This window comes from Dipodomys spectabilis, unplaced genomic scaffold, assembly GCF_019054845.1.
Source record: "Dipodomys spectabilis isolate Male_0828 unplaced genomic scaffold, ASM1905484v1 ptg000242l, whole genome shotgun sequence".
Lineage (NCBI taxonomy): Eukaryota > Metazoa > Chordata > Mammalia > Rodentia > Heteromyidae > Dipodomys > Dipodomys spectabilis.
In genome coordinates, this window is record NW_024870919.1 from 147,632 (window position 1) to 291,810 (window position 144,179).

The following is a 144,179-nucleotide window of genomic DNA, read 5'->3' on the forward strand; positions in this document are numbered from 1 at the left end:
CATGAGGGGAGTCAAAGCAAGCAAGGCAGATGTGGCACAGGGATTTTTTTGGTCGGTTGTGGGGCCTGAACTCTGGGACTGGGCATTGTCCCTCAGCTCTTCAGCTCAAGTGTAAAATCACTGATCTAAACAACTGCATATATCAAGTAGATTTAACAGACATCTATTTAATAATTCACCCAGCAGCAACAGAATAAAAGTTTTCTCTGCAGCACATAGAACATTTTCCAAAATAGACCACATTCTAGATCACAAAGCAATCTTGTTCAAATTCAGAAACATTGAAGTTATACCTCGTATTCGCTCACACCACAAGGGAATAAAATTAGAACTCAACACCAAAAACCATCAAAGAAAGTCCTGTAACACATGGAGGCTTAACAACATACTGTTGAATCACCAGTGGGTCAGGGAAGAGATTAGAAAGGAAATTCAAATGTTCATGATATTCAACAAAAATGAGCACACAAATCACCTGCCCTTCTGTGAGAGAGCAAAGGCAGTACTCAGAGGAGAGTTTATAGCTTTGAGTTCCTACATTAACTAATTGGAGAGATCTAAAACCAACAATTTAATGAGACATATGAACCTCCTTGAAAAAGAGCAGCAAGATAAACCCTAATCTAGGAGATGGAAAGAAATAATTAAAATTAAATCAGAATTAAATGAATTAGGATCCAATAAAACCATAGAAATAATCAACAAAACAGTTAGTTCTTCGAAAAAATTAACAAAATTGACAGACCCTTAGCAAATCTTATCAGAAAAAGAAGAAAACTCACCCAAATAAATAAACTCAGAGATGAGAACGGAAAAATCACCAGAGAAACAACCAAGATTCAGAACTTTAAAAGGGAATACTTCTCAAAACTATGCTAATAAGTTTGAGAATTTGTCAGAAATGGACCTTTTCATAGGAAATATTGACATGCTGAAACTAAATCAAGATGAGTTAAAACATTTAACCAGCCCATAGCAAACATTGAGATAGAAACAGCAATAAGAGAAATCCCATCTAAGAAAAGCCCAGGACCAGAAAGATGTGCAGCAGAATTCTATAAGGCCTTCAAAGCAGAGCTCACACCATGGCCCTTCAATGAAATTGAAAGACAAAGTGCACTACCGAACTCATTCTATGAAGACATCCTAACCCTCATCCCAAAACCAGGCAGGGACTCATCAAAAAACAGAACTATAGACCAATTTGTTTGATGAACATTGATGCAAAACTTCTCAACAAAATCTTGGCCAATCAATTTCAACAATTGATCCAAAAAATTATACAGCACGATCAAACAGGATTCATTTCAGGGATGCAAAGCTGGGTTAATATATGCAAATCAATTAATATTATTCATCACATCAACAAGAACAAGGATAAAAACCACATGTTTATCTCAATAGATGCAGGAAAGGCATTTGACAAGATTCAACACCCATTGATAATGAAGACTATGGAAAAACTAGGAATCCAGGGAACATTCCTCAATACCATAAAGGCTGTATATGACAAACCTACAGCCAGCATTATACTTAATGGTGAAAAATTAAAGCCATTTCCTCTTAAATCAGAAACAAGACAAGTATGTTCATTCTTGCCACTCCTTTTCAATCTAGTATTAGAATGCCAAGATATAGCAATAAGACAAGATGAAAACATAAAATGGATCCAAATAGGGAAAGATGATGTAAAAGTCTCCCTCTTTGTAGATGGCATGATTATGTATTTAAAGAATCCCACTGACTCCACTCCCAAATTATTCAACCTTATTCAGAACTTGGGCAAAGTGGCAGGGTATAAATTTAACCCTCAAAAATCAATGACTTTTCTGTATGCCAAGAATGAGAAAAGTGTGGCTGAAATCAGGAAAGCAACTCCATTCATAATAGCTCCACAAAAAATAAAATACCTAGGAATTAACTTAACCAAAGAAGTGAAGGACCTCTATGATGAACACTTGAAAAACCAGAAAAAGGAAATCAAAACAGAACTTAGACACTGGCAAAAACTCCCATGCTCCTGGATTGGAAGGATCAACATCATGAAAATGGCAATACTTCTCAAGGCTATCTACAAATTCAATGCACTACCTATCAATATCCCAAATTCATTCTTCAAGGAATAGAAGAGACAATCCAAAAATTCATATGGAACAATAAAAGACCCTGGATAGCATAAAAGATCATTAACAGAAAGAAAAGTGCTGGAGGAATATCAATACCAAATTTCAAACTCTAATACAACACCATATTAATCAAAACAACGTGGTAATGGCACAAGAACAGACCTCAGGACCAATGGAATAGAATTGAACCTACAGATATATAGCCATCTAATCTTCGATAAGGAAGCTAAATAATTAGAATGGAAGAAAGACAGCCTCTTCAGTAAAAGGTGCTGGCAAAATTGGTTAATCACTTGTAGAAAACTAAAGCTAGATCCTTATATATCACCTGCACAAGAATCAACTCCAAATGGATCAAAGACCTCAGAGTCAAAGCAGCCACTCTGAATACATTACAGGATGCAATAGGAGAAACCCTAGATCTCCTTGGCACAGGCTGAAATTTTCTTAATAGAGACCCAGAAACACAACAAATCAAAGAAAGTTTGGACAAATGGGATTGCATGAAATTGCATACTTTCTGCAAGGCAAAGGACATAGCTAGCAAGATTGATAGAAATCCCACGGATTGGGAGAAGTTCTTCACTAGCCATACAATGGACAGGGGTCTCAAATACCTGCAACTCAAAAAATTAAATACCCCAACAACAAATTCTCAGAGAAACAACTGCCCAATAAATAAGTGGGCTAAAGACTTAAAGGGAAACTTCTCTGAAGAGGAAAGAAGGATGGGCGATGGACATATGAAGAAATGCTCAACCTCTCTAGCTATAAAAGAAATGCAAATCAACCCAACATTGAGATACCACCCCAGCCCAGTTAGAATAGCTGTAATCAAGAACTCTAATAACAACAGATTCTGGAGGAGATGGGGACAGAAGGGAATCTTACTGCATTGTTGGTGGGAGAGTAAACTTGTTCAACCACTTTGGAAAGTAGTATGGAGGTTCCTCAAAAGACTCCATATAGAGCTCTCCTATTTCCCTGCAATCTCACTTTTGGGCATTTACCCAAATGATCACAAACAAGACCATACTAAAGCTACCAGCACAACTATGTTTATTGCAACATTATTTACCATAGCTAAGATATGGAACCAATCCAGATGCCCCTCATTAGATGAATGGATCTAGATAATGTGGTAGATATACACAATGCAATTCTATGCCTCTATGAGAAAGAATGACATTGCGCAATTTGTTAGAAAATCGAAAGACTTGGAAAAAATTAAGTGAAGTAAGCCAGGTACAAAAATATAGGTCCCATGGTTTCCCTTATTTGCAATAACTAGTATATTTTTGAAACAAGCAGAAAAGTTAAGATAAGTTCATGTTAGGTGAAATGAATCCCAAGATAAGTACTGAAATGTATTTTTTCTTTCTTGCAATTGTTTCTAACATATTTATAAGATTATTTATTTGTTGCTTTGTATGTCCCTCCCCCATGGTATAACCCCTGCTTCCATTTTATTTGATATTGGTAAAATTTGTGGAGGAAATGGTCAAAAACCAACCTTTAAATGGGGATACATTGGACCCATTGCAACAATGAGATATACAACTCATCATGTCCAATTACTAACTTTACAACTTTTGCCAGGGGCGGGGTGTTGGGAGGGGTGGAGAAGGGAGATGGGAAGGGATGAGAAGTAGAAACAGGAGGAGGCAACAACGCTTGATAAGAAATGTACTCATTACCTTACCCATGTAATTGTAACCCCTCTGTACGCTATTTTTTTTTTAAATTTTATTTTATTTTATTTGAGAACATACTGTACAGAGGGGTTACAATTACATGGGCAGGATAATGCATACATTTCTTACCAAGCATTGCAGCCTCCTCCTTTGTTTACCCTTCACTTCCCTTCCCAGCTTCCCCCCTCCCGCCCACCCAATCATACCCACCCTCCCCCCCCCTCCGACATTGTAAAGCTGGTTTTGACATGACATTTTGTACTTCTCATTGTTGCAACAGGTCCACCTGAATCCTTAAACGACTTGTTTGTCCCCATCTCCTCCACATGTTATATTGACATCAAATATAGTGAAAGCAGGGATTACACTGTGGGGGAGGGACATACAAAGCAACCAAGAAATAATCTTATAAATGCGTTAGAAACACATGCATGAAAGAAACAAAAACATTAAAACACATATTTGAGGGTTCGTTTTCCTAACATCACATTCTCTGACTTTTTCCGGTTGACTCATACCTATACTAGATATTGCAAATAAGGGAAACCATGGGACCTATGTTTCTTTGGGCCTGGCTTACTTCACTTAATATAATTTTTTCCAAGCCTTTCCATTTCCTAACAAATGGGGCAATGTCATTCTTTCTGATGGAGGCATAGAATTCCATTGTGTATATATACCACATTTTCTTGATCCATTCAACTACTGAGGGGCATCTGGGTTGGTTCCATATCTTAGCTATGGTAAATAATGCTGCAATAAACATAGTTGTGCTGGTAGCTTTAGTGTGGTCTTTTTTGTAAACATTAAGGTAAATGCCCAAAAGTGGGATTGCGGGGTCATAGGGGAGTTCTATGTGAAGTCTTTTGAGGAACCTCCATACTGCTTTCCAAAGTGGTTGAACAAGTTTACATTCCCACCAACAATGAAGTAAGGTTCCTTTCTGTCCACATCCCCTCCAGCATCTGTTGTTGTTAGAGTTCTTGATTTTTGCCGTTCTAACTGGAGTGAGGTGATATCTCAATGTTGTTTTGATTTGCATTTCTTTTATGGCTAGGGATGTTGAACATTTCTTCATGTGTCTATTGGCCATCCTACTTTCTTCTTCAGAGAAGCTTCTCTTTAAGTCTTTCGCCCACTTACTTATTGGGCAGTTGCTTCTTTGAGGATTTGTTGTTGGGTGGTTTAATTTTTTGAGTTCCAAGTATATTTTAGATATGAGACCCTTGTCCGTTGTATGGCTAGTAAAGATCTTCTCCCAGTCCGTGGGCTTTCTATTGATCTTGCTAGCTATGTCATTTGCCCTGCAGAAGCTCTGCAACCTTATACTATCCCATTTGTCCAACCTTTCTTTGATTTGTTGTGTTTCCGGGTCTCTATTCAGAAAATTTCGGCCTGAGCCAAGGAGACCCAGGGTTTCTCCTATTCCATCCTGTAATGTTTTCAGAGTGTCTGCTTTGAGTTCAAGGTCTTTGATCCATTTGGAGTTGATTCTGGTGCAGGGTGATATATAAGGATCTAGCTTTAGTTTTCTACATGTAGTTAACCAGTTTTGCCAGCACCATTTACTGAAGAGGCTGTCTGTCTTCCATTCTATTGTTTTAGCTCCCTTATCGAAGATTAGATGGCTATAGGTCTGTAGGTTCATTTCTGGGTTTTCAATTCTATTCCATTGGTCCTGAGGTCTGTTCTTATGCCAATACCAAGCTGTTTTGATTACTATGGCTTTATAGTAGAGTTTGAAATTTGGTATTGATATTCCTCCAGCAGTGTTCTTTCCGTTGAGGAGCGTTTTTGCTATTCGGAGTCTTTTATTGTTCCATATGAATTTGTGGATTGCCTCTTCTATTTCCTTGAAGAATGAGGGTGGAATTTTTATAGGTATTGCGTTGAATTTGTAGATAGCCTTGGGAAGTATTGCCATTTTCACGATGTTAATCTTTCCAATCCAGGAGCATGGGAGGTTTTGCCATTTTTTAAGTTCTGTGTTGATTTCCTTTTTCAAGATTTTAAAGTTTTCATCATAGAGGTCCTTCACTTCTTTAGTTAAGTTAATTCCTAGATATTTTATTTTTTGTGGGGCTATTACAAATGGAGTTGCTTTCCTAATTTCAGCCACACTTTTCTCATTGTTGGCATACAGAAAAGAAATTGATTTTGGGGGGTTAATTTTATAACCTGCTACTTTGCCAAAGTTTTGAATCAGCTTGAGTAATTTGGGAGTGGAGTCTATGGGATTCTTTAAATACAAGATCATGTCATCTGCAAAGAGGGAGAGTTTTATTTCTTCTTTCCCTATTTGGATCCCCTTTATGTCTGCATCTTGTCTTATTGCTGTAGCTAGACATTCTAATACTAGATTGAAGAGAAGTGAAGAGGGTGGGCAACCTTTTCTTGTTCCTGAGTTAAGAGGAAATGGCTTTAGTTTTTCACCATTGAGTATAATGCTGGCTGTAGGTTTGTCATATATAGCCTTTATTGTATTGAGGAATGTTCCATGGATTCCTAACTTTTCCAAAACCTTCATCATAAAGGGGTGTTGGATCTTGTCGAATGCTTTTTCTGCGTCTATTGAGATAACCATGTGGTTCTTATCCTTGCTCCTGTTGATGTGATGAATAATATTAATTGATTTGCGTATATTGAACCAGCTTTGCATCCCTGAAATGAATCCTGTTTGATCGTGGTGTATGATTTTTTGGATGAATTGTTGAAGTCGATTGGTCAAAATTTTGTTGAGAAGTTTTGCATCAATGTTCATCAAAGAAATGCGTCTATAGTTCTCTTTCTTTGATGAGTCCCTGCCTGGTTTTGGGATGAGGGTTATGATGGCTTCATAGAATGTGTTCGGTAGTGAGCTTTCTCTTCCAATTTCATTGAAGAGTTGGAGGAGAATTGGTGTGAGCTCTGCTTTGAAGGCCTTGTAAAATTCCGCTGTAAAACCATCTGGTCCTGGACTTTTCTTACCTGGGAAGTCTCTTATTGCTTTTTCTATTTCATTGCTTCATTTGGGCGTTTTAAGATAGTTTAACTCATCTTGGTTTAGTTTTGGCATGTCAATATTTCCTAGTAAGAGGTCCATTTCTGTCAAGTTCTCAAACTTATTAGCATAAATTTTTGAGAAGTATTCCCTTATAATGTTCTGAATCTTGGTTGTTTCCGTGGTGATGTTTCCATTCTCATCTCTGAGTTTATTAATTTGGGTGTGTTCTCTTCTTTTTCTGATAAGATTTGCTAAGGGTCTGTCAATTTTGTTAAGTTTTTCGAAGAACCAACTCTTTGTTTTGTTGACTCTTTCTATAGTTTTTTTGGATTCTAATTCATTTAATTCTGATTTAATTTTGATTATTTCTTTCCGTCTACTGGATTGGGGTTTATCTTGCTGCTCTTTTTCAAAGAGGTTTAGATGTGTCATTAAATTGTTAGTTTCAGATCTCTCCAATTTGTTGATGTAGGAGCTCAGAGCTATAAACTTGCCTCTGAGTACTGCCTTTGCTGTGTCCCAGAGGAGCTGGTATTTTGTGTGTTCATTTTTGTTGAATAGCATGAACATTTGAATTTCCTTTCTAATCTCTTCCATGACCCACTCATGATTCAGCAGTGTGTTGTTCATCCTCCATGTGATACCGGACTTTCTTTGGTGGCTTTTGGTGTTGAGTTCTAATTTTATTCCCTTGTGGTCAGAGAGAATGCAAGGTATAACTTCAATGTTTCTGAATTTAGACAAGTTTGCTTTGTGGCTTAAAATGTGGTCTATTTTAGAAAACGTTCCATGTGCTGCTGAGAAAAACGTGTATTCTGATGCTGCTGGGTGAAATGTTCGGTAAATGTCTGTTAAGTCTAGTTGATCTATGCAGCTGTTTAGATCTGCGGTTTCTCTGTTGAGTTTTTGCCGAGTTGATCTATCTAGTGGGGAGAGTGGTGTGTTAAAATCCCCAACAATTAATGTCTTTGGATCTATATGGGATTTGAGGGAAAGTAGTGTTTCTTTGATAAATTTGGGTGCTCCATTGTTTGGCGAATAGATATTTAGAATTGTAATATCCTCCTGAAGGAGAGATCCTTTAATTAGTATGTAGCGACCTTCTTTATCTCTTTTCATGAATTTTAATTTGAAGTCTATTTTATCTGATATTAGGATTGCAACTCCCGCCTGTTTATGCGGTCCGTTTGCTTGGTAGATTTTGTTCCAGTCTTTAACATTGAAAATGTGTTTGTTTTTACGGGCAAGATGTGACTCCTGCAGGCAGCAGATAGAAGGGTCTTGTTTTTTAATCCAACTAGACAGTCTATGTCGCTTAATTGGAGAGTTCAGTCCATTAACGTTAAGAGATAGGACTGAGAGGTATTTGGGAGTTCCTGCCATGTTATCTACCTTCTTGGGGGCTGCGAAAAGTGGGTTCTTCCTATGGTTCTTGGATTCTCAGTTTGGGTGCAGTTTCTTGGCCTTTATTGCGGTCTTGTTGGTTTTCTATGTGTAGGACATGTTTAAGAATCTTTTGTAGGGCTGGTTTGGTGGAGATGTATTGTTTCAATTTTTCTTTGCTATGGAAGGTTTTTATTTGGCCTTCAGTTATGAAGGAGAGTTTAGCTGGGTACAGTATTCTTGGTTGATAGTTGTTTGTTTTTAGGGCATGGCATACATCATTCCAGGCTCTTTTTGCTTTGATTGTCTCTGCTGAGAAATCTGAGGTGATTCTAATTGGTTTCCTTTTATAGGTGATTACCCTTTTCTCCTTGACAGCTTTAAGGATCTTTTCCTTGGTCTGAGTTGATCCTGTGTGGATTACAATGTGGCGGTGGGATGTCCTATTCTGGTCTGGTCTATTTGGGGTTCTAAAGGCTTCTTGTATCTGGACAGGCCTATCTTTTTGCATGTTTGGGAAGTTCTCTGCTAGGGTCCTGTTAAACAAATTTCCTAGACCATTAACTTCTGTTTCTAGATGCTCCTCTACACCCATTATCCTTAGATTATGCCTTCTGATGGTGTCTTCCAGGTGTTGGATAGATCTATCATATTTCTTGGACTTGTCTTGGATGGTTGTATGTTCTTTCTCTATAATATCTAGGCTGTCTTCAATCCCTGAGATTCGATCTTCTGCATGGTCTAACCTGCTGTCAAGACTCTCTACTTTGTTTTTTATCTCTTTTCCTTCTAGTTGGTCAGCTTTGATGGCTTCAAGTTCTTTGTTGAAGCTCTGTTTTAGGTCTTGTATGAATTTCTTTACTTCCTTAATTTGGTGTTCAGTGTTTGTCCTCAAATCGCTTAGTTGATTGGTTTTGGTTTCTTTGGGCTCCCATTCCTTCTGTTGGGTTCCATTCAGCATTCCCTTTGTGGTCTCCCTGACTTCCTTCAGCTCTTTGTTAATGGATTCCATGAATGCCTTTAGTGATCTTTGTGTGTTCTCTACCTGGTCTCTCAATTCCTGTATTACTCTTTGATTAGCTTCCTCCCGTTCATGGGATTCCTGCAGATCTCTTTGAGTGTTTTCAGCCTGCTCACGCCATTCCTCCCTTTCTCTTTGAGTATTCTCAAGTTGTTCACGCAAATCCTGTATCAGTTTTTGAGTAGCTTCCTCACGCTTATGATATTCCTGTATAAACTTCTGGGATGCCTCCTCTCTCTCCCTATCACGCTCATACAGAGTCCTTTGTACGTTGTCAAACTTTTCATTTATCATGTTTGCCACCAGTGTTTGTAGAGCTGTTTGGCAACTCTCCTCTGGATTATTCATTATCTCTTCTAACCCCTGATTATCAAGATTGGGAATTGAGATATCCGAATTTGCCATTTTTCTTGTGTTTTTTCCGACTTACTCTGCCCGTTTGAGATGAAGATAGCACCAGTTTTGTGCTAGAACACTGTCTTAAGGCAACCATCAACCAAAGTTTGCATTTGGACAGTCAATATTCTACAGATACAATCTAGTTCAACAGATACATCTATTCGACATCAAACAACTATATGTTAAAGGGCTTCGAATCGCAGAGAAGAATTTGGAAAACCAGAAATTATTAGGGTTAGGGAGAGATGTGGGTAAAAAATAGGAATAGATTGGTGTGGGGAGGCACAGGGAGAGTTAACTATGTCCTAATCACAATGCAGGAAATAGGTTGGGTAGGATGCAAGTAGAGAGAGAGAGAAAAAGAAGAAAGGGAAAGGGGAATGAAAAGAGACCAGAAAAAAAAAGAAACGTAAAAATTAATGTTATTTTAGAAATTAAAAGACCATCTATTTATAGAGGAATATGAATATGTTGAGAGAAAGGGAGGGACATAGAGGAGATGTGAAAAACTGTAAAAAAATGCTTAAAATATTATATAGGTATAAAGAGCTAGTACTGCTATTAATGAATTTAAGTCTCAGAGATTTTGAATTGAGTAATAAGTTTGTGGATTAAGTGTGTACACAATGGGGGGTAGGGTCTACTGGTTAACTACGGGTTTATCTGAGGATGTGCAGGACAAGAGTTAAGTCATATAAAGAAGAACAAAGAGGAAAAGATGGAAAGGATAGGAAAGTGAGAAGAAAAGATCAGAAATTCAGTAGAGCTAGACAAAAAACAAAAGATAATTAAGAATGAAAGAAAAAGAGAAAGAAGACAAGAAAAGAAAGGAAAACACACATTCACGTATTCCTAAAATAAAAATTATAAGAGGAGAAAGAAAAAAAAAAAAAGTTAATGGAAAACAATTATTTTTTCAGAAGAGGCAAAAATTAAAGATTAATAAAAGTTTTAGAAAAGCAAAAAAACAATTTTTTATATATATAAGGTAACAAAAGACGAAAAAAAAAAACCAAAACAAAAAAAAGAAAAAAGAAAAGAAGAAGAAGAAAAAAAAAAAAGTTCTTTGATTTTTTTTGGGGGGGGGGAGGGGTGGGAAGAGTCCTGTATCTCCCTTTTGTCTGTAACCAGAGTCTGGTTGGAGTCTCTGGTCAGCTTGAGGTCCTGTGGCTTGATTGGTTTCTTAAGTCAGTTTGTTGGAACAGGCAGAAAAATGCTCTGCTTTACCCAAGATTTTGAGATCCCCCTCCCAGGTTAGTTTACTGGGAGAGTGATCTGCTTTGAGAATCACAAAAGAGGGGGATGCAGTGATGAGACTAGGTTCTGGGTAGAGTTGAGCCCTTTCAACAAACAGTAGCTTTTCCCTGGGGCTATTTTGTGAAAAAAACTCACATCGCCCAGCCTGGAGCCATTCTCAGGGTTTCTGTTTTTCAATTGATTGTGGTGGCTGCTAGAGGGAGGGGCAGCCTCTGGCTCTGGTTACCCGGTGAGGAGAGCCACTCCAATGGCTGGCGCCTGAGCTGGGTGACTTTTCCCTGGATGGAACTGAGTCTGTGAGGTCACTTCGCTGTTAAGTTCTTGTGACCTGCTAAATGACTCGTTTTATTCCAAGGCCTGAGCTGGAGCTAGCCGATCCTCCGAGCTTTGTCGGTATCCACGATGGAGATCACCTGTGCTGGGGGGGGAGGGGTGGCCTTCCCTCCTCTGCTCCCAGAGAAGGAGTGAGGAAGCCGGGCTTCTACTCACACCGAGTCTTGGATCCTGGGTCGTCTCTGGTCTGCAAAGTGCAGGATGAAGTTGTCCGCTCCTTGTCAGTTCTTGCTGGTGTTGAGTAGAATCCGCTCGTCTGCTGCGTCTGGCTCCTTCGTCCCGGACTGTGTCTCAGGTGAGCCCCCGCGGCGTCGGTGGTCGCTGCCGCGACCCTGCCGCCGCAGCAGCAGCTGCTGGCAGGCGCTCAGATGTGTCTGCTTGGCTTCCCCTCTCTTGACTAACTCTCTGTCCTGTGATGGCACACTTGGTGTGATTCTCTGGCTTGGGACTGTTCACTGGAACTCTGAAACTGTTTTCTATGCAAGAGCTTGTTCAGATTCCAGCTTCTCCTCCGCCATCATCCTGGAACCGCCTCTGTACGCTATTTTGCAAAAAAAATTAAAAAGTTTGTCAGAATAATGTTAAAAATTTTTTTTACCGAATAATCGTTAGTGTACCACCTAGAATCTGGATATGGTTAGTAAGTCTAGAGCATTTTCTCATACTTTCAGAATTTTCGTAAACACATAGAAGAGAAGTAAAATGAGGTGGTTCATACCTATAATCCTAGCTACTCTGAAAATGGAAATGTTGATAGTTACAGTTCAAGATCAAGCTGGAAAACATACAAGAAACATCCAGCTCAATCAATAAAGGCTGGGTGTGCCAATGTGTGGCTGTCATCCTACCTATGTTGAACATAAAACTAGGAAGTTCACCATCCAGGTAGCCTAGGAATAAACAAATACAAGATTCAATCTCAAAAACAATCAAAGCAAAAATTGCTGAATGAGGCACGGTTCAAGTGGTCAGATGCCTGCTTGGCAAATGCAAGGCTCTGAATTTGAATCCAAGAACTTACCTCAAAAAATTAAAAGTAAACAATATGAATTTATTCTCTAAATCACTTCTCAGTGCAATTATCTTATGTATTCTTCAAATAATCTGGTAGTGAAGGCAGAGAATTGATTAAAACAGATCAATATAATAGGTGAAATGAACCACAAGACAGGTATTGAAATGTTTTTTTTCTTTTGTTCTTGCAATTATTTCTAACATATTTATAAGATTATTTCTTTGTACTGGGAACACCTAGTTTCTTCATGGCTCACAGGCTGGTGTGCTCATGTGGACCCATTCACCAATTAGGCCTGCTAGGCCCCGAGTTCAGATCCCAGCCCTGCCAAAAGATTCATCTTGATGTCAGAAGCAAATCATTGCCCCTGTTTTCCTTTCCTGTGCAACTCCTGGGTGTCAGCTAGGATGGAGAATGCATGGGCCACCCTGTGGTCATGGGAATAAGTTGTTATACATGTCAGCCGAGTTATACTTGTCATCATATATTCAAGAAAATACACAATACATCCATGAATGGCATACAAAATAAAGACAATAACTACACTTAATATACAATGCAGTGCACAGACGGATGTGAATATACATCCCATGTTTCAATGATGCATTGAGGACTATTTTGGCCTCCCTGGGGCTCAATCTCAGTTCTTGGGAACAGCCCAGCTCCTTCCTGGCTCACAGTCTGGTGTGATCACGTGGACCCATTGGGCAGTTGGGCTTCCTAGGCCTCAAGTTCGAATCTCAGCACTGCCAAAAATTCACCCTGATGTGAGAAGCCAGTCGTTGCACCTGTTTTCATGTGTTGTGCAAATTCTGGGTCTCAGCTAGGATAGAGAAGGTATAGGCAACTCTATTCTCATGGGAATAGGTTGTCATCCAGTTCACCACGGTTATATCTGTCAACCTATACTCAAGAAAATACACAATACATCAATGAATAAGACACAAAATAAAGATAATGACTACACCAAACGATAGATGTTGCCTACCCATGTTTGGAAATATAGATCCTTTGTTTAATTATGAATTTATGACTATATTGGCCCCCACCAGGACTCCATCTCAGGTCCCAGGAATGGCCTAGTTCCTTAGTGGCTCACAGCCTGGTGTGCTCACCATGACCCATTCACCAATTGGGCATGCTAGGCTTTGAGTTTAAATTCCTGCACTACCAGAAGATTCATTCTGATGTGAGAAGCCTATGGTGGCACATGTTTTCCTGTCCTGTGAATGTCCTGGGTCTCATTGAGGATGGAGAATGCTATATAGGCAACTCTTAGCCATGGGAATAGGTTGTCATCCATGTCAGCACAGTTATTTCTGTCACCATATGCAATAAAATACACAATACATCCATGGATAAGACAAAAATAGAACGAATAACTACACTGAATGCAAGATGCATACCACATCTGTAGGTAAAGAGAAATCCTATGTTTAAAAAAGGTTGGCTTGTTATTTTGTCCAGTTCTGGGGCTTCAAATCAGGCCCTACACCAGGCCTGACATTCTAGTCTTCAAAGATGGTGAGCTTCCCCTTCCCCCACAGTGCAACAGAGTTACTCAGACCTGAGCTCAAATCCCAGCACTGACCAAATATTCATCCTGATGTCAGAAGCCAGTTGTTGTGCCTTTTATCCTCTCCTGTGAAAGTCCTGGGTCTCAAAAATGATGGAGAATGCATAGACAACCCTGTCATCCATGTCAGCACAGTTATACCTGTCACTATACTTATTAAAATACACACTACCTCCATGAATTAGAGGCAAAATAAGGAGAATAATTGCACTGAACACAAGATGCTGTCCACACATGTATGTCAATATAGATCCTATGTTTAAATTATGAATTTATGACTATAGTGGACCACCCTGGGCATCAATGTCGGATTCTGGGAATGGCCACACTCCTTAGTTGCTCACAGGCTCATATGATCACCTTGACTGATTGGCTAATTGGTTTTGCTCTGCCCTGAGGTCAGATCCCACCACTACCAAGTGGATCATGGAGTAAGAAGGAGAGTTTGAAACTTTTTTTCCTTTTCTCTGAGAATCCTGTGGGTCAGGCATGATGGAGAACATTTCTACAAATCTAGATATTCTGTGATAGGTTGTCATCAATGTAATAAACAGAATGGGTTTCATCATAGTAAAATCAATGGTAAATAAATGAATAAAACAAAAGATACAAGGAACAACCACACCAAACATGTATGGACTGAACATCTATAGGTAAGTATAAATCCTATGTTTAAAATATATATAAATAATATGTTTTCCAGGGCTAGGTCTTGAATTCAGGACTAGTGAACAGGCCTGATTTTTTATCTTCATCTAAGGTGATCTTCCCCTTTATCCACATTGCTGCAGATTTACCCAGATACTGAGTTGAAATCCAAAGCCTGTATGAATAAACTGTGAATTGCAAGCCAGGGAGCTAATTTTTTTCTCAGTGTGGGGCTTGAACTCAGGTCTTGGCAAGTCTGCCTCAGCTTCGATCACACTAGGATGGGGTGCAGCCACTCTAGACCCCAAGTGTTGCAGGGAAAACAATGTACAGAAAAAAATGTGGCCTTTTATGTTCTATTCCTTTGCACAGTGACCCTTCTGGGTCTGAATGACACTGTTGCAAAGGGTACTTCACCTTGCATTGCTGAAGGCTGGCAGACTATCAGGGAAGCCATAGGCCCACATGGCAACATAGGCCCTCATTTCGAATCCCCGTCCTGACACCAACCAATGGCAAGAGGTACTAATAAACTGGTTCCCATCCAAAGGAATAACACTGGAATTTTGTCAATGTCACAGTTGAATGAGTTGTTTGTGAATGATGATCCTATAAAATTAAACAGCAGCATTTCAGAAGGCTGGTTGATTTTATTTAATATTTATGAATCATTAAAAGAATATTATTACTTACAGGAACACAATAATTTCAGGACACTGAGTGCATTCATTAATATTTTCAGGATGAAAACAATAACATTAATTACATGGACGCATATGAAATACCCAGGAACTGGTAGGAATGTAGTCTATATAACTGAATAATGTATAGACATCTGTGGCACTCTATAAAGATATATATTTATTGGCATATTGTCATCTGCATGTCAATCTGTTCTTATTTCGTTCGCTCCTGGGGCTCATTCTCAGGTCCTGGGAACAACCTGTCAGCTCAGTTTGCCCGAGGATGGCATGTTTACACTCAACCATTCATGAATTTGGCCTTGTAGGCCATGAGTTCAGCTGCCAGTGCTGCCAAACAATGAATTGTGGAGTAAGAAGCTGATGGTGACACATGTTTTCCTTTACTGTGAATCTTATGGGTGTCAGGTATGAAGTAGAATACATATGTAGACCTATAGCCTATGTAATCAATGTTCTATGTGCTATAATAGTCAATAAAATAAATGGCCCATACATGAATACAACAAAAATAAAATAACTACACTGAACACACTATGGAGTCAACATATGTATATAAATATAAAACATATATGTAAATTGTACATGAATAGGGTGTTTTCTAGTGCTGGGGATCGATTTCAGGCCTAAGGAACATACATGAATTTCTTGATTTCAAGGAGGCAAGCTTCCCCTTCCCACACAGTGCAACAGAGTTACCCAGACTATTAGTTCCAATCCCAGTCCTGGTAGAAAAAATGTCATCTTTATAGTATGTGAGGCCCAATTCTTAGGTACTTCATTATGCCTCCATTTAATGAATGTGATTGTTTAAATGTTTAATAAAATATTAACTAAAATTGATCAGTGTCGTGTAATGTAATTGTGTATAATTTTATCCTGGAATCTTTCAAGAACTGTTCACTCAATCATGACTTACATCACATTCCATTGTTAGTCATATGGATAGGAACAAGTTTCTTAGGATCTCCTACCATTTGGACATGGCAGGACCAGGATTCAAATTGTGGGCTCCAGCTCCCACCACTTCAACCCGAGGATAGGCAACTGACAAGTCTGTCCAAGAACATCAAGAAGAGCAGTGATTAGGCAGGCACCAGTGGCTCTCAGCAGTCCTCCTTGTTACTTACAAGGCTGTGACAGGAGTATCATGGTCAAAGTCACCCTAAGCAGGAAAATCCTTGAGACCCCTGTCCAACTTCATTGCCAACAAAGCCAGAAGCCTTGTAGCTCTAGTGTAGAGGACCAGCCTTGAACAAAAGCAGCTTATGGATTGTGCCCAGATCCTGAGTCCAAGGTCTGGGACTGGCAACAAACAGAAACACACAACAATCTGTGTAGACATCCAGCTAAAGCAGGTCTCCCTCTTGTCTCCAACTGAATAGGACAGAATACCCTGGGAAAAGAGCTTTGAGAACAGCTGTCATCTTGACTCCCCCCATTCTGCTTGCTTCACAGGATTCTGGCCACACCCCCACTCTTTCATGCTTCTTTTTGACCAATGGGATACAAGAATGGTGGTCACGCCCACATTCCATGCTGCCTGGTAGCACTGGGATTCCCTGTTAGTTTACGCCACTACCAGCAGTTGAGGAAGGTAGAGGTGGCTGAGTGGTGAGGAAGAGACTCGAGGTGACTTTGAAGTATAGTAAAAAAATGATGGTCCCACCCCAACCCGGCCCTTTACACGGTGCCAGGTTTCAAACCTCAGGCAATGGTGTGCTGCCAGCCTGCATAAATCCCCGACCTGGTCCCTGCCCCGAGTCTTCTGCTCTGGGCCCATGTGTCCGCAATGCTGTCGCCATCGCTGCTGCCCCATTTGGAGCAGCTGCCAACAGCTTCTCCCAGCATCACAGGTGAGTGGGCGTCCCAACACCAACCTACCCTGGGTCAAACACCCCTCTGGGAGCACTATGACCCCCCTACTTGTTTCCTCTCCCTGGCTCTGATGAGCCATCTTTCTGTCTTGATCATTTCTGAGATAGAAACTAAATATATGCTCAGGCTGGACTGGATGGCGGTTCTCCTCTGAAAGGTATGCTCCACCAAGCCTGGTCCTCTGTAGTTGGGATGGTAGACATGTGGTGTCATGCTCAGTCATCGGTTTAGATGGATTATTCCAAACTCAGTCCACAGCAGTGGATTCTTGACCACACGTGCAGCTCTTGGTAGGGCCTCAACCATTGGACCTCAGTCTCCTCACAGGAGAGTTGTGAGGTAACAAGGGATTTATACAGAGAGATCTCTGGAGAATGGCTAGGCAGAGAGGGAGAGGCCTTCAGATAAGGTTTTGGCAATTCTGTGAGCATATGACAGGAAGATACCAGAAAGGGCTCAGGTGGGGCCTGTTATAAATCATTGAACAGGTGTGGGATTATGAACCAAAACATGGCTCTCTTTCATTATTACACTATCCCCATGAGGAAGGAGATCCTTCACTTTGTTCAGTTTTGCAGCTGGGGAAACAGAGGCACAGAGAAGCCAGGTGACCCACTTATGACCTCAAGTTCACAGGAAGCTCGGCCTGACTTCTCTACCATGCTCCCTAGGACAATGCGTGCTATTCAGTCCACTTCTTGTGGTGGGAAGTTCACTTCTTTTCAGTCATGGGTCTTGAACTCTAAGATTGGACACTGTTCCCGAGCTCCTCATCTCAAAGTTAGCGCTCTATCACTTGAGCCCACAGTGCCACTTCCAATTTCCTGGTGGTTCTTTAGAGATAAGATTCTCACAGTTGTTCCTGCCTGGGCTGTCTATGAACCATGATCCTCATATCTCAGCCTCCTGTGTAGTTAGGATTAGAGTTTTATGCCACTGGCACCCGATTTAAGTGTAATTTTTATTTTCTTTCTCTGTCTCTCTCTGTCTCTCTGTCTCTCTCTCTCACTCTCGCTCTCAGGAACTGGTAGAATGGGTGCTAAAGGAGGTGGTCCAACGTCCCCAGGTGGCTGGAACCCAAGATGGCCCACTCATTCTTGAGGTGAGCTGTGGGTCAGGAGCTGTCTCATTCAGCGTATTGATACATCTCCATGAGGTAAGCCCTCTATGCCCTTGAAAGACTGTGAGCGTTATTCATTGTCCATCTAGCTTTACTGGATTTACTATATTGTTTTCTTTTCTACATCATTTTCTAGCACCTGGCCAATATTATGGTACATAGTTACTGGATGAAAATGTAATGTCAACTTAAGAAAGTCATTTAGGGATCTGGGAATGTGGCTTCATGATATGGTGATTGCCTAGCAGGCATGAAACCCTGAGTTCAATTCCTCAGTACCACATAAACAGAAAAACACTGGAAGAGGTGCTGTGCCTGAAGTGGTACAGTGATAGCCTTGAGCTAAAAAGCAAAAAAAAAAAAAAACAAACCCAAACCAAAACAAAACCAAAAAACATTTAGTTAGTAAATGCAAAATAAAGAACCCATACTTGGAATATATAATTGCTCCTGCCATACTGACACCTGACAATAGTCCCTAATTCATGTACTTTACTTATATTAGGATATTATGTTGAAAAAATTTTGTTCATTAGGTGACAGCAATTAATGGCTTGAATGTGCTCAGATGTCAAGTGAAGATTAATTCTGGAAATTCAAAGCTTCCAGGTTTTTGAATGGTCACTGCTAATCACAATGAGAAGGGTAGTCTGAGATTTGGAAGTCTTTTTGGTTAGTCATGGCACCAAAACGGCAGAGGCAAAGTAACAGTTGTGACAGAAGAAAAGGAATAACTCCAGAGTTAAGCAATAAATGATAGTAACTAAGGAATACCAGAAACTGTTTTAGAGAACTCTTTTTGGTTATTGAACAAATAGTTATCAACGAGTCTTATTCCTCATTACCTTTAGCATTCTAAATCTCTTAGGCTACTTGTTAATCTCTGTGTAATAAATGTATCTCCTTCTGTGCTGTTTATTCTTACCTTATCTTCTTTGCTTTCTGAAAATCTCAGCCTTTCTATATTTCTCTATGAACATTTCCTGATACTAAATACACCTACACAGATGACAGAGAATGCTAATTTAAGGGTCCCATAGCTCATGAATCATTAATGAAACAACATGGAAAAGGAGGACATATTTATTGTTACCACAAATTTTCTGAAAACCTGCAATGCCATCATTTGATTCAAATTTCCATCATTTGTCTACATAGTGTCATTCAGTGCACGTAAGCACAAATATGAGCTGGGTGCTGGTGGTTCACGCCTGTAATCCTAGCTATTCTGGACACCAGATGATTGTGGTTCAAAGCCAGCCTGGTCAGGAATGTCCATGAGACCTTTATCTTCAATTAACCACCAGAAAGCCTGAAGTGGTGCTGTAGCTTAAGCCGTAGAGTGCTCAACTTGAGCTGAAGAGCTGAGGGAGTGTGCCCAGGATCAGAGTTCAAGCCCCACAACCAACAAAAAGTGCAATTATAGCCTTAAGTTTCCCCCAAAATTAGGACAAGATCAATAATCTTGCCAAGCAGAAAAAATAATATCAAATGATTCAGTGCACCTATTTTGCTGAGTTATTTAAGTTATGGCTTCTTTGCTAGACATAGTCTCTTCCTTTAAAAATTGTCAAATATTAGCTTTACAATAAACTTCATCTAATATTTCTTGTTTCAAAAGAGAAGTCTATACAGTTGATGTCACTTAGCTTTCTTACTATCTTAATACAAAGCCAAACCAGGCAGGAGAGTCTGTCAAACTCTTATCGCAAATTGAACACCAAAAAACCAGAAGTGGAGTTTTGGCTCAAGCAGTAGAGCACTAGCTTTGGGGGCAGGTGGACACGAAAGACAGCTGTTCAAGAACAGAATCCAGCCTCTGGGTTCAAGCCCCAGAACCAACACAAACTAAACAAACAAGCAAATAAAAATCCCAGATATTTTTTGGGACCTTCTTTAAAGAAGTACTGGTAAGAGAAGAAGCTCCTTTTGTTGATTATATTCAATGGATCCTGCTTTTTTGGAATCCGTTTTGCTCTGGAGAACTCAGGACCAGACCAAAGGAATTGATAACTGTCTCCTGTATCAAGAGAATCATCTCAGGGGTGAAATATCCATCCATAAGACACTTTGAAACCTCCATGTCTTTGTTCCTTTGCAGGAGAACACTTTTAAAACAACGTTATTTCCTTTTGTTCTATGCTGGCCTTCAAATGGTACATTATTTTTTTTTGTAACGCTCTGAACTAGAAGTTTACAGAAAAATTTTATATGAGTAAAGAACACACTCGAAAAAGCCAGGGACAGAGTTTCCTTCAAGCGTTGGGATACTTTTCTTGTACTCTAAAAAGGAAAGCACAAGGAAACTTGAACTTTGTTATTCCTCTATGTTCCATTCCTCTCCTGGGTCAGTTTCCACATCCAGTAACAGTTACTTCCAGTAACAATCGATGGTGCTGCTTGAGGTATAATGAATATTTTCTGGCTTCACTGAAATAACACTAGAACACCTATGGACCTGAGGTAACACGTGTTTCAGAGACAACTTAGTAAAGAGAAAATATGAAATTTATATTGCTTATTGATACATTATACATGAGTACATTGAGTTCAAACTTTGTAAGTTCTCTGTAAATTAAGGCGAATTTTAAATGGGAAGAAGATTCTCAGAACATTCTTTTTGTGAGTGTACGTGCTGTTCATTATTTCCCAAGTGTACATGAGCTATCAGTAAGGGAAACAATAGCAATAATAGGAGAAAGAGAAGTTCTGTGTTTAAGTATAAAGGTTCAATACAATATAGAAGACTACAAATAAGGCAACATTGAAACAATAAAGCCAAGTCCATTATGTAGATTTATGGGAGTGATAAACAGAAAGGACCACTCCTACGTGGAACATGAAGTATGAGGCCTATCTCATTCTAAATCATGCTTGCTAATCATGCAACTTTGTAGAAAGAAGAATGGAAGAATAATTCTTTTTCCAATGAAAGTCAGATATAAGAGCAAGGATTTAACTGGAAAAAAATGTCCATCTTGTGAGAAGAGCGATTATGCTAGCAATGAACTGGTGGCTAAGATCACATTTCTTATTTTTTCTTTACACACACACACACACACATATATTTGTTGACTTAGGATATGTAATATGTGTGTTCATCTATCTTTATAAAAATTCTTGAGTTAGGGGGTGGGAAGGTGGCTCAGTGGTAGATCGCTTGCCTCGAATGCATGAGGCCCTGGGTTCGATTCCTCAGCACCATTTAAGCAAAAAAGAAAAAAGCTGAAATTGGCGCTGTGACTCACGTGGTAGAGTGCTAGCCTTGAGCTGAAGATCTGTGGGAAAGAGCCCAGGCCAAGAGTTCAGGCCCCATGACTGGACACCCCACCAAAACAAAAAAAAGTATTCTTGAGTTAAAAATCTGGGCTACAGCTTAGACATTACCCTCACAAAAATGTTTGTAGTTCAAAAGTTGATATTCCTGGAGAAATAAAACCTAAGAATGTAAAGGAGTCTGGGAAGTTAAGTTTGCATCCAGCCTGGGCAGAACACTCTTTGCAACAGTATATAAAATTAAGCAGTCAAAAGCTGGATTGGAAGAATGGCTCAGGTCATGGAATACCAGTCATGAGCAAGATTGCTGAATAAGAGCTTGAAGCTTTTGCATACATACATACAAACATACACATGCACACAAAGGCACTTATATGTGCACACACAAATACACAAATGAAACAACTCTCAGAATGTGTAGAAAAGTTAGAAAAAAACAGAATATATATTCTGAAGAAGACTAGAATCAAGTGATAATTTTTAATATTAAAAAGTCCTCAAATGAACTTCCTTCAAATAAGTTTGAGTATATTACCTAGGTAGGGACCAGAGATAGTAAGTGAGTCAATTAATCGTTATTAAAGGGATCGCATCCATGGAGGAATGAATCAGAGACCCCGCAGGTGCATCTGAAAATATTCATATCCTGTGTCAAATGTTAGAACATCTTTGAAAATAGTAGATAAACTGTCTGAACAGTCACTCTGGTGTATAATATCCCTGGAGAAGTTCAGAATTCGTAGTCTGTATCTAGATTAAATAAACCAAGAAACTATGGCAGGACAATGTGATACAAACCTAGAATTCTAGCACTGAGATTAAGACAGGAGATTAGAGAGTGGAATCACATAGTGATACCTTCCCTGGACCAGGTAGTATACTTTTGTCTTAATAAAACAAAACAAACAAGAAAGGAATACATAGTTGGAAGTTTGGGCTAATTTTGTCATTATGTTTTGAGAAGTCAAATTTCCTGTTGAAATGCAACTCATACTTAATCCTCACTTGTGTTTTAAATTCTCTCTTAATTACAGAACATTCCTAGATGCAAAATCACACATGATTCCCATCCAAAATTTGAAAAAGTATGTTATCATTATAATGTTATATCCCAAAGAAATGATGAAGGATTACAAAACTTAAGCCTGGAAAAATTGCAAAGTACCTCTAATGTAGGATTTTTTTGGGGGGAGGAGGACCCGGTCTTGGGGCCTGAACTCTGGGCCTGGGCGCTGTCCCTCAGCTCTTCAGCACAAGGCTAGCACTCTACCACTTGAGTCACAGCGCCACTTCCGGCTTTTTTCTTTCGCTTATGTGGTGTTGGGGAATTAAACCCAGGCCTCAGGAATGCAAGGCAAGCACTCTACCACTGAGGACCATCCCACACCTAATGTACGATTTTGAAGATCTTGATAAATTAGAATTTAGATTTAAAATAAATATTTTGAATTTTTTGTAATTTTATATTTTATAGGAATCTACAAAATTCTTTTTAAGTAGAGTGTTTAATTGACAAATTCACAAATGATTTTGCATTCTATTTGCCTAGAATATTCTTTCAAGAGAGTTATAATTAGAACTTAGTTAATAGATAATGCCAACAGTTCTTGTATAAAATTATAATTTGAATGTTGAAGACAGAGTTGCCAACAAATTGATGATATTGATTTATAAATTTAGAATAAGAGCAATTTTTAGATTCTTTGGTATAACATGGTATGAAGAGAATAATCGTGTGACATCTTTCTTCTACCTGTATGTAACACAGGAAGCAATTTCCTTAATTATCTGCTACTGTATACACTGAGACATATGTTAGGTTTGGGGTTTGTTTTTATTTTTGTTTTTGTTTTATTGGATTGTCCTACGGCTTGAACTCTGGGCCTGGACACTGTCTCTGAGCCTGTCTATGCTCAAGGCTCGTGCCCTACCACTTCAACTTCAGTGCCACTTGCGTCTGGCTTTTGCTGAGAAGTTTATTGGAGATAAGAATCTAGGGAAACTTTCTGCTTGGGTGGACTTTGAACTGTAATCTTCCGAACTTAGCATCCAGAATTTATATGATGGTTAAAAAAGTATAAATATAAATAGTATTTGCAAGTGTTCCGATCCCAAGAATACTAGTGGGGGGAAAATGATGTAACCCAGTTTGTTGGGGTGTTTTTTCCAGAACATGTATGGCATCCCATTAGCAGAGTTGTATTTTTTCACAATAGAGATTCATGATTTGAATTAAGGGAAGATTGAGGTGTACCCTAAAATTTTGAAATTGTTGGGCTAGGATGACTCTATATCATAAATATTGGTATTGATGTTCATAAAACTAATAGCTTATTGTGATAAACAATTGCTTACTTTTGAAGAATTAATTATTACCAGTGCTCATTAGTTTTATCCTCTACCAGAAAGTGGTTATTTTTCTGTTGACTCTCAATCTGTAACACCCCGTTGGAAAATGCATCAATTGCAGAATTTCATAACATGCAAGCTGGTACTGTTTTGAATCTCTCAGGTATGGAATTTTCTGAATTTGAAAATGAGTAGTTACTAGTCATTGGAATGTTGAAGAACACATATACTCTGTCTTCTTAACAACTTATTTACTTTTAAAAGTTATAGGTTTCCATAGAATTAAACTGTTTTCGCTTTTAGTGTGAGAAAGTACTATATTTATTCTTTTTTCAAAATATTGGTAAATATATTGTAAAAATATTGTCTATTCGGATAGTAATCAAGTTGATGGTACTCTGATAAAAAGGGGGTAATTAATTCAAATTAGACGACAAACAGTATTGATTTTTAAAAAGTTACTCCAAAAAGAATATTTACTATACCAATACAGTTTAATTTTATTTCATGCAGCTTATTTATTAAATTTCATTTTATTGTCAAAGTGATGTACCGTGGGGTTACAGTAATTTTAAGGTAGTGAATACATAACTTTTCAAACTTGTTACCACATCCCTCATTTCTTCACAGTCTTCCTTTACCCCAATACCCTTCACAACTTGTAACATACATTTCCAACATATTGTCTTGTGAGTATTGCTATTGCATTGTTTTGCCTTTTAACTTTGTCACACCATTTTGTTGTTCCTCTTCCCTTCCCTAATTAAGGTAAATATATACACAATACACAGGCTACCAAAATCAAATACAGTAGGGAATAAAGCATAGGGAATAAATCAAAAAGAAAATAGAAATCACGTAGTACATTAAAAACAACAACCGCAAACAATAATCTCTACTTCCATGTCTTGAAGGTCATTTTGCTCAGAATCAGCTTATAGGGTTATATATATGCATAACAAAGCCTCAAGAAAATAATAGTTTCATGGACACTATATTATGAAAACAACATGTTAACTGTTATTGATGGTAACGGTGGAGTTAGGATTGGTGAATTTGCGGTTCTAATAAAGGAATTTCAAAAGAGTTTTAAAATTATGAGAGGTAAATTTTAATTTGTTCAAATTTTTTTAACAACTTGGCCTATTATGAAAATTTAAAATTGCTTGGTTGAATAGGCTTTCATGCAAAGTAATCCATGGAGACTTAGCTGAGAGGGAGCAATGTGGATGAAGATGGCTCATTTTCACACTAAAAAAACAAACCTCAGAAACCTTGCTATAAATCCTGTAGGTTCCCTTGAGAATTGTCCTTACCCAGGAAATCTACTCTTACTGTGTGAAACAAGGTTGTAGTGGAATTTAAATTCAAAGTTCTTTAAAAAAAGACATCAAAATTTGTGAATTGACTTTAATTACCAAACAGTAATTCTCTGAAAAAGATAATTTGGGTCAAAATATTTAAGGAGAAAGTGCCCTCAACAATGAAAGAAGGTATTGGGTTTACACTTTTCTGTTTCTAATATCTTCTACAATGACTTTGCACGTGAAGCACTGAACCACAGAAAAAATCTGATTGGTTACTTGAAACCGATGATTTCACATTTCTTAGTAGCTCCTTATTAACATGAGAAAGTGAAGACTTCTCTTATTACATAAGCCAAAATGTTTTGGAATCAGAAAAGAATTGAGCAAATTGAAAAGGCAAGAAAACGGATTCTTAGAAGCCCAAGGTAAGCATATTGGTTTCAGCAGTGGAGGGAGGCCAAACTTTTGATATAGATTGGTGTAATATTTTTGCTAACTAAAGTGATTTTACAGAGCCTATTTAACTCACTACAATTTAGAAGGGATTGAATGAAGATATGAAAATAAATTCCACATCCAAATAAAAGAGTTTTAAAAGAGAAACCATGAAGATTTAGAAGTGGGGAAAGCCTTATAGTCCTTCACCTTCACTAGACATGAAGCCAAGAATCTGTGATTTGTTGGAAATCAGGCAAGATCTAAGAGGAGGACAGAGAAATAGCACATAGGAGCATTGTCCTTTTGTAACAGACACTGTCATCCAAGGTATGGGTGATTATACTCTATTCTTTTCCATACATCCTGCTGAGCAAATGCAAGTCCAAGAGAAAAATAATCTATTGAAATAATTTTGGAAAGAATAGCTTCACTGATCCTGATATTGTATCTAAGGAGAGTCAGTGCACCTACTTGTACTGAGTTATTTAATTTAAAAATTGTCAAACATTAGCTTTACAATAAACTTCATTTAATATTTCTTGTTTCAAAAGAGAAGTCTATACAGTTGATGTCACTTAGCTTTCTTATTACTTAATTCAAAGCCAAACCAGGAAGGAGAGTCTGTCAAACTCTTATAGCAAATTGAACACCAAAAATCCAGAAGTGGAGTTATGGCTCAAGCAGTAGAGCATTAGCTTTGGGAGCAGGTGGGCAGGAAAGACAACTGTTCAAGTACATGATCCAGCCTCTGGGTACAAGCCCCAGAACCAACACAAACTAAACAAAAAAGCAAATAAAAATCACAGATCTTTCTTTGGGACCCTCCCTAAAGGAGTACTGGTCTGAGAAGAGGCTCCTTTTGCTGATCATACTCACTGGAATCTGCTTTTTTTGGAATCCTTATTGCTCTGGAGAACGCAGGACCAGACCAAAGGAATTGATAACTGACTCCTGCATCAAGAGAATCATCTCAGGGGTGAAATATCCATCCATATGACACTTTAAAACTTCCATGTCTTTGTTCCTTTGCAGGAGAACACATTTAAATCAACGTTATTTCCTTTTGTTCTATGCTGGCATTCAAATGGTACATTATTTCCTTTTGAAATACTTTCAACTAGAAGTTTACAGAAAAATTTTATATGAGTAAAGAACACACTCGAAAAAGCCAGGGACAGAGTTTCCTTCAAGCGTTGGGATACTTTTCTTGTACTCTAAAAAGGAAAGCACAAGGAAACTTGAACTTTGTTATTCCTCTATGTTCCATTCCTCTCCTGGGGTCAGTTTCCACATCCAGTAACAGTTACTTCCAGTAACAATCGATGGTGCTGCTTGAGGTATAATGAATGTTTTCTGGCTTCACTGAAATCACACTATGACACCTTTGGCCTGAGGTAACACGTGTTTCAGAGACAACTTAGTAAAGAAAAAATATGAAATTTATATTGCTTATAAATACATTATACATGACAACATTGAGTTCAAACTTTGTAAGTTCTCTGTAAATTGAAGCGAATTTTAAATGGGAAGAAGGTTCTCAGAACATTCTTTTTGTGAGTGTACGTGCTGTTCATTATTTCCCAAGTGGACATGAGCTAACAGTAAGGGAAACAATAGCAATAATAGGAGAAAAAGAAGTTCTGTGTTTAAGTATAAGGGTTCAATACAATATAGAAGACGACGAATAAGACAACATTGAAACAATAAAGCCAATTCCAGTATGTAGATTTATGGGAGTGATATACAGAAAGCAAGACTCATACGTGGAACATGAAGTATGAGGCCAATCTCATTCTAAATCATGCTTGGTAATCATGCAACTTCGTAGAAAGTAGAATGGAAGAATAATCCTGTTTCCAAAGCAAGTCAGATATAAGAGCATGGCTTTAACTGGAAAAAAATGTTCATCTTGTGAGAGCAGGGATTATACTAGCAATGAACTGGTGGCTAAGATCACATTTCTTTTATTTTTTCTTTACTTATATATGTATATTTTTTGTTGGCCGTGGTCTTGGCACTTGAACTCTGGGCCTGTGAGCTGTCTCTCTACTATTCAGCTCAAGGCTAATGCTCTACCACTTCATCCACAGTGCCATTTCCAGTTTTCTTTTAGTTAATTGGAGAAAAGAGTCTCTGGGCCTTTCCTACCTGGCCTGGCTTTGAACCCCAATCCTCATATCTCACCACAACCCAGCTTACAATCACATTTCTAACAGTGTACACTCAGGATATGTAATGTGTGTGTTCATTTATATTTATAAGAATTCTTGAGTTAGGGCTGGGAAGGTGGCTCACCGGACCATCCACCAAAACAACAACAACAAAAAAGAATTCTTCAGTTAAAAATCTAGGCTACAGCTTAGACATTACCCTCACAAAAATATTTGTAGTTTTTTTTTTCTTTTTGGGGTCCGGTCTTGGGGCCTGTACTCTGGGCCTGGGCGCTGTCCCTCAGCTCTTCAGCTGAAGGCTAGTGCTCTACCACTGGAGCCACAGTGCCACTTCCGGCTCTTTTCTTTTTGCTTATGTGGTGCTGAGGAATCGAACCCAGGGCCTCAGGCATGCAAGGCAAGCGCTCTACCACTGAGCCACCTTCCCAGCCCCAAAATATTTGTAGTTTAAAAGTTGATACTCCTGGAGAAATAAAACCTAAGAATGTAAAGGAGTCTGGGAAGTTAAGTTTGCATCCAGCCTGGGCAGAATACTCTTTGCAACAGTACATATAATAAAGCAGCCAAACCTGGATTGGAAGATGGCTCAGGTGATGGAATATCAGTTATGAGCAAGATTGCTGAATAAGAGCTTGAGGATTTTGCATACATACATACAAACATACACATACACACAGAGGCACTTATATGTGCACTCACAAATACACAAATGAAACAACTCTCAGAATGTGTAGAAAAGTTAGAAAACAACAGAATATATAGCCTGAAGAAGACTAGAAACAAGTGATATTATTTAATATTAGAAAGTCCTGAAGTGAACTTCCTTCAATAAAGTTTGAGAATATTACATAGGTAGTGACCAGAGATAGTAAGAGAGTCAATTAATCATTATTAAAAGGATTGCATCCATGGAGGAATGAATCAGAGACCCCGCAGGTGCATCTGAAAATATTCATATCCTGTGTCAAATGTTAGAACATCTTTGAAAATAGTAGATAAACTGTCTGAACAGTCATTCTGGTGTATAATATCCCTGGAGAAGTTCAGAATTGGTAGTCTGTATCTAGATTAAATAAACCAAGAAACTATGGCAGGACAATGTGATACAAACCTAGAATTCTAGCACTGAGATTAAGACAGGAGATTAGAGAGTGGAATCACATAGTGATACCTTCCCTGGACCAGGTAGTATACTTTTGTCTTAATAAAACAAAACAAACAAGAAAGGAATACATAGTTGGAAGTTTGGGTTAATTTTGTCATTATGTTTTGAGAAATCAAATTTCCTGTTGAAATGCAATTCATACTTAATCTTCACTTGTGTTTTAAATTCTCTCTTCGTTACAGAACACTCCTAGATGGAAAATGACTCATGATTGCCATCCAAAATTTGAAAAAGTAAGTAATCATCATTCTGTTGTATCCCAAAGAAATGATGAAGGATTACAAAAACTTAAGCTTGGAAAAATAGCAATTCATCTAATAATAATTCTTCTAAAAATAACATTCATCTAATGTAGGATTATGAGGATCTTGCTGAATTAGAATTTAGATTTAAAATAAATATTTTGATTTTGTTTGTAATTTCATATTCTATAGGATACTACAAAATCCGTTTTAAGTAGAGGGTTTAATTGACAAATTCACAAATGATTTTGCATTCTACTTGCCTAGAATATTCTTTCAAGAGAGTTATAATTAGAATTTAGTTAATAGATAATTAAAATAGTTCATGTATAAAATGATAATGTGAATGTTGGAGACAGAGTTGCCAAAAATTGATGATATTAATTTATAAATTATAATAAGAGCAATTTTTTGAGGATTTGGTATAACAAGGTATGAAGAGAATAATCGTGTGACATCTTCTTTCTTCTACCTGTATGTAACACAGGAAGCAATTTCCTTAATTATTTGCCACTGTATACAATGAGAAAAATGTTAGGTTTGGGGTTTGTTTTTATTTTTATTTTTGTTTTATTGGTTTGTCCTAGGGCTTGAACTCTGCGCCTGGACACTGTCTCTGAGCCTGTTTATGCTCAAGGCTCGTGCTCTACCACTTCAACCTCAATGCCACTTGTGTCTGATTTTTGCTGATAAGTTTATTGGAGATAAGAATCTAGGGAATCTTCCTGCCTCGGTGAGCTTTGAACTGTAATCTTCTGATCTTAGCATCCACAATTTGTATGATAGTTAAAAAAGTATAAATATAAATAATATTTGCAAGTGTTCCAATCTCAAGTATACCAGTGGTGGGAAAATGATGCAAACAAGTTTATTGTGGTGTTCTTTCCAGAACATGCATGGCATCACATTAGCAGAGTTGCATTTTTTTCACAATAGAGATAAGCTATTCATGATGTGAATTAAGAGAAGTTTGAGGTGCACCCTAAAAGTTCTAAACTGTTGGGCTAGGATGTCTCTATATCATAAATATTGGGATTGGTGGTCATAAAAATAATAGCTTACTGTGATAAAAAATTGCTGACTCTTGAAGAATTATTACCGTTGCTAATTAGTTTTATCTTCTACCAGAATGTACTTATTTTTGTGTTGAATCTCAATCTGTAACACCCCATTTGAAAATGCATCTATTGCAGAATTACATACCATGCGAGCCGGTACTGTTTTGAATCTCTCAGGTATGGAATCTTCCGGAATTGAAATGAGTAGTTATTAGTCATTGGAAAGTTGAAGAACACATGTATCCTGTCTTTTTAACTGCTTATTTACTTTTAAAAGTTATAGGTTTCCATAGAATTAAACTGTTTTCGCTTTTAATATGAGAAAGTACTATGTTCTTTTTTCAAAATATTGGTAAGTATATTGTGAAAATATTGTCTAGTCAGATAGCATTCAAGTTGATGGTACTTTGATTAAAAAGGGATAATTACTTCAAATTAGATGCCAAACAATATTGATTTTTTAAAAGTTACTGCATAAAGAATAATATTTACTATACCAATACAGTTTAATTTTATTTCATGCAGCTTATTTTTAAAATTTAATTTTATTGTCAAAGTGATGTACAGTGGGGTTACAGCAATTTTAAGGTAGTGAATACATAACTTTCCAAACTTGTTACTCCATCCCTCATTTTCTTCAGTTATCCTTTACCCCAATACCCCTCACAAGTTGTAATGCACATTTCCAACATATTGTCTTGTGAGTATTGCTGTTGCTTTGGTTTGCCTTTGTCCTTTGTATCACCATTTTGCTGTTCCTCTTCCCTTCCCTCATTAAGGTAAATATATACACAATACACAGGCTACCAAAATCAAATACAGCAGGGAATAAAGCATAGGGGAAAAACCCAAAAGAAAATAGAAATCACATAGTACATTAAAAACAACAACCGCAAATAATACTCTCTGTTTCCATATCTTGGAGTTCATTTTGCTCAGAATCAGATTATAAGGTTATATATATGCATAACATAGCCACTGGAAAATAATAGTTTCATGGACACTATATCATAAAAACAATATGTTAACTGTTTTTGATGGTAAAGGAGGAGTTAGGATTGGTGAATTCGTGGTTCTAATAAAGGAATTTCAAAAGAGTTTTAAAATTATAACAGGTAAATTTTAATTTGTTCAAACTTTTTAACAACTTAGCTATTATGAAAATTTAAAATTGCCTGGGAAAATAGGCTTTCATGCAAAGTAATCCATGGAGACTTAGCTGACAGGGAGCAATGTGGGTGAAGATGGCTCATTTTCACACTAAAAAAACAAACCTCAGAAACCTTGCTATAAATCCTGTAGGTTCCCTTGAGAATTGTCCTTACCCAGGAAATCTACTCTTACTGTGTGAAACAAGGTTGTAGTGGAATTTAAATTCAAAGTTCTTTAAAAAAAGACATCAAAATTTGTGAATTGACTTTAATTACCAAACAGTAATTCTCGGAGACGGGGACAAACAAGTCGTTTAAGGATTCAGGTGGACCTGTTGCAACAATGAGAAGTACAAAATGTCATGTCAAAACCAGCTTTACAATGTCGGTGGGGGGGGGTATGATTGGGTGGGGGGAGGGGGGAGGCTGGGAAGGGAGGTGAAGGGTAAACAAAGGAGGAGGCTGCAATGCTTGGTAAGAAATGTATGCATTTTCCTGCCCATGTAATTGTAACCCCTCTGTACAGTATGTTCTCAATTAAAATAAAATAAAATTTAAAAAAAAAAAAAGACAAAAAAAAAAAATTTAGGGAGAAAGTGCCCTCAACAATGAAAGAAGGTATTGGGTTTAGACTTTTCTATTTGTAATACATTCCACAATGCCTTTGCACATGAAGCCCTGAACCACAGAAGAAAATCTGATTGGATACTTGAAACCAATGATTTCACATTTCTTAGTAGCTCACAAAATATAATATCCTTATTAACATGAGATAGAGAAGACTTTTCTTATTACATAAGCCAAAAAGTTTTGGGATCAGAAAAGAATTGAGCAAATTGAAAAGGCAAGAAAACGCGTACTTAGAAGCCCTAGCTAAGCATATTGGCTTCAGCAGTGGAGGGAGGCCAAACTTTTTTTGTCTTAATATTTTTGCTACCTAAAGTGATTTTACAGAGCCTATTTAGATCACTACAATGCAGAACAGATTGAATGAAGACATGAAAATAAATTCCACATCCAATAAAAAGAGTTGTAAAAGGAAAACCATGAAGATGTAGTGTGGGTAGAGCCAGTCAGATCTGGTTGAGTCAGCTAGAGTAGCAGTTGAAGCACATTTCTTGCTCATAGAGACATGATCCACATGATCCACAGGCATGTCTGCCTAGCTTGCCATCCATGATCTGTCCATACTCCGTACATTCCCCCGGGGGACAAAAATGTGCCTGTCACCAAGCAGTGCTCATCACAAGTGCCTTACAGCAACTCTCTGCTAAGTAATTGGCTGGGAAGGACTCAGGAGGTTGGGAAAGCTGGGGCTTTAAAATCACCCCCTTGTGCAGAAATAAACGAGACCTGCTTAAGCCTGTTCTCCCAACGTGTGTTCCTTGTGTGCTTCGTTCAAGCTTACCTCCTGCCAGAGACTAGCCCTACAAGTGGTGCCTAACGACAGGCTCGATTGCTTTTGGCAGATAGATGGTCTAGGGTCTAGTGCAAGGTTAGTGCCTCTATGGGTAACCTTCCCCCCACAGCAGGAGAGCCTCAATCATGAGCACTTGTTGCCCTGTTCTGGAGTAGGCAGACAAAAGTATCACAAAAGGAAGCTAGTTTAATATGGGAAATAGTGAGTGAATTGTGTCCCTGGATTGACACCGGGGACATTTGGGATCCAGACAGGTGGACCCACGTCCTTCAGGAAGCTCATAAAAAGGAAATCCGTGAAGGCGCTGAGCTGCCTCTAACCTTTTACCCCATCATAGTAGGTATTCAAGCCTGTCTATCAGGGAAAGAAGAAGGGGAAACTCTGTAGGCATTTAACACCTCGCTGCAAGAAGAAACAACAAAAGGAAAATTGCGAAGCTGCTCAAGCACTCCCATCTTCTTGTGATACAGCAAACAATTCCAGCAAGAACACAGATAACCAACAACTTCCACTATCAAGTGACACAGGGGGCTGGCCAGCTATGCTTGTAAAACCGCCTCTCCCACACTATCAGTCCCAGGAAGCCTGCCCAATCACTTCTTTTTGCTGTTTAGGCCAGCCTGGGAACTCCCCTCAGAAAACTTTGTATCCTTGGGCAGAGATATCCAACTTTGCCCAAGAACAAAAACCCATTGTTCCCCATGTAATACAACAGTTGTTCATGGGCCCCACAACTATCATGGCAACGACAGCCAAGCCTATAAATGAACCCCAGTTCATATTCCCGGTAAACGTCCACCGAACCTCTGTATGACCTAACCAATGGTATCCCCATGACCCAAAAGTACTTGACAAATACTGGGCCGCTGTCAGGGAAGATGGGTTACAGTCCCTGAATGCTCAACAGATGCTTGAAACCCTTAGCATTGATCTTAACTGCCCCATGATTGGAAGAGTTTAATGAACACAGCATTATCTTCAGGGTCTTCCTTTTATGGAAGGCTGCTTTTTCTGATGAATGTTAACAACAAAGCACACAAAATATCACTACCAGAGGGCAGGATGCCACCATGGGGGACCCTGATTGTTTAAAAGGTGAGGCAGCATATGCGTCTCCTGCCGCACAAGCAGTAGCACCTCCACAGTACTTTGACCAAGTACGCCTCTGTGCGTTGAGGGTTGTCTCCTCAGTCCCTTCTAAAGAAGGGGACAAACAACTAAAACCCCTCATACAACGTCCCAATGATCTTTTCACTGACTTCGTTGCCTTTGTTCAAGAAGCAGTGGCCTGGAAAGTATCCCATGCTGGAGCCTGAGATGTGCTAATCAAGAGCCTAATATGGGAAGGGGCTACACAGGAATGCAGAAAAGCCATTGCCCCTGAACGAAATATGGAGATCACTGATTGCATCCTATCCACCAAAGATTTGGGGTCATCAACTCATGCTGAGTATCCTTGCACCTCCTTTCGCCTCTATGACTGCCAGTGCTCGCGCGCCCCCTAATGGCAGAATGGGAAATCGACCTTGTTGGGGATGTGGCAGAACTGGTCATTTTATAAAGGATTGCCCATCACTCTGGGGCTCACCCAAAAGAAAACAACCTCCTTCTGTATATCGTAAATGCAAAAAGGGTTTTCATTGGACCTCTGAATGCTGCTCTACGACTCAGCCTTTCACCTAAATAAGCGGCAGTCCTCAGCCCCGACCACAATAGGACAAAGGCAACAGCCACCACCTCAAGTATTATGGACTACTCCTACCCAAAATGGAAAAGCTAGAATGAAACTTAAAATCAATGGAACAGAATTTAAGGGCATCATTGATACAGGAGCTGACTGTACAGTCCTTAGAAAAGATGAAGTAGAAGAATTGGGATGGAACCTAATTCCTGGCGCCTGCATACAAGGTGTCGGTGGAAAAACAGATTCCCTCCATGTCCAATGGCCTGTAAGACGGGAAAACTGTGGTGGGGCCACCGGGGCTTTTAAACCTCTTGTTGCCCCTGGCCTTCCATACAATCTTTGAGGAAGAGATGTCCTCACTAATATGGGTACTCTGATAACAACAGATGGTAAGGCTTTTTATGAAGACATCATAACCGATCGAGCCGTTAATAACCCACACTACCCCCAATTCCAATGGCCACTGTTGCATTACCAGAGCCAGTTCCACTCCAATGGGACACCACCAAACCCATTTGGGTCGAATAGTGGCCTATTTCCTCTGAAAAGCTCCCTCATCTCCAGGTTCTAGTGGAGGAGCAAGTAAAAAAGGGACACATAGAACCTAGCATCAGTCCCCACAATTCCCCATTTTTATTATCCAAAAAAGGGCTCAAGGAAAGTGGAGATTTCTCCATGATCTACGTTCCATAGTCATATACAAAAGATAGGAACGCTTCAACCCGGACTTCCACACACTTCTGCAATACTCAAAGATTGGCACATTGCCATTATTAACATCAAGGACTGCTTTTTTCCACCCCCCTACACCCCAAAGATAAAGAATATTTTGCCTTCTCAGTATGGGAACCTAATTGTCAACTACGTACTCACTGATATCTATGGAAAGTTCTCCCTAAAGGTATGAAAAATAGCCTTACTATATGTCAGATGTATGTTGCCCATGCTATTAGGACTTTGCTTTCCAAATGCTTTTGTGTCCATTACATGGATGACTTTTTAATAGCACATAAAGATGCTACAACCATGGAAATCTGTTTAACACAACTCAAGGAGAACTTTACAGTGCTGTGCCTTAATATTGCCCCCGAAAATGTTCAACTCAAAGCCCCTTACGCCTATCTTGGATACCATTTAAATCAAACAATTACCCCAAATGGGCCTCATATTGTCATTAAATCCCAATATACTTTAACTGAATTACAACAATTATGTGGACATATCAACTGGTTATGCAATTTTATGTGTCTCCCCACCCAACAACTCCAACTCTTATTTCAATTGCTTCAAGGACCCTCTGACCCAACTTCCCTTCATATACTTTCACCTGATGCTCAACAAGTTTCACAAGTCGCTGATTGACTATGTTCAACACCCTTGGTGTTTTTAGATACCACCCAAGAAATCAACCTAATTATATTAAATAATAATGGCCTAATGGTGGCGCTGACGCAAACCCATGGTTTTGTTACAATGGGTATACCTTGCCACTTCCCAATTACCAAAAATTAGCACATCCATTACCATGCTATGCAATCTGGCCATCAAAGGTGCAGAATGATGCCGTCAAACTTATGGCCGATTCCCTGACCATCTTACATGGCCCATTACAAAAACAATCTTTGATTTCCTAACAACCGAAGAGGCATTAGCCTTACAAGTCATCCATTACTATTTTAACATTGATAATCATATGCCCAAAAACCTCGTTTTAAAAGTTACCCAAGAACTCCCACTTTCATGGAAATGTTGTACTCGTCCCAATGGGCAACCTATATATCAAGCCATTGTACTTTTTACAGATGTTAACAAAACTGTTTATGGATTTTACAATGCCAATACTAAAAAATACATGCTTCAAAAACATTCCCTGTCTGTTCAAGCTGCTGAATTACTGGCCATTTTGCTTGCCCTCACATCTTTTCCCAAAGAACCTCTTAATATTTTTTCTGATAGTTTATATACTGTACAAACTGTTGCCATTCTTCCTGGAGCTTTATTACAAGATGATGGTCATGATGTAGCAAAAATAATGTGTAAACTACAAAATGTATTAGACAATCGTGTCCAACCCTGGTACATTCAACACATTAGATCTCATACTAACCTCCCCAGACCCCTAGCTGCTGGTAATGAAGCCATTGATCGTGCTGTCACACCAACTGTACTACTCACAAATATGTGTATGGACCAGGCCCGAACGTTAGATGATCGTTTTCATTTATCGGCAGCTTATATCAAACAGTTATTTCCTGATTTAACACACCAACAATGCAAGCACATGATTCGGTCCTGCTCTTTCTTGTGCACCTCTTTTACCCTTAGGATGACTTCAACCCATGGGAACAAATCCACGAGGCCTTAGACCCAATAACACATGGCAAATGGACATAACCCATATCCCCCAATTCAGTAAACAAAAATACATCCCTGAATGCATAGATACATTCTCAGGCTTTATAACTGCTTTAGCCTTAACAGTGAAAAAAAAAGGCACGCTGTTAAGTCACTTCTACATGCCATTACAATTATGGGAGTTCCTTGGACCCTTAAAGCAGACAATGGCTCTGCTTACACCTCCAAACATTTTTGTGAATTTTGTACCTTTTGGAACATTACACCCCAGACAGGTATTCCATATAACCCACAAGAGCAAGCCATTGTTGAACACAGTCATAAAGAAATCAAGACCATTCTTTTAAAAGAAAAGGGGGAACTGGAGGGGCTAGGGCTTAAAAATCCCCAAACACAATTAAATTATTGCCTTATAGTAAAATCTTTTTAACATTCACACCCACCACATGTGGGACCCCCACCTCCCTGTACTGGGGACTCATGAAACACCTACTCTGGTCCCTTTGGATAGATGGAGGGACCCCATCACAAGAAAATGGGAGAGCCCTGCTCCCTTAATGGCACAAGGGACAGGATTTGCTTGTATCTTTCCAGACACCAGTGATAAACCTGTTTGGATCCCAGCTGGAGTTGTCTGACCAACCATCACCACCTAAGCACAAGATGCGTCAGCTATGCTTGAACAGTGCGAGGAGGAGGAGACACAAACCTCGAGCTAGAGCCAATGCCAACACTTGGGGAGACCTAAAGATATTTGTTGAACAAGCCCAGGTTATGGCCCCAGACCCTGACCCGGGGCATGGTACTCTATTCCTCCTATTGTGTGCCATTATTACAGCCAATTCTCAGTCTGCTTCAGGGCAGGGTAAGATAACTTTAGTGCCCAGCCCCCAAATCTTAATGATCTCAAATGCTTTCTTCCAATGGGAGGGTTGGCCTTCCTTTCTCAGCAGATGCCTTATGGCATCAAAAAACAAACCTTACTTTTAGATGGAAGGGAGCCATCTCTTTTTGTTTTTCAAACGAGATGATAAAGCAATTTGATGGCTGTACCACACCGTCGCAACAGTAACGCATGGGATGGGATGGTGGAACTACACAGGACCCTACCCCATTTGTCCCACTGGAAAAAAATTGTAATCAGGCTACTGACATACATTTTCATATGCAGTTGTGCCCACCAGGGAGTTTGATAGCTTTGGCACTATTTGCACTCCTCTTGAGGAATTAGTGATTAGCCTTTGTGCCAATTCCTGGCAAGGCAAAGTGTTTGGGGAGCTCGCGTTGTCCCTCTACCCGGCTATATACAACCAATCTGAAAAAGATCCCAAACCTCAAAATCTAAATGAGTTTTTTGACTCTTCAGGAGGACGATTGGGAGACCTAGGAACCACCATGCCAATCGTTTGCTCATCACATTACTGCCTCGATTTGTCCCCTTTCCTATTGGCCAATACTCGTCGCTGTAACCAATATGGATACGACCAGGTGTCAGGAATGGTAGTGGGTAGAGCCCCATTCTTTTTTTGTCTAGTAGACAACTCCTCCACTACTTGCACTCTCAGCAATCACTGGCAACCCAATGACTCATAGCCTTTTGCAGGTTTGGTACGTGTTCCCCCATTTATTGTTCTGGCTACTAATGACTCTCAGTTTTCCCAGGTTCAATTGATTCACCCACGCAGTAAAAGAGCAGTAGGATTGATCATTGCAATCGGGTCCGAAATCATCGCTACAGGGGCTTCATCTACCAGTGCTGCCATATTGCTGTCCCAAAGCGTGTCCACTGTGCAACAGATAAACCAGCTCATCCCTCAACTGTCATCCATAGAATTACAACATTTACTAGTTGCCAATCATCTTAAGGGAGGCCTCCTTGTGCTCCCACAACAAATAGACTTGCTCCAAGAACAGATTACATTTCTTCGATTATAACAAGGAGGACTATATAATGCAATGACTACTTCTGTCTGTCAGCTTTCCATTCCTGCACCAAATGTCACTGAACTTAGTAACTACATCAAAGGCCCTTGGTCCCTTAAGTACTTAAACTTCACCCCAAACCTGCTGCATGATGTTACCCACCTAAACCAAACCACCATACAGCTTATTCCCACTGCCTCCTTTTTAGAAGATGTGCTTAAAAAGTTACAACAATGGTTTTCGCCATCCTCTCTGGTCATCTGGAGAGGCCTTGCACTTGTAGGGCTTTCTCTCCTAGGAATTATTAAATGCTTGCACTCCCGGCAAAAACGCCTCCAACCACGGGTCACCATAATGACGGTCCTTTTAAAAGAAAAGGGGAAATTTGTGGGTAGAGCCGGTCAGATCTGGTTGAGTCAGCTAGAGTAGCTGTTGAAGCACACCTCCTGCTCATAGAGACGTGACCCACAGTCATGTCCGCCTAGCTTGCCAGCCATGAGCTATCCAAGATCCCTACATGCCCCAAGGGGACCAAACAGTGCCTGTCACCAAGCAGTGCCCATCATCAACTCCCTGCTAAGTAATTGGCTGGGAAGGACTCCATAGGTTGGGAAAGCTGGGGCTATAAAATCCCAACCCTTGTGCAGAAATAAACCAGACATGCTTAAGTCTGTTCTCCCAACATGTGTTCCTTGTGTGCATCGTTCATGATTACCTCATGCTGGAGATCTAGCCCTACAATGTAGCAATGGGGGAGGCCCTTATAGTCCTTCACCTTCACTAGGCTTGAAGCCAAGAATCTGTGATAAGTGGGAAATCAGGTAAGAGCTAAGAGGAGGACAGAGAAATAAGACATAGGAGCATTGTCCTTTTGTAACAGATACTGTCATCCAAGGTATGGGTGATTATACTCTATTCTTCTCCATACAACTTTTTGAGTAAATGCAAGACAGATAGAAAAAAATCTATTGAAATAATTTTGCAAAGAATAACTTCAATATTCCTGATATGGTATCTAAGGAGAGTCTTAAGAGAGAAGATAAAAGTGGAATATTCTTCGGTTTCCTCTAAGCATCTTGTTAGCAAAATATATCTTTGAGGTTAGAAGTGATTGAACCAAAAATTGGTGGAGTACTGATTTTTGAGGGCACTTTAGACACAAGAAGACTTTCAAGGTAAAAGAAAAAAGTATAGCTAAATATTTGTGATCACAGATTCTTGGACTGGTATTTTGGAGACAAAGTTTTACATTAGAGATTGTTCTCATTAACATTGATGCTGGGTTTCCGTGGCACCGAAATGCAAGTGGAAAGTTTAATGGACTCGCTTGGATAAGTAAACAGCATGATAGAAAAAAAAAGAAATATAATATTTACTGAATTATTTTGAACAATTATTTTGCCAGAACAAAGAAGGAAATATATAATGCAAATCACTTGACATAAACTTATGAATGAAAGTAGTCAATAGAAATGAGAGAAAACAGAGAGGTCTGTTTCCTCTCCAGTGGAGTAATGGGTTCTTGATCTTGTTTCTTCCATTCTATCTTTACAAGCTATCAAGTGTGGCTCAGGATTGGAGTATACAGTTCAGGCCAAGAGAACATGCAGAAGAAAATATTTGCAGCAGATATAGGTGATTTATAACCTAAGACAATCTACTTAAATCTGTTAAAAATTCTCCTCTACCCCAAACTGCCCACTTTAAACAACTTTGTATGGTTTTCACAAGATTGTCCTTCATTAACTATTTAAAATTTTGAGAAGTCATCATCATACTCTATAGGGATTGCTGTTTGGTTGTGCTTTTTGTGTCTTTTTGTTTTTTGTTGTATTTTTTCACTGAATTACAAAAGGTTGTGCTAGTGTGTTTCAATTAAGTATGTCCATCTAATTGTCCAATGTTCCTGCATCAGAGTCACTCCTTCTATCCTTCTCAACCAACCCCTTATACAAGATTTATTTCCGATTTACCACTTCCTTTCTCACATGTGTACATTGAGTATTCTAGCTGTACTTGACCCTTGTGCCATTTTTCATTCATTCTATGTCTTTACAATTATTCCTCTCTGGTTTCAACTTCCTGAGAGTCATTCTGTTAAACTGTCTGCTCCTACTTTGAAAGGTTCATATACATTCCATGGAGTTTAAATTCTGCATATCCTTAAACTGATGTCAGCTTATATTTCTATAATTCATTCATCTGAAGTAACAATTTGCAAGCCTGGAGACATGAAGCACCTAGACCTGATTTTATTCACCTCCATTTGGAAGATTAATCTGTAGTCAACAAGAAAGTTTAAAAATGGCTGAGAATGTATTCCTATGGCTTTGTAAAGTGGTTTGTGATTATTTTATTTTACATGGGATAATATTTTCTACTACCTATGAGTTTTGGAAAAAGAGGAAAACTAAAATTTACTACTGTAGAGGAATATGATAGAGAAAGAAGACAGATTTTATGTTTGTCAAATCTCTGATGAGTACCCATATTCAAGACTTAGAGTACCTATATTCAAGACTTAAAGTCATATTTCTTACTATGTTAGACAGATAGGGAAAACATAAAACACCATATGATAGGACAACTATTCATGACTTTTTAAAAAGTATTTTTTATGTGATGAAATTTACTTTATTAGCTAATGTTTTGGTTTGAAATATGGGAGGCTGATCTATTTAACAAATTTTCAAAAGCACCTACTGAAAAACACAAATGGTGAGAGGTCCTATTTCTACACTTTAATGAATGGTTGAACCTGTTTGGCATTAGTGCTGGGTAAATAAATCAACTCTATTGTAACTTGATCCCTACACTTGAAAAACTAGTAACGTCACTAAATATCATCTACTTGTAAAGTGTTATTTTGGTAAATGTGATTTTAAAAAGTTTATTTGAAAAGGAATATACTTTCAGGAGATTAAATGTAGGTTATCATTGGTTTGAGAATGACAACCTTTTTACACTACAGAACCAAGTTTGACTGAAGTACTAGTGTTTTGAAGCAATAAGGTTCTTCTCAATCAATGTTTTTTCTGAATTATATTTGAACTGTATGACAAATATTCCTAGCATTGATAGATCAATTATGGATCTACCTTTCCAGGAACTATTTTTTGGCCTCATGATGCTGGACTGAAATCATTCATTAATCATTAGAAGAGGGGTATTACAAATAATTTTGTGACATTTGTGGTCTTGTTCACTCCTATGGGATGGTCATCTGAAAATAGAAAGTTGAATTACTGTACTTTCACATTTTGTGATTTCATATTGCATTTTAAGTTGCCTTGCATTTCCCAAGTACTTACTGCTAATTCCTGCATTTCAAGGAATTGGGCCCCTGAAATATAGGAAATGAGAAATTGAGATGGGTCTTCAATTACTTTCTGTTGGTATGTTGCATGGGCCTCGGTGAGATCTCTTGCCCTAGTTATTTGATGATGCAGGTAACTGGGACCTGGGATCCTAGGACCCGTGGATCCTGTGGAAGAATAATACCTTTTAGAGATCATATCAGCAAAATTTGAGTATAATCAGTAGGAATGCTTCAGAAATATGGAGAAAAACAGTTTGGGACCAGCGAGTTAAAACAATAAACAGAGCAGCAGAGTAAAATCCCTTATAGATTAAAGAAAACAACATTGTTTTTTTTACCATGTGAATTCCGAAACCAAGAACAATTAGAAGGTATCACAAGTTTATACTGAAAACATTGCATTGATACTTTTTATATTCTAATATATATTCTAATCCTGATTATTTATATTCCAATCTATTTATTGTAATAAATATCAATTAATTTGTCAAATTATAAATTAATTCCAGTAAGATTCACTGTGTGAAATATAAAATCAGCACATAAATATAAAATATATAAATATATATAATATAAGAAAATGCTTTGCATTGTTCTGTTGTGGTTAAGGTAACAAAGGCAACTGTTTTAAAATATTATTCCATTACCTCTACCTCAGTGTTTGGTAGAATTAAACTTAAAGCTTTACCATTCGGAGATGTACAGCCTAGAGGCAAGAGGAAACACTGTGATTAAAACATTACCAATTTAAGGCCTAATAACAAGGAGAAACATATGGACTTCTCCTGGAGCTATGGAATATTTTTAGTTATAGAAAATCAGTGGTGTTAGTTCCTGCCTGATTGGATGGTAGACAGGCCAGGACATGAGGTAATCATGCATATGAACAATTTTTTCACCTTCTAAGCTTTAGCTACTTTTGAAATGATAGGGATAATAAATAATTATATTTTGAAAAAATACCTTTTAGCCTGAACAGTTCTGTCTGAACTGTTCATCTCTCTATAATCCCTTGTTACTAAGATTATTTCTGCTCCAGTAAGACAAGCTATGCTGTCAGGGTAAGATATTCTGGTTGGTCTGTTCCTAAATGGAGCAAAGGTAATGGGTCAGGCAAACATTTGTGCCAGTAAGACCTCATTTGGGAAGTTTTAAGCTGGAGAAATTTAGAAGTAGCTCTTAAGCAAGGCTTACTTTGAATCCATTAGCTCCACAAAGCTAACTCAGTTGATAAATAAGTACTTGAAAAGCCATTACCTTTGGACCTACCTATAAAGGCTTCAAAGTATTATCAAATTTCAAATGAAAAAGACTTAAAATGGTATTGACAAAAAATTGCAAATGTAAGCAATTGAACAAACAATGTAAGTTTTTTCCACCATAAACAAATTTTACAAAAATAAGATGAATAGCAATTTAGGGAACAATAAGGTTTCCTTGTTACAAATAGGCAACCAAGGATATATGCCTGTCTTAAGATTGCATCATTAACTACTTAAATTTACAGGATACTACATGCTTTAGCAGCACATCTACCCGAATTACAATACAGAGGTTAACATGGCTCTTTCACGAGAGCCATGTTAATGATATGAAAATTTGTGAAGTATTCCATATTTTCCATTCTTCAGATGCAAGAAATGGAAAACAGTTATGAAAAAATTGATTACAAATATACAAGCGTAATAATACATGTAATTCATAGAAATAAAAGTTAGTTTGACATCAGTGTATTCAATCTTCACCTTTTCAGAAAGGCCTTTACATCGCATAACATTTATAAAACTATGAAATTAGATAACATTGTCATTTTATCCCAAATAAATAAAATTCTATAAGGACCTAGGAATTAAAGGAATCTTAAACTGTTTCTATATGGAATGAAATTCGAAAGGACACATTTAGTAATGAATCCATATATTATAAAAACAATATCGAATTCAAAGTATTATATCTAGGAGAGAAAGAAATAGATTATGGACATTATATAAACAGAATACTAAATATTTTAAAATATACTTTTTTCAGACAAGCACCAGAAATATCCTTAGTTTCTATACTACTCATTTCAACAGATAGGTTAAAATTTTTTCTGATTTAAAAAAATCACAAACTATAGAAATCATTATAGATGTATACAAAAACCTCGAATATATTTTGACATCAAACTCAGGCAATTCACTTGGAAAAGTACCATGGAATCCATGAATTTCTAAAGTAAAATATTGCTGTTGCTTTGTATTGTGAAAATATTTTGTATGGACACATGGGATGGACTGGCAATTTTGAAATTTAAGAAACTTAATGGAAACATTAGGACTTAAGAGAACAATTTGTACAGCTTTCCACAACTTCAAAGAGGTGGTGATACATACTTATCCTTTTGGCAATATCAAATGCAGTTTCTTCCAAGTTGTGTTCAGATCTGGTTTGATATAATGGGTCAACAGAAGGAGATCCAGCGTATCTTTGCTATGTCTATACCCAGCAGCAAGATACAAGGAGGTCAAGAGGCCTTTGGTTTGGCCATTGGTGTCTGCATCATGATGAAATAAAGAAGCCACTCTGATATTATCCCATGTATAAGTACTGTGCAGGGGTGTCCAGTCATTCACAGTTATTCCATGAATATCTGCTTTGAGCCACCAACTCATGGATAATGTCTAAGTGTCCACAGTAGGCTTCTAGATGAAGAGGTGTATAATCATCGTTATCCCTAGTGTTCACATGAGTGGCCTTTATGGAAAGTAGTCTCTGCACTGTAGTAGGGTGATTACTTTCAGCAGAACAAAGAAGAAATTTGCTTGATCCTATTCCATTTTTTCTTGCAATTGATACCATTTCTCATTTTTTCATCTTGTTCCTCAACTTCATCAGAATTGCCTAACCAGACACTTTGAGTGCCAGTGAGAATGAGCTGTCCATGTATTTCCCCAATAGTTCACATTGGATAAACTAGTCAGAAAAATCCGGTGAATTTTCTACATCTGTTTTTTCACTATTATTTATTTTCTCTTTTTTCATTTATACTATTCTAAATTATTCTAACTGGAGAGTAGGGATTTGGTAGAGAGCAGAGGAAAGATTTTCCTCCGTATTCAAAGGGACAAACTGAAAATGAGGATCAGTGGTGTCTTCATGTGCAGCTTATTCTAGGAATGAGAAAATAGGAAATAATGCCTTATATGTAAATGAATTGGGAAATGACAGAGCAGAAAGTGAAATGATGCAACCAAAAAACATAAAAGCAAAATAAATTAAGATAATTATGGAGTAATCATATTACCTGTGAGAACCATGAGAGGGAGAGAGGAAGAGAGAGACAGATGTGCAATGATCTAGCTAGCCACAAAATCCATCCCTCTGATCAAATTATAGAGCAAATAATTTTATTTTTTAAAAGAGATGGAAATAGAATTTAAGATCAGATGTCTCCATTGTTTTTAATTATATTTTTCTTATCTTAAATACTTGTACAAGGGAATTTCCATTCAACAAATCAGTTTTTTTTTAAATATAATGGATCTTTATATAACTTTTCCACACCCTTCCAAAGCTCATCGCACTTTAATTTTTCTAGTTTCTTACATCTACTTTGAATATTATACCTACACTCTCTTCCTCCATAACTCTATTTCTTCCTTTTGACTTCCACTAACATCTTCCAAGTGATAGTGTCCTGGTATTCATTTTGTTGGAGTAAAGTTCAATTTTATAAGAAATTACACCTTTGAGATACTCCTCTGCAAATCACATGCTTTGGTTAAGATTTCTGTGTAAACTTGTATAAATTTCTAGCTTCCAAATATGAGACAGAACATGGGTCCTTTGTGTGTCTGGCTCTGACTTAGTTCACTTAATAAATTTTTAGATCTATCTATTTCTTTGCAAATAATGTAGCAGTCTTAAAAATGGATGGGTGCAATCCAATTGTGTATATGTGCCACACATTCTCCAACCATCACTCCGCCAAAGGGCATCTGGGCTGTTTCCGTAACTTGGCTTCGGTGAATTGTGCAGCAGTGAACATGCTTGTGAAAGTGATTTTACTGTAACCTTTTAGAAGAATTCATAACTACCTTTATGGGAGCAATCCTCTAGCCTGTTTTCCAGAATAAGCACATCCCTCCCTTCATCTTCATCACAATATATTGCTAGTCCTCAAAAACACACTTCACCCTACATGTCTCAACAAGCTAAAACCACATTGTGCCCATATTCTTTCAATACATTTTTTCATAATTGTACATATAATTCAATGAGAACCTTCTATATACTTTCCTAATGTGGGAATGAGGTACATGACAGAGTAAAAGTAAGAAAAATGGAATTTAATTAGGTATTATCATATTTTAAATAATTTTCAGCTCTATTTCATAGCCTCACATAACATTATTTTAATCTTTATTTGATTACATCATCTAACCCGTAAATTATAACAGGTGAGTTAAAAGCAAAGGCAAAAAGTGTTGTTTGATTTTGACACTCATGTGTGAGGTTGCACAATATGGGCAAATAGATGGATTGGAATTAATACCTCTTATCCATTTTGTTAACGTAGAGATGGTTTTCCCAAATTGATTCTCGCAATTCATATTCCATTCAACAACAAGAAACGTGATAATTTCCTTTTTTTTGATCCTTATTAACTTTTGTTTCCATTTTATTTTATAAGGATGATTTCGTAAATCTACTGTAGATACAAAAATATGTTAAAGTATTTCTATCCGTATGCATTGATATATACATGCACACATATATTATATAAGTTATAATGATAATGAATAACTTCAGTTACTGTACAATTTACTAAATTATTAAAAATATCGGTGGCTATTGTCTGGCATCCTGTTTACTCGGGAGGCTGAGATCTGACGATCATGGTTTGAAGTCATCCTGGGCAAGAAAGTCCAGGAGCCTCTTATCACCAAACAACCAACAGAAAATCAGAATTGGAACTGTGGCTCAAAGTAGTAGAATGGTAGCCTTGAGAGAAAAATCTCAGGGACATCATCCAGGCTCTTAGTTCAAGAAGTACAATCTACCCAAATAATATCTATTTAATTTACACCTGCGTAAGTAAAGTATTTCCATCACCCAAATGCACAACCATGCTCATTTGCAAGTAAACTCTGTTTTGTCTGAAGTACCACAAAACATTTTTACTTAAGTTGAAAGCATTGCACCATGGGTTCATTCTATCTCTTTCATGCATTTTTCTGCTCTCTCATGCATTTTTCCACTCAAATATTCAAATCTTACAATTACTCCAATTATTTAAAATCATAGCTTTTTACTTTAATACCCATAATATTAGAGTTTGAATTGAGTGTCTTGTGCCTCCTAAATGGGTGTTCTTATCACTTTGTCATGTCTCCAGCCCTAAATTATCCTGATTATTTTTCAGATACTTGTGTATGATCTTGTTCTCAGTCTATGCTATGTTATTCTTCCTGGAATTTAGAATAACAGGTACATGGCATTGTGTACAGATGTTTCTGTCCAGTCTGGGCTTTAACCTGTATCCTCACAAGAGTAGATTCCCATGTAGTCAGGATTTTCATAAGCTTGTAATAGCTGATGATTTTTAAGTCTTTGCATTTCCTGCAGGTTCATGAGTACTGAATTAATTTGTTTTCTTGGGTTGTTTTGTTTCATTTGAATGTATGTGTTGAGTTGTTCCTACTTTTACTTTTGTTTCTTTCAATAAAGTTTTTACCTAAAGTGCTGAGAAACCAATTCTTATTTTTTACGATAGTCAATGTGAACATAATTTATTCCAAAGCAATTTCAATAATATTTAAACACCTTCATATCTATGAATTGTATATAAATGATAAGTGCTGCGAAGGGTCTTTTTATTTTCACAGCAGTCTTTGCCATACACAGACAGATCATGAAATATATGAAGATAATAAAACTACAGATGCTAGCAAGGAGAAAAAAACCCTATTATTAATTGTTTGACAGAAGATTCCCTTCTAGTGAAAGAAATACGTTGCTTGATGCAGGATTTCACAAAATTATATTGCTTGGAGGAAGCTAAACAATCATCTAATTCTACAGAATTGAGGGAGATGAATCGACCTGAATAATTTACATTTGGGTCAAATAAAAGTCTGCTTCCAAAAGGAGAGTTGACTTTAGAGAAACATAATGAGTTGTATGTAAATAAGTGCTTAGCTGAATTTGTATATTTGTAAACTAATACAAGAAATAGATTACAGCACGGTTAAAAAAAGAACTTCGCATTGAAATACTCATTTGTGTGTGTGTGTGTGTGTGAGAGAGAGAGAGAGTGTGTTTGTACACATGCACGCGTACACACGCACGCGCATGTGCTAGTGCTCATTCATTCATTCATCATTCCTGAGGCTTGATAGTGCCTGGGAACTCTCCCTAATCTTTTGTGACCAAGGATAGTGGTTTACCACTTGAGCCATTGTTCCACTTCTGTTTTTTTGGAGATAATCGCATTTATTTTCATGATTGGACTGGCTTTGGATAGTGGTCTCCATATTTCAGCCTCCAGAGTAGCTAGCTAAGCTTCTTCAGCCTCTAAGAAGCTAGTTAAAATTGGGCCTGTCCTCTATGCTTCACTGCTCTTTTATTCTTGTCCTGAGGTGTTCACATGCTTAAGTTATATATATGTCTAGTTGCTTTAAAAAATACTCTTACTGCTTGGCACCAGGGGCTCCCATCTGAACTCTAAACTATTGAGGAAGCTTGAGAACAGAAGCCAGGCCAAAATTTTAATGGACTTCCTTCTCAATCTATAGCTTGGTGCATTGGGTTATTTCTACCATCCTGCACTATCTACAGGTTAAGATGGGAAGGACTGCAGAATCCAGGCCAGCCAAGGTAGGAATCTAGACAAGTTGGTGTGCAACTCTTATGCCATTGATAATGGGAAGGCTAAAAAGACAGATCAGGTGCATGTTTTGTGAAAAGGGAACCCCTATCCTAAAATTTACTACTGATATGACACCAGTCTAACAAAAACAGTACCTCAAGTTGAAAACAATTTCCCACAACCAAAATATTTATGGACATTAACATCCAAAACTTAGTATAATCTGCTCTTTGTTCTAATATCAGCTTCATCTGGTTATCATATGATGTGACAATAGTTTCTTCATTAAAGTTTTTATATATTTTAAAAGACCTAGAAAATTCTTTCTCACTAATTCAGTGCAAACGAATGGCAAATTGCCTCATTTCTTACATATTTGACTACCACTATAAATTCATCTTATGATTATTATTAATAGTAACATATTCTGATTTATTACTTTACTTTGTAACACTTTTTAAACTTTTGGCTTCTTGGCTGAGGTTGAAGTATTTAAATAGTATCATCAAATTATATTACTTGGGTACTTTGGGTCAATTTCTAAAAAGGTTTTAACCAATGGCTTCTAGTAATTCTATTGTTTTTTTTTGGGGGGGGGGTTCTGTCCTGGAACCTGAACTCTGGGCCTGAGTGCTGTCCCTTAAGGCTAGCTCAAAGCTAGCACTCTACCACTTGAGCCAGAGCACCACTTCCGGCTTTTTTTTCTGTTTATGTGATGCTGAGGAATCTAACCCAGGGCCTCAAGCATGCAAGGCAAGCTCTCTAACACTGAGCCACATTCCTAGCTCTCTACGAATTCTTAATTGGTATATTAATTAGTTTATTTTTAATATCAATATAATTTTATTGTAAAGGTAATGTACAGAGGGGATACAGTTACATAATTAAGGTAATGTGTACATTTATTATGGAAGGAACATTGTTATCTCTTCCTTTGATTTTTTTGCACACTCAAAAAAAAAACTACTAAGGTATATCCTGTCGCTATTGTCAAATGGGTACTTTTCTTTCTTTGTTCTTGCATTTTTTATTATAAAATTGATATACAGAGTGTTTACAGTAACTTAAGTCAACTAAAGATTACACTTCATTTTATTTTCTGAATTTCAAATTTTGAACTTATTTTGTTTTGTTTCTTTAGGGTAATTCTTTTTTCAGACTTGTAGAATTAGTTAATTTAGTTTTGCATAATTTTAACACATGTAAATTATTCAGACATATATTTTGCTTTCAAAATAGTTAACATGTGAATATGTAAAAATTATTTTCTTAAATTTTATATGGTTGGTGAATTTAAGTAAATTTATTTTCTCATTATTTCTAAAGATATGTGTGCAGGTAACAAATACTGCATTTTCAAGAAGCATATACTTTATTAAAAAAGGCTTTATAAAATTTTTTTTTTTTTTTGTCGGTCGTGGGGCTTGAACTCTGGGCCTGCAAAAGGCTTTATTACCTAGTCACTTTTTGGAAATATTTGTACTTGAATAAAAAAAAAATGTTTGAGCTAGGCATAGTGGTTTGTGGTTTCCATTTTCTAACTATGGTCGGAAGTGTAAATAGGGTTTGTAAATCGGGAGGGACTGAAAAACTATGATACTTTATCATAAAATTTCCAGAGTGAAATGATTAGAGATATAGCCATCCCTAGCAAGATATAGAGCACCTGGTTATCATATTCTAAATCTTGAGTTAAAACACCAGAAACATCAATCTTTTGTCAAAATAAAAGGACACATATTTCAAAATGTTTATTATTTAAGACTTGTTTGCAAAGTTCTCATATCTTTAATTTATTAATTATCAATTTACTTAATCTATAAGAATCCAAGTATCTTGTGAATATTTTATTTCTTCTAAACTTTTAAATAGTATGAGCAATATTATGATTTCATATATTAAAATACTTTTACTATTTGTGATAATTTTCTCTGTTTAATATGATAATAACAAATGTGTGTATGTGGTGTGTGTGGGTTTATGTGGGTTTTTTGTGTGTGAGTTTTGTGTGTACTTTGTAATGCTTGGGAGATCACACAATTGCTTCACATATGTTAGGCCAATGTTTTAGGACTGAGCTATACTATCTAGTTATAATACAAATTGTATTTTAAATTATGACTTTTGTATTTTCATTCCTAGTATGTTTTTTCAAAATTATATATGATAGGATGGGGGAAGATGGTGGAGGAGAATCTGGAGTCTAAGTAAGCTCTCGCATAGAAAGCAGTTTTAGAGTTCCAGTGAACAGTCCTAAGCCAGAGAATTACACCAAGTGTGCCATCACAGGATAGAGAGTTAGGTCAGAGAAGGAAACCCAGGCAAGAAGACACTTCTGAGCTCTTGCCAGCAGCTGCCGCGGCAGCGGCAGCTGGCGGTGGGTGAGCGCAGGAGTCATACCTGAGCAACAGAGAGTCCAGGACGAAGGAGCCAGATGCAGCAGGCAAGTGGATTCTACTCAACACCAGCAAGAACTGATAAGGAGCAGACATCTTCATCCTGCAGTTCGCAGACCAGAGACAACCCAGGAACTAAGACTCGGCATGAGTAGTAGCCTGACGTCCTCACTCCTTCTCAGGGAGCAGAGGAGGGAAGGCCACCCCTCCCCACCACAGCACCGCTGATCTCCATCTTGGATACCAACAAAGCTCAGAGGAGCTGCTAGCTACAACTCAGGCCTTGGAATAAAATGAGTCATTTAGCAGGTCACAAGAACTTAACGGCGGCTTGACCTGCCAGACTCAGCTCCACCCATGGAAAAGTCACCCAGCTCGGGCGCCAGCCCTAGGAGTGGGTTTCTTCACTGGGTAATCATAGCCAGAGGCTGCCCCTCCCTCTAGCAGCCTCGACAATCAATTGAAATTCAGTAAACAGAAACCCTGAGAATGGCTCCAGGCTGCTCTCTGTGAGGTTTTCACAAACTAGCCCTGGAAAAGCTACTGTTTGTTGAAAGGCCTCAACTCTACCCAGAACCTAGCCTCATCACTGCATCCCCCTCTTTTGTGATACTCAAAACATATCTGCCTCCCAATGAACTAGCCTGGGAGGAGGATCGCCAAATCCTGTGTAAAGCAGAGCATTTTTCTGCCTGTTTGAACAAACTGATTTAAGAAACCAACCAAGCCACAGGACCACAAGCAGACCAGAGACTCCAACAAGAGGCTGGTTATGGACACAAGGGAGATACAGGATTTTTCCCACTCCTCCCAAAAAAAACAAAGAAGTTTTTTTTTTTTTTTTTTGGTGTTGTTTTTTTTTTTTCTCTCTTCTTCTTCGTCTTCTTTTTCATTTTTGGTACCTTGTATAATTTTTTTTTTCTTTTCTAAAAGTTTTTTTTAATCTTTAATCTTTGCCTTTTTTGAAAAAAAAAATGTTTTCCAGAAACTTTTTTTTCCCCTTATGATTTTTTTTTCTTTCTTTTTTGGTCTTCTTTCTCTTTTTTTCTTTTTTAATTATCTTTTTGTTTTTTGTTTAGCTGTACTGAACTTCTCATCTTTTTCTTCTTCCTTTCTTATCCTTTTCACCTTCTCTTCTCTTTCGTTCTTCCTTATGTGACTTAATTCTTGTCCTGCACATCCTCAGATAAACCCGTAGTTGACTATTAGACCCTATCCTCTATTGTGAACACACTTAATCCACAAATTCATTACTCAAGTCAAAACCTCTAAGACTTAAATTCCTTAATAGCAGTACTACCTCTTTATAACTATATAATATTTTAAGCATTTTTATTTTTAAGTTTTTCACATCTCCTTTATATCCCTCCCCTTCTTTCAATAAATTCACGTTCTTATCTAGATTGCTATCGATTCTACATAATTTTATTAATTTCTACGTTTCTATTTTTTCTGGTCTCTTTTCTTTTCCCGTTCCCTTTCTTCTTTTTTTCTCTCTCTCTACTTTCATCCTACCCAACCTATTTCCTGCTTTGAGATTAGGACTTAGTTAACTCTCCGTGAGCCTCCCCACATCAATCTATTCCTATTTTTTTACCCACATCTCTCCCTAACTCTAATAATTTCTGGTCTTCCAAATACTTCTTTGCGGTTCGTAGCCCATTAACGTATAGTTGTTTGGTGTTGAATAGATGTATCTGTTGAACTTGATTGTATCTGTAGACTATTGACTGTGCAAATTCAGACTTGGGTTGATGCTTGCCTTAAGATAGTGTTCTAGCACAAACCTGGTGCTATTTTCATCTCAAATGGGCAGGATAAGCTGGAAAAACACAAGAAATATGGCAAATCCGGGTATCTCAATTCCCAATACCGATAATCAAGGAACAGAAAAGATAATGAATAATCCAGAGGAGAATTCCCAAATAGTTCTACGAACACTGTTGGCAAACATGATAAATCAAAAGATTGAAAGCATACAAAGGACTCTGTATGAGCGTGATAGGGAGAGAGAGGAGGCAATCCAAAAATTTATACAGGAATATCAAAAGCTTGAGGAAGCTACTCAAAAACTGACACAGGATTTGAATGAGCAGCTTGAGAATACTCAAAGAGAAAGGCAGGAATGGCCTGAACAGGCTGAGAACACCCATAGAGAACTACAGGAATCCCACGAACGGGAGGAAGCTAATCAAAGAGTAATACAGGAATTGAGAGAGCAGGAAGAGAATACACAAAGATCACTAAAGGCATTCATGGAATCCATTAACAAAGAGCTGAAAGAAGAAAGGGAGACCACAAAGGGAATGGAACCCAACATAAGGAATGGGAGTCCAAGTAAACCATAACCTATCAACTAAGTGATCTGATAATCAACACTGAACATCAAATTAAGGAAGTAAAGAAGTTCATAAAAGATCTAAAACAAAGCTTCAACAAAGAATTTGAAGCCATCAAAGCTGACCAATTAGAAGGAAAATAGATAAAAAACAAAGTAGAAAATCTAGACAGCAGGTTAGACCATGCAGAAGATCGAATCTCAGGCATTGAAGATAGCCTAGATATTATAGAGAAAGGGCATACAACCACCCAAGACAAGTCCAAGAAATATGATAGATCTATCCAACACTTGGAAGACACAATCAGAAGGCCTAATCTAAGGATAATGGGTGTAGAGAAGCACCTAAAACAGAAGTTAATGCCTTAGGAAATTTGTTTCACAGGATCCTTGCAGAGAACTTCCTAAACATGCAAAAAGATAGGCCTATTCAGATACAAGAAGCATTTAGAACTCCAAACAGACCAGCCCAGAATAGGACGTCCCACCTTCACATTATAATTCACACAGGATCAACTCAGAAAAAGATCCTTAAAGCTGTCAAGGAGAAAAGATTAATCACCTATAAAGGGAAACCAATTAGAATCACCTCAGATTTCTCAGCAGAGACAATCAAAGCAAATAGAGCCTGGAATGATGCATGCCATGCCCTAAAAACAAACAACTATCAACCAAGAACACTGTACCCAGCTAAACTCTCCTTCATAACTAAAGGCCAATAAAAACCTTCTATAGCAAAGAAAAATTGAAACAATACATCTCCACCAAACCAGCCCTACAAAAGATTCTTAAACATGTCCTACACATAGAAAAGCAACAAGAAAAAAATAAAGGCCAAGAAACTGCACACAAACTGAGACTCCAAGAACCATAGGAAAAACCCAGTTTTTGCAGCCCCCAAGAAGGTGGATAACATGGCAGGAACTCCCAAATACCTTTCAGTCCTTTTTCTTAACGTTAACGGAGTGAACTCTCCAACTAAGTGACATAGACTGTCTAGTTAGATTAAAAAACAAGACCCTTCTATCTGCTGCTTTCAGGAGTCACATCTTGCCCGTAAAAACAAACACATTTTCAATGTTAAAGTTTGGAACAAAATCTACCAAGCAAACAGCCCCCATAAACAGGCGGGAGTTGGAATCCTAATATCAGATTAAATAGACTTCAAATTAAAATTCGTGAGAAGAGATAAAGAAGGTCGCTACATACTAATTAAGGGATGTCTCTTTCAGGAGGATATTACAATTCTAAATATCTACTCGACAAACATGGAGCACCCAAATTTATCCAAGAAACACTACTTTCCCTCAAATCCCATATAAATCCAAAGACATTAATTTTTGGGTATTTTAACACACCACTCTCCCCACTAGATAGGTCAACTCGGCAAAAACTCAACAGAGAAACTGCAGATCTAAACAGCTGCATAGATCAACTAGATTTAACAGATATCTACTGAACATTTCACCCAGCAGCATCAGAATACACGTTTTTCTCAGCAGCACATGGAACATTTTGTAAAATAGACCACATTTTAGGCCACAAAGCAAACTTGTCTAAATTCAGAAACATTGAAATTATACCTTGCATTCTCTCTGATCACAAGGGAATATAATTAGAACTCAACACCAAAAGCCACCAAAGAAAGTCTATTATCACATGGAGGCTGAACACTGCTGAATCAAGAGTGGGTCATAGAAGAGATTAGAAAGGAAATTCAAATGTTCATGCTATTCAACAAAAATGAACACACAAATTACCAGCTCCTCTGGGACACAGCAAAATCACTACTCAGAAGCAAGTTTATAGGTATGAGCTCCTACATCAACAAATTGGAGAGGTCTGAAACCAACAACTTATTGACACATCTAAACCTCCTTGAAAAAGAGCAGCAAATAAACCATAATCCAGCAGACGGAAAGAAATAATTAAAATTAAATCAGAATTAAATGAATTAGAATCCAAAAAAACTATAGAAAGAATCAACAAAACAAAGAGTTGGTTCTTCGAAAAAATTAACAAAATTGACAGACCCTTAGCAAATCTTATCAGAAAAAGTAGAGAACACACCCAAATAAATAAAATCAGAGATGAGAATGGAAACATCACCACGGAAACAACCAAGATTCAAAACATTATAAGGAAATATATCTCAAAACTTTATGCTAATAAGTTTGAGAACTTGACAGAAATGGACCTTTTCCTAGCAAATATTGACATTCCAAAACTAAACTGAGTTAAACCAGCTTAACAGGCCCATATCAAGCATTGAAATAGAAAGAGCAATAAGAGACATGCGAGCTAAGAAAAGTCCAGGACCAGATGGTTTTACAGCGAAATTCTACAAGACCTTCAAAGCAGAGCTCACACCAATACTCCTCCAACTCTTCAATGAAATTGAAAGAGAAAGTTCACTACGGAACACATTCTATGAAGCCATCATAACCCTCATCCCAAAACCAGGCAGGGAATCATCAAAGAAAGAGAACTATAGACCCATTTCTTTGATGAACATTGATGCAAAACTCCTCAACAAAATTTTGGCCAAACGACTTCAACAATTCATCCAAAAAATCATACACCATAACCAAACAGGATTAATTTCAGGGCTACAAAGCTGGTTCAATATACGCAAATCAATTAATATTATTCATCACATCAACAGGAGCAAGAACAAGAACCACATGGTTATCTCAATAGATGCAGAAAAGGCATTCGACAAGATCCAACACTCCTTTATGATGAAGGTTTTGGAAAAATTAGGAATCCATGGGACATTCCTCAATACAATAAAGGCTGTATATGACAAAACTACAGCCAATATTACACTTAATGGTGAAAAACTGAAGCCATTTCCTCTTAACTCAGGAACAAGACACGGATGTCCACCCTCTCCACTTCTCTTCAATCTAGTATTAGATACCTAGCTACAGCAATAAGACAAGATGCATACATAAAGTGGATCCAAATAGGGAAAGAAGAAATAAAACTCTCCCTCTTTGCAGACGACATGATCTTGTATTTAAAGAATCACATAGACTCCACACCCAAATTACTCAAGCTGATTCAAAATTTGGCAAAGTAGCAGGGTATAAAATTAACCCCCCAAAACCAATGGCTTTTCTGTATGCCAACAATGAGAAAAGTGTGGCTGAAATTAGGAAAGTAACTCCATTTGTAATAGCCCCACAAAAAATAAAATATCTAGGAATTAACTGAACCAAAGAAGTGAAGGAACTCTATGATGAAAACTTTAAAGTCTTGAAAAAGGAAATCAACACAGAACTTAAAAAATGGCAAAACCTCCCATGCTCCTGGATTGGAAAGATTAACATCGTGAAAATGGCAATACTTCCCAAGGCTATCTATAAATTCAACGCGATACCTATCAAAATTCCACCCTCATTCTTCAAGGAAATAGAAGAGGCAATCCAAAAATTCATATGGAACAATAAAAGACACCGAATAGCAAAAGCGCTCCTCAACGGAAAGAACACTGCTGGAGGAATATCAACACCAAATCTCAAATAATACTATAAAGTCATAGTAATCAAAACAGCTTGGTATTGGCATAAGAACAGACCTCAGGACCAATGGAATAGAATTGAAAACCCAGAAATTAACCTACAGACCTATAGCCATGTAATCTTCGATAAGGGAGATAAAACACTAGAATGGAAGAAAGACAGCCTCTTCAGTAAATGTTGCTGGCATAATTGGTTAACTAGTTGTAGAAAACTAAAGCTAGATCCCTATATATCACCGTGCACCAGAATCAACTCCAAATGGATTAAAGACCTCGAAGTCAAAGCAGACACTCTGAAAACATTACAGGATGTAATAGGAGAAACCCCAGGTCTCTTTGACTCAGGCCGAAATTTTCTGAATAGAGATCCGGAAACACAACAAATCAAAGAAAGGTTGGACAAATGGGATTGCATGAAGTTGCAGAGCTTCTGCATGGCAAAGGACATAGCTAGCAAGATCAATAGAAAGCCCACAGATTGGAAGATCTTTACTAGCCATACAACGGACAAGTGTCTCTTATCTAAAATATACTTGGAACTCAAAAATTAAATCCCCCAACAACAAATCTTCAAAGAAACAACTGCCCAATAAATAAGTGGGAGAAAGACTTAAAGAGAAACTTCTCTGAAGAAGAAAGAAGAATGGCCAATAGACACATGAAGAAATGCTCAACATCCCTAGCCATAAAAGAAATGCAAATCAAAACAACATTAAGATACCACCTCACTCCAGTTAGAATGGCAAAAATCAAGAACTCTAACAACAACAGATGCTGGAGGGGAAGTGGACAGAAGGGAAACTTACTTCATTGTTGGTGGGAATGTAAACTTGTTCAACCATTTTAGAATGCAGTATGGAGGTTCCTCAAAGACTTCACATAGAGCTCCCCTATGTCCCAGCAATCCCACTTTTGGGCATTTACCCAAATGTTTACAAACAAGACCACACTAAAGCTACCAGCACAACTATGTTTATTGCAGCATTATTTACCATAGTTAAGATATGAACCAAACCACATGCCCCTCAGTAGATGAATGGATCAAGAAAATGTGGTATATATATATACACAATGGAATTCTATGCCTCCATCAGAAAGAATGACATTGCCCCATTTGTTAGGAAATGGAAAAAACTTGGAAAAAATTACATTAAGTGAGGTAAGCTAGGCCCAAGGAAACATAGGCCCCATGGTTTCCCTTATTTGTAATATTTAGTATATGTATGAGTCAAGCAGAAAAGGTCAGATAATGTGACGTTAGGAAAATGAACCCTTAGATATATATTTTAATGTTTTTTTCTTTCATGCATGTGTTTCTAACGCATTTATAAGATTATTTCTTTGTTGCTTTGTGGGTCCCTCCCCCACAGTTTAACCCCTGCTTTCACTATATTTGATGTCAGCATAACTTGTAGAGGAGATGGGGGAAAAACAAGTCGTTTAAGGATACAGGTGGTCCTATTGCATCAATGAGAAGTACAAGTTGTCCTGTCCAAAACGAGCTTTGCAACGTCGGTTCCGGGTGGGGGGGGGGGGGGGGAAGAAAAGGATTGGGATTGGAGGGGGAGGGGGGGCTGGGAAGGTATGTGAAGGGTAATCAATGGAGGAGGCTGCAATGCTTGGTAAGAAATGTACACATTATCCTGCCCATGTAATTGTAACCCCTCTGTACAGTATGTTCACAAATAAAATAAAATAAAATAAAAATTATATATGATAAAATGTGATCCATCTTCTATCCACGTTAGCAATTGTTAGTGTTATTCTTTCTCTTATTTCTTTGGAAATTAATTATATTCCTATTACTACTTCTTTATATTGTAACAGCTCTATACAATGCTTTATTTTCTATTTTATTTTTCCTTTGTTATCTGACTTTCAGTCAAAACTATCAAGTGGATTAAAAAGAAACTAGATTCAGGACAGTTTATTTTTCTCCTTCTCTTCTCTGAAGTCTTTGTGTTTTTTGAAACAATACCAATGACATACAGCTCCTATGTGGTCCACCATTCTTCCCCCACTCACTCTCTTCTGCAGAGCAGCTCAAGTCATTATCTTTGAGCTATATTATGCTGTACTGTTATCTAAATCTTAACTCATTCCTAAATTAATTTTAGTTGCATTGAGCAGTCTCTAAAGACATTTTGTATATATAATATCAGGGGTTTGTATTTTTACAAGGTGTGAAATATGAGTGACTATGAAATATTTAGATATCTCTGTAGAATATTGGTACATCTGCTCAATAATCTCTTATGTAAATTCAAGGAATACAGGTCAGTCAGAGAAATCTTGTAAAATGGTGTAGCTTGTGCCTCCATACTAGCTTTGAATAGTATTACCATGTTTAGTAGTGAAGACAACATAGTTCTACTATAAGAACAGACACATAGAAGAAGGTAACAGATTTGTCAAAAATAAATTCTTAGTTTTATGGTCCACAGATTTTGAAAAGGATGCTATGACTTTATGAAATAAAAACAGAATCTTAAATGGTTGTATTGGCACTATTGCCTCTCTAGATTTAAAGAATGATCTTAGACTACTACCTCAATCCTTTGTTTGTTTGTTTGTATGTCGGTCATGGGGATTGAACTCTGGGCATGGGCGCTGTCCATGTACGCTTCAGCTCAAGGTGAGCACTCTACCGCTTGAGCAACAGCAAAACTTCCAGTTTTCTAGTGATTTATTGGAGATAAGAGTCTCACGGTCTTTCCTGCCTGGGCTGGCTTTAAACCACGATCCTCAGATCTCAGCCTCCTGAGTAGCTAGGATTACAGGCGTGAGCCACAGGCTCCTGGCTTCAATTCTTTGTTATTGTGGGAGAATTTAAGTAGGAAAAAGCCAAGTAAATATTTTGCATGAACCTAAACTAAGTGGGATAATATCATATTGGTGTCTCTTTAACTTGGAAGTTATAGATTATGTCTTTTTATACTTTAACGTGGGACAATTATCTGCTGTCAGTTATTTTCTTCTCTTACCTTTTTTTTTGCCCTTCTACTTACATAATTATTATTTAAAGAGACATAATTGAGCTTGCATTTCTAAATTCTTCAAAATTATCTCAACTACTTCATATTTCTGGCAGCCTCCTATATATTTCTCAAGGGAAATATTTTGTCACTACCATTTTTATCCTATATGATATTGGATATCTTCCTGCCTAATTCAGTGCAAGATATACTTTAGACTCATCCAGATATCCCAACACTTGTACAACCATAAAATACTATCTTCCTTGGAAATCATGATATTAGTATATCTGGTGAGTTGGCATCTGCCATTTTTGCATGGCCTTAATTGATACTTACATGCAATCATGTTTTAAACCAATATACCACTCAGTAGATGAACGAATTGACAAAATGTTGTTTATATATGTACAGAGGAATTCTATGCTTCCAATTCATAAGGAAACGGAAAGACTTGGAAAAATCTTACTAAGAAAAATAAGCAAGACACAAAGAAACAGATTCCATGATTTCCCTCATTTGTAATAACTAGGAAATATCTAGGATAGTCCTAGCAGATGAGCAGAAGGGCTCAATACCTATGTATAAATGACCACATAAAATGAGGTGAGCAAAATAAACTCTTAGGTATGGAAGGAGAGGTTTTTCTTTGTGGTTGTTGTTTTTAATGTACGATGTGATTTCTTTTTTTTCTTTTGTGTTTTCCTCTATGGTTTGTCCACTGTTGTATTTGATTTCAGTATCCCGTGTATTGTATATACATTTATCTTCATTTGGCAAGGGAAGCGGAACAATAAAATGGTGAGACAAAGGACAAAAGGCAAACCAATGCAATAGCAATACTCACAAGCTAACATTAGAAATTTACATTACAACTTGTGAGGAGTATTGGGGTGAAGGAAAAGTGTGAGAAAAATGAGGGAAGGCGTAAAAACTTTGTCATGTTATGTATCCACTACCTTACAATTATTGCAACCCTTCTATATATCACCTTGAAAATAAAATTAAGTTAAAAATGAGCTGCATAAAATATAATTTCACTGTATTGGTATAGTAAATATTATTCTATGTGTATTACCTTTTAAAAATGAATATTTTGCCTGCTAATTTGAATTACCTCTTTCTTTATCAGAGGGACATCAACTGAAATGTTATCAAACTACACAATTTTTTCAGAATATACTTGCCATTATTTTGAAAAAAACATTATTTTAGTATTGTCTCATACTAAATCAGAAAAGAGTTCAATTCTATGGAAATGCCTAACTTTGAAAACTGACTAATTTTTAAGAGGACAGAATATATCTGTTCCTCAACATCCCTATGACTACTAACTACTCATTTTCAAATTCTGAACATGCCATACCAGAGACATTCAAAACAGTACCTGTTTGATTTTAATTAATTCAGCAATAGATGCAGGTTCCAATTAGGCATTACATATTTAAAAGTCAACAGAAAAAAATAGACACGTTCTGGTAGAGGATAAAAATATGAAGTATCTATAATAATTAATTCCTTGAAAGTAAACATTTGTTCATCAGAGTAAGCTATTATTTCTAGGACAATCAATCCCAAGTTTTTATCCTGTAAAGTCATCGTAGCCCAACAATTTCCAACTAGTAAGGTGCACCTCAAAATTCCATAAATTCACATCATGACTACTTTATCGCTATTGTGAAAAAATACTACACTTCTGCTAATGTGATGCCCTTCCTATTTTGGAAAAAAATACTACACTGAACTTTGCTACATCATTTTCCCTGCAGTGGTATTCTTGAGATCAGAACACTTGCAAATATTATTTATTTTTAATTTTATTTTTTATTTATTTTATTATATATATTATCTATCATAGATACTCAGGAGATCTGTATATCTTAATATTAAGATTTGAAGATTATGGTTGAAAGTCCACCCAGGCAGGAAAGTTCCTTAGATTCTTATCTCCAATAAATTCATAAGGAAAAGCCAGACCCAAGTGGCACTGAGGTTCAAGTGGTAGAGCAGCAGCCTTTAGCAAAAACAGGCTCAGGGACAGTGCCTATTCCCAGAGGTTAAGCCCTACTACAAACCAAGCAACAAAAACAAAATGAAAACAAACCTCAAACCTAGCATTTTTCTCATTGTATAGAGGTATATAATTAAGGAAATTTCTTCCTGTGTTACGTACAGATAGAAAAAAAAATCACACAATTACACTTTTCATACCGAGTTACACCAAAATCTCAAAAGATTGCTCCTTTTCTATATTTGTAAATTAATGTCATCAATTTGTTGACAATTTGCCTAGATTATTCACATTATCATCTTACACATGAACTGTTGGAATTATCTATTAATGAAGTTCTTATTATACCTTATTTGAAAGAATATTCTAGTCAATTAGAATCCCAGAATCATTAGTGAATTTGTAAATTAAATCTTTTACTTGAAAAGAATTTTGTAGTATCCTATAGAATATTAAATTACAAACATAAAATATCTATTTTACATCTAAATTCTAATTTAGCCAGGTCTACAAAGTCCTACATTAAACGAACTTTCCTATTTCATCAGGCTTAAAGTTTTGTAATCCTTCATAATTTCTTGGGATTCTAACAGAATGATACTTACTTTTTCAAATTTTTGGTTGGGAATCATGAGCTGTTTTGCATCTAGAAATGTTCTGTAATTAAGACAAAATTTAAAACAAAACTGAGCATTATATATGAGTTGCATTTCAATAGGAAACTTGACTTCTCAAAGCATAATCACAAAATTAGCCCAAATTTCCAACTGTGTATTCCTTTCTTGTTTATTTTTTATTCCTTTCTTGTTTGGTTTTATTGAGACAAAATTGTATTCTTCTAGTTGGCCAAAGTTTCTGATCAGCTCACGTAACTTGGGAGTGGAGTCCATGGGGTCCATTAAATAAAAGATCATGTCATTTTCATGTTTTTTCTTCTTTTTTTCTATTTTTAAATTCATTATTTTTTATTGTGAAAAATTGTACAAAGGGATTAAAATTACCTGGGAAGATAATGAGTACGTTTCGTCTGAAGCATTGTAGCCTCCTACTTTGTTTCCCCTTCCCATCCTCCCTCCATGCCCCCACCCAATCCTCCTCCCCACCACCAAAGTAGTAAAGTTCGTTTTCGATATAACGACTTGAACATCTCATTGTTGCAATGAGTCCAACTGTATCCCTATTTAAATGATTGGTTTTTTTCCCTTCCCTTCCACAAATTTTACCAACATCAAATACAGTGAAAGCAGGGGTTATACCATGGAGGAGGGACATACAAAGCAACAAAGAAATTTAGAAACAATCCCATGAAAGAAAAAAAAAACATTTGAATAGATATCTTAGGGTTCATTTCCCTAACATCAACTTATCTGGCCTATTCTGCTTGACTCAGACATATGCTAGTTACTGTAAATAAGGGAGACTGTGGGACCTATGTTTCTTTGGGCCTGGCTTACTTCACTTAATATAATTTTTTTCCAAGTCTTTCCATTTCCTAACAAATGGGGCAATGTCATTCTTTCTCAGGGAGGCATAGAATTCCATTGGGTATATATACCACATTTTCTAGATCAATTCATCTACTGAGGGTCATGTGGGTTGGTTCCATATCTTAGCTATGGTAAATAATGATGCAATAAACATTGTCGTTCTGGAAGCTTTAGTGTGGTCTTGTTTGTGAACATTTGGGTAAATGCCAAAAAGTGGGATTGGAGGGTCATAGGGGAGTTCTATGTGGAGTCTTTTGAGGAACCTCCATATTGCTTTCCAAAGTGGTTGAACAAGTTTACACTGCCACCAACAATGCAGTAAGGTTCTCTCCTGTCCACATCCCCTCCAGCATCTGTTATTAGAGTACTTGATTATAGCCATTCTAACTGGGGTTAGGTGGTATTTCAATGCTGTTTTGATTTGCATTTCTTTCATGGCCAGAGAGTTCGAGCATTTCTTCATGTGTTTATTGACCATCCTTCTTTCATCTTCAGAGAAATTCTCTTTAAGTCTTTAGCACATTTATTTATTGGGCAGTTGATTCTTTGAAGATTTGTTGTTGGGGTATTTAATTTTTTGAGTTCCAGGTATATTTTATGTATGAGACCCTTGTCCGTTTTATGGCTAGTGAAGATCTTCTCCCAATCCGTGGGCTTTCTAGTCATCTTGCTAGCTATGTCCTTTGCCAGTCAGAACCTCTGCAATTGCATGCAATCCCATTTGTCCAAACATTTTTTGATTTTTTTTTTGTGTTTCTGGGACTCTATTAAGAAAATTAAGGCCTGTGCCAAGGAGATCTAGGGTTGCACCTATTCCATCCTGTAATATTTTCAGAGTGTCTGATTTGACTCTGAAGACTTTAATCCATTTGGAGTTGATTCTGAAAGGGTAATAAATAAGGATCCAGGTTTAGTTTTCTACAAGTACTTAACGAATTTTGCCAGTACCATTTACTGAAGATGCTCTCATTTTCCATTGTATATTTTTAGCCCCCTTATCGAAAATTAGATGGCTAAGGGACTATAGGTTCATTTCTGGGTTTTCAATTCTACTCCGTTGGTCATCTTGTATGTTTTACTTCATCTTTCCCTATTTGGATTCCCTTTAATTTTCCATCTTGTCTTATTGTCCCAGCTAGCATTCTAATATTAAGTTGAAGAGGAGTGGAGAGAGCGGACATCCTTATCTCTTCCCTGAATTAATAAGAAATGGCTTTAACTTTTCACCAATAAGTATAATGCTGGCTGTAGGTTTGTCTATTCTTAGCAGAAAGAACAGCACTGGAGTAATATCAGTTCCAAATTTCAATCTATAGTAAAAAGCCATAGTAATAAAAACAGCTTGGTACTGGCACAAGGACAGTACTGAGGACCAATGGAATAGGACTGAAGACTCAGAAATAAACCCACTGACCTATAGCCACCTAATCTTTGACAAGGGAGCTAAAAAAAATAGAATGGAAGGAAGACAGCCTTTTCAGTAAATGGTGCTGTTAAAATTGGTTAAACACCTGAATAAAAACTAAAGCTAGCCATATGTGTGTGTGTGTGTGTGTGTGTGTGTGTGTGTGTGTGTGTGTGTGTGTGTGTGTGTATCACCCTGCATGAGAATCAAGTCAAAATGGATCAAAGACCTCAAAATAAAAGCAGACACCGTGAAAACATTACATGAAGAACAAGAGAAACTAGGGCTCTTTAGCACAGGCCAAAATGTTCTTAATAGAGAACCAGAAACAACAAATCACAAAAAGGTTGTAGAAATGGGATTGCATGAAACAGCAGAGCTTCTGCAAGGTAAAGCTCATAGATAGTAAGATCAATTGAAAGCCCACTTACTGGGAGAAGTTCTTCATGAGTCATAAAACAGACAAAGTCTTATATCTAAAATATACTTAGGACTCAAAATCATAAATCCCACAACAACAAATCCTCAAAGGAACAACTGCCGAATAACTAAGTGGGCTGAAGACTTAAAGAGCGACTTCTTTGAAGAGGAAATAAAAAATGTCCATTAGACAAATGAAGAAATGCTCAATTTTTCTAGTCCTAAATGAAATGCAAATCAAAACATTGAGATTACACCTCACTCCAGTTAGAATGGCTATAATCAAGAAATGAAATGATGACAGATGCTGGTAGGGATGTGGCTAAAAGGGAACCCTACTGCATTACTTGTAGGAGTGTAAACTTGTTTAACCACTTTGGAAAGCATAATGCAATTTCTTCAAAAGACTCCACCTAGAGCTCCCCAATGACCCAGTAACCCCACTTTTGCGCACTTACCCAAATGATCACAAAACTACCAGCACAACCACGTTTAGTGCAGTATTATTCACCATAGCTATGATATGGAAACAACACCAATGCCCCTCAGTAGATGAATGGTTCAAAAAAATGTGGTACACACACACACACACACACACACACACACACACACACACACACACACTGGAATTCTAGGATTGCATCAGAAAGAATGACACTGCCCCATTTGTGAGGAAATGGAAAGACTTGGTAAAAATTATATTGAGTGAAGTAAGCCAGACCCAAAGAAACATAGGTCCCATAGTTTACCTTGTTTTAACTTTGTTTACAAGGATTAGTACATGTCTAGGACAAGCAGAGAAGATCAAAGGCTAGGTACATTTGAACATGCAAGATGATGTTAAGTGAAATGTACCCCAAGTCAGAGACACAAGCGGTTTTTCCTCTCTTTCTTTTGTTTTTAATATGCTTATAATGCACTATGTGATTCTTTTGTACGTTATTCCCCCATGGTAAACACCTGTTTTCAATGTATTTGATTCTAGTGTTCTGTATCTTATATATACATATATATATATATATATATATATATATGTAAATTTGAGGAGTGGAAGGGATACATTAAAAGGATCGGCATAGGGAAAGAAGAAATTAAACTATGCCTTTTTGCAGATGACATGATACTATACCTTCATGATCCCAAACACTCCATCCCCAAACTCTTAGAAATCAAAAATCACTTTGGCAAAGTGGCAGGATACAAAAATCAATCCAATAAAATCAGTTGCCTTCCTGTACACTGACAATGTACAAGCAGAGAGGGAAATAAGGGAAGCAACCCCATTCACAATAACCTCCCACAAAATAAAATATTTAGGAATTAACCTAACCAAAGATGTAAAAGAACTATTTAATGAAAACTATAAAAAGTTAAAGAAAAAATTACAGAAGACACTAGGAAATGGAACGACCTCCCATGCTCTTGGATAGGCAGACAATATAGTGAAAATGGCAATACTGCCCAAATTAATATACAAATTCAATGCAATTCCTATTAAAATCCCAATGATGTACATCTCTGAAATACAGAAAACAGTCCAAAAATTCATATGGAACCACAAAATACCTAGAATAGCCAAAACAATTCTAGTGAATAAAGACAACATGGGAGGGATATCCATGCCGTACTTCAAACTCTACCATAGAGCCATAATAACAAAGACAGCATGGTACTGGCACCAAAACAGACCTAAAGACCAATAGAATAGAATAGAAGATCTAGAAATAAATCCACATGCCTACAGCTAGCTGATATTTGACACAGGAACCAAAGACAGACAATGGAAGAAACACAGCCTCTTCAACCACTGGTTCTGGGAAAACTGGGCAGCCACATGCAGAATAATAAAAGTGGACTCCAGCATATCACCATACACCAACATCAACTCAAAATCGATTAAACACTTTAACATTAAACCTGAATCTCTGAAACCTCTGCAGGCAGAGTAGGAGAGACACTTGAACTTATAGGCCCAGGAAAGAATTTCCTGAACAGAGTCCCAGGGTCACAACAAATTGGAGTGAGACATGACAAATGGGACTACCTTAAAATAAAAAGCTTCTGCAAAGCTAAAGCTATCGCAACCAAGCTAGAAAGACAATCAATTAATTGGGAAAAAAATATTTACCAGCACTATATCTGAAAAGGGGTTAATATCCAGTATGTACAGGGAACTCAAGAAACTAGGACCTCAAAAACCTAACAAACCAATTACTAAATGGGCAAGGGAACTAAAGAGAGACTTCTCAGAAGAAGAGATAAGAATGTCAAAGAAACACATTAGGAAATGTTCACCATCCCTGGTTGTGAAGGAAATGTAAATAAAGACAATCATTAGATACCACCTTACCCCAGTCAGAATGTCCCACATCCTCAAGTCAGCCAATGACAAACGCTGGAGGGGATGCGGAGAAAGAGGAACCCTACTACACTGCTGGTGGGAATGTACACTTATACAACCAGTTTGGAAAACAGTCTGGAGGGTCCTAAGAAAGCTAAATATTGACCTCCCTTATGACCAAGTCATACCACTTCTAGGCATCCATCATGAACAACAGGAACCAGTATACAGGGACACATGCACCTCCATGTTTATTGCCGCACTGTTTGTAATAGCCAGGATATGGAAACAACCCAGATGTCCCACCACAGATGAATGGATCCCAAAATTGTGGCATCTATACACAATGCAATATTATGCAGCCATTAGAAATGATAAAATAATGGCATTTGCAGGGAAATGGATGGAGCTAGAAGGTGATCATGTTGAGCAAGGTAAGACAAGAGCAAAGAGACAAACAGTACATGTTCTCCCTGATAAGTGGATGTTAAAACCAAAATGTTAGGCAATACGACAAAATTAACAGGATTTAAGAAACAAAGGACTTCCACTCATCTGGTCGAATCTCTACTAAATAACCCCATGCTGCTGATCACATGTATGGTATATATGTGTACAATGGAGGGGAACCAGGAAGATGACATAGAAGTAGAGGGAATCAGGGAAAAACCCGTGAGCTGCACTGGACATTGACCAAAATGAACTAAGCAAGTTAATGGCAGGGATGGGAGGGAGAAAACAAGTGGGAAAAAGGGAACAGCTGATGTTATGCAAAACAAAAGAAATGTACATACCAACCAATGTGGAAGTAATAACTGTATCGCAAAGCTCATAGAACTCATAAATGTTATAGACTGTGATAGACAATTTGCTCCAGAAATGTTAGAATGTGTTTGTGACTTTAATTGAGCATCACTATCCCACAATACTGTGAAATTAGGGAAATTATGTAACCACTTAATTACAATAAAAAAGCACAAACTCTCCAGAAATCATTATAGATGTATACAACTAACTCTTGAATACATTTTGACATCAAAGTCAGGCAATTCACTTGGAAGACTTCCATGGAATCTATGAAATGTTATAGTAAGCTATTATTGTTATTTGGATTGTGAAAATATTTTGTATGGAAACAAAGAATGCAATGGCATTTTTGAAATTTAAGAAACTTAACCAAACCATTATGACTTAGGAGAACAATTTGTACAGCCTTCCAAAACTTCAAAGAGGTAGTGATACATACTTATCCTTTTGGTAATATCAAATACAGTTTCTTCCAAGTTGATCTTCAAACATAATGGTTCAACAGAAGCAGATCGAACATGTCTTTGCTATCTCTATTCCCAGCAGCAAGATGCAAGGGGGTCATTGGTATCTGCATCATGATGAAGTAAGAAAAAAGCCTCTCTAATATTATTCCACATATAAGCACTGCGCAGGGTTGTTCAGCCATCTACAGTTATTGCATGAATATCTGCCGCTTGAGTCACCAACTCACGGACAGTGTCTAAGTGTCCACTGCAGGCTTCCTGATGAATATGGGTATAATCATCATCATCCCTAGTATTCACATGAGTGGCCTTTTTGGAAAGTAGTCTCTGCAGTGTAATAACCTGATTATTTTCAGCAGCCCAAAGAAGAAATTTGCATGGATCCTTCTCCATTTTTCTTGCAATTGATACCATTCCTCACTTTTTCATCATGTTCCTCGTCTTCATTAGAATTGCCTAACCTGAGACTTTGAGTGACGATGGGAATGAGGTGTCCATGTATTTCCCTAATAGATCAGGTTAGTTGAACTGTTCAGAAAAATCCGGTGAATTTTCTGCATCTGTGTTTTCACCATGATTTATTTTCCCTTTTTCCATTTTTACTATTCAAAATTATTCTAACTGGAGAGTAGGGAATTGATGGAGAGCGGAGGAAAGATTTTCCTCCGTATTCAAAGATACAGACTGAAAATAAGGACCAGTGGTGTCTTCATGTGCAGCTTATTCTAGGAATGAGAAAAGATGAAATAATGCCTTCTATATAAATGATTTGGGAAATGGCAGAGCAGAAAGTAAAATGATGCAGCCAAAAATATAAAAGCAAAATGAATTACAATAATTATAGAGCAATCCTATTATCTATGAGAAATATTAAAGAGAGAGGAAGAGAGACAGATGTGCAATGACCCAGATAGCCACAAATGCATGCCTCTGATCAATTTATAGAGGAAGAAGAATTTTATGGTTTAAAAAAGATGGAAATAGAATTTATGTATTTACTTGAATTGAGTAAATATATTTTTAGGAGCCTATATGAAGAGACGTAGGTTTAATCATATTGCAGACAAGAATCTAAATCCTTGATAATTCTAGGAACAGATATGAATGAAATCAATTGAATCACACTTTTCATGTACAATGAAGGAATAGGTCCAGGCTAGGAATGCAGCAAGAGAAGGCAGGCCGATTGTATCTGTGACAAAACTTTGTGGAAAATGGTATTGAGAATTACTTACTGTTGATCCACTTGCACTGGAAGCATGATTCTGAACAATTGCTTGCTGATTCTCAAATATTACTTTGATCATTATATTCTCCAAAAAGAAAAAGTGAGATTTAACTTATAGCAAAGGACTACTTATACATTTTGATTTCTCATTAAACACCTTCAATCACCACATTATTTCTTTTTTCTTTTGTGTTTTCCCCTATGGTTTATTCCATGCTGTATTTGATTTAAGTATCCTGTGTATTATATACACATTTATCTTAATTTGGCAAAGGTAGAGGAACAACAAAATGGCGAGACAAAGGACAAAGGGAAAACCAATGCAATAGCAATACTCACAAGAAAAGATGTAGGATATTCACATTACAACTTGTGAGGCGTATTGGGATGAAGTAAAAGTGTGAGAAAAATGAGGGAGGGCATAAAAAGTTCGACTTGTTAGATATTCACTACCTTACAATTACTGCAACCCCTTCTATATATCACCTTGACAATAAAATTAAATTTAAATATAAGCTACATAAAATATAATTTCACGGTATTTCTATAGTAAATGATATTCTATGTGTATTAAATTTTTTTTAATGAACAATATTTGGCTTTTAATTTGAATTAATTTCCCCTGTCTTTGTCAGAGGATCATCAACTTGAATGCTATCAAACTATAAAAATTTTCAGAATATACTTGCCATTATTTTTTTAAAAAGCATTATTTTAGTATTGTCTCATACTAAATAGAAAATAGTTCAATTCTCTGGAAACTCCTAATTTTTAAAACTGAATATTTGTTAAGAGGACAGAATGTATGTGTTCGACTAACAACTCATTTTCAAATTCTGAGCATGCCATACCAGAGACATTTAAAACAGTGCCTGTATGCATTTTATTTAATTCTGCAATAGATGCAGTTTCCAATGGGGCATTACATATTTAAAGGTCAACAGAGAAACTAGCCACATTCTGGTAGCAGATAAAACTATGAAGTATCTATAATAATTAATTCCTCTAGAGTAAACATTTGTTTATCATAGTAAGCTATTATTTCAATGACAATCAATCCCAACTTTTTATGCAGTAAAGTCATTCTAACCCAACAGTTTCCACCTTGTAAGGTGCACCTTAAAATTCCCTAAATTCACAGCATGACTAGCTTATCAGTATTGTGAAAAAATTCTACACTTCTGCTAATGTTATGCCCTTTCTATTGTTGAAAGAACACTACACTAAACGTTGCTGCATCATTTTCCCTCAAGTGGTGATCTTAAGACCAGAAAACTTGAAAATATTATTTATACATATATTTTCATCTACATTGATATTCAGGAGGCAAAGATCTGTATATTATGGTTCAAAGCCCACCCAGGCAGGAAGGTTCCTTAGATTCTTATCTCCAATAAACTGCTCAGGAAAAGCCAGACACAAGTAGCACTGAGGTTCAAGTGGTAGAGCAGTATCCTTGAGCAAAAAACAGGCTCAGGAAAAGTGCCCAGGCTCAGTTGTGAAGCCCTAGGACACACAAAACAACAAAAACAAAATGAAAACAAACCCCAAACCTAGCATTTTTCTCATTGTATACAGAGGTATACAATTAAGGAAATTTCTTCCTTTGTTATGTACAGGTAGAAGAAAAAAGATTTCAAACAATAACTCTCTTCATACCATGTTACACCGAAGTCTCAAATATTGCTCTTTTACTAAATTTATAAATTAATAGCATCCATTTATTGTCAACTCTTTCTAGATTATTCACATTATCATGTTATACATGAACTTTTGGAATTATCTATTAACTAAGTCCTAATTACAACTCTCTTGAAAGAATATTCTAGACAAATAGAATGCCAGAATCATTTGTGAATTTGTAAATTAAAACTTCTAATTAAAAAGTATTTTATAGTATCCTATAGAATATGAAATTACAAGAAATAGATATTTATTTTAAATCTAAATTCTAATTTAGTAGGGTCTACAAAGTCCTACATTAGATAACTTTGCTGTTTCTCCAGGCTTAAACTTTTGTAATCCTTCATTATTTCTTTGGAATCCAACATAATGATGCTAAATTTTTCAAATTTTTGGTTCAGAATCATGAACTATTTTGCATCTAGAAGTATTTTGTAATGAAGAGAGCATTCAAAACATGACTGAGAATGATATATGAGTTGCATTTCAACAGGAAACTTGACTTCTCAAAAAGTAATGACAAAATTAGCCCAAACTTCCAACTGTGAATTCCTTTCTTGTCCTTTCGTTTGTTTTACTGAGGCAAAATTATACTACCTAGTCCAGGGAAGATATTACTATTTTATCCACTCTCTAATCTCCTGTATTAGAGTGCTAGAATTCCAGACTTGTATCGCATTGCCCTGCCATAGTTTGTTGGTTTATTTAATCGAGAAACATACTAGTAATTCTGAACTTCTCTGATGATCTTATCCACTAGACTGACTGCTCAAACTGTTTCTGTACAATTTTCAAAGATGTTCTAACATTTGACACAGGATATGAACATTTTCAGATGCACCTGCAGGGGTCTCTGATTCATTCTTCCATGGAACCGATCCCTTTAATAATTATTACTTGGCTCTTTTACTATCTCTGGTCACTACCTATGTAATAGTCTCAAGCATTTGGGGGGAAAGTTCACGTGACGACTTTCTAATATTAAAAATTATCAATTGATTCTAGTCTTACATAGGACATATTATCTATTATTTTCTAACTTTTCTACACATTGTGAGAGTTGTTTCATATGTGTGTTTGCACATATAAGTGCTTCTGTGCGTGTGTAAATGTTTGTATGTATGTATGCAGAAACCTCAGGCTATTATTCAGCACTGTTGCTCATAACTAGTATCCCATCACTTGAGCCATTCATCCAATGCAGTTTTTGGCTGGTTAATTATAGGCAGTGTTGCAAAGACTGTTCTGCCGAAGCTGGATGCAAACTTAACTTTCCAGACTGTTTTACATTCTTAGTTTTTATTTTTTCAGGAGTATGGTTTTAAACTACAAACATTTTTGTGAATGTAAAGTCTGACTTGTAGCCTAGATTTTTAACTCAAGATTTCATACAAAGATAGATGAATATACACATTACATATCCTGAGTGTATACTGCTAGAAATGTGATCTTAAGCCTGGTACTGGTGGCTCAAACCTAACCCTAGTTACTCAGGAGGTTGAGATCTGAGGATTGCAGTTCAGATCAAGCACCAGTATGAAAGTTTTCTGAGGCACTTATCTCCAATTAACCACCAGAAAACTTGAATTGGCACTGTGGCTCAAATGGTAGAGCTCTAGCCTTGAGCTGAAGAGGGGAGAGACATCACCCAGTCCCAGAGTTCAAGACCCACAACCAACAAAAAAAAAAAACTAAAAAAGAAAAAGAAACGTGATCTTATCCACCAGTTCATTGCTACTATATTTCCTGCTCTCTCAATATGGCCTTTTTTTTCCAGTTAAGTCCATGCTCTTATATCTGACTAGTTTTGGAACCAGAATTGCTCTTCTGTTCTACTTTTTACAAATTTGCATGATTAGCTACCATGATTTAGACCTAGTAGAAAACAAGAGTGGCCTCATCGTCCATGTTCCACTTAGTAGTAATGCTTTCCCTATATCACTCCCATAGATCTACATACTGGCCTTGGATTTTATTGTTTCAAAGTTATCTTATTGAAAGAGTCTTCTATAGTGTATTGAACCATTATACTTAAGCACAAAACTTCTTTTTCTCTTATTATTCCTATTGTTTTTCCTACTTCTAACTTATGTACACTTGGGAAATAATGCACAAAACAAACACTCACAAAAAATATTTCTGAGAACATTCTTCCCACATAAAATTGGTCTTAATTACAGAGCACTTAGGAAATTTGAACTTAAAGTAGTCCAGGATGTTTTTTTCATGTTTTTTATTGTAAAAATGGTTTAAAGAAGGGTTAGAGTTACATAAGAAAGTTAATGAGAAAATTATCTATCAAGCATTGTTACCTCCTCTTTTGTTTTTCTCCTACAATCCTTTTCCTCCCCACAAACACAACTCCCTTCTCCCCTCCTCAAGTTGTAAAGCTAATTTTCTACATAGTGCCTTGTACAACTCATTGATACAATAGGTCATACTGTATACTTGTTTAAGCATTTTGTTATTTCCCTTCCCCTCCCCACATTAGAAAAATGTATATGCAAGATGCAGGTCGCTGACAATAAATATAATGAAAACAGGGGTTATACCATGGAGGAAGAAAATAGAAGAGAAACAAAAATTCACATACTACATGTTAGATACTTTTAAAAAAATAGCATGAACGAAAAAGCAAGTTATGTCCCTATCTTGGGTTCCATTTCACTTAACATCATCTTATATGGCCATATGTACATGAATAAGGTTTCATAAGCCATGCAAATTCAATATTTTCTTGTTATAAAGTTATCTCTGAAACACATTTTACCTCATGTTCAAAGATATACTTGTGCTATTTCAATGAAGCCAGAAAATATTCATTTTACCTGGAGCAGCACCATAGATAGTTACTGGAAGTAAGTGGAAGGAACTGTTATTGCAAGTGAAAACTGATCCCAAGAGAGGAGTTGAACATAGGAAAATCACAAAGATCATGGTAATTTGTGCTGTCATTTTTATGGTACAAGAAAAGAATCCAAGGCCTGAAGGAAACTCTGTTCCTGACTTTTTCAAGTGTGTCCTTTACTTATATAAACCTTGTCTGTAAACTTCTAGTTAAGAGTATAACAAAAGGAAACAATATGCCATTTTAAGGCCAGCATAGAATAAAAGGAAATAAATTGCGAGGAGTTCCGGGAAGATGGCAGAGGAGAAGCTGGAATCTGAACAAGCTCTTGCATAGAAAACAGTTTCAGAGTTCCAGTGAACAGTCCCAAGCCAGAGAATCACACCAAGTGTGCCATCACAGGACAGAGAGTTAGTCAAGAGAGGGGAAGCCAAGCAGACACATCTGAGCAGCTGCCGCTGCGGCGGCAGGGTCGCAGCGGCGACCACCGCCGCGGAGGCATACCTGAGACGCAGTCCGGGACGAAGGAGCCAGACGCAGCGGACGAGCGGATTCTACTCAACACCAGCAAGAACCGACAAGGAGCGGACAACTTCATCCTGCACTTTGCAGACCAGAGACGACCCGAGATCCAAGACTCCGCGTGAGTAGAAGCCCCACTTCCTCACTCCTCTGGGAGCAGAGGAGGGAAGGCCACCCCTCCCCCCCCAGCACCGGTGATCTCCATCTTGGATACCGACAAAGCTCAGAGGAGCGGCTAGCTCCAGCTCAGGCCTTGGAATAGAGCTAGTCATTTGGCAGGTCACAGGAACTTGGCGGCGAGGTGACCTCACAGACTCAGTTCCATCCAGGGAGGGGTCGCCCAGCTCAGGCACCAGCCACTGGAGTGGCTCTCCTCGCTGGGTGGCCAGAGCCAGAGGCTGCCCCTCCCTCTAGCAGCCTCCACAATCAATTGAAAAACAGAAACCCTGAGAATGGCTCCAGGCTGGGTGCTGTGAGTTTTTTTTCACAAAATAGCCCCAGGGAAAAGCTACTGTTCGTTGAAAGGCCTCAACTCTACCCAGAACCTAGCCTCATCACTGCATCCCCCTCTTTTGTGATTCTCAAAGCAGATCACCCTCCCAGTAAACTAACCTGGGAGGGGGATCTCAAAATCTTGGGTAAAGCAGAGCATTTTCCTGCCTGTTCCAACAAACTGACTTAAGAAACCAATCAAGCCACAGGACCTCAAGCTGACCAGAGACTCCAACCAGACTCTGGTTACAGACAAAAGGGAGATACAGGACACTTCCGACCCCTCCCAAAAAAAAAAAAAAAAAAAATCAAAGAACTTTTTTTTTCTTCTTCTTCTTTTCTTTTTTTCTTTTTCTTGTTTTGTTTTTTTTTCGTTTTTTGTTACCTTATATATATATAAAAAATTTTTTTTGCTTTTCTAAAACTTTTATTAATCTTTAATTTTTGCCTCTTCTGAAAAAATAATTGTTTTCCATTAACTTTTTTTTTTCTCCTCTTATAATTTTTATTTTAGGAATACGTGAATGTGTGTTTTCTTTTCTTTTCTTGTCTTCTTTCTCTTTTTCTTTCATTCTTAATTATCTTTTTGTTTTTTTTTCTAGCTCTACTGAACTTCTGATCTTTTCTTCTCACTTTCCTATCCTTTCCATCTTTTCCTCTTTGTTCATCTTTATGTGACTTAACTCTTGTCCTGCACATCCTCAGATAAACCCGTAGTTAACCAGTAGACCCTATCCCCCATTGTGTACACACTTAATCCACAAACTTATTACTCAATTCAAAACCTCTGAGACTTAAATTCACTAATAGCAGTACTTTATACCTATACAATATTTTAAGCATTTTTTTAAAGTTTTTCACATCTCCTCTATGTCCCTCCCTTTCTCTCAACATATTCATATTCCTCTATAAATAGATAGTCTTTTAATCTCTAAAATAACATTAATTTTTACGTTTCTATTTTTTTTCTGGTCTCTTTTCATTCCCCTTTCCCTTTCTTCTTTTTCTCTCTCTCTCTACTTACATCCTACCCAACCTATTTCCTGCATTGTGATTAGGACATAGTTAACTCTCCCTGTGCCTCCCCACACCAATCTATTCCTATTTTTTACCCACATCTCTTCCTAACCCTAATAATTTCTGGCTTTCCAAATTCTTCTCTGCGGTTCGAAGTTCTTTAACATATAGTTGTTTGATGTCGAATAGATGTATTTGTTGAACTAGATTGTATCTGTAGACTATTGACTGTACAAATGCAAACTTTGGTTGATGGTTGCCTTAAGATAGTGTTCTAGCACAAAACTGGTGCTATCTTCATCTCAAATGGGCAGAGTAAGCCGGAAAAACACAAGAAAAATGGCAAATTCGGGTATCTCAATTCCCAATCCTGATAATCAGGGGTTAGAACAGATAATGAATAATCCAGAGGAGAGTTCCCAAACAGCTCTACAAACACTGGTGGCAAACATGATAAATGAAAAGTTTGACAACGTACAAAGGACTCTGTATGAGCGTGATAGGGAGAGAGAGGAGGCATCCCAGAAGTTTATACAGGAATATCATAAGCGTGAGGAAGCTACTCAAAAACTGATACAGGATTTGCGTGAACAACTTGAGAATACTCAAAGAGAAAGGGAGGAATGGCGTGAGCAGGCTGAGAACACTCAAAGAGATCTGCAGGAATCCCACGAACGGGAGGAAGCTAATCAAAGAGTAATACAGGAATTGAGAGACCAGGTAGAGAACACACAAAGATCACTAAAGGCATTCATGGAATCCATTAACAAAGAGCTGAAGGAAGTCAGGGAGACCACAAAGGGAATGCTGAATGGAACCCAACAGAAGGAATGGGAGCCCAAAGAAACCATAACCAATCAACTAAGTGATTTGAGGACAAACACTGAACACCAAATTAAGGAAGTAAAGAAATTCATACAAGACCTAAAACAGAGCTTCAACAAAGAACTTGAAGCCATCAAAGCTGACCAACTAGAAGGAAAAGAGATAAAAAACAAAGTAGAGAGTCTTGACAGCAGGTTAGACCATGCAGAAGATCGAATCTCAGGGATTGAAGACAGCCTAGATATTATAGAGAAAGAACATACAACCATCCAAGACAAGTCCAAGAAATATGATAGATCTATCCAACACCTGGAAGACACCATCAGAAGGCCTAATCTAAGGATAATGGGTGTAGAGGAACACCTAGAAACAGAAGTTAATGGTCTAGGAAATCTGTTTAACAGGATCCTAGCAGAGAACTTCCCAAACATGCAAAAAGATAGGCCTGTCCAGATACAAGAAGCCTTTAGAACCCCAAATAGACCAGACCAGAATAGGACATCCCACCGTCACATTATAATCCACACAGGATCAACTCAGAACAAGGAAAAGATCCTTAAAGCTGTCAGGGAGAAAAGGGTAATCACTTATAAAGGGAAACCAATTAGAATCACCTCAGATTTCTCAGCAGAGACAATCAAAGCAAGAAGAGCCTGGAATGATGTATGCCATGCCCTAAAAACAAACAACTATCAACCAAGAATACTGTACCCAGCTAAACTCTCCTTCATAACTGAAGGCCAAATAAAAACCTTCCATAGCAAAGAAAAATTGAAACAATACATCTCCACCAAACCAGCCCTACAAAAGATTCTTAAAGATGTCCTACACATAGAAAACCAACAAGACCGCAATAAAGGCCAAGAAACTGCACCCAAACTGAGAATCCAAGAACCATAGGAAGAACCCAGTTTTCGCAGCCCCCAAGAAGGTAGATAACATGGCAGGAACTCCCAAATACCTCTCAGTCCTATCTCTTAATGTTAACGGACTGAACTCTCCAATTAAGCGACATAGACTGTCTAGTTGGATTAAAAAACAAGACCCTTCTATCTGCTGCCTGCAGGAGTCACATCTTGCCCATAAAAACAAACACATTTTCAATGTTAAAGGCTGGAACAAAATCTACCAAGCAAACGGACCGCATAAACAGGCGGGAGTTGCAATCCTAATATCAGATAAAATAGACTTCAAATTAAAATTCATGAAAAGAGATAAAGAAGGTCGCTACATACTAATTAAAGGATCTCTCCTTCAGGAGGATATTACAATTCTAAATATCTATTCGACAAACAATGCAGCACCCAAATTTATCAAAGAAACACTACTTTCCCTCAAATCCCATATAGATCCAAAGACATTAATCGTTGGGGATTTTAACACACCACTCTCCCCACTAGCTAGATCAACTCGGCAAAAACTCAACAGAGAAACCGCAGATCTAAACAGCTGCATAGATCAACTAGACTTAACAGACATTTACCGAACATTTCACCCAGCAGCATCAGAATACACGTTTTTCTCAGCAGCACATGGAACGTTTTCTAAATAGACCACATTTTAGGCCACAAAGCAAACTTGTCTAAATTCAGAAACATTGAAGTTATACCTTGCATTCTCTCTGACCACAAGGGAATAAAGTTAGAACTCAACACAAAAGCCACCAAAGAAAGTCCGGTATCACATGGAGGCTGAACAACACATTGCTGAATCATGAGTGGGTCATGGAAGAGATTAGAAAGGAAATTCAAATGTTCATGCTATTCAACAAAAATGAACACACAAAATACCAGCTCCTCTGGGACACAGCCAAGGCAGTACTCAGAGGCAAGTTTATAGCTCTGAGCTCCTACATCAACAAATTGGAGAGATCTGAAACTAACAATTTAATGACACATCTAAACCTCCTTGAAAAAGAGCAGCAAGATAAACCCCAATCCAGTAGACGGAAAGAAATAATCAAAATTAAATCAGAATTAAATGAATTAGAATCCAAAAAAACTATAGAAAGAATCAACAAAACAAAGAGTTGGTTCTTCGAAAAACTTAACAAAATTGACAGACCCTTAGCAAATCTTATCAGAAAAAGAAGAGAACACACCCAAATTAATAAACTCAGAGATGAGAATGGAAACATCACCACGGAAACAAGCAAGATTCAGAACATTATAAGGGAATACTTCTCAAAAATTTATGCTAATAAGTTTGAGAACTTGACAGAAATGGACCTCTTCCTAGCAAATATTGACATGCCAAAACTAAACCAAGATGAGGTAAACTATCTTAACAGGCCCATATCAAGCATTGAAATAGAAACAGCAATAAGAGACCTCCCAGCTAAGAAAAGTCCAGGACCAGATGGTTTTACAGCGGAATTTTACAAGGCCTTCAAAGCAGAGCTCACACCAATTCTCCTCCAACTCTTCAATGAAATTGAAAGAGAAAGCTCACTACCGAACACATTCTATGAAGCCATCATAACCCTCATCCCAAAACCAGGTAGGGACTCATCAAAGAAAGAGAACTATAGACCCATTTCTTTGATGAACATTGATGCGAAACTTCTCAACAAAATTTTGGCCAATCGACTTCAACAATTCATCCAAAAAATCATACACCACGATCAAACAGGATTCATTTCAGGGATGCAAAGCTGGTTCAATATACGCAAATCAATTAATATTATTCATCACATCAACAGGAGCAAGAATAAGAACCACATGGTTATCTCAATAGACGCAGAAAAAGCATTTGACAAGATCCAACACCCCTTTATGATGAAGGTTTTGGAAAAATTAGGAATCCATGGAACATTCCTCAATACAATAAAGGCTGTATATGACAAACCTACAGCCAGCATTATACTCAATGGTGAAAAACTAAAGCCATTTCCTCTTAACTCAGGAACAAGACAAGGATGCCCACTCTCTCCACTTCTCTTCAATCTAGTATTAGAATGCCTAGCTACAGCAATAAGACAAGATGCAGACATAAAGGGGATCCAAATAGGGAAAGAAGAAATAAAACTCTCCCTCTTTGCAGATAACATGATCTTGTATTTAAAGAATCCCATAGACTCCACTCCCAAATTACTCAAGCTGATTCAAAACTTTGGCAAAGTAGCAGGTTATAAAATTAACCCCCAAAAATCAATGGCTTTTCTGTATGCCAACAATGAGAAAAGTGTGGCTGAAATTAGGAAAGCAACTCCATTTGTAATAGCCTCACAAAAAATAAAATACCTAGGAATTAACTTAACTAAAGAAGTGAAGGACCTCTATGATGAAAACTTTAAAATCTTGAAAAAGGAAATCAACATAGAACTTAAAAAATGGCAAAACCTCCCATGCTCCTGGATTGGAAAGATTAACATCGTGAAAATGGCAATACTGCCCAAGGCTATCTACAAATTCAACGCAATACCTATCAAAATTCCACCCTCATTCTTCAAGGAAATAGAAGAGGCAATCCAAAAATTCATATGGAACAATAAAAGACCCCGAATAGCAAAAACGCTCCTCAACGGAAAGAATACTGCTGGAGGAATATCAATACCAAATTTCAAACTCTACTATAAAGCCATAGTAATCAAAACAGCTTGGTATTGGCATAAGAACAGACCTCAGGACCAATGGAATAGAATTGAAAACCCAGAAATGAACCTACAGACCTATAGCCATCTAATCTTCGATAAGGGAGCTAAAACAATAGAATGGAAGACAGACAGCCTCTTCAGTAAATGGTGCTGGCAAAACTGGTTAACTACATGTAGAAAACTAAAGCTAGATCCTTATATATCACCCTGCACCAGAATCAACTCCAAATGGATCAAAGACCTTGAACTCAAAGCAGACACTCTGAAAACATTACAGGATGGAATAGGAGAAACCCTGGGTCTCCTTGGCTCAGGCCGAAATTTTCTGAATAGAGACCCGGAAACACAACAAATCAAAGAAAGGCTGGACAAATGGGATTGTATAAGGTTGCAGAGCTTCTGCAGGGCAAATGACATAGCTAGCAAGATCAATAGAAAGCCCACGGACTGGGAGAAGATCTTTACTAGCCATACAACGGACAAGGGTCTCATATCTAAAATATACTTGGAACTCAAAAAATTAAACCACCCAACAACAAATCCTCAAAGAAACAACTGCCCAATAAGTAAGTGGGCGAAAGACTTAAAGAGAAGCTTCTCTGAAGAAGAAAGAAGGATGGCCAATAGACACATGAAGAAATGTTCAACATCCCTAGCCATAAAAGAAATGCAAATCAAAACAACATTGAGATATCACCTCACTCCAGTTATAACAGCAAAAATCAAGAACTCTAACAACAACAGATGCTGGAGGGGATGTGGACAGAAAGGAACCTTACTTCATTGTTGGTGGGAATGTAAACTTGTTCAACCACTTTGGAAAGCAGTATGGAGGTTCCTCAAAAGACTCCACATAGAGCTCCCCAACGACCCAGCAATCCCACTTTTGGGCATTTACCCAAATGATCACAAACAAGGCCACACTAAAGCTACCAGCACAACTATGTTTATTGCAGCATTATTTACCATAGCTAAGACATGGAACCAACCCAGATGCCCCTCAGTAGATGAATGGATCAAGAAGATGTGGTATATATACACAATGGAATTCTATGCCTCCATCAGAAAGAATGACATTGCCCCATTTGTTAGGAAATGGAAAGGCTTGGAAAAAATTATATTAAGTGAAGTAAGCCAGGCCCAAAGAAACATAGGTCCCATGGTTTCCCTTATTTGCAATATCTAGTATAGGTATGAGTCAAGCGGAAAAAGTCAGATAATGTGATGTTAGGAAAACAAAACCTCAAATATGTATTTTAATGTTTTTGTTTCTTTCATGCATGTGTTTCTAATGCATTTATAAGATTATTTCTTTGTTGCTTTGTGTGTCCCTCCCCCACAGTGTAACCCCTGCTTTCACTATATTTGATGTCAGTATAACATGTGGAGGAGACGGGGACAAACAAGTCGTTTAAGGATTCAGGTGGACCTGTTGCAACAATGAGAAGTACAAAATGTCATGTCAAAACCAGCTTTACAATGTCGGTGGGGGGGGGGGGGAGGGGGGGTATGATTGGGTGGGAGGGAGGGGGGAGGCTGGGAAGGGAGGTGAAGGGTAAACAAAGGAGGAGGATGCAATGCTTGGTAAGAAATGTATGCATTATCCTGCCCATGTAATTGTAACCCCTCTGTACAGTATGTTCTCAAATAAAATAAAATAAAATTAAAAAAAAAAAAAAAGGAAATAAATTTGTTTTAAAAGTGCTCTCCTGCAAAGAAACAAAGTTATGAGAGTTTTAAAGAGACTTATGGACAGATATTTCACTCCTGAGATGATTCTCTTGTTGCAGGAGTCAGTTACCCAATTCTTTAGTCTGGTCCCGAGTTCTCCATAGCAATAAGGATTCCACAAAGCAGGATCCAGTGAGTACGATCAGCGAAAGGAGCCTCTTCTCAAACCAGTGCTTTAAGGATGGTCTCAAAGAAACATGTGTTTTTTTATTTCTTTGTTTGTTTAGTTTGTGCTGGTTTTGGGGCTTGAACCCAGAGGATGGATCATGTCCCAGTACAGTTGTCTTTTATGCCCAACTTCCCCCAAACCTAGTACTCTATTGCTTGAGCCTAAACTCCACTTCTGGCTTTTTTAGTGTTTAATCACAGATAAGAGTTAGACAGACTCTCCTGCCTGGGTTGTCTGAACTGAGACAGTAATAAATTCAAGTGACTTCAACTGTATGGACTTCTCCTATGAGCCAAGAAATATTAGATGAAGTTTATTATAAAGCTAATATTTGACAATTTTTAAAAGAAGAGAATATGTCCAGCTAAGAAACCATAAAAAAGGTGCACTGAATCATTTTGGAATTATTTTTTCTACTTGGGAAGATTACTATTGCTTTTGTCGTTCCTTTTGGGGAAACATAAAGTCATATTTGCACTTTTTTGTTGGTCTTGGGTCTTTAACTCTGATACTGGGCCCTGTCCCTCAGTTCTTCAGCTCAAGTTGAGCACTCTGTCACTTTTGGTACAGCACCACTTCTGGGTTTTATGTGGTTAATTAAAGATAAGAGTCTCATGGACTTTCCTGACCAGGCTGGTTTTGAACCACAATCTTGTGGTCTCAACTTTCTGAGTAGCTAGCATTACAGGTGTGAGCCACCAGCATCCGTCTTATATTTGCAATTATGTGCACTTATTGACACTATGTAGACAAAGAATGGAAATTTGAATCAAATGATGACATTGCAACATTTCAGAAAAATCGAGGTAGCAATAAATTTATCCTCCTTTTCCATGTTGTTACATTAATGATTCATGTGTTAAGGGACTGTTACATTAGCATCCTCTGCTGTCTGGATTTGTCGACTTAATATCAGAAATTGTTCATAGAGAAATATAAAAGACTGTGATTTTTAGAAAGCAAAGGAGTTCAGGTATGAAAGTACAGCATAGAAGGATATACAACTTATCACACAGAGATTAAGAATTAGACTAATTACTACAATGCTAAAGGCAATGAGGAATAAGCCTTGTTGATGACTAGTTCTTTAATAACCAAAAATGGTTCCCTAGAACATTTTGTGGTATAACATAGTTATTATCATTTATTCCTTCCATCTGGAGTTATTCCTTCTCTTCTGTAAAAACTATTAATTAGCCTCTGCCTTTTTGGTGCCATGACTTACCAAAAAGATTTCCAAATTTCACTTATACTACATTTCTAATTGTGTTTAGCAGTGACCACTCAAAAGCCTGGAATCTTTGAATTTCCAGAATTAATCTTCACCTGACATCTAAGCACATTTCTGGCATTAATTGCCGTGAATTAATGATCAAAAGTTTTTTTTTTTCAAAATAGTATACTAATATAGGGAAAGTACAGGTATCAGTATGGAAGGAGCAATTATATATTCCAAGTATGAATTGTTTATTTTGCATTTACTAACTAAATGTTTGTTGTTATTGTTGTTGGTTAAGTCAATTAGACAAATACCACATCAATTCTCAATTTACTTAAAGGCACCAACATTTTAGTGTTCATGAATATCACTCATCTTTAGAAAATGACTAGTCACAACAAAGTTTATATTTCAAATTTAAAAAATAAAAATTACACCCAGATTTGATGTGAATATTCTGTTTCCAGGAATACATTTATTCAGTAAACAGGGAAACAAAAAATAAGGGCTTGTCATATAGAAAGAAAGATGTAAAAGCATACTGAATTTCCTTAAGATGATACATACATGCAAATCGTGTCATTTATTCAAAGATCCTATAAAAATTCATGAGCGGATTTGTCATCAGAAGTGATAGGTAAGCAAAGTAACTGGAAAACTGTATTTATAAATAGTGCTTTCAATATATGATGACCTTTTCAATAAATAAGCCTATAGATCATGATTTTGTATCTGTAACACACATCCAGTATTCAACATTTTAGACATACTCCCATTCTCTTACCTCAGTTCTTGATTAATATTCTTCTACTTTCATGATGTCAATTGCTACTAAAGTAACAAGGTGGGTTTTCTCTTGGTTTCTATATCCAATAAATTTTAGTATTTTGCAACGATGTATAAACTCATGGAGTTTTGACTTGGATGTGAAGTTTGAGGATACTCTATTCAGGGTATTAATTGGCCTGAAGCATCCAGGAACCTATTGTGAATACACAGACACACGGTATACTAATAATTAGGGAGTTGATCTCGGGGAAAGATAAAGGTCCAGGCAAGATCTTGAAGCTGAGATAAAGCAATGCAGCAAACATCAATCAACTATCATTACAAGGTAATGGAACTTATCTCTGATGTGTCTGGGTGGCAGCTGTGTGTGTGTGTGTGTTTGTGTGTGTGCGTGTGTGTGTAGAGAATTTTAGTGTGGCTTCTATGTTTACAGTCCATAGAGCATTACTTTTTAAGGAGAAGGTGCCCTTACCAGAGCTCTGATACCACTGTCATCACTTTTTACTGCAAAAAACACTTGCTTAATCTCTAATTAAAAAGGGAAAAATAAACTAACATCTTACATGATTGTTTTGAAAATTGATTGGCAAATTGAAGGCCAAAGGGAGAAATTGGAGATTAATATAATCCTTTTCCTCTCTTCTGATTATTAAGCTGTAATAGCTGTGATTTTCAGGAATTTCCTGTAATATACTTACTGCTGAATTACTAATATGTTTAATAATATGAAACATATGATAGAGAAATAGATCAGGCAGCAAGCACAAAGAACCAGTGATAAGATCGACCTTTTGAGCAGGGTTGCCACATCTTTTAGGAATGCAATTCCTTCATATGCATTTCAAATTTTATGGCTTTCCCTGTGTGATTAAAAGGTAAGAAAGTACTGTAGAAACAAAAATTCCTGTTCAGCCAAGTTGAAAGTGCTCATGTTCCCATCCTCATGTTGCAAATTGCCATTTCATAAAGACTCTTTGTTAGAGTGCTTTCATTTAATATACTTCAGCACAGCATCCATCCCTGTTGGAGACATAAAAAAAAGATAATTTTGTTTGAATATTATCTTATGTAAGTTAGTGTGTGTGTACCGGCATGATTTGTATAATTACAGAAGTTTGTAATAAATATAAGTAGGAATCATGTCACAAATATAAAATATAATTAAAATCACATAAGACTAGAAGCCACAGAATTTTGTGCATGAAAACATACATTAGATTAGTTGCAGAATTTCTATTTTGAGACAGCCTTTTATTAAAGTATAAAGCACTTTATTAAGGGTTGAAACATTTTATTGAAAAAAATACATTTCTTAGAGATATTTTTGCTTCATATTTTAAGAAGAAAAATGGTCCCAAAGTAACTATTTTTTAAAAATTATTTTCCTGTTTCCATGTGATTAACCTCCAAATTAGAAATCCAGATATTTAATTTAATTTAAATTAACCAAAAATATTTATTGAGTATAAGAACCTTCTGCTCTCTACATTCTTCACACTAACTTTACCAAATATGATGAGTCTGAAATAATCAGTCTCTTTGTGACCTGTGTTGATATTATTTACAATGTGAGCAAAATGTTTAAAAAGTAGTAATTATTTTAGCTTAATTGCTCTGAAGAGACAATAAATGATATAATCAAAGGCTAAAAATGATTAGACTTAAATTTAGAATTTAGGAAATATTTTTGACCACACTGGTTGCAACAACCTCATGAGATAATTTATATTGATGAAGCAAAAATCCCAGAGGTTAGACATTTACGAATACAAAAAACTTGTCATTCTGAATATGTAGAGCTACATATCAAAAATAGAAATTTTAGCTTTTAAATACCTGAATATACTAATACATTTAATTGCAGGGTAAGTACTTGCTGTGAAAGGAGATAAAATTGCATTTATTTTGAAAGTAAACCTAAGTATTCATTTGAATGAAAGACCATGTTTAAACATCACTCATTCAAGAAACAAGATGTACAGTTAGTTGTTTTTCATGCCAATTATGATATCTAAAGTAACTAGATTAGTAAACTTAAATCATTGCTTCATAGGGAAATAGAAATTTAGTTTCCTAAAATTCATGACTATAACTTTTTCTCAATTACTAAAAAACTGTTTTGTATATTTTTCATGGAATCTTATTTGATATATTTTTGTTCATTAAGTTAAATAATTGGCCAATAACAATATAAAATACGCATGAACAAAGTTCATCTAACACAAGTATTTTATTCCCCAGATATATCAATGGCTCTCTTGAAAAATACTAGGTATTTTGTTAACGGTTATTAATTGTCAGAAGTGGCAATACCATAATATGTTTAAAGCATTTGATTATACTCCCTGCCTCTATTTTCTTTTCATTACTTCTTCTTCCAAAGATCTTCTGTAATTCACATAAAGTTACATCTTTATATTTGCACATATAATCTAATTTGGGAAAAAAATGAGCTAAACTGCAATTAATTCAAGTTGTATAGTGGATTAACAGGATGAACAAAAACTTGAATATTTTTGTTAACTTCTGAATTGAGCTATCATTATTATTATGTTTAAGTTTAGGATCTCAGACAGAATTAGAATTAGGATTAGTGAAATAGGTTCAATGCAGGATGCAACAATGATACTTAGAAGACCCTATGTTGAAAATGAACTTTACACCATGGGGAACGAGGAGTAAGGGAGGTGGGGTAGTAGGAGAACAACAAAGAAGTGTTTAACAATGCTCAACAAGAAATATACCCATTACCTTACTCGTGTAACTAATTTGACTTTAAAGCATCTTTACAATAAAATAAAAATTAAAAAAATAATAAAGATGGGTGTCAGTGGCTCACGCTTGTAATCCTTGCTACGCAGGGGGCTGATGTCTGAGGATCGGAGTTCAAAGCAGCCCAGGCAGGAAAGTCTGTGAGGCTCATATCTCCAATAAACCACTAGAAAACCATAAGTGGCACTGTGGCTCAAGTGGTAAATCGCTTGCCTTGATCTGAAGAGTGGAGGGAGAGCGCCCAATGCTAGAATTTAGGCCCCATGACTGAACAAAAAAAAAAAAAAATAGAAAGAGAAAGAGAAAGAAAACCTGACAGGAAATAGAAAAACACTTAAAAATGTAGGATCAAAATGCAAGTAAAATTTAGACCTACATGTTGAGCAAGAGAATAAAAGTGCAATAGAAGCTTGCTATTAACATTATGATTCGGTTATATGTAGTTTTAGGATTAGGCAAGGTGTTCCAGTTAGATTTGGGGTTAGCATGAGAAAAAGATATAAGATATAAAAAGATGTAAAACAGTAACATATTTTAAGAAGAATGAATGGCATCAAGGTTAGAATGAATGAAAACCAGTGTGTGTGTTACTTTAAACATTCAGACATAATTTGGCTTAAAGGGTGAATTACATTTTTTTCTCGTTAGGTTTAGGGAAGGATACGCTTTAGTGTAAAATTTAGTTTTCCAATAAGAAGTAGAAGCAAAAAAAATGTGTGATTGAATAGAATCTAGACAATTTTCCTAATAGTAACTATTTTGGTGTTAAATTAGATTGTGATTAGGATTAGGTTTCTGGTTAAAGGGGGTTGAGAATAGGATAAAGAAATTGGTTAAACTAGTTTCTCGTGCCTATTATCCTAGCTAATCAGGAAGCTGTTTTCTGAGGATGGCAGTTCAAAGCTTGCCGGGGCAAAAAGTCCATGAGACTTTTATCTCCAATTAACCACCAGAAAACTCAAAAGTGGTGCTGTGGCTCAAGTGGTAAAGTGCACACCTAGAGCTAAAGAACTCAGGGATCATGACCTAGAGCTCAGGGATCATGCCCAGGCCCAGATTTCAAGCCCCACGTTCGACAAAAAGAAAAAGAAAACAAATGTTTTAAATGTTAAGTAAATCTGAACTTATTTTAGGTTCTAGGAATTCAGGAAAAGCTTGGATAGTGGAAGTACAATGTATTTCATAATATCAGGATTTGAGATCAATGGATATAATGATTCCTGTTAAGGACCAAGATAGATTCAGAGTTAAGAGTGATAAAATCTATACTGTTTAGGAAAACCTTCAATTTATTTCAAGAATTACAGGTGGAATTTCAGTAAGGATGACACAAATCAACCATTTTTCATAAATTTTAGAAGTAAGATAACATTAGTGTCAAGGATATGGTTAGGATTCTAGACATGATTGGGATTAGAGTGAAGGAGAAAAAATGAGAGTCAAATTGAAGGTAAATTTTAGAATAAGCCTGTCAGGAATTAGAATGAATGTGAACTAGAGTATTGATATTAATATTAAAATCTACTTGCAATTAGGGTTATGGTTATTCTCAATGTTCTAGTTAAGATTAAGTTTAGGGTTAGAAAATGACTAAGATATTGGAAAAAAAATTGAAACTTATTTTGGAAGGCTTATTTGAATCAAGTTAGGATGAGTGAAAACTAGTGTACTTGTGTTAGTGTTAGTATTGACATATAATTTGGATTAACATTAGGGTCAGTATTTTGTTCTGATTATCAATAGTGTTATGAATAGGAAAGTTTTTAGTATAATATTCAGTTTTCACTAACAAGTGGTAGCAAAAATATGAGATTGAACAGTAACTAGAGCATTATCATTATATTTATTTCTCAGTGATCATTCTTGTAATGATTAATGAGAGTTTTCCAGCCAGGTTTAGGTTGAGAGTTAGAGTTAATTAATGGAATAGATGGTAAGTAAATCTGAAATTGTTTTAGGGCACAGGGGTTCAGGAAAAGGTAGGATCATTGGAAACTACAGTATTTTTCCTGATAAGATAATGTGAGGACAAATAATATAAAGGTTCATGTTAGGGAACAAGATAACTTCAGAGGAAGAGTCAGAAAATTTATGGGAATTAGGGCAAACTGAAACTCATTTCCAGAGTGCAAACTGGAGTATTCATTAGAATGAATAAAAACAGAGTATTTTTCTTAAACATTAGAATTGGACTATCATTAGGGTGAAAGTTAGGTTTCAGTTCCAGCTGGAGTTAGTGTTAGCATTAGGGAAATGGAAAGTTTAGGGTCAAACTGAAAGTAAATCTTCGAATAACAAGCCTAGTTAGAATTAGGATGAATGTGAAGTAAGAAACTGCTAATACTTATTAAGATTAGGGTATGGTTAGTGTGAGGGTTAGCCTCAATATTCCAGTTAGGGTTAGGGTTACAAAAATGGCAAGATAATGAGAAAAACTACAAACTATTTGAGAGATGAGTTGAATCAAAGTTAGGATGAATAAAAACTAATGTATTTGTATGGCTTTTAGAATCCAGAGGCTATTAGTTCTAGGGCTAGGGTTGCTTGTCTAGTTCAGGTTAGACTTAGGCTTAGGGAAGGGTAAGCTTTAAGGTAAAACTGAGTTTTCTGCTAACACTTTCAAGTAAAATAAGTTTGAAATTTAACAAAAACTCCAGAGTTTTCCTAAGTTTCCTATTCAGGGTTCAATAGGGTTAAATTTAGAGTTAGGTTTCTAGTAAGGTTTAGATATATAGTTAAGGTTAGGAACTAGAGTAGATTTTAAGTAAACCTGCAACTTCTTTTTGGAGACAGAGGAGTTCAGAAAAAGTTAAGATCAGTGGAAGCTATGGTAGTTTTCATGATATGAAGATTTGAGGTTAATGATTCATAATAGGGAACGATTTCAGAGTCCATGTTAGGGAATCTGTAGGATTTGTAGCAAAGTGCAAATAAATCATTTCAAAGACAATGAGAATCTGTTAGGATATATTTTCCATTAATTTTAGGATTGGGTTACTATTATCATCAAGGTTGCTCTTAGGGTTCTGTCCAAGATTTGAGTTAGGATTAGGGAAATGGAAGATTGAGAACTTGAGTGACTGACTTCCTTGTGTATGTATATGCACGATTCTAAGGTTTGAACACAAGGATTGGGTTCTGCCCAAAAAGCCCTGAGCTTTTTGCTGTAGTCTAGCATTTTACCACTTGAGCCATGAGTCCACTCCAGCTTTCTTTGGCAGTGAATTGGAGATGAGCGTCGCACAGATGTTCCTATCTAAGCTGACATTGAACTGAGATCCCCAGATCTCTGCTTTCTGATTAAAGGTAGGATTAAAGATACCAGAGCCCAGGAAAGTGCCTGAATTTTACTGATTGTTTGTACTTTTGTTCGAGATTGAGACTTGAATTCAATATCTGACAGCTTTGCTCATTAAGTAGCACTCTGCCACTTGAGCCATATCTCCAAAAATTATTATTTTAAATAGCTGAAGATCATTAAATTTTCTTCAGTGATATGTATCATTAGTGTTGTTTTAAAACTTATCCTAACAAAAAAGACTTATAGACCCGGGAGTTGATGTGAGCAAATTCTCCTTCTTTGCTTCTAATTGCATAACAGTTTAGGGACATGATTTTTTAATTATTATTTTAAGTAGCATAGGAATTATCTTTAAACAGATCATTTTATGCGTACAATATACCTAGATCAATGCCAACCCTTTCAATATTCTCATCCATCCCTCATCTATGCACTTCTTCCTTCACTCTTCTTAATATTGTAGGATATTTATGGATTCCTCTCTGCATTTTCCCCCTTTCTCCTGTTCATTCTTCTACCTTTTAAACCTTCACCCCTCTTTTGACTACCCACTACCATATGATCCAACAACTCTACTCCTGGTCATTTACCTGAAAGATTACAAACCAGGATATAGTAAAGGTTTCAGCCCAACCATTCTTATTGAATCTGCCCAGATAACCCTCAAGAGAAAAATTAATCAAAAAATGTAATACACACACACACACACACACACACACAAACACACACACACAAACACAAACACACACACACACATACAAGAAATTCTACTTAACCATCAGAAAGAATATTTTTAACATTTGTGTCTCTCATTTCTCAATTCATCTGCCTGGTATCCCACTGTCGTCGTATGGTCCCTGTACTGCAGTCACAGAAAGATGCAAACTGATGTAAAAGATTTTCAGCATTATGGGCTAGCCATAATTTCCTGAATATGAGTTCTCTGCTCATTCTCTTTGTCTATTCATGCATTTGAGTAGTGATTATACAGATTCATTTGTACCATTGGCTACACAGAAAAGAGATGAACCATTTGTATGTATATATATGTATACATATATACATACATACATGGATATACATACTTACATGGACCTATGCACACATATGGATATATATTAAATACTTGAGTACATTTTATGTTTTCAAGAATTATAGAGCTAACAAAAATCACATGCATTTTCCTTTTCAATTTTTTCAAAACCTAAATAACTTTGTCTCTTTTGAATAGCTAATTTTAAAGAGAATGTCACCATCTCTGATCTGTCAGTCGCCTTGAAATTAGATGTTCAAATAGGATAAAGTTATTTAGGCTTTTTGGTGGAAAGGTTCTATTCAGGGATTTTCTGCTTGCTAGACAGGACTCTGGTTCTATAGCATCAAGAAGCTCAACTACTTTTACCATACTTCTAGTCCATTTAATTACTTGAGGTCTTGAACTTTTTGTCTGGGTCTGATCTTAGATTGACTGAGACTTTGCTACCTATCCCTCCCACATAATTAGCTAGGATTACAGATGTGAACCACTATGGAAAGCTCATTTGTTGAGATGGCTGTCTTGGCATTTTTTTCTCTGGCCTGGCCTCAGACCATGATCCTTGTCATCTCTGCTTCCCAATCAGCAGTTATTACACATGTGGGCTACTATACTTGGTGTACATGACACCTTCTCTTTTATAAAAGGGGTTTTTACTGTAAAATATAGTATAGAGGGGTTATAGTTACATGAGCAAGGTAATGAGTACATTTTCTATCAAGCATTGTTACCTCCTCCTTTGTTTTTCCCCTACCCTTTCTTCCCTCCCACGTCCACAACTACACTCCCCCTCTCCTCCCTTCCCTGCTTCCCCGCCCATATTGTAAAGTTCCTTTTTCAACATAGTGTCTTGTGCATCTCATTGTTACAACGGGCCAGCCTGCCCTATTTAAACATTTTGTTTTTTCCCTTCCCCTCCCCAAGCTAGAGAAGGGTGTATACAAGATGCAGGGCACCAACATTAAATACAGTTTAAACAGGGGTTAAACCATGGGGGGAGGAACATAAAAAGAAAAAAAAACATGGTAGACTATAAACCCTATCTTGGGGTTTATTTCGCTTAACATCATCTTATCTGGTTGTATGTACATAGCTTTTGAACTTGTATGCTTGTCTGAGACATATAATAGTTATTGCACGTAAGGGAAACCATAGGACCTATGTTTCTTTGGGTTTGGCTTACTTCACTTGATATAATTTTTCCAAGACTCTAGTTAGAGCTCCCCTATGATCCAGCAATCCCATTTTTGGCATTTGCCCAAATGTTCACAAAGAAGACCATATTAAGCTAACAGCACAACTATGTTTATTGCAACATTATTTACTATAGCTATGATATGGAACCAACCCAGATGCCCCTCAGAAGATGAATGGATCAAGAAAATGTGATACACACACACACACACACACACACACACACACACACACACACACCATGGAATTCTATGCCTCTGTCAGAGAGAATGACATCGCCCCATTTGCTAGGAAATGGAAAGACGCGGAAACAATTTTATTAAGTGAAATAAGCGAGGCTCAAATAACCATTGGTCCCATAGTTAACCTCACTTGCAGTAAGTAGTATATGGTACCATATAACATTATAAGAGAATGTTATGTGAAATGAACCCCAAGATAGGGACACAAATCTTTTTTTTTATTCCATGAGATTCTTATCTCTATATTATTCCCCAAATAAAATTCGAAGGAGAGCTGTGGTTCAAATACAGAGCACCACGCTTGAGGGAAAAAGCTTAAGTGAGAAGGTAAGGTATTGAGTTTAAACCATAATATCAGCACTAAAAAAAGTGATTTGTTTTCCTTGAGGTTTTTATATTGCTCAGAATATAATCAACGTTGTATTTATGTTCAGCATTACTATTAAAATCGTTATACTTATTGATATTATTATTTATTTTCTTAAATTTTACTTACACATTAATATCCAATAATGATAAGAGATGATTACTGTTTCACAAGTTTTTATGGCAGTGATGAGAGGTGCATACAAGGAATTTAGACTGAAAAGAGATGTCTGAAAGCTCTTCACATAAATAAATGATGGCTGAAGAAGCTGTGGACATTGATGAAATAAAATAAAGAAACCAGCAAGGAAAGAAAAGGTATGATTCTGGAAAGCACACAATTTTGGAAGAAAAAAAAACAAGGGAAATATGTAGCTTTTGGTAAGATCTTTGTAACCCACTTACACATTTGATTCCTTATTTCTAGTGGAAGGCATTTCAGTTAGCCTTATTTTACAAAGTTAAACATGATTGAATTTAATATTAAATGGCCTCTGTCTCAGGTAAGCAATAAGCCAGGTGCCAGGGGCTCATGTCTATAATTCTAGCTACTCAGAGGGCTCAGATCTCTAGATCTAGTTCAAAGCCAGGTTGGAGAGGAAAGTTGGTGAGACATTTCTGTTCAACTAACCACGAGAAAACTGGAAGAGGCACTGTGGCTCAAAGTGGCAACCCAATCGTGAGTAGTAAATCTCAGAGACAGAACCCAGGCCCTGAGTTCAAGCTCTCTGAAATAATTTTTAAAATACTTGTTATCAGGATTTCTTTAACTTGTCTAGAAGAATGTTTTAAACTTAGGGTTTTTTATTTCATGTTGTCAGCATTGATTTTTAAGATGTGCAGAGAAAAATTATTTATAGTCAGAAATGTTTTGTATTGCTTTGTATTACACATTGCCTCTACACACAGAGATCTGCTGGAAAGCAGATGGCCAAATCCTGGCTGTTGGCAATGAAGATGGATATGTGTTTCTTTTAGCAAAGAAAAAACTTATGAACTGGTAGCCTTTATATATAACACCTTAATAGTAACAACAACATTATTATTATTACTATTATTATTTTTTGTCAGTTGTGGGGCTTGAACTCTAGGTCTGGGCATTGTCCCTCAACTCTTCAGCTTAAGACTAGCACTCTACCACTTGAGCAACAGTGCCACTTCACATTTTCTGAACTTTTAGTTGGATATAAAGATCTCACAGACTTTCCTGCCCTGGCTGGATTTGAACAGTTCTCAGTCTCCTTAGTCTCTAGGCCCAGCAATAAAATTATTTTGAAAAAGATAAACCCCACGATTGTATACTTAAAAAAATCACAATCTGACAAGTGTATCTATAACATTGTTGTATCAAGTAACCATAGGCAGCACTCATTTTTACATCTCACTGTGTACTTTCCAACGCCAGATAATATTTCAGTAATTTATTTTAATTTTTCCTAACAAAGTTCACTATGAATTCCCAACAGTACAATTTTCTAGAGAGTATAAAAATTCTTCAACATATTTATTTCAACGAACAACAATTTGCACTTGGTTTTTTTTTTTAATTTTGCCAGAGCTGGGGCTTGAAATCACGGTCTGTGCACTCTCCCTGAATTTCTTTTGCTCAAGACTAGCACACTATCAATTGAGTCACAGCACGACTTCCAGTTTTTCTGCTTACGTCATACTTAGGAATCAAATCAAGTGCTTCTTGCATGTAAGGCAAGCACTCTACCAGTAAACACATTCCCAGTCATTGGGTCTTTTGTTTTTGTTGTTGTTTTAAGATAGCATTTACCTATATGTCCTTCTGAAGGCTTAAAACTTAGGCTGGCCTACAAACATTGACTGCCATATTCAGCTCATGATTCTTTGTGAGTGAATACTCTTTTCAGATATAGGAAGAGTTATTCTGTCTTCCTTTGACTAGATGGATTTTGCATTCAACAATTTTAATCACATTTCTTGTCCTGGTATTTTTCCCCTTCTAGATCAATAGAAATATTTCAGTTTCTGAACTTGTAGCTGATCCCTACCATCCAACAACATCACATTCTTGTGAATAGCACAAGAATGGCCTCATGAGCATAGCAGCCAGCTGAAGTTCAGCTATCTGATGGCCTTGGGCTCCAACAATGTAATCATTTCTGTGCACAGACTGAAAACTGTCATAGGTAATTTTGATTTATTCCATTCTGTTCTCAGCTACTTGCCATCCTCAGCTTTGTATGTTTTAAATTCTGTTAAATTTTAATTACTATTTCCAGCCATTCTCAAAAGTAACATATATGTCTTACTTTAAAACTCACTAAAACATGAAAAAATGTTAACATAGGTGCTTTCCACCAGTGGCTCATATTTTAAAACCTAGCTATTTTAGAGGTCAAAACTGAGGATTCCGGTTTAAAGCAGCCCATGCAGTAAATCCGAGATATTTCTCCAATTAAGAAAACAAAATTCACTTGGAGTTGATTCTGGTGCAGGGTTATATATAAGGATCTAGCTTTAGTTTTCTACAAGTAGTTAACCAATGTTGCCAGCACCATTTACAGAAGAGGCTGTCTTTCTTCCATTCTATTTTTTAGCTCCCTTATCGAAGATTAGATGGCTATTGGTCTGTAGGGTCATTTCTGGGTTTTCAATTCTATTCCATTGGTCCTGAGGTCTGTTCTTTTGCCAGTAAAAAGCTGTTAGATTACTATGGCTTTATAGTAGAGTTTGAAATTTGGTATTGATATTCCTCCAGCAGTGTTCTTTCCATTGAGGAGCATTTTTGCTACTTGGGGTCTTTTATTGTTCCATATGAATTTTTGGATTGTCTCTTCTATTTCCTTGAAGAATGAGGTTGGAATTTTGATGGGTATGGCTTTGAATTTGTAAGTAGCCTTGGGAAGTATTGCCATTTTCACGATGTTAATCTTTCCAATCCAGGAGCATGGGAGGTTTTGCCATTTTTTAAGTTCTGTGTTGATTTCCTTTTTCAAGTTTTTAAAGTTTTCATCATAGAGGTCCTTCACTTCTTTGGTTAAGTTAATTCCTAGGTATTTTATTTTTTGTGGGGCTATTACAAATGGAGTTGCTTTCCTAATTTCAGGCACACTTTTCTCATTGTTGGCATACAGAAAAGCCATTGACTTTGGGGGGATAATTTTATACCCTGCTACTTTGCCAAAGTTTTGAATCAGCTTGACTAATTTGGGAGTGGAGTCTATGGGATTCTTTAAACACAAGTCAAAGCTTACACTCTGAAAACATTAGAGGATGGAATAGGAGAAACCCTAGTTTTCCTTGGCTAAGGCTGAAATTTTCTGAATAGAGACCCAGAAACACAAAAAAATCAAGGAAAGTTTGGACAAATGGGATTGCATGAAGTTGCAGAGCTTCTTTATGGCAAAGGACATAGCTAGCAAGATCAACAGAAAGCATACGGATTGGGAGAAGATCTTCACTAGCCATACAACAGACAAGGGTCTCATACCTAAAATATAATTGGAACTCAAAAAAATAAATCCCCCAACAACAAATCCTCAAAGAAACAACTGCCTAATAAATAAGTGGCCTAAAGACTTAAAGAGAAACTTCTCTGAAGAAGAAAGAAGGGTGGCAAATAGACACATGAAAAAATGCTCAGCCTCCCTAGAGGTTGCATAAAAGAAATGCAAATCAAGCCAACATTGAGATACCACCTCACCCCAGTTAGAATGGTAAAAATCAAGAACTCTAATAACAACAGACGCTGGAGGGGATGTGGACAGAAAGGAACCTTACTTCATTGTTTGTGGGAATGTAAACTTGTTCAACCACTTTGGAAAGCAGTATGGAGGTTCCTCAAAAGACTTCACATATTGCTCCCCTATGACCCAGCACTCCCACTTTTGAGCATTTACCCAAATGTTTACAAACAAGACCACACTAAAGCTACCATCACAACTATGTTTATTGCAGCAGTATTTACCATAGCTAAGATATGGAACCAACCCAGATGCCCCTCAGTAGATGAATGGAACAAGAATATGTGGTCTATATACACAATAGAATTCTATGCCTCCATCAGAAAGAATGACATTTCCCCATTTGTTAGGAAATGGAAAGGCTTGGAAAAAATTATATTATGTGAAGTAAGCCAAGCCCAAAGAAACAGAGGTCCCATGGTTTCCCTTATTTCCAATATCTATTATATGTATGAGTCAAGTAGAAAAGGTCAGATAATGTGATGTTAGGAAAATGAACCTTAAGATATGTACTTAAATGTGTTTTTTTCTTTCATGCATTTGTTTCTAACGCATTTATATGATTATTTCTTTGTTGTTTTTTATGTCCCTCCCCCACAGTATAACCCCTGCTTTCACTGTATTTGATGTCGGTATATCTTGTGGAGGGGAAGGGATAAAACAAGTCGTTTAAATAAGGATACCAGTGGACCCATCGCAACAATGGGAAATACAAGTTTTCATGTCGAAAATGAACTTTACAACCGCAGATCTAAACAGCTGCATAGATCAACTAGACTTAACAGACATCTACCGAACATTTCACCCAGCAGCATCAGAATATACGTTTTTCTCAGCAGCACATGGAACGTTTTCTAAAATAGACCACATTTTAGGCCACAAAGCAAACTTGTCTAAATTCAGAAACATTGAAGTTATACCTTACATTCTCTCTGACCACAAGGGATTAAATTAGAACTCAACACCAAAAGCCACCAAAGAAAGTCCAGTATCACATAGAGGCTGAACAACACACTGCTGAATCAAGAGTGGGTCATGGAAGAGATTAGAAAGGAAATTCAAATGTTCATGCTATTCAACAAAAATGAACACACAAATTACCAGCTCCTCTGGGACACAGCAAAGGCAGTACTCAGAGGCAAGTTTATAGCTCTGAGCTCCTACATCAACAAATTGGAGAAATCTGAAACTAGCAATTTAATGACACATCTAAACCTCCTTGAAAAAGAGCAGCAAGATAAACCCCAATCCAGTAGACTGAAAGAAATAATCAAAATTAAATCAGAATTAAATGAATTAGAATCCAAAAAAACTATAGAAAGAATCAACAAAACAAAGAGTTGGTTCTTCGAAAAACTTAACAAAATTGACAGACCCTTAGCAAATCTTATCAGAAAAAGAAGAGAACACACCCAAATTAATAAACTCAGAGATGAGAATGGAAACATCACCACGGAAACAACCAAGATTCAGAACATTATAAGGGAATACTTCTCAAAAATTTATGCTAATAAGTTTGAGAACTTGACAGAAATGGACCTTTTCCTAGCAAATATTGACATGCCAAAACTAAACCAAGATGAATTAAACCAGCTTAACAGGCCCATATCAAGCATTGAAATAGAAACAGCAATAAGAAACCTCCCAGCTAAGAAAAGTCCAGGACCAGATGGTTTTACAGCGGAATTTTACAAGGCCTTCAAAGCAGAGCTCACACCAATACTCCTCCAACTCTTCAATGAAATTGAAAGAGAAAGCTCACTACCGAACACATTCTATGAAGCCATCATAACCCTCATCCCAAAACCAGGCAGGGACTCATCAAAGAAAGAGAACTATAGACCCATTTCTTTGATGAACATTGATGCAAAACTTCTCAACAAAATCTTGGCCAATCGACTTCAACAATTCATCCAAAAAATCATACACCACGATCAAACAGGATTCATTTCAGGGATGCAAAGCTGGTTCAATATACGCAAATCAATTAATATTATTCATCACATCAACAGGAGCAAGAATAAGAACCACATGGTTATCTCAATAGATGCAGAAAAAGCATTCGACAAGATCCAACACCCCTTTATGATGAAGGTTTTGGAAAAATTAGGAATCCATGGAACATTCCTCAATACGATAAAGGCTGTATATGACAAACCTACAGCCAGCATTATACTCAATGGTGAAAAACTAAAGCCATTTCCTCTTAACTCAGGAACAAGACAAGGATGCCCACTCTCTCCACTTCTCTTCAATCTAGTATTAGAATGCCTAGCTACAACAATAAGACAAGATGCAGACATAAAGGGGATCCAAATAGGGAAAGAAGAAATAAATCTCTCCCTCTTTGCAGATGACATGATCTTGTATTTAAAGAATCCCATAGACTCCACTCCCAAATTACTCAAGCTGATTCAAAACTTCGGCAAAGTAGCAGGTTATAAAATTAACCCCCAAAAATCAATGGCTTTTCTGTATGCCAACAATGAGAAAATTGTGGCTGAAATTAGGAAAGCACCTCCATTTGTAATAGCCCCACAAAAAATAAAATACCTAGGAATTAACTTAACTAAAGAAGTGAAGGACCTCTATGATGAAAACTTTAAAATCTTGAAAAAGGAAATCAACACAGAACTTAAAAAATGGCAAAACCTCCCATGCTCCTGGATTGGAAAGATTAACATCGTGAAAATGGCAATACTTCCCAAGGCTATCTACAAATTCAACGCAATACCTATCTGAATTCCAACCTCATTCTTCAAGGAAATAGAAGAGGCAATCCAAAAATTCATATGGAACAATAAAAGACCCCGAATAGCAAAAACGCTCCTGAATGGAAAGAACACTGCTGGAGGAATATCAATACCAAAGTTCAAACTCTACTATAAAGCCATAGTAATCAAAACAGCTTGGTATTGGCATAAGAACAGACCTCAGGACCAATGGAATAGAATTGAAAACCCAGAAATGAACCCACAGACCTATAGCCATCTAAACATTACAGGATGGAATAGGAGAAACCCTGGGTCTCCTTGGCTCAGGCCGAAATTTTCTGAATAGAGACCCGGAAACACAAGAAATCAAAGAAAGGTTGGACAAATGGGATTGCATAAAGTTGCAGAGCTTCTGCAGGGCAAATGACATAGCTAGCAAGATCAATAGAAAGCCCACGGATTGGGAGAAGATCTTTACTAGCCATAAAACGGACAAGGGTCTCATATCTAAAATATACTTGGAACTCAAAAAATTAAACCCCCCAACAACAAATCCTCAAAGAAACAACTGCCCAATAAATAAGTGGGCGAAAGACTTAAAAAGAAACTTCTCTGAAGAAGAAAGAAGGATGGCCAATAGACACATGAAGAAATGTTCAACATCCCTAGCCATAAAAGAAATGCAAATCAAAACAACATTGAGATATCACCTCACTCCAGTTAGAATGGCAAAAATCAAGAACTCTAACAACAACAGATGCTGGAGGGGATGTGGACAGAAAGGAACCTTACTTCATTGTTGGTGGGAATGTAAACTTGTTCAACCACTTTGGAAAGCAGTATGGAGGTTCCTCAAAAGACTCCACATAGAGCTCCCCTATGACCCAGCAATCCCACTTTTGGGCATTTACCCTAATGTTTACAAACAAGACCACACTAAAGCTACCAGCACAACTATGTTTATTGCAGCATTATTTACCATAGCTAAGATATGGAACCAACCCAGATGCCCCTCAGTAGATCAATGGATCAAGAAAATGTGGTATATATACACAATGGAATTCTATGCCTCCATCAGAAAGAATGACATTGCCCCATTTGTTAGGAAATGGAAAAGCTTGGAAAAAATTATATTAAGTGAAGTAAGCCAAGCCCAAAGAAACCTAGGTCCCATGGTTTCCCTTATTTGTAATATTTAGTATATGTATGAGTCAAGCGGAAAAGGTCAGATAATGTGATGTCAGGAAAATGAACCCTTAGATGTGTATTTTAATGTTTTTTTCTTTCATGCATGTGTTTCTAACACATTTATAAGATTATCTCTTTGTTGCTTTGTATGTCCCTCCCCCACAGTATAACCCTTGCTTTCACTATATTTGATGTCAGTATAACTTGTGAAGGAGATGGGGAAAAACCAGTTGTTTAAGGATACAGGTGGACCTGTTGCAACAATGAGAAGTACAAGTTGTCATGTCCAAAACGAACTTTACAACGTTGGTGGGGGAGGCTGGGGGGGGAGGAAGGAGAAGGATTGGGATTAGGGGGGGAGGGGGGAGGCTGGGAAGGGATGTGAAGGGTAAACAAAGGAGGCTGCAATGCTTGGTAAGAAATGTACACATTATCCTGCCCATGTAACTGTAACTCCTCTGTACAGTATGTTCACAAATAAAATTAAATTAAATTAAAAAATAAATAAATAAAAGGAAGACAAAAAAAAAAGAAAATGAACTTTACAACTTCGGTAGGGGGTTTAGGATTGGGTGGGGGAGGCTGGGAAGGGATGTGAAGGGTAAACAAATAGGAGGCTGCAATGCTTGATAAGAAATGTGCTTATTATCTTGCCCATGTAATTGTATCCCCTCTGTACTGTATGTTCACAATAAAAAAATAAAAAAGTAATGTAAAAAAAAAAAAAAAGAAACCAAAATCCAGAAGTGGAGATGTGGCTTACGTTGTATAGTGTCACCTTTGAGCAAAAAGACCAAGCAGGAATAATAGGTCTAATTCTATCTCCATTATTTACTCATGGAAAACACACAGACTCAGACACAGACACAGACACAGACACAGACACACACACACACACACACACAATCTACGTTTTCCTAGACTCCCCCTCCTGAGCAGTATACAATGCCATTAACTTAATGTATGTTTTCTCCAAATTATTATGGTAGGGATTTAACTACATTTGTATTTATGATAATGTTTGTTTTGTACTTTTTGATTTACAATTTTGTGTACTTATGTGTGAGAACAGTGTTTTGTGAAGACTAAATAGAAATCAATGTGTCAGTAAATAAGTAGGTGACAGGTAGACTGAAAGATGCAGATTGAAGCACTTGAAATTTTATTTCTCTAAGTTTAAATATATATGCATATGTATGTATTTAAAATTTCTGCCAAGATTTTATTTCTATTAACAATGGTCTATTTGTTACATTATATAAATTTAACATATTGTATGTTTCATCGTAGATTAATATTTATAGAATTTCTTTCCTTTGGAGACCAGGTTTTGCAGTGTAGACCAGGCTTTCCTCATCTGCTTATTCTCCTGTGTCAGGTTCCTAATTATTGGCTGGTATTACCATATGGTAAGATAGTACCATGCCCAGTTATATTATTTACATTTTGTGCAGTATAATATTACTGTGAGCAGCTTTAAGCCAAATACCTTCATGAGTATGAATGAATTTCTTGCAAATATGTTATAAATAGAGTTGCTGAGTGAAGCCAATTATAGAAGGCATGCCTGTACTCCCAGTACCCAGGAGGATCGTAAGTTTAGGAGCAGCCTGTGCTACACAGGAAGTCCCTTTTAAAACAAAAAAAAAATCAGGTGAGCTTGGAAGAGGGAATATATTGTTAAGCGGGGGGTAGGAACACACAAAATTTAGTGTTTGTGTATGTGTGTGTGTGTGTGTGTGTGTGTGTGTGTGCTTGTGCTGGTCCTAGGGCTTGAACTCAGGGCCTGGGCAATGTTTCTGAGGCTTATGCTTCAGTCTAGCACTCTACCACTTGAACCAAACTCCACCTCAAGCTTTTTTAGAGATCATTGGAGATGAGTCTGATCCAGTTTCCTGTCCAGACTTAAAACCTTGATCCACTTTTCTCATCCTATTTTGTAAGTACGATTACAGGCATGTTGTATTACTGTTAAGTAACATAGTAAACATCATGCCAGTTTATACTCCTTCCAGCAGTGTTTGAGTGTTGCACACACACCTAAGATAAAACCCACTCCATGTTTGATGACAACCAGGTCTCATAATCCCATAACATATGTATTGTTATGCTCACTTTACCTGTAAAGAATTTGAGATCCAGAGAGTTTCATTAATTTTGAGTCTCCATCTAGTATACAGTGGAGAATGTATTCAAGCCCAACTAGTTCTGTTTATTTCAGAAAACATGGAGTCATCATGTGGTCTAGTGAACACGTGTTCTATTGAGTACTGCTCTTTGCAAGTAGAGTTCTGTGCCTGACATTATCTTTCTCTTTCTTTAGCTGCACCCCCTTTCATAAGTTCTGGAAAGCACAAGTGATGAGAAGAGCCATTTTTGAAGGAGAAATTTATAAGGGGTTTGACCTTGGTATCACATACATATTAGTATGACCTCCCATTTGAGTTATGACTCCAGCACTAAATTTCTGTTTTTTCTTTTGCATTATTATTATAAATGTGAATTACACAGAGGTTGCAGTCATATAAGTCAGGTATGGATATATTTCTTTTTGAAAGTTCAGTCCTTCCCTTGCTCTATCAATTTTTCTCACTAGTTTGGTTTTTTTAACTTCCTTCTTCTTCTTCATCTTCTTCTTCTATTATCATTATTATCATTATCATTATTATTATTATTATTATTATGCTGTAAAGGGTTTAGTTACAATCTTGTGGTAATGATTATTTTTTTTGTTTTAGTCCGTAATGAGGCTTGAATCCAGGGCCTGGACTCTCTCTCTGAGCTCTTTTGCTGAATAATGGCACTCAAATTGAGCCATAGCTCTAATTCACTGAATGCATTTCTTTTGGACAATGTTAACCTTTCACTTTATCTTTTTCCGTTTTCCCGTCCTTCCAAAAAAACAAATTACATAGGTCATTTTCAACATAGTACCAATTGAATACCAGTGTTACACATATTCATTCCTTGTCCCTCCTTTTCTATGACGCCTTTAACTTCTGAAAGAGAGATAAATGTAAAAAAAAATGACAAAAATGAAAGAAAATAAATATCTTGTTTCTTTTTCCTGGTCACTGGTTATTTTTGAGAGCGTGTGTGTGTGTGTGTGTGTGTGTGTGTGTGTGTGTGTGTGTGTGTGTGTGTGTGTGTGTGTGTGAATACTGGGGCTTGAATTCAGGGAGCTGACCTTTAGCTTTTATAATCAAGGGTAAGAGTCTACTACTTGAACCAAACTTCCATGTCTTGATTTTAAATGGTTAATCAGAGATCAAAGTTTCACTGGTTTTTCCTAACTAGTCTAACTTCAATTCACTTTCCTCAGATCTCAGATTTCTAAATAGCTAGAGTTACAGGTGTGAGCCACTGGTGGTGATTGGCCTACCTTCTTTTTGTTATGTAGTTGAAATGTAAAAGATAGTTGCAACCATAATAAAAAAGGAAATCAATTTAACTTTCCCAGCTTCATTAACTTTTAATATTTTGTCACATTTGATACATACAGAAAAACATTTTTTGTAAATGCTCCTGCAATTTGGTTTTCATATCGGTATTTTCCTCATGATGAGCTTGATTTTATAGCTTTTTACTTACTAAATATTGATGAGAATATGTTCAGAGGGCATTGATGTCATTTTGTTGGCTTTCATACGGAAATGTTGCAAGCTAACACTTGATAAATTTGTGTGCAAGACCCCGATGATATATCCACATTCTTAGCCAGAAGACAGTAGTGCCTGTTACAAATCATCTAGATCTGACAAAACCCTGACTCAGGCCTTGTTACCACCTTCATGAATGTCCTCTTAGTGTGCAATCCTGACTCTCCAGTGACCATGACAGAGCCCTGCTGCACGTTCTCATGACACAGCCAAGGTCAACAGTCAGGCGTGGCACCTACAGTGTGATGGGAGACTGGTGACTGTTTCCTTTGATGGAATGACACAGGAAATGTTAGGTCCTTAAGCTGTCATCAGTCCCGAGGGCTCCTCATGAGCATTTGATCCTAAGATTTAAGGAGACATCAAACTCTCTCTTTCTTGTGCAAGTTGTTGCCCTGTTTTTCTTCTGGGGCTGTCATCTTCTCTGGAAAGATATGATCTGAGCTCTATAAGTCATTTTGCTTATTCTAGGCACTTAGTGTAAGTATGGCATTTATACTTAGACAAAAAGAAATGTAGTGATAAAAAATAGGAGACAACATTTTTCCTCGTCTATTTATTACTCAAATATGTTTTCAGATTCTACCAATAATTCTTATTAGTAAGAAGCACAATCTCAAAAATAATCAGTTACCAGGAAACAGAAACAAGATGATATTTATTTGATTTCATTTTTGTCATTTTTTTACATTTATCTCTCTTTCAGAAGTTAAAGGGGTCATGGAAAAGGAGGGACAAAGAATGAACATGTGCAACACTGAAACTTTGATCTCCAATAAACCTTTCAAAATCAAGACATGGTGCCGCAGACCGGGCTCTGTCGGGACGACGGAGGACACCTAGGGGAGGAACCTGGAATAGGATGGGGAGATGGCAAACAGACAACTCACACACAAGAGGAGTGGATGCTGAGTGTGATTTAATGCAGAGGAAAACAAACTTTTATAGCAAAAGTCTTCATGAGAAAGGGCAAAAGGTTACACAATCTTGCTGCATGGCTTCATTTTTGGGTGGTCACCAGCTGGTCACCTGATAGGCACTTGTTTCCGGCTTATCTCTAAGAAATACAATGATTACAATGTTTGTCACCAATTAACAATTACCTATCTTTATAGAGGCCTTAACTTTCCCATAAGATCTTTCCTGTTTCTTCTTTAATAGTAAACCTCAAGGAGACCTAGATCTAGCAAGTCTCTTAGTAAATAAAAGAGAGTAGCAGGAAATTCTTTCTCCTAAATAGTTATCTCAGCAATTGCCATACATTCTTTCTGCTCTAGCTGAGCCTACAGCTTCTTGTAAGTCCCTTACAAACAATTCCTTCTGCTAAAGTGACTTCGTGAAACCCCCAATACTTTTATATTTACTTATAACTTGTCTACTAGCCTCCATAAGAGGGGTTTCAGGGTAGCACTTAACTCTGGTGAGTTAGTCATATTTTTTAAGATACTCATCAGATATTGGAGTCGTCAACACTCTTAAGAAAGAGCTTTGAATAAAGGAACGTTGACAATGAGTAAGTACAAAGAGCAGTAGAAGCAGTAAAAGATTAATAGGCACTCTTATGAGGAAAAGAAAGGCAGAAACATATCTTTCCCAGGGGTTTGCCAGCCTTTCCAGGAGTAGGCCTCTTAGAAGCCCTATTCTCTGTGGTAGACTTCGGTGAAGTCCCAAAACTCGGAGATAGGTCTCTGTAAAGCCCCATTCTCTGAGGTAGACTTAGGTGAAGTCCCAATACTCAGTGATAGGTCTCTAAAGCCCCTTTCTCAGGTCTGAAAGATGGTTTCCCATGCTACGCAGACTCCACTGGAGTAGGCGTGGCATTTGCCCCTTTTTTATTTTTTAGATGTGCCAGATAAATTTCTTCTCGTATAGAGGAGATGGAGCGGAAGACTAGTTTGAAGAGGACTGGAAAGACAACAAGAATACATATAACAATTAGTGTTATGACTCCAAATAAGACTACTTCCTCCAAAGCCTCTAGTTTGCTGTCTAACTTTTGATCAATGATTTGCTGTTCTGTTAATGCTAGAGAAACATTCTTATTTAACTCATTAACAAAATGCACCGTGTGCACTTGTTGTATTAGTGCAGTGGTGGATACAGCAAGCGAGGTTACTAATGCTATAAGGGAAGCAATTCCAAAGATCAATGTTGCAACAAATCTTTTTGGTCGTATTAATTCATACAAAACACGAAGTGTTTGCAAAGCAGAATTATCAAACCAAGGATCATTATGCAAATTTACAGGAAGCATTACATATTCAGGTCTTTTTACAATAATTACTACTGAAAATTCTTTATCTATGGAAGCATCAACACCGTTGGTCAACCAATAAGAGTAACATTGAATTAAAAAGGAATTCCCTACTTGTGTAATATTAATTCTTTTATCACTTCCAATTAAAGCTGCGTATGGATAAGACAAACAAGCTCTTAATGCAATTGATTCTGGTAGGTTAGCTTTGGGCTTTTTTAGCAATACCATATTTGCAGCTGCAGCAAATCTAAACAAATTTTTATGGGTAACGGTGGTTCCATAATGACTAGATTTAGCAACCCACATTGGGGTGACAAACCCAGGCATGAACCAACGCCTTACCGGTTCCGGGCCAACCGGAGCTTTATAGCTTGTGAATTTTACTTTCTCATTTTCTTTTAAATATTTCTTATAGTCATAATTTGGGTTGGCAATGGAAAAATCAAATACCAAATCTGTAGTACCCCTAGGCCAATGTACAGAGGCAGAATGTGGAAATCCACAATCCAACCATGTTGGAAGTTCTTTTTCTGTTTTGCTGTCCCAAAATTGATCTTTATCCCGGTAAGTTGTTAAACAATTTGGAAAAGGCATGCTAACATTGTTATCTTTGTCAAAGGTCTCATTGTAATTAAAATACCCAAGTATTTGAAAACTCAATTCCCATATCACCCTCTTACTGCTAGAAGCAGTGTTAGTCTTATCAGGTGCATCAGCATAAAGGGTCCTGTAGTTAACAGGCAAGCATGCAAAGAGAGCACGGCCTTTTAAAGCCAAGCATATAGGGGTGACATCAGATCTTCCCTCATAATCTAGATACGTGGAGATCATAGGCTTTTCTGACCCCACTGGAATGCCCCCTAGTATAGAGGTATCATTCATTAGTACTTTTATGTTAGATGGGTGAGTCTAACCCACGGGGTGAAGCAAAGGTGGATCAGGAACATACGCCCAATACATTGTACAAAAAGCGTACTTCACCTGTAAAGAAACAAGGGCAAGCATGGCTAAAAACATGTTTTCCGGATTGGGTTGATTTCCGGTGATCTCAACAGTGTGTCGAGCTTCCTCACACAACTTCTTGATCTGTTCCCACGTAGGTGGTGCAGCGATTTTTGTAGAATCAGCCTGCGGTGGTGATAGATAGAATGTCTTCATCTTCTGCACCAGTTTTCTCTCCTGATGTATTTTCACTTTCTTCCTGGCTCTTTTTTGGGCCCGAGAAAGGCCTGATGAGTCTGTCTGGGACCCAAATGGGGGATTCTGCATCCTGTGGGAAAACACAAGCATACCCTCTCCCAGATGTTAACAGGATGTCTGGCCCACGCCAGGTTCCAGTGAATAGATCCTTCCATTTTACTAAAGGAAAAGTTGTAGTTTTTTCCATGCCCCAGTGTCTCATCATCGGGGTTATTCCTTGCTCATCAGCATTGAAATGATTAATGACCAGCAAAGCATAATTAAGAGTGTAATGGGGGGAGTATTGCTTCCCTCCTCCCCGTCTAATTCTTGTCAATTGGTTTTCTAAGGTCTGATGAGCCCGTTCTATGATTGCTTGGCCTTGTGGATTATACGGAATCCCTGTTTTGTGCACGATTTTCCATTGTGCACAAAATTTAGCAAAAGCTTTGGAGGTGTATGCTGGTCCATTGTCTGTTTTTATTTCCTTGGGAATTCCTAGGTCCACAAAGGCATTAATCAAATGTTGAATAACATCTTTCACAGCCTGTCCAGAATGGGCTGTAGCAACCATGGCATGAGAATAAGTATCTATAGTAACATGGACAAAGGAGAGTTTCCCAAATTCTGTTACATGGGTAACATCCATTTGCCACAACTCTCTAGGCTTTAAGCCTCTAGGATTAACTCCCATTTTGTGTGGATGAAAAACTTCTGGGCATGCCTCACATTCCCTGATAATTTGTCTTGCCTGTTCTCGGGACACTTGAAACATCTTTCTTTAGGCATTAGCATTTTGATGATGTAGTCTATGACTTTGCTGAGCTTCTTCTAAAGCTGACATTACATGACTTTCCTTAGTTAATAAGTCTGCAAACTTATTCCCTTGAGACAAAGGTCCAGGGAGATTGTTATGCCCCCGATGTGTCCCACAAATACCTTTGTCGTTCTTTGTTGTAATAGCTGTTGTAATTTTACTAAGTATTCTTTAACTTTAGATTGACCAGTAACTAGGGCTGTTTCAATGGCAGGAAACAAGGAAACCACACACATCTGTGTAAAGGTTAAACTCCTCTGAATAATTTTGAAATGCTAGCAGAACTGCAATGAGTTCTGCCTGTTGTGCAGATACAGTTGGGTCATAAAATATTAATGGTGGTCTTGTGCTGCAATAAACCACAGACTTTCCACTAGAAGATCCATCTGTAAAAATAGTTAATGCCCCGCCAAAGGTTCTGTAACCACAACCTTTGGAAATATCACAGGAGTTTCAGTATAAAATGTAACAAAGGATGTTGGGGCATATGAAAGCTTATTTTACCTGTATAAGTTAATACAGCAATTTTCCAATCATCATCAAATTGTATCAAATGATCTAATTGTTTCTTATTATAGGGGACAATAATGTTAGGTATTTCTTTTTTTTTTTTTAATTTAATTTAATTTTATTTGTGAACATAGTGTACAGAGGAGTTACAGTTACATGGGCAGGATAATGCGTACATTTCTTACCAAGCATTGCAGCCTCCTCCTTTGTTTATCCTTCACATCCCTTCCCAGCCTCCCCCCTCCCACCCAATCCCAATCCTTCTCCTTCCTTCCCCCCCCCCCCCCCCCCCGCACCAACGTTGTAAAGCTCGTTTTGGACATGACAACTTGTACTTCTCATTGTTGCAACAGGTCCACCTGTATCCTTAAACAACTGGTTTTTCCCCATCTCCTCCACAAGTTATACTGACATCAAATATAGTGAAAGCAGGGGTTATACTGTGGAGGAGTGACATACAAAGCAACAAAGAGATAATCTTATAAATGTGTTAGAAACACATGCATGAAAGAAAAAAAACATTAAATACACATCTAAGGATTCAAGACACATGAAGAAATGTTCAACATCCCTAGCCATAAAAGAAATGTTAGGTATTTCTTGGCCAAATAATTCTCTAGCTCTTAATCTAGCTTTTAGAATCAAATTAGCACATAAGAAGGGATATGAAGCAACTATTTTTCCAGGGTTATGGGAATAATGGATCCATTCCAGTATCCCATCCCGCCAAAAACATCCTGTGGGAGTGAAGCTTGTAGCCAGAATTATAAAGGACCATGTTTGTGTAATATTAATTTGCTGTATTTTAGCTGTATTCAATGCTTCTTCTACCAATCTTATACAGGATAGGGCTGCAGGAGTTATTTCCCTGGTAGATTTAGGATTAGGATCTCCGATCAACATTTTCATCAAAGGATCTAATTGTCCTGTAGTTATTTTTAAACTAGGCCGAATCCAATTAATATTCCCTAATAATTTTTGGAAATCATTTAATGTTTTTAGTTCATCTATTCTAATTTGTGTCTTTTGGGACATAATATAATCATGTCCAATCACTTTTCCTAGATAATTTAAAGGTCGTTCATGTTGAACTTTATCAGGAGCTATTATTAACCCGAATTTTGTTAATTGTTCTACCATATCCTGTAATATTTTCTCTGTCTTTTCTCTAGTTTCATCGGTCATAAGTATATCATCCATATAATGAATAATATATGCCTCTGGATATTTTTGTCTAATTTGTTCTATAGCCCTCTTTACATATTGTTGACAAAAGGTAGGGCTGTTTTTCATGCCCTGAGGTAACACTTTCCATTGGTACCTATCATAAGGTTGTTTAAAATTAGCCGAAGGGACACTGAAGGCAAATCTCTTGGAATCTTCTAGTTGTAATTTTATTGTAAAAAAGCAATCCTGTAAGTCTATTATTATTATATATCTACCCTGTGGGATTGCAACAGGAGAGGGTAGGCCTGGTTGAAGGGCTCCCATGTCATGCATGGTCTCATTAATTACCCTTAAATCTTGTTATAACCCCCATTTTCCTGACTTCTTTTTTATTACAAAAATTGGAGTATTCCATGGACTGGTAGTCTCTTCTATCCTTCCTTGACACAATTGTTCTAGAACTACGTCCTGTATGGCTTGAATCTTTTCTTGAGTTAGGGGCCACTGATTAATCCATACAGGATCATCACTTTTCCATATTATTTTGTCAGCATAAAGCTGTTCCTCAGCGGCCCCTATGAAAAATTTTGCTCCTTTGATGAGGAGTCTATTTGTTTATTTGTATATTCATGTCTTGCATGATGTCCCTGCCCCATAAAGAAAAGGGCAAGCTTGGGATAACATAAGGTTTGAAGTGGCCTTGCTGCCCTTCACATACCCATTTGAGTTTCTGAGCTGACTGAGCTACATTAGAACCCATCCCTAATCCAATTAGGGAGGAAGAAGTCTCCTGCACTGGCCAGGTCATAGGCCAATCTTTTCCAGCTATACAGGATCTGTCAGCCCCTGTGTCTAAGAGTCCTGTTATTTGTTTTCCATTGACCTTAATGGCCTTATAAGGCCTTTTATCTGTAATTTCCTGAACCCAGGCTACAGTATCTGTGGTGCCAAACCCTCCTTCTATGTTTTGAGTCAAGGTGGGATTAGGCAACTTTAGATATGAAAGTAAAAGTATTTGGGCTATCCTCTGCCCTTTATGAATTTGAATAGTCTCTTTTAGAGACCTTATCATGACTTTTACAGTGGTAGGACTGTCTGAGTCTATTACTCCTGGTAAAACCTCAAAATTCTTTTTATAGTTTGAACTCCGGCCTATGATTAGGCCCATTACTCCCGAAGGGAGTTCCCCTTTTATGTTTGTCTCTTATCAGTACAACCCCATTATTTCGGGATATGATATGATCTTGAGCGGCAGCCAAGTCCAATCCAGCACTACCTGGAGTGGCTCTAGGCAAGTCATGAATAGTTTGCTTTAGTTCCTCTCTTGGGGAGGGGCTGAGAGGTTGCCCCTCTGTCCGTTTTTTGTTTCCTCTTGAAGAGGAGTTCCGTCTTTATGGAACTTAGATTTACAATGACTTTTCCAATGGTTCCCTCTTTGACACCGAGGACATAAGCCTGGTGCTTTTCCTGATCCCTTCTGTTGCTTTTGAGCTTTACACTCCTTTTGAACGTGGCCTGGTTTGCCACAATTATGACATACTCTCTGTTCAGGATTATATCCTGAGCCTCTGGTTACCTTTTTCACATATGTTTGAAAAGGCGTTTCTTTCATGGCAGCAGCATATGCAAGTCCATGAATCATAGCAGGAGAAGCATCTATGCAAGCCTTAACATAGTCTTGTAGGCTTCCTGTTTTTCTTACTGGCCTGATTAATTCCTGACACACAATATTAGCATTCTCCCATGCCAATTGTTTGAGAATGATTTGAGATCCCTCAGAAGGAAGGAACATTCTTGTAATAGCTTCCTCCAACCTAGCTATGAATTCCTCATCTGGCTCCTCAGGCCGTTGCTTAATTCCTGATAGAACAGTGGTCTTTCCTTCCCCTGATGGTAACTTTTTCCAGGCCATAACAGCAAGCTTAGTGATGGTTTCTAAAATCTCCTTTGAGAATTTAAGTTGTTTTCTAATGTCTGCAAAATCCTCCTGACCAGTTAACATGGAGACTGTAGGCTTAAGGCCTGAAGTAATAATAATCGCCGTTGCACCTCTCCATTAACAAGGTCCTCATATTCTGTTCTCCATAATACGTATTGCCCCGGGGTTAGCACCGATTTTGCAGTTTGATACCAATCATAAGGAGTTAGCCAATCAGTTGCTATGGAGTCAAGGATTGTTAAAGTAAAAGGGGCAGAAGGACCCATAGTTTTTACTGCTGTTTGTAATTCTTTTAGCACTTTTAAGAATAATGGCTCCCACTGAGGCGTGCCATGGTCTAGGTGGCTTCATTGAATGAATTAGGTGGTGAACTTTCTCTTTCAATTTTATTGAAGACTTGGAGGAGTATCGGTGTTAGCTGTGCTTTGAAAATCTTGAAGAATTCGTCTGTAAAAACAACTGGTCCTGGGCTTTTCTTAGATGGGAGGTCTTTTTGTGCTGTTTCTATTTCAGTGCTTGATATGGGCCTGTTAAGATGGTTTAACTTGTCTTGGTTTAGTTTCATGTTGATATTTTCTAGGAAAAGCTACATTTCTGCCAAGTTCTCAAACTGATTGGTATAAAGTTTTGAGAAATATTCCCTTATAATGTTCTGAATCTTGGTTGTTTCTGTGGTGATGTTTCCATTCTCATCTCTGAGTTTATTTGGGTGTGTTCTCTTCTTTTTCTGATAAAATTTGCTAAGGGTCTCTCAATTTTGTTAATTTTTTCAAAGAACCAACTCTTTGTTTTGTTGATTCTTTCTATAGTTTTTTTGGATTCTAATTCATTTAATTCTGATTTAATTTTAATTATTTCTTTCCATCTACTGAATTGAGGTTTATCTTGCTGCTCTTTTCATGGAGGCTCAGATGTCTCATTAAGTTGTTGGTTTCAGGTCTCTCCAATTTGTTGATGTAGGAACTCAGAGCTATAAACTTGCCTCTGAATACTGCCTTAACTTTGTCCCAGAAGAGCTGGTAATTTGTGTGTTCATTTTTGTTGAATATCATGAACATTTGACTTTCCTTTCTAATCTCTTCCATGACCCACTCGTGATTAAGCAGTGTGTTGTTCAGCGTCCATGTATTACAGGACTTTCTTTGGTGGCTTTTGGTGTAGAGTTCTAATTTTATTCCCTTGTGGTCTGAGAGAATGCAAGGAATAACTTCAATGTTTCTGAATTTGTACACATTTGCTATGCGATCTAAAATGTGGTCTATTTTGTAAAATGTTCCAAGTGCTGATGAGAAAAACATGTATTCTGATGCTGTTGGGTGAAACATTAGGTAGATGTAAGTAAAATCTACTTGATCTATGCAGATGTTTAGATCTGCGGTTTCTCTTTTGAATTTTTGTCAAGTTGATCTATCTAGTGTGGATACTGATGTGTTGAAGTCCCCAACTGTAGAGAACATGGGGAGCAAAGATGGCATTGAGAGGGAATTGAGTGGGCAAAGCCCAATTTGCCTTATTTTCAGTGCATAACCAGCCCGTAGAAACTTAGGTGCATGATAGGGTATGACCTTTAGAGTCATTGGTTCCTCTTCCCTAGTGCTATGCCACTCGCTGTTTTTTGCTTTAAAAAGGGCTTGCTCTGTGTTAATAAATGAATTTTCCTGCTTGACTTGACTCCCTGCAGAGTCTGATTGTCTCCCAGGCTGAGGGAGGCTGGGATGGGGCGGGTGGTTTCACTTACCTTTACTCGGACCCCATCCGTCTTTCGTGGAATGGATGAAGACCCTACATGTGGCACCCAACGTGAGCCATGAAAGGAAAAACTACCAGCCTATGCTATGCAGTCTCTCAGGGTAAGAGAAACCCTTACTATGGGTAATGCTATCTCACAGAAGAAGGAGGAGGAGGCAACATTATGCCAAGAGGGAGTAAAGGAGGACTTGGGAAGTGAGAAGGAAAAGGAATGGGCCAAATTCGACCGAGAACGCACTGAAACATGCACAGTGGAAGTCAAAACGATGGTGAAAGTTACTCTCTCTGACTCAGGTGACCCTGACGGTCATAGGTCCCCTCCCTATTCCCCCGATTGGGGGGGGGGAAGTACGGCATCCTGCGCAACCTGCGAGACGGACCTGCAAGACCAGGATCTCTACCAACCTTCCATGGAGGGGCCGAAGTCTGGCGAAATAACCTACTCTGAGGCCTACCCTGGAAAGGAAGAGCCACCTGGGAGCCTGAACCCTAGGCCACAGGATTCGCTTCCCAAGGGTATCTAGTCAGTCGGGCACCAGGGTCTAACAGGCCCTTGGAATGGTATCCATAGGAAGCTAAGGATCTTAAAGAGCCCCAAAAGGCGGTGGAGAGGATGGTCCAAACTCTCCTTGGGCCCAGACCCTATTACAGGACATTGCTTATCACCCATGTGTCCCTAAGGACTGACTGGATGTGGCCAAAGTCATCCTTACTAGTTCTCAGTTTATTAAATGGTGTTCTTTCTTTAAGGAGGAATGCAAGAGTGCAGGAGGAGAATAACCGGCAGGCTCAATCAGCGATACCTATTACTTATGCCATGTTAACAGAGATATGGTTTGGGTATTCCACTGCCGTCCAACATGCCACAATACCTGGCCTATACCATGACCAGGTGAGACAGGCTTGACTTGCTGCGTGGTACAAACTGGATGATGGGCCTACTGAGTCCCGCATAGCAGGAGTGAGACAAAAACTTGGTCAGCTGAGTACAGCAGTCTGCAAGCTGCCGGCAGGGAACCTTCAAGGTCAGTTTGTAAAGCCGCTGGTCTGGGAAGGGATGAATGCAGACCACCGCATGGGATTGAGAGAGAGTTTCCTGGGCAAATGGGAGGTGGCCTCACAGGATGTAGGAAAGCAACAGAATCAGTCCCAATCACTAGTTTTAGCTTTACAGGCTCAGACATCTTCAATGACTGAGGCTATTACCCATGTGCTGGCAGCCCAGGGCCTAGGAACCCCAAGACCATTGGGGAGAGGGACTTATTTTAAATGCAGGCAGGAGGGGCACTTTGAGAGGGACTGTTCATAACAATCCCCCGCCAAATTGCCCAGGGGGAGCCAAACTGCCCCCTATACCCTGCCCAAGGCGCAGGAAGGGATACCTTAGAAAAACGGATTGTCGATCCAATTTTTTTTTTTTGTCGGTTGTGGGGCTTGAACTCTGGGTCTGGGCTTTGTCCCTCAGCTCTTCAGCTCAAGGCGAGCACTATACCACTTGAGCTACAGCACCACTTCCGGTTTTCTGGTGGTTTATTGGAGATCGGAGTCTCACAGTCTCTCCTGCCCGGGCTGGCTTTGAACCGCGATCTTCAGATCTCAGCCTCCTGAGTAGCTAGGATTACAGGCGTGAGCCACCAGCGCCCGGCTGTCGATCCAATTTTGATTTAGATGAGAAACCCTCTCTGGGTGGAGCAGTGGCCATTGACCAAACCTAAACTTGTAGCCCCCCACCTTTTGGTAAAGGAACAGATAAACCTTGGGCACACACACCCTTCTATGAGTCCTTGGAACACACCGTATTTATTATTCAAAAAGCTTCTGGGACTTGGCTTATGCTCCAAGATCTATGTAAAGTAAATGAAAGGATGGAGCTAGTAGGAACGCCCCTAAGAGGCATGACCTGGACTCCTGCTATACCTTCAGAATATACCTTAGTTGTGATTGATATTAAAGATTTTTTTTCTATCCCCCTGCATCCAGATGACTGCGAGAAGTTTGCTTTCTCCATCCCTTCTCTTAATTTTTCCCAGTCTGATCGGAGGTTTTAATGGACCGTGTTGCAACAGGGAATGGCCAATAGCCAGGCCTTTGGCCAACAATACAAGGCCACACTTTTAGGGCTTGTGCTGGGTTCAGATACCTATCCCTACATGGATGATATAATTCTGGGGTACCAAGACCGGAGCCGCCTGGAGGGTCATCTGGTCCAGGTTTGTGCCATATTAAAAAGGGGGGTTTTACCATAGCCCTCAATAAAGTTCAAAAGGTACCTCCTTTTAAGGTGCTCAGAACCCACCTTACCTTGACTCAGGCCAGACCCCTTAAGCCTTTGCTGGATTTCCAGGCTCTCTGACCTTAACCTAACTTCAGAGTCTTTTAGGGGAAATCAATTGGCTGTTGCCATGGGTTTTTGTCCCTAAAGATACTCTTGTGTCCTTATTCACCATACTAAAAGACAGGATACCCCAAGAATTTATTACAATTACAGACAGCCATCGGGTAATATTTTTTCAGTTCCAAAAAGCCCTGGATGAAGTTTCCCTAAAGAGGTATTCTATTTTTAAGACCATTTCCCTTTGATTGTTTGCAGGTGTCACAGTAATACCTGCAATTTTAACTCAAGGGGGGGAGCCATTAGAGTGGGTTCACACTCCAATGGGGGGCACACCTTGGGTGTACTCTCAGGCAAACCAACTTGCAGATGCTATCCTCAAGGGAAGGACCCAAGCCCAAGGGCATTATGGCCTTGATCCTCACTTCATTGTTTTTCATGTTTGGAAGGCAGATGTTGAGTGGCTCACTCTAGCCAATGCTCATCTTCCTTTCTCTTTGGAGAGGTTTCTAGGCCAAATTGACTGCCATTATGGGTCATCCAAATGGACTGTCATGTTATGGTGACTTCCCCTCAAAATGCCATCTCTATTTTCTCCTACGACTATTCTTGGCGCCCTCCATGTTTTTACTGACAACGGTAAAGGCTCTGTGTATGCAGCCTTTGAGGAGAAACAAAAGACCCGAAACCAACAAAGATTTCAACCTTGTCAAGGGTCAGCACAATATAAAAGAAAAGCTGGCCATAACTATGGCCCCTGATTATCATGAGTGGGAGTTGAGCTCCCCGGACTTGCCATTTTTCTTGTGTTTTTTTCCAGCTTCTTCTGCCCATTTGGGATGAGAGTAACACCAGCTTTGTGGTAGAACACTATTTTAAGACAACCATGAACCAATGTCCATAGTTGCACAGTCAAAAGTCTGCAGATACAATCTAATTCAAAAGATACAACTTATTAAATACCAAACAATTATGTATTAATCGTCCACAAACAACAAAGAAGAATTTGGCAGAAATTAGGAAGAAATGTGGGTAAAAATAAGACTAAAGGGATGTGGAAAGGTAAAGGGAGAGTGTAATTAACCAGGTCCTTATCTCAAGGAGGGAAATGGATTGGACAGGATGATAGTAGAGAGAAAAAAAGAAGAAAAAGAAAAAAAGACAAGAAAAAATGGAAAAACAAAAATTTTAAATTAAAAAGTGAAACATTAAAATTATGCAAGTTTAAAGAAGTAGTATTCTGAGAAGAACGGGGATAGGAAGAGAGGAAGTGAGGGATAGAAAGGAGTTGAAAAACTAAAAACTAAAAAATGCTTAAAGTATTTTATAGGTATAAAGGGTTAATACTGCTACTAAGGAATTTAAGTCTAAGAGGTTTTGAATTGAGTAATAAATTTTTGGATTAAGTGTGTAGACAACATGGGATAAGGTCTAATAATCAATGTCGGGTATATCTGGGGATGAGCAGAGCAGCAATTAAGTCATGCAAAAAAGAATGAAAGAGAAGAAAAATGAAAAGAATGAGAAAGAAAGAAAAAAGGATCAAAAATTCAATAGAGCTAAAAAATAGCACACACACATATACACCTAAAATCTAAAATAAAAATTGTAAGAGGAAGAAAAAAGAGATTAATAGAGAACAATTTTTTCAAAAAAATTAAAAAGTAAAAATTTAACAAAAAATTTAAAAAATTTTTAAAAAAGGTACAAAGAAAAGATTTCTTTGATTTTTTTGGGAGGGGATGGGAAGATCCTGTATCTCCCTTGAGTCCATAACCAGTGTCCTGTTGGAGTCTCTGGTTTGCTTGTGGTGTTTGGTTTTCCTGTGGCTTGATTGGTTACTTAAGTCAGTTTGTTTGGGCAGGCAGAAAAATGCACTGCTTTACCCAGGATTTTGTGATCCTCCTCCTCCCAGGCTAGTTCAGAGGGAGGGAGATCTGCTTTAAGCATCACAAAAGAGGGAGATGGCTGTTTCCTCTAGTTTAGAGATGCTGTGATGAGGCTAGGTTCTGGGTAGTGTTGAGGCCTTTCAGCAAACTGTAGCTTTTTCCTGAGGGGCTAGCTTCTGAGACACTCACAGAGCCCAGCCTGTAGCCTTTCTCAGGGTTTATGTTTACTGAATTTCAATTGATTTTCTTGGCTGCTGTAGGGAGTGGCAGCTCTGGCTCTGTTTACCCTCCCAAAGGGGCAGAGTTTTCTCTGGTCTTTGTCAGTATCAAAGACAGAGATCTCCGGTAGTTGGGGGGTGGGTACGGAGGGGTGGCTTTCCTTCCTCTGCTCTCTGAGAAGGAGTGAGAATGTCAGGGTTCTACTCAAGACAGTCTTGTTTCCTGGGTTGTCTCTGGTCTGCAATCTGCAGGATGAAGATATCTGACACTTGTCAGTTCTTGCTGGTGTTGAATAGAATCCACTCACCTGCTGCCTCTGGCGCCTTTGTCCCGGACTCTTTCTGTTGTAAGTATGATGGCTACAGCCATCGCTGCCGCTGCCAACACAACAGCAGCCATGGCCTCTGGCACATGCTCAGATCTGTCTCCTTGCCTGTATTTTCCCTCTCTGGCCAAACTCTCTGTACTGTAATGGCACACTTGGTGAAATTTTCTGGCCTAGGATTGTTCACTGGAACACTAAAACTGCTTCCTATGTGAGAGCATGTTTAGCCTCCAGCTTCTCCTCCCCCATCTTCACAGAACTCCTTAAATGTGTTTCTTAAAAATAGAAATATTTTTAAATTCTCATGCACACTTCCCATTAGGCAGTTCAGATGATGTTAATCTGAATTGTTGTCAGATTTATTTGTGCATATGTGAGATGGTCTTTGAATATGAAGTTTGGCCCTGGATGCTGTCCTCTGTCCCCACCCCTCCTTTTGGTTTTGTTTGCTTTAGCAGCCTCTCACTTGAGCCACATCTTCCAGCTTTTTGTTTTTCAGTTGGAGGTAAGAGTTTTCATGGTTTTCAACCATGATCTTCAGATTTCAGCCTTCAGGTGATCTACTGAGTGTTTTCCTGTCCTCTTTTGTGAAAATACACACCCTCCTGGCATCAAAGGTAAAAGAACAACTTAAAAGTTGTTATGATACTCCCAACCTAAAGAAGATACCTGATATATTTGATTTAAGTGTTAAGATATAAAATTTGGATTTTTGGAAAGACTGAGTCTCTTTAGTGTCATTTTGGGAAAAGTGAATCAAATATTCACAGATAAAAGGAATAAAGTAAACGTGTTTTCATGAGAAGTGTTAATGAGAAGAACAGTAGTTTTTGTCATTACTGTAGCCTACTTGAAACAGTTTCAAAGTACAGATGCTAAAGTAGATTTTCTGTGTAATAATCACTGAATTCTAAAATTATTTGTTTTCCTCAGCATTTTCTGTTTGTCCTTATCTGCTATCTCATTTGAAACATATACCTTGGTATGAGGGACTTGTGTAGTTAGTTTACATTTTAGGAAAGAAATTTTAGGTTTTTAAAAATCAGAAAAGCTAATAATAATAATCATTTTCAGATGGCCTTCACATTTCTCCACATTTCATTATATTGGTTTAATATGCTACCTGTATATTTATAGTCTATGAAGTATGATTTTGGTTTTGGTTTTTGTGCTGGTATTGGGGCTTGAAATCAGTACATTGGTCTGTCACTAATGCCAGCATTGATGACTCATTCCTGTGATTCAGGCTAAACAGGAGGCTGAAATCTGAGGATAAAGGTTCAAATCCAGCCTGGTCAGGAGAGATTATGATGCTCTTTTCTTCAATTCATGACTAAAAAGCCAAAAGTGGAGTGTGGCTCAAGTGGTAGAGCACCGGGCTTGAGCAAAGAAGCTAAAGTGTAGTTATGTGTAGTTCCTAAAGGGTGGTTCCAAAGTCCTGATTTTAAGTACCAGTACCAACACACAAGAACACACACACACACACACACACACACACACACATGTTTTCTTTGTCCCCAAAAGCATTATGCTTCTCTTTATGTGCCCCTGAAATCCACTTTGCTTTATTTTTCATTCGGTTGGTGATGTTTTCACAGGGAGAGCAAAGAAGTGGCTGTTTCCTGAGTCTTGGCTGTCTGTGCTTTTGCTGGGATGACCGTGGTCTGCCTTATTGAGCATTGAGTCCCAGAGAAAACTCCATGAAGCACATGGAGGGAAATATATGAGAAGACATGCTTTCAGGTAATTCTTCAGTCCATCTTCCTCCTGCCAAGGGTTTTCTCTCTCTGTAGGGCGAGTTCCTTTTTTTTCCACGTAAAGCTGAACATTGTATAGCTTTCTGTGTGTACCCACATGCAAATAAGGCTTTTGTAAAATATCAGCCATCGCAAACTTGCTCTTTTTTCTCCTCTCACCATTAGTGAGTATCTTGGCAGCCTTCATGGTTCTGAGAAAAATGGAATGATGTAGAAATTGTCATGGGATGTTTATAGATGTAAGTCAGAATTTATAGTTCTTTTGCTCTAGTGAATTGAGCAACATCTATTTGAATTTATAGACAGCCTTTAGGGAACTTATTTATATGGTATAGATGAAGTTTTGGATATGATATCTCTATGGAAGTCCAAAGATATCTTTAAGTACTTTGTCCAAATTAAACAGAAATTGAAAACACTTTAAAGTTTTTAGTTTTAATCAGAGTCTTCTCTTAATTTGGGATGTAGGATTTTTAAATGTTGGAATCAATTAATTTTCATTTGTAGGAAAAGTGACAGAAAGGAATGTACCTGAAGATACAGCATAAGTTTTCCCTTTTGATGAGTTACGAAGTTTAAGCTTGATTTCAGATAAAGTATTGTGAGAAATACCAATATACAAATCCAGTTACTGAGATTAATTAGATTAAATTAGTAGGAATGGTACTTTGTTTGCAGTAACAATTACAATATGCTATATTGAAAAGTGTGTGACCAACACATTTGTGTAGTTGTGTAGTTAGATATCATTAATGTGGTGTTATAGATTTTAATAAATTTCTTCAAGCACAAGCAAAAAGTGTGAGAGATGTTAGAGTTTTACACAGAGCAGAGAAAACACCAGATGCTCTTCAATAAATGCTCTCATTTTTCCATTATTTTTTGTGTATGTACTGGTATTGGAGTTTTAATTTAGGGTCTTGAGTTTTACTTAGCTTTTCTCTTAAGGCTGGTGCCGTATTACTTAAGCCATACCACCATTTCCAATATTTTTACTATTTATTGGCAATATGAATATCACAAACATTGCTGCTTGAGATCCATTTGAATCTGGATCCTCAGATCTCAGCTTCCTATGTAGCTGGGATTACAGGTGTGAGGCACCAGTACTCTGGGAGATGCATTTATTTAGTCATGATATGTGGCAAATTACCACAAATTTATTTGTTTGACCATTAAATACCAGTAATAGTAGGACATAAGTTTGGTAGTTTGGGTGTAGTTTGTCTCTAGCAGCTGCTCAGTTTCTACCAGGGGGCCACCAGGCTATAGTCTCTCATGGAATGTGGGGATCTCTTCCAAACTTAAGGGATGCCTGGTATGCTTTAGGTTCTGTGGTTGTGAGACTGTGATTTCTGGTTTCTTGTCTCCTATCATACAACCACTTTTGTCAGCTCCTAGACACCTCCATACTTTCTTAACAAACATATTCTCTTTACTGTTTGATTCATCCTGTTGGCGGCACTGACTTCTAGAAAGGCCTTATTTTGCACTCACTACTTGGAAGTAACTCATACCCAAATCTTGTGGGAACTAATTACATTTGTAGAATCTCTTTAATTTTGTTGTCTTGCAGGGCATATTGTGGGGTTAGATCCTTCCCAGACTGGAAGACAAAAGATATCCCAAGGTTCTGAGTTGTTGTGTATCACCTGATACACATAAAAAGCTATTTATTAGCTGGGCAGCCGTGGCTCATTCCTGTAATCCTAGCTACTCTGAAGGATGAGATCTGAGGCTGCCGGTTCAAAGCCAGCCCAGGCAGGAAAGGCTGAGAGACTATTATCTCCCATAACGCACTAAGAAAACTGGAAATGGCACTGTGGCTCAAGTGGTGAAGCACTCGCCTTGAGCTGAAGAGCTGATGGACAGCGCCCAGGCCCAGAGTTGCAGCACCACGGCTGAAAAAATAAGTAGAAAAATCTATTTACTATTCTAAGTGTCCTCAATTTCAGACACTGGTAATTGAGTTATTCCTTCATTTTTAGCAAATGAAGTGTGAAATTTAAGAAAAGGAAAGATAGTTTCTTTGGTGGAGAGGAAAACAATTCAGCAGTTATAGGGAATGAAAGGCAATTAGGAGTAAAACTGAGGATAGATTCAAGAACAGTGGCAGTGGCTTCAGAAATGGGACAGAAGTAAACATGACAGATATATTTTAAAAAGAGATCATGTGGCTTGGAATGTGGTTTAGTGGTAGAGTGTTTGCTCAGCATGCAAGAAGCTCTCGGTTTAATTACTCAGTAACACATAAAAAGAAAAAGCCATAAGTGGCACTGTGGCTCAAGTCATAGGGTGCTAGCCTTGTGCAAAAAAGAAGCTCAGTGACAGTGCCTAGGCCCTGAGTTCCTGCCCCAGGATTGCCAAAAAATAAAAAGAGAGAACATATTAATAATGGATGAGGGAAGGATGCAGAGAACAAATTCATCGCTGAATTTTTCCTCTATTTCAAAATCAAGACATCATTCAAGAGACAAAAATGGGTCATAAAGATGGTCCAGAAAGAACATACCTTATGAAGAAATACAAGATTTTTTTTTACTGCAACTATCCTGTACAGATAATCCATTAGACATAATTGTGACTTTAAAAAGCACAAGAGCTCATTGTAATAGCACAAGTGCTATCTGGAGATTTTGTATGGGTGCTGGTCCTTAACCTTAATAAGAGCCTAGGTGCTATTTCTATTTTTTCCTCGAGAATATTACTCTATTACTTAAGCCACAGCTCCTCTTCTGACATTTTTGGTGATTAAATGGACATAAGCGTGTCATGGACTTTTCGTGGCTCACCTTGCTTAAAAGTGTTATCCCCAAATCTCAGCATTCTGAAGAACTAGGATTACAGTTGTGAGCCACTAGCACGCAGAGAAGCATTTCTTTTTTAGTGAAAAGAATTAGAATGCAGAATCATCAGGAAGATTCACCCTCAGTACAAAATAAATCACCAAGACCAGTACCCGAATACACACACACACACACACACACACACACACACACACACACACACACAAGCACACACAAATACACATAAGCTTCTTCTCAGGGGTCTGTATCTCTCTTCCCAAAAGAATAGTATATTCGAAGGGGTAAACTCGTGTCACAGGCTCTAATCCCAGATATTGAGAGTTAGAGGTATAGGAGGATGGGGTAATGAGGGTGGCTTGAGTGAAGTTAGCACAAGACTATATGAAAAGCCAAATGAAAAAGAGAAAAAATGGTTGGGGGAATGCAGGCTCAAACAAATGGTAACGTATCCGCCTAGTAAGTGTAAGGCTCTCAGTTTATCCCTCAGTTCCATGAAAAAGACAAAAATATAGCATCTCAGTCCATTTTGTCATGGTTTAACAAAATCCTTGAAGCTGTATACTTCATACGGAAAAAAGGTCGATTTCAATCAAAATTAATAGTAGATGCAATGTCTAAATAGCATGCTAGCACATGGGCTAAGGCCCCCTATGTGCATCATATCACAGAGGATCTTGGCATCATGGCATGTGCTAGAATGACGATGATGTTAGTCCCTTCAGAGTTGATGAGATGGCATTAATCTATTTATGACTGAAACCTCTCTTACAGGTTCCACCTCGTGACACTGCTACATTGAGAAGTTAAGCTTCAGTGTGAGCTTTGATGGTGACAGACCATCAACAGGCTTCTGACAGGGGCAGGTACAACCATTGGAAGCCGAAGTCATTCATACAACTAGGAACCTTGGATAACTGCTTCAATCTCTTTGATTCTGATATTTGCTGTATTTGGGGCCATCTCACAGATAGGATCCATCGAGTTCATGTCTGTTCCATGTGCCAGCTTCAGTTATGCTCAGTGTGATATAAGCTGCTAAACAATAGGGAGGACAAGGACGGAGTTGGGCACAAAAATGGAGGTTTGGCATTCTTCATGGCACTTAATTAACATTAATAGATTTTATAGCTAAGTCATTAGAAAGTTCTATGTCATTATACAATACTTACATAGAGCCATGTAATACCTACTGTATGACATGGAAAGATACCTTGTAAAGCAGCCTGTTTACACATAATACAGACAATTCTATGAACACAAAGGATTGGGTAAAAAAACAAATTCTGGCCTACAAAATTGTCAACCTCAGAGTCAAAGCACACACCCTGAAAACTATATTGGAAGGAATAGGAGAAACCCTTGTTCTCCTAGGCACAGGCTGAAATTTTCTTAATAGAGACCCAGAAACAGAACAAATCAAAGAAAGGTTGCACAAATGGGGATTGCATGAAAGTGCAGAGCTTGTGCATGGCATAGGACACAGCTAGCAAAATCAATAGAATCCCGTGGATTAGGAGAAAATCTTCACTAGCCATACAACAAACAAGGGTCCCATATCTAAAATATGCTTTGAACTCAAAAAATTAAATCCCCCAACAACAAATCCTCAAATAAACACTGTCTGATAAGTAAGTGGGCTAAAGACTTAAAAAGAAAATTCTATGAAGAGGAAATAACAATGGCCAATAGCCACATGAAGAAATGTTCAACTTCTCTAGCCATAAAAGAAATGCAGATCAAAACAACATTGAGATTCCACCTTTCCCCTGTTAGAATAGCTATAAATAAGAAATCTAATAATAGATACTGGAAGGGATGTGGCCAAAACGGAACTCTACTGCATTGTTGATGGGAGTATAAATTTGTTCAACCACTTTCAAAAACAATATGGAGATTCCTCAAAAGATTCCACATAGAGCTCCCCTATGACCCAGCCATCCCACTTTCGGTCATTTACCCAAATGATCACAAACTAGGCCATACTAAGGCTACCAGCCCAACTATGTTTATTGCAACATTATTTACCATAGCTAAGATATGGAACCAACCCAGATGCCTTTCAGTAGAGGAATGGATCAAGAAAATGTGATATATATATATGAATTCTATGCCTCCATTAAAAAAAATGACATCGCCCAATTTGTTAGGAAATGGAAAGTCTTGGGGAAAACTATATTAAGTGAAGTAAGGCATGCCCAATGAAACATAGGTCCCATGGTTTCCCTTATTTGCAATAACTAGTACATATCTAGGACAAGCAGAAAAGGTCAAAAGCTATGTACATATGACCAGATAAGATGAAGTTAAGCGAAATAAACCTCAAGATAGGGACGCAAGTAGTTTTTCCTTTCTTGCTAATGTTTCTAACCTATTTATAAGGTACCATGTGATTTTTGGTTGCTTTATATATTCCTTCCCCATGATATAACCCCTGTTTTCACTATATTTTATTCTGGTAACCTGCATCTTGTATATATAATTCTCTAATTCAGGGAGTGTAAGGGAAAACACAAAATACTTAATTAAGGCTACAGGTTGACCCATTGTAAAAATTTTATGTAAAAGACGTACAAGACACTACCTTGAAAATGAACTTTACAACTTCGGGGTGGGTAGTTGTTTAGGTGGGAGGGAAGGAATGGTAGGGGAAAAACAAAGGAGGAGGCAACAATGCTTGACAGGACATGTACTCATTACCTTGCTCATGTAACTGTAGCAGCTCTGTACAGATTTTTATAATAAAACAGGTAGAAAATTAATTTTATATATGGTTATGGGTCAGTACTAGGACTTGAATTTATGGGCCTTCCACTTACTTTCACACTTCAAACTGGGATCTGTATCTGTGTTTAATTTTTTATTCATCTTTTGTAAAAGATAAATCTCGTAACACTGTCCCCTAATGTTTGTATGAAATAAGTTTTGGAAATTTTACAATAACTTAAGTGTTTTATTTTACATTCATCATTCTACTATCTTTCAGTTTCTAATGTTTCTTGGAAGTTAATCATAGGCTCTCTGTTGCATTTATTAGGAAATGTTTTGCCTGGCCCCAGTCTATAATCCTAGCACCTAAGGAGGCTCAGATGAGGAGAATGTTGGCTTGAAGCAAAAGCAGAGAATTCCATGAAACTCCATCTCTGTAATTATGTATATTTATGCATATATTTATATATAACATATTTAATATGTAATATATTTGTGAAATATATACATATATACATGCTATATATATGCAGAAGATTGGCACACTGAAACAATTGAAGGCACTGATTTAATTTCATTGCTGTCATACTACTTTAATGATTTCATTGAATGTCCTGTCCAATATAGATTTGTGCTTATCAGGCAGGCTATACCCCATGTCACATATGAGTGCAAGAATAATAGGTTTTAGCTCATTACATAGTAGCTCATCAGGACAGAGGAAATATTCCTCAACTTGGTTGAGCCAATCTTTATTGTTTGTTCCATACTGTGACGCTCACTTGAGTCTGCAGTTTACAGTTTCAAGATGATATTTTGTTCTTTTGGAGACAAGTGAATAGAGAAATGTATGTGAACTTCAAGACAATTACCTCTCTCTGGCTAAACTTCATATATTCAAATGGGAAATGTGCCATCCCCATAGAATACAAATGAGGACACCCAAGCACCAGATGTCTACATTGCAGGCATTGTAATTTCCATGCAGGAATATTTTATAGGGACAAAATTAAGGTACCAATATGAACTTCAGCAACTACCCTTGGGAAGTCCTTATGCTCATGCCAAAGCCATTGACCTTCACATTGCCTTTGTCATCCAACACGATGTTATTGGGTTTAAGGTGTCATTATTCATTTATATTTTCGTTAAAGTAATGCACAGTACTCACAATCTGAACAATCTCCTGACTTCATTCTTGAATAGGTGGTATAATTTTCACATATATGTTAGGAGGTCTCTGGATGACCAGTTCCACTGCCAGGTATTGGTGCTCATCCTTTTCCCTCACCTGGTATGACCTCATCATGGGTCAGTGATGGAAAAACTTAATAATATCCATCTCATTTTTTAACTTTTTGTGGGTCCTAGGGCTTGTAGTCTGGGCGTAAGCACTGTGGCTTATCTCCTCAGCTTAAGGCTAGTGCTCTACCACTTGAGCGACAGCACCACTTCCAGCTTTTTCTGTTCTTGTGGTGCTAAGGAATTGAACCCAGGGCCTCCTGGTTGCGAGGCAAACATCTACCACTGAGCCACAGTCCCGACCTGTCCATCTCATTTTTGATCTGACAATTGTTGAACTCTCCCTTTAGGGTTATTTTCACTACCACCTTAGTGTCTATAAGGTGGTGCTAGGCCAACTTTACATATCCATACTACCATAGTCAATGATCTCCTCCTTCACACTGTATTGTTCAGGGAAAATCTCCTGCCGTAGCCAATGATTTCCTTCATACTGTCTTGTTCTGTGAAAATATCCCTTTCCTAAGAGCTTGAGCCTAATTCACTGTGTTCTCCCATCTTTTGCTAAGATGGCAAGAAGTAAATCTACCTAAACTTAGCTAAGCAAATAACAACCCCAGAGCAATAACCAAAAGGAAATACCCAAACCCAAACAAAACATAGCCCCCCCCTCCAAATAAAAAAAAAACTACCACACACTCAAAATTGTCAACGTAGAACTGAGTCCAGCAGGTCACCAGGAACTCCCAGCACTTTAATGGACTGCAGAGACCACTCACAATGGTTGCAATGGACCAATCACAGGTTGGCATGAACCCACTGGCTCTTTTAGTCTTGAGCCTGTAGGACTGTTGCCAAGGTTTCTACAGGTATGCGAGGGGCACAGAATGATGCCATTGCTACAGCCATGGCAGTGTTGCAGGAACTACAAGGGTATCAGCCAATGCCTTCTGTCCTCAGTGGCTGCCAGGTCCCAGTGTTTGCTCCCAAAGATTTTGTCCTTCAGTACTATCCATGTCCTCATGTATGCTCCTGTTAGAATGCTGGCCATGTGCAAGAGCCAAACATACACCAGTGGCTTCCATTCAACATATGTGCAGGTCTTGGAACTTGCTCCAACAATTTAAAAACAAAGTGAATTTCTATGTATTTCTAGGTGCAGAGGGTTCATGACAAAGGGTCCAATTGGAAACTTTCACTAAAGTGGATCCAGATTTTTTTAAACTTGACAATAAAGAGAAAATTCAAAGAAGTAGTTAAGGCATATGAAGTGTCTGTATTTGTTGAATTATAACCCCCAAACACTACTGCTTAAAATAATACTAAAGTCTTTATTTGGTATGGACTTGATTTATTGTTGGAAACATACAATACATCATTTTTTGGTCTTAAAAAATTGTAATATCAGAGCAAGGCACTGGTGGCTCACGCCTGTAATCTTAGCTACGCCCGAGGCTGACACCTGAGGATCGTGGTTCAAAGCCAAAACATACAGGAAAGTCCGTGAGACTCTTTTCTCCAATAAACCACCAAAAAACCAGAAGTGGCACTGTGGATCAAGCCCTAGAGTGTTCGCCTTGAGCTGAAGAGCTGAGGGATAGCACCCAAGCACAGAGTTCAAGCCCCATGACCAACAAAAAAATAAATAAATAAAAAGTTACAATATCAGTATGCACTTTGGTGTTTTCTTAATGGAATCCAAGATTAACCGCATAGCTCTTGAGAAGAATTAAAACAATAACACACTCAAAAATAGCATGTGTTTGAAAGAATGCAGGTAGTATCAGCCTACTGCAAAATGACTATTGCCAAGATGAATCCCCTATAGAAATACTTTTTTTTTTCCTTTTCAGTATTTACTAATAAAATACATCCTTGCATTAATGGCAATATATTACTACTTTAATATAAATTAAGTATGTTCTCTATTCAACTCAGTAATTTTTGACAACTATTTAACTATGTAATGCTGAGTCCCTTATGAAGTCACTAAATTGGCACTTTTGTCATTTACCTTAAAATGCAACAAAACTAAGACCAAGAAAATTTTATAGTTAGATGGGTCATGAAAGCAGCTGTTTTCTCACTTAAAAATTAAATCCAATACGATACTTCATGGCATCCATAATCTGAAAAGCTGCTCTATCTTTTGGATTTTAAAGACCTCATCAATTTTCTGAGGATATTTAAGGTCTTTTTCTTTAAATCTAGAATGACTGATGTTAAAAGAATAGTGGAATTACTTCAGAATCATCTGATAGTGGCTGAGAAGTTGGCTCAGTTGTAGAGTGCTTGCCTTGCATGCCTGAGGCCCTGAGTTCGATTCCTCAGCACCACATAACCAAAAACAAAAAAGCCAGAAGTGGTGCTGTGGCTCAAGTGCTAGAGTGCTAACCTTCAGCTGAAGAGCTGAGGGACAGAGCCCAGGCCCAGAGTTCAGGACCCATGACCGGAACCCCCCCCCCCCAAATAAAAGAATCATCTAATATTGTAGCAAAATGCCCTATGCCATACAGCTCCATGAAACGGGTTATTAACACCTATAAGAGTGAGAGAAAAGAGAGCATCATCCTTTCCAAAGATAGTTTCCTAACAGATAGTTTACATCAGCATTCTTGAAATGCGTAAGGCAGTGTGTTGATATGCTCAAAGTGAAGAACAAGGGTTGGAGTAAGGGACTTATGTAGTAGAATCCCTGCCTAGAATATTAGAGGTCATCAGTTTGAACTCTCCTACTGCCAAATCCATCAGTATTCCTTTAGAGAAAGAGTTATAGCTGTGTATTTCAATTTCATTGTGATGCTATAACAAAATTCATTAAGACCGTAAGAAAGCCCCCATTTGACCACAGGTGTGCATTGTAGGAAAAAAGATAGATCAATAAAAACAAATTCAAATAGTCTGAGACTCTTACACAAGTTCTGGACATCATTTTCTCTTGGGCTGCTGCTGTGCAGGCCCAATATTTGATCTGAAGTGAATCTTGGAATTACAAATGTTAAAACCCAACGTCTAGTAACCTCTAAATGGTCTGTGTAACTCCTTAGTTCTCATACCTGACACTGTGACTTAGTGGGAAAGGCAGAGGGCTGATTCCCAGCTATTGGAGACTTCTTCTATAGTGGACAATGAGCTACCATCTTCAGTCATGTGGTTCCATCACAGACTTGGTTCAGGTCTTTGAACCTGAATGTAGAAGTTTGAATCTCCATAGTGTGAATTGGAAATTTGGCCTCTTAGTAAGATAGGTTTGGAGGACCTTGGGTGACTCTCTTTTTAATAGCTTCCCCTTGGTGCACATTTGGTTTAGATGCAGGGATACATAACTAACTAGTAGGAGTGGTCACCCTATGGTAGAGCAAGAGAGCCACAGGAGAGGGACAGAGATCAAACTCATGACATCTGCCATTTTATGCTGCTTGAATTGACATGTTCTGCATGAATTTTAGTAATTCAAGAATAAAAACTATGGGTTGGGAAGGTGGCTCAGTGGTAGACTGCTTGCCTTGCATGCATGAGGCCCTGGGTTTGATTCATCAGCACCACATAAGCAGAAAAATGCCCGAAAGTGGCGCTGTGGCTCAAGTGGTAGAGCTCTAACCTTGAGGTGAAGAGCTGAGAGACAGCACCCAGGCCCGGAGTTAAGGCCCACGACTGCCCCCCCCCCCAAAAAAGAATAAAAATTAACATTACATATAGATTTTTAATTGCCTCTTTGCTTCTGACAAAAAGTAAAAGTAAAAATGAATTTAAATGGAAAGGAAGAGCAGGGAAAAGGAATGAAGCAATGATCATGGACAGCTCCTGAAGTCCAATCTGGAGGCTTTATTTACCAACAATGGAGAATAAAATGAAACTATGTAACAAGAAAGGGCCATATATTTATGAGATCACAATGGTTTTCTGATATCAACCCACATGCCACATTTGAAATAGAATGAAATAAGAGAATAGGTATTTACAATGTGTCTATGACATCACAATGACAATAATGTCATAATGATATGAGGTCATTGTAAATTGGTGATGTTGCAAGGAGGTTATGGTGTCATAATGAATATGTGTTGTCACACTGGTGATGGGTTCACAAAGGGTTTGTGATGTTACAATGGCATATATGAATACAATTGTCATGTGTTCACAATGAGGATATGGGTACACATAGGGATTGTGATGTCACAAATGCCAGATGTGTTTTCAAAGATACTTAGGGGTCATGATAGCTTTATGATACACAATTGTGATGAGGTTACAATGGGTTTTTGATGTCATGATGCTTTTGTAATATCTTAAACACATGTCCAAATTCAATTGCTACTATTTCACAATGAGCACACAAGTTCACAGAAGGAGCTTGAAATCCTAATGGACAGGAATTTTTTTTAATGTTTGAGGTCATATTAGGTTTGTGAACACACAATGGGACAGTGATATCACCATGGCAATGTCAACTCACTACATCATGTCAAAATATTGTTTTGATGTCACAACTAGTTGATGATGCCACATTGGTGATGATGTCACAAAAGATTGGTGATGTCACAATATGTTGGGCATGTCACAATGACATAATGGTTCTCAATTGTCTTTAACTTACAATGAGTATATAAGTTCAAAAAGGTCTGTGATTTCTTCAAAAATATGTGTTGCACAAATATATTGAAATCCTACAAGGTTTGTGATGTCAGAATTTGGCACAATGGTTATGACATCTGGCAGTGTGATATCACCATGGTCATGATGTCACTGGGAATTTGTTATATCACATGTCATATGTGAAATCTAATGTGGTCGACAACAGATTATGAGGACAAAAAGGCCTAACATATCAGAATTGCCGCATGTCACAAAAGTTATGATGACAGGATAGATTTGTGATGTCACAGTGGGTTAGTAATATCACAATGGCAATGTGATGTACAAAGGGATTGTGATGTCACAATGGCTATGAATTCAAGATTTGTTTATGATATCAACATACGGGCCACATCTGAAAGAGAATGATGAGATCACAGAAAAGGCATTCATAATGTGTCTATGATGTCATAATAACAATGTGAAGTTATAATTCTATCATATCATTTTAGTTTTGTGATTTCACAATGAGCACACAGTGTCAAAATGACAATGTGATATCACAATTATGATAATCTCACAAACTGTTTTTGATGTTAAAATATCATGTCTGATTAATTATTTCACAGTGGGGATTTGGGTACACAAAGGGACTGTGATGTCACAAAGCTATGTATTTTTTTCAAAGGATATAAGAGGTCATAATAGATTTGGGAGGTCACAATGTGATCCTGGTGTCAAAAGAGCAATGTGATGTCACAATGGGTTTGTGATGTCACAGTGGTGATGAGGTCACAATGGGTTAGTTATTTCACAAGTTTGTAATATCACAATTTTTGTTCAATTTCAATTGTTCCTAGTGCACCATGAAGACACTGTAATAACCATCAGTGCCCCTATAATCCACGGGAACAGATAGCCATCATGGCCTCCTGGTCTGGACCACCAGAGAGGGGAGTGCATGCCGTTGGAGGGGGCAGGACATGCTGCTGAAGGAGATAGGATGTCAAGCCTCAAATGGCGGGCTGCCAAGAAGTGATTGTGCATGGACATTTGGGAAGTGATGATTGAAAACTGTTATGCAAGAAACATATTGCAGTGGGGGAAGGGTACAGCCTATATTTAGGCTGCATGTTCAGAGCAACAGAAGGGGAGAGAAAAAGGGGAAAGGCATGGAAGAAAAGAAGTTATGAGACTGCAGGAGGGTAAAGACCTGGGAGGAGAGGAAATTGAGGGAGAGCAGGAGGTGAAGGATGGCAGCTGACCATCTGGATAAGGCAGGCAGGCCTATCAAGAGTAGAGCAGCCTGAAGAAAAGAAAGGAATGGTGGCAGGAAAAAATGAAAAGACCTGAAATATAGGACAGGTCTGAAAAGGAGGATGAAGAGAAAGTAAAAAGCCTTGTCTTTTGAAGTGTGTAACTTTAGAGATCATTATTTTGTGGGTTGGTTGTTTGAAGACTAATTAACAAATGTCTGGGCTGCTCTTTGGATGTCTGAGGGTTCATGGTTGAGGCTGCAATTAGCTCTGGGCATGCAGCCCAGGTCAAGGTAGTCGCTTGTTACAAAATTTCTGAGGACAAGACAGATTTGTGAGTTACATTGCATTAATGATATCACATTATCAATATGAGGTCACAAAGGGATTGTAATGTCACAAGGGTGATGTGGGCACAATGGGTTTCTGAAATCAACCAATATGCCACTTTTGAGATAGAATGAAATCACAGAATAGGCAATCACATTGTCTCTATGACTTCACAATGAAAATGTGATGTCATGATGCTATGATGTCATTGTCATTTTGGGATGTCACAATGGGCCGATGGTATCATTACAACAATGTGATCTCATTCTGGAGATGATGTCACAAAGCATTTGTAATGATACAATGGCGTGTCTGATGTCAGTTGTCTTTTGTTCACAATGAGGATATGGTTACCCAAAGGACTGTGATGTCACAAACACCATGTGCTTTTTCAAAGGTGCTAAGAAGTCACAACCGGTTTGGGATGTCACAAGGTGATCTTAATATCACTGTGGCAATCTGATTTCACAATGGGTTTGTGATGTCGCAGTGGTGATAAGATTACACTTGGCACAACTGTAATGAGTCTTAACAGGTTTGTGATGTCACAATGTGACTCAGTGGTCATGACATCTGGCAGTGTGATGTCACAGTGGTCATGATGTCACAGTGCATTTCTGGTATCACATGTCATACCTGAAGTATTATGAGTTAAAAAATTTATGAGCTCAGAGAGGCCAGAGATCACACTGGCAGCATGTCAAAACATTTATGAGGATAGGACAGTTTTGTGATATCACAGGGTGTTAGTGATATCATAATGGCAATATGGTGTCATCAAGGTATTGTGATATCATAATGGTTATGTTGTAACAATGTCTTTCTGATATCAACCCACCTGCCACATTTGAAATAGAATGAAATCACAGAATAGGCATTCCAATGTATCTGTGATATCACAATGACCATTTGATGTCATAATGCTATGATGTCATTGCTGTTTTATAATGTCATGATGGGCTGATGTTGTTATAATGACAATGTGAAGTTACAATGGTGATGATGTCACAAAGGTTTTGCGATGTTAAAATGGCATGTCTGATCTCAATTGTCATTAGCTCAATATGAGGATATGGGTACACAAAGGGCCGGTGATGTCACAAAAGCCATGCTTTCTTTCAAAACTTCTGAGGTCATAATAGGATTGGGATGTCACAATGTGATCATAGTGGCACAATTGCAATGTAATATCACAATGAGTTTGTGATATCACCGCAGTGATGAGGTCACAATGGGTTATTGATGTCTCATCAAGTTTGTAGTATAACAATGACATATACAATTTCAATTGCTTCTAATTCACAATGAGGATAATATAATAACCAGTGGAGCCAGAATTATCTGTGGGAGCAGATAACCATAGTAAATTCTTGGCCTGGCCCACCAGAGAGTGTGGGGAATGCCACCAAATGTGGAGGTGTCAAGCTTCACATAGTGAGCTATCAAGAAGTGATTGAGCATTGGGCTTGGGAAGTGATGGTTAGACAGAAGACCCGTTGGAGTGAGGAGGGATAAAACCTATATATAGGTTGCATTTTCAGAGCACTGGAAGGGGAGATAAAAATGGGAGCTACCAGGATGGAAGTAAGTGGTGAGATAGCAGGAAGGGAAAAACCCGAGAAGAGAGGAAGTTGAGGGAGAGCAGAAAGTTGGAAAGTGGTCACTGGGGCAGAGTAGGGCAGGCCTGTGGAGAGTGGAAAGGCCTGAAGAGAAGAAGGAAGTGGTGCAAGGGAAAAAGGGAAAGACTAGAAAGGAAGGACAGGTCTGCAGCGAAGGAGGGAAGAATGGAAAAGTAAAAAGCCTTGCCCATTGAGGTTTGGCACTTTGGAGATGATAGTTTTTTGGCTGTTGGTTTGCAGACCAATTAAGAAAGGGTCTGGCTGCCCATTGGAGGTCTGAGGTTTGGTAGTCAAGGCTGCTCTTGGACCTGGGTATCCAGTCCAGGATAAGGTAATCCCAGTCCCCTTTCTAGTGTAAACTAGTTCATTTTATTAAATGTGACTCGATCGTTTTTCTCCTTGCCTTAGAGGTCATAAGTACACGAGTTCACAGAAAGAGCTTGAAGTCTCAAAGACCATGAATTTTCTAAGATGTGATGTGGCCATAATAGGTTTGTAAAAACACAATGGAATAGTGATATCACAACGGCAATACACAATATCATGTCAAAATAATGCCACAATTAGTTGTTGATGCCATTCGCATGATGAGGTCATGAAAGACTGGACAATACTGATCAGGTTAATATCATAGTTACTAACTGCTTGTTTTGCTTCTGTAATTTGCTTTTTGCTAAATAAGTAATTTCGTGTTGCTTGAACCTCGACTCACTGCAGATAAAAAGGGCTTGATGGAGCAATTCTCTGAACCACAGATGGTTCTGGTCTGTTACACAAACACAGGATATCAGCACAGATGGTGCCTAACAGCACAGATGCCTTATCAGAACAGTTGGTGCCTTAAAACCACAGGTGGTGTCTTATCAGCACAGTTGGTGTCTTATCATCACAGCTGGTGCCTTATCAGCACAGAGGGTGCCTTATCAGCATATCTGAAATGCCAGAAAGCCCCTTCTGGGCTCTGGAGATCACTCTTAGTCACGAGCACCTGCAGGTTAGCAAGTAGCACTGGAGTTTACATAGTATATCCCACCATCAGTTTAAAGCACGTCGGCTCTTAAACCACCCAATCCCCTGTCCCTTATACTTTCCTGCTCTGTAATACGCCAATCATATGCTAAAGTAATGTTATGATTTTTCAGCCATGTGTGATGATTTGTTACAAAATGTTATTATGTGTGTTAAGTCTCTGCCCTACCTCAAGAAGTATATAAAAATTTTGTAACCCAAGCCTCGGGGCCTCTTAGCATCACCGGTTACCGAGTGCACGGAGAACCAAGCCTGGGCTTGCCAATAAATGACTCTTTGCTGATTGCATTGGTCACAGTCTCTGGTGGTCTCTTCGGGGGATCCCGAGTCGCGGGGATCACTTCAGTCACAATAAGTTTGTGATGTCACAATGGGTTCCTGATGTCAGAGTGGCATGGCAGATCTCAATTTTCATTAATTGACAATGAATATATGAGTTCAAAAAGGGACTGTACTGTCTCCAAAGGCATGTGTTATCACAAACATGATGCCATTCTAACAGGTTTGTGATGTCACAATGTGACACAATGGTCATAACATCGGGCAGTATGATGACACAGGGGATTTCTGACATCACATGTCATACCAGAAATATGATATTTAAAACAGATTATGTGCTCAAAAAGGGCCTAATATGTGACAATGGCAGCATGTTACAAAACTTATAAGGACAGGATTGATTTGTGATGGCACAGCAGGTTAATGATATCACAATAGTAATGTAGTGTCACAGAGGATTGTGATATCACAATTATTATATGGTCAAAATGGATTTCTGAAATAGAATGAATTCACAGATAGGCCTTCATGCTGTTATGTCCATAAGTAACAATGACACTGTGATTTATAATGCTGTGATGGCATTGTTGTTTGGTGATGTCATAATGAGCTGATGGTGTCATAATGACAATTTGATGTCACTGCTGATTTATGATTTTACAATGGTTATGAGGTCGCATTATGTTTCTTTTATAACACACATGTCAAATTTGAATTAGAATGAAAAAGCTGGGCACCGGTGGCTCACACCTGTAATCCTAGCTACTCAGGAGGCTGAGATCTGAGGATCACAGTTCAAACCCACCTCAGACAGGAAAGTCCATAAGACTCTTATCCCCAATAAAAACCAGTAGAAAACCAGAAGTGGTGCTGTGGTTCAAGTGATAGAGTGTTTGCCTAGATCTGAAAAGCAGGGACAGCACCCAAACCCAGAGTTCAAGCCCCACAACCAAAAAAAAAATTAGAAACAGGCATTCACAATCTGTCTATAACATCACAATGACAATGTGATCTCATAATGCTATCTTGTTGTAGTTTTGTGATGTCAAAAGTAGTTGATGTTGGCCTAATGAGAATGTTGTTACACTGGTGATGTCATAAAGGTTTCTTGATGTTACAATGGCATGTCTGATATCAATTGTCAATTCATAATGAAGGTATAGTTACACAAAAGGACTGTGATGTCACAAAGGCCATATGTTTTTTCAAAGGTGCTAAGAGATCCTAATAGGTTTGGGATGTCACAATGTGATAGTGATGTCAAATGGCTATGAAAGCTCACAATAGGTTTGTGATGTCACATTGGTGGTGAAATCAAATAGTTTTGTGAAGTCACATCTCATAATCACATGTCCAATTTCAGTTGCTACTATTTCACAATGAGGAGATGAGTTCACAGAAGAAGACTGAAGTATAAAAGGCCAGGAATTTTCTAAAACGCTATGAAGACATAGCAAGTTTTTGAAAACACAATGGCACAGTGATATCACGATGGCAATGTGATGTTTCAATATGATGACTTGATAATCTTTTGATATCACAATTGGTGATGCCACACTGGTGATGAGTTTACAAGAGGTGTGTGATGTCACAATGGGCTGGTGATATCAAAATGACACATGTGATCTCAATTGTCAACTCACAATGAGTATATTAGCTCACAAAGGAACTGTGATGTCTCTAAAGGCATGTGTTGTCTCAAAAGTGATGCACTCTTAACAGGTGTGTGTTGTCAGAAAGTGACAAAATGCTCATAACATCTATCAGTGTGATGTCACCATGATCTAGATGTTACACTGGATTCGGGTATCACATTTCATACCTGGATTGAGTATGAAAGGATTGGAATTTCACAGTAGGTTAGTGATATCACTATGGAAATGTGGGGTCACAAAGGGATTGTGTTACCACCATGGCTATTAGATCACAATGTGTTTCTACTACAATAGGTTTGTGCTGTCACAATTGGTTGGAAATGTCACAATGGTATGCCAGTTCTCAAATGTCATTAATTCACAATGAAGATATGAGTTCGCAAAGGGACTGTGTTGTCTCCAAAGTCATGTGTTGCCACAAATGTGATGAAGTCCTAACAGATTTATGAGTTCACAATGTGACACCATGGTCTTGATGTCTATCAATGTGATGTCACAATGTTCATAATGTCAGAGACAATTTCTGATATGATATGTCATGCCTGAATTATTATGAGTTTGAAAACAGAATATAAGCTTGCTAAAGGCCTAAAATATCCTACTGTCAGCATATCACACAAGTTATGACTAAAAACATATTGTTTGGAGCTTAAGATTCTTTCTTTGAAATTGTATCCTCATTGTGAATTAGTAGAAATTGAAATTGGACCTGTCATTGTAATATTGAAAACTCATGTGACATCACAAACTCATTGTGACCTCATCACCACTGTGACATCACAAACCCATTGTGACATCCCGTTGTTGTTGTGCCTTCACAATCACATTGTGACATCATAAAGCAATTGTGAACTCTTAACACCTTTACAAAACACACGACCTCTGTGGCATTACAGACCCTTTGTGTACCCATATTCTCATAGTGAACTAATGAAAATTGTGATCACACATAGCATTGTATCATCACAAATACTTTGTGCAATAATTATGACTGTGAAATCACATCATCATGACACTATCATCTCAGTGTGACAACACCAAACCCCAATGACACCATACCAATTTTTTCTTCTGTGCATTTTTTATTGTAAGTACAGTGTACAGAGGGATTACAGTTACATGAATAAGGTAATGAGTACATATCCTATCAAACATTGCTGCCTTGACAACACATTGTCACTTTGATGTCATAGACCCATTGTGAATGCCTGTTCTTTGATTTATTTCTATTACAAATGTGCCATGTGGGTTGATATCAGGAAACCATTGTGAACTCATAACCTTTGTCACATCAAAATCTCTTTGTTACATCACATTGCCTTTGTTATATCACTAACCTACTGTGACATCAAATACCTCTCCTGTCCTCATAACTTTTGTGATATGCCATTGTGATATTTTAGGCCCTTTGTGAGTTGAAAATCTCTGTTTGATCTCATATTTCAGATATGATATCAGATATCTAAAATCCAGTGTAATATCATGATATCACACTACTGGACATCATAACCATGGTGTCACTTTGTGACATCTCAGACCTGTTTGTTCTTTAACTCTTTGACTATATATACTTTGGTGACATCAGAATCCCTTCCCAAAATCATATACTTATGGTAGTTAATGACAATTGAGATCAACCCACATGCCACATTTCAAATACTATGAAATCACAGATTAGGCATTCATAATATGACTATGATGTCACAGTGACACAAGGGAAAATGCTATAATGTCATTGTCATTTTGTGATGTCACCATTAGCTAAAGATATCATAACAACAGTGTGATTTCACACTGGTTAAGACATCACACAGGGTTCATAATATTACAATATTTATGATCACAATGTGTTTCTGATATCAACTGATATGCTACATTTGAAATAGAATGAAATCACAGGATATACATTCACAATGTGTCTATGACAGCAAAATGGCAATATGATGTCATAATGTTATGATGTCACTATAGCTTGTCATAACTACAATCTGATGTCACACTTTTGATGATGTCACAAAAGGTTTGTGATGTCACAATGGCATGTCAGATCTTAATTGCCATTAGTTTAAAGTGAGGTTTCTGTTGTCAAAAGTGTTAATGATATAAAAGTGGGTAAGTGATGTCAAACTAGTTTGTAATATCACATCTTATTTCAAATTTCAATTGCTAAAAGTTCACAATGATACAAGTTCAAAGAAGGAACTTGATGTCCCAAAGGCCATGAATGTTCTAAGATGTGATGAGGTCATAATAGGTTTGTAATAACAATTGCAATATGATATCAAATTATGATGTTGTAAGAATGTTGTTTTGTCACAATTAGTTGGTGATGCCATAATAGTGATGATTTCAAAATAGTTTTGTGATGTCGCAGTAGTTTGTGATGTGACAATGTCATTCCAGACCTCAATTATCCCTAACTCACAGTGAGTATATAAGTTTAGAATGGGATTGTGAGGATTCCAGAGGCATGTGTTGGCACAAAAGTGATGAAGTCCGAACACATTTGTGATGTGACAATGTGACACAATGGTCATTACATCCAGCAGTGTGATGTCACAATACTCATGATGTCACAGTATATTTCTAATATTTCATGTCATATCTGAAACAATATGATGTCAAAAATAGTGAGCTCTCATGGGCCTAACATAACACAGTGGCAACATGTCACAAAACTTATGAGGACAGGACATGTTTGATTTGTCACAGTTGTTTAGAGATATCACAATGGCAATGTTATGTCACAAAGGGATTGTGATGTCACAATGGTTATGAAGTCAAAATGTGGTTTTTATATGCACCCACATGCCACATTTGAAATATAATGAGATCACATAATAGGCACTGATAATGTATATATGATGTCACAATGAAAATGTGATGTCATAGTGGTATGATGTCATTACAGAATTGTGATGTCACAATGAGACGATGTTGTTATAATGACAATGTGATGTCACACCGATGATTATATTGTAAATGCTTTGTGATATTGTAATGGCATATCTAATCTCAATTGACATTTCACAATGAGGATATGGATACACAAAGGGACTGTGGTGTCACAAAGGCCATGTGGTTTTTCAAAGGTGCTAAAGATGTCATAATGGGTTTGGGAGATCTTAAGGAGATTGTAATGTCAAAACAGCAATGTGATATCACAATGGCTTTGTGATGTCACATTGGTGATGAGGTCACAATGGACAGGAGATGTTTGTGATGTCACAACAGGTTAATGTTATCACAATGGCACTGTGATATCAGAAAGGGATTTTTCTTACAATGGTTTTAAGGTCACAATGGATTTCTGATACCCACCAATATTGCTTGCTTGAAATAGAATGAAATCACAGAATAGGCATTCACAATATGTGTACAATGTCCCTATGACATATGATGTCATATTAGTATGATATTTTTTATTCATGTCAAAATGGCATGTCTAATTTTACTGGTCTTTAGATTACCATGAGGATCCCAGAGGTTGCTATGTGCTGTGTCTTTCAAAAGGTGCGTCGTGCTGAGTCCATTACATAGGGTTCTTTGTGCTATATTTTTTAAAGTGCGCTGTGTGCTGACATCCCAAAGGGTGCTATGATCTGAGTCCTTGAGAGGGAGTTATCCCTGACAATCAGACACACACACACACACACACACACACACACACACACACACACACAAACACAAACACAGAGGGTCACCATGCACTTGCTTGGTGTGTGGGGTGGATGGAGAAGAGTCTCTCCCAGTGGTTGGGCTGAGGGGAAATTTGATCCCCCCAGGCAGCTGCTGGGGTTGGGGGTAAGCCCTGGGCTGAGATGAGGCTGCTTTTTCCATGGCCTGGTAGCCTTAGGGCAGAGACAGTGCAGCACAAGGCCAGGGATAGAGGGCTTGGCCGAGGGGGTAGGGGGCGTGACCAAGGGGAGGACAGGGCATGGCAGAGGGGGCACATATCTGCTGTAGCCAGGGGCAGGCTGGAACACTTGTGCAGTGGGGGCGGGGCAACACGGCAGAGAATTGGGGGCAGAGAGAGAAGGGCAGACACATGCACCAGGCCAGGCAGCGTCAATGGCTGGCCTCTGCTGCTGTAGGAACATGGGTCTGGGCAAAGAGCACAGAGCACACAAAGCCAGCACAGCAGGCACATCCCTTGCACAGCCCCAGGGAGTCTCAGAAGCCACATAGACCCTGAGCCTGAGGTCCCTGTGTTGGGAGCTCAGCTAGGGCTGGGGGGCACTCAGCCCCACAACCTGCCTGCCACTGCCCCAGTCCCCTCTCCTGCCCTCCCTACGGCATCGCATTTCAAATATGTCACTGCTGGCTCAGACCCATGGTGCCTCTTGGAGTCATCTAGCAATGGTGTGCCCCAGGCTGGCTTGCGACCCTGACCAAGTCCCGGGCCCCATTCCTTTGCTCTGGGCCCGAGCATCCACCATGATGCTGCCATTGTTGTCCGCTGCACCCAGTACCACAGCCTACAGCTTCTCCCAGTAGCACATGTGGGTGGCCGCCCCACGAGCTCGAACCTTGTGTCCTACCCGAACACCCCCCTCCTCACTGTGGAACCAGACCCACTACTCCAGCCTCCCCGCTCGAATCCCCACCATGCCTCCTCAGTGCCAGGAAGGCCAGCCCTGGCTCTGCCAAAAATGTGCCCCAAGGGTGGGGGTTGATGGACCCAGGGATTCCAACCCCATTCCTAGTGGTCAGTGTGCCAGGAAATGGGGAGATGCAGGTTTGAGTGAGAAAGGGACACCACCAAGCCCCTGGCCTGGAGCAGTGGGAGACCCACAGCCCCACATCTTCACCCTTCCTCTCCCTGGTGGGAGCCTGGTGGTTTTAGTCAGAGGTGGGTTGCAGCAGCTCCACACCTGCCTTCTTGGGTCTTTTCCTTTTTTCTGGGGTGGGGGTGTTGGATGCAGAAGACAGGACCCCCTTGCTGTGTGAGTCCTTGACCTCTGTTCTCAGTCTCCCTTTCAGGTGAGGAGGGACCCAGAAAAGCCCACTAGGGAGGTGAGGTCACTGGGGGTCAGATAGAAGGTGAATATCTGGGAGGAACACACTCCTCCATTGCACATATACCCAGCATGACCCCCCCACCCTAGCTGTCAACAGTAATCATAGGATTATCACATTTCCCAGCTCTGCAAGCATCTGTTGGTGTTCCCAGTCCATCTGGTCTCCTTGTCCTCCCCAATAATCCACACAGTCGCCCAG